Source organism: Miniopterus schreibersii, assembly GCF_964146895.1.
Source record: "Miniopterus schreibersii genome assembly, chromosome: 2".
NCBI lineage: Eukaryota > Metazoa > Chordata > Mammalia > Chiroptera > Miniopteridae > Miniopterus > Miniopterus schreibersii.
Window position 1 is genome coordinate 47775873 of NC_138102.1, and position 144179 is coordinate 47920051.

The following is a 144179-nucleotide window of genomic DNA, read 5'->3' on the forward strand; positions in this document are numbered from 1 at the left end:
TCCTGAGTTCCAGGAGAAACTTTTATGTTTCACTTTTTAAAGAACAAAAGGTTCATATTATTTTATTTTATTACATATTCACCTAATTATTAAAGTATAAGTCTTTCTGTGTGTGGTTATGTATGTACAACTTTATATCTTTGTATATTTGAGAAGTTAGATTCATGGAATCATAAAAACATCAAACCAAAAGAGTCAGGGCTTTTCTATGAGCAGCAACCAAAGATAATCTGGTTAGTGCAGTCAAATATTACAGTAAACTTGGAGATTTACTGATGTCATGCATAAGGGAGGAAATAATAAATAGCAAAGTTTATCTACTCATAGCTAATCCTGTAAATCTTTTGGAGAAAAATAATTGGACTAATACCAAATACTAAAAGGAATGTGTCATATGGAACCTTTTCTTAAGATCATTGTATCTGATAATGGACATTCTCATTATCTATGACTTGAGCTAGTTTTAATTTTTTATTATAGATTTCAGAGAGAGGATGGGAGAGGGAGAGAGAGATAGAAACATCAGTGATGAGAGAGTCATTGATCAGCTGCCTCCAGTAGGACCGCTACTGGGGGTCAAGGCCACAACTCAGGCATGTGCCCACCACCTAAAGGAATCCAACCGTGATCACTGAACCATGCTGGCTAAGTGCTGGAGCTATTTTTAAAACAATGTGTAGCAATTACAGAAAAAAAAAATCTTCCTATGTCAGACCATGATAGGTTTGGATTTGTTTTGTAAAAGTGTTTTGAAACTTTCACTAGTAAAAATGTATGATGCCCTTGAGAATCAAACTTAAAATATGAAAAACAAAGCTTAAAACCTACAACAATGGATGTTTAGCATATTTCATTGACGAGCAAATATAATTTTGAAAATGGAGCTTTTGGCAGACTTGGAAAGTTGGCTCAATATCATGTCTCCTGGAAAATGAGACATATATGGTTTCTAGTCCAAACATAAAGATGGAAAAGCTGTCATTCGTTTTTTTGAATTAAAAAATAATTGATTACGTTTTATGTCAGATAGCCAAACACATAATAAAGTTCCTCTATAGAAGTAGCTTACACTGGGGACAAATTTCATTACAGCAATGTTTTAAATTTGTACAAATGGTTAAGATTAATGCTTTATCCCCAAATTCTGTACCATGAATCATGGGAAATCTTTTTGAATAGAAAAACTATATTATCAATTGTCTCTTATTATCAATGACTTCTCAGTTATACAAGATTATTATTATTATGATTTCTGATTTTCTATATGGCTGTGTGTGCATATACATATGCAAATAAATCATATATCTACTTTGAAAATAGACTGCATAATGAGTTTGGCCAGCACGCTGAATTATTTGTTAATCTCTCTGTAGTTTTAATAGATGTTTTCTTATATGAGAACACCAACCTGAGAAATATGTCAAAATATTTAATTGCTAACAGAATATGAATTTAGTGAGTGGTTTTATTGTTCATATATTAACATAGGTTGTCTAAAGAAACAAAATATTTGTGTATCCCCTTAAGTTTCATACACTGTGTGAATCAGATTTTACCCTAGAAGTTTTTGCATATTCTGTTAATTTCAGAAATGTATCTTTTTAAATTTTATTTTTGTTAAAACTTTCTCTAGACTTATATTGACTGGTCTTACTTGCTATCTCCAGATTCAAGATTTATTTCCTTCCAACTTGATCAAAACTCCACATTCATAAATTACTCTCTTAATTGCAAGAGGCCTCAGATCAGCTTTTGGAGAACCAAATACTAAATAAAACAGTTTTCACTAAACATTTTTTAACAAGTGTGTATTATCTCTTGCCTAAAAAGGTGTGTGTCCCTCTAGCCCTTTGTTCTGATAATGGAAATTGCTAGACCTGCAGTGAGTTTTTTCCCAACCCAGGCATAATATCTGTTAGCTATCTGATTGTGAAACCAGGGTACAGATTTAAATACAAAACAGTAAATAGATAACAAACATTGAATTCTTTATAGTGCAACATGAAAGCTTCCAATATGCAGAGTTTCCCTGGTGTCTGATATTAGGAGATAACAGATGTGTTGAGTATGCAGCCTTCTGGCACATAGGAATGGTTGATGAAGAGCAACTGAATGAAAATAAAAATAAACTGTCCTTAGTGAATTCTTTAAAAAAAAAAATAAGTATCCTGTGTTTCACTTTTTCTTTCAATTATTGCCAGCACAAGTAAGTTTTCATATGGTAACAGTATTTACATTCATTTTATGTACCCCAGTTGGAACAGAGATGGGCCACTTAATCAGTGCTTTCGTAGGCATACAAATGTCATTTTTGGAGATTGCAAATAAAATTGTCTCTAGTGCATAGCTGCTCACTTTATTTCTATCACAAAAACAATGTGCTTTGTGATTTGAACTATCAATTGAGCTTTTCTAAGTCAGTAAGCCACTGAAAGTAATTTTGCCACTTGGAATAATTAAGGACCAGTAAAGATTATTAACAACCACAAAAATGTTAGTTCCTAATTTTGAAACTATTTTATAGTCAAAAGGGACAATGAAAACTCTATCCTACAAATTTGTGTTGTAAAGAGAGAAATAACTCTTGATAGAATTAAGTGTGTGTATATATATGAATATATACACACACTTGATATATATATACATTTAGCATTTCTCACTGAATTCTAAAAATTTGGTGACTCTCATCTAAATATTATACCTAATTATTGTACTTAACATTTTAAGTGGTAATTGAAAAATGAATAATTATATTTTTTGCAAAAAGCCTATTTATATCAGCTGCACACAAAAGTCCCAAATAAAAGTTAGCTTAGAAAACCTATTTTGAGCTTCATCCAAGAATTCATGAATGTTTCATAAACTGCTGAAAGGATTTTCAATGTGATCAAGAGCAAAGTATTTGATAAGGTTTAAAAATCCTTTGCAGTTGACTGGTACATGCACTTCAATATATGAGCTAATTCATTTGCAATGTGCTAATACAGTATTTTAATAAGTGAAATTTAAACATGTGTCAATTGTGAAATGATTGCTGATTGGCAACTTTTGCTCTTGATTAGATGTCTGAAAGTCATTTGAAATGAATGGCTGTAGATTGCTGCTTCCTACCTTACAAAGTCACTGCATGTAAATTAGAGTAATATTGATTATACCTTTACTTTTGTATTATTTTTAAAATTAAAATCTTAAAATGTTTACGCTTTTTAAAATTATTTTTTCAAAATTATTACTAATTGCTGATTATTGCTTGATAGATTCCTAATTCACATCTCATATTGAAGGAAAAAACAAAATATTTTTTTCATGCCAATAATATTAAGGTTATATATGAATGAGGAAAATTGTGTTTCTTATATTTCCAAATACCCTAGTCTTTAAATTTTATTTGATTCAGACATTCTATTAACAATCATTTTTAATGCAATTTTTTACTTTTATTTATCTATTGAAAAACTGCTGGTAATAAATATTTTAATGAATATCTTACAAAATATTTTATTTAAAAGGCATGGCATGGCTCATGCCAGTTAAACCTCTGAATCAGATTATTCTGAGGTTATTCAATACTTTAAGAAATTCTAAGGTAGTAGCTTAATGAACCTCCTTGCTATCTTCAAAGGCTTAAAAACCAATATAGTTTTAAAATATGTAACCAGCACTGAGCAAGACTGCATCTAATTTTTTCTAAAATTGCATTTTTTAATGGATTGAGGTAGCAGAATACATCACTTAATGGCTGGCTTCAGTAGGATATTCCAAAGAGTCTGAAAAATCTGGACATTTATAGCAATTATTTATTTATGAATTGCTGGCTGTATTCTTTGGTTAACATTGCATTAATTGAATCTATACTTTGTAGTGGTTTTAGAACTTAGTACTACTGTATTGTATGTCTCATTGATCTTCCTTATAAATATTAAAGCAAATGAACTCTTTCCAGTTTGTTAATATAAATAATGTATCTCTGAAGCCTGGAATCTTACTGGAAATTTCTTGCATTTTAAATAAGGCATTTTTAAACTTGAATCCTCAGAGATATGATAGAAGGACAATTTTCTGATTAAATACTTTATTATAATATATAACCAATAATTAACTTAATAACTTTGATATATTTTTTTAAAGTGGTGTTTTATTCATATATTGTTATTTTTATTAAACAATCTGTATTTGTACTGTATAAGCATATGTAATTTCAAGATTAGGTATGGAAATGCATTATACCAGAAAGTCATTGAATGCAGATCACTTCCATTATATAGATGGCTGATGAACATTCAGAAATTCTAATTCTATGACTTTGAGGGAACTCAGAAATGTTCTTCAATATGCACAGCAATTCATTAAGTTAACCTAGTAAAGATCATAGGATACTAATGTGCCATTGGCCACAAGAACAAGGATTCTCTGAATTTGAATTATCTAGGCCAACGGTTATATTGTCCAGCAGGTTTTCTTAGATAAATTTTTATGTGAAAAGTAATGTTGTGATGCATGTAATCCCAATCATTCCTTGGACAAAACGTACAGGGGTGAGAAAGTTGGAATCTGAGTTCTATGTGACCATCAGTAAATTATCTAAATATTACAGAGTTCTCTTTAGAAAATGAAACACATATAATGTTTCCTTGAGTCTTCTTAAAACTAAATTTGAAAATCATGTGCTTATACTGAGCATATTATCACACTCAATACTATCTAGCTATGCTTACTCTTTATTTCCACTTCTAAGAACTCCTCGAGTATACAGTGGGTGCATCATCACACATTATCAGGCATTTCCGTTGTTGAACTATGACATTTCCTCCTCCTATCTCGAAAGATAAATGATCAGTAACCACTGATCATATAATTAGAATAAAAATTGGTGTTGTAACATGTAAATAATCTATACATAAATTAGGATTGGTGAATTATATTTTTGTGTGACTATGTGTATGTATATGTATATATAATCTGTATGGTATATTGATATGTAATATATGTAATATATGTACACACACACAGACATATATATATAATAGTCTCAATTATATTTCCTAAATATTGCAAAGGACACATGCCATGGAAACAATTTTGGTGTGATGCAATGTGAAGACTCAGCTCACCACTGTTGGTTTCGAAGGTGGAAGGGGTCAAGTCAAAAATTATGGGCAACCTGTAGGATTTAGAAAATGCAAGGAAATATTCTTTTCTGAGACCTGCAGAAGTAACTTAGACTTTCTGACACTTGATTTTAGCTCAGTGGCCCTTTTTGGACTTCTGGTCTCTAAAATGGTAAGACCATAAATGTGGGTTGTTTTAAACTTCTGTATTTTAAATATCATAAGTTAGTATTGATTGGTGTAGAATGTGAAAATTTTTAGACATTGTAAACTTGTTCATGGTAATCTGTGGTAGTATGGAGTAATTTGTTACTGTAGCAATAGGAAACTAAAAATAATTATCTTGTGTTTATCTGAAATTCAAATATAATTCTCTGAATTTTTATTTATTAAATCTGGCAATCTAAAATAAATAAATATATTAGAAATTGAAAAGATATTTTAGTTGAATCTTCTATTTTAATCATACAAATGTTGGTAATTTATGTATTAATTTTTACAGCATGACTGTGTATGATTATCTGATTAATTCCAGAATCACCCACCAAACTATAAGCTCTGTAACTCTGTTCTACACTATGTCCTGGGAACTACTCAGAGCTTCAATACAGAGAGGGGTTTAGTCAAAAGATTTTAAAAGAATGAAAGAAAGATTGATTGAAAGAACATGCTATAAATAGCAAAAAGTAATTTATTAGATTTTATTTGAAAATGGGAGTCATGTCCTATTAAAGAAAAGACAAGACAGGTACAATGTTAGAGTAATTTTAAATAAACCATGGTTAAGTACCTAGTATATACTGTACTACAAAGTGTAACAACCAAGAGGGCATTGTCTCATTCCGCAGTCAGCTATTCAAACAGGCACATGTAATGTGTTGCAATACTTGTCATGCAATAATTTCTTACCCAAAGAAATTGTGATTTAATTTAATTGTGATTTAATTATGTTGTTTATTTTAATTTAGAAAAATTTTAATTTTCATACATTTGAAACTTAAAGATGAGAACAATTAGATAAGAAGGGAGATAACACTCAAAACTAGGCAAAGGAAGTAACGCAGTTAACACAAGAAGGGAGATGAATGAAATGACAGATTTGAAAAGGTAAAGAAAGATTAGGGAAGAAACACACTTTACCCTTCACAAGGAAGCCGTCCCCGGAAAGGAGTGAAACAGCCTCCTGCGTAAAGGTTCTAACAGGCTGCAGGGACCAGGGGCAGCAGAACCACGAAGCAAGGCCGGGAAGCTCATGGCCCCCGACTCTTCTATCAGAAAAATCACAGAGTGAATGCTTGGAGAGTGATAAGAAGCCAGAGGAAAAAAGTTATGCTGGTTGATATGTGTTTATATGACAAATCCAAACACAGTAATCATCAAGTTTCTAAGAGTTTCGAAAAAACAAAAATCCTGAAAAGCAAAGGCTAAAAATTAAATTTAGCATATACATCCATCAAGACTAATTTACGATGTTTAAAATATAGTTGATGTTTTTAGAATACTTCCTTCATTGTATCACTAAACTGAACTGAAACAGCCACCACCAAATCCATAATTTGTATGAAATTTAGGTTTGAATTTTGAACTCTGTAATATTTCCTTATAAAATCAGACTTTTTAAAGTATCCTGATTATAAATTTATTGATGATCTGTCTATCTTTATCTTTTATCTCAAGATTATATTTAAATATGATTTAAATATGATTAGATTCTCTGGAATTTGGGATAATTCAAGTTAATAATCACATATTAGATAAATTGAAAGATATTGAATAAACATCTTTGTTTTGAATAGAAACATGATAAAACTTTAAATGAGTAGGTGCCAGTTGCTTGGTTGAAACAGGGTGGGTAATATCTCTTCTTCAGTGACTAAAACTACCTTTCATTAGAATGTACATAAGCATTTGGATAATCATCATAAAATCTCTCAGACTGATTAGGCAAAAATTTACTCAAAGAATCAGGGAAATATCACAAGAAAAATGCACATGTCACTCTCTTTTAAAAATTTCTAAGAGTCAGAACTGTAGTTAAATAGTTTTTTCGTTTTCTATGTTTATAGCTTTTAAAAAAAAATCTACACTGGGAAAATAATCCAAAAAATTACAGTCTTTAAGGTAGTATAACTTTATTTATGCCTGTTGTAAAAATGTTTACTTTCTAGGTTAATAATATTAGATCAGAAACAAACCATAATTATCAGACATGAGGCATCATTGAAGAACAAAAGACATGTACAAAATTTTCAGAAAGAATCGTAGAATCTACTTACTTGAATTAGAATTTTATTTCCCAAACCTTTTCCTTATGCCTACTTTTCAAATCTTATGAAAACGTCTGCACCATGTTAATTCAGCTGCCATGCGTTCCTGTTTGCATCCTTTGCTCTTCAAGCAGATTTATATCTATATCTATGTTTACATATCTCCTATGAAAGGTACTTAAGTTGGGAAGAGGTTAAGACCTCGACATTTAAAAGTTGAGCAATCCAATTTTCATTCTGGACGCAATAAAAACTGTTAAAATATTTGATGTTTTTAAAAAGACATCTGCCATAAACAGTTGTAACCAGCCACCCTTCTAATTTTCTAAGCCAGAAAACCATTACAGCCTCCCATTTGCCCTCGTTCTCTTTGTTCATGTTTACCTAATTACCATTTACAAAGCACATCGCATTTCTTCTAAGCCTGATTCGCATTAAGAAGAGATGAATTGGTTATAACTTCACAATAAAAATCAGACCTGATAATTACAGTATTCAGCCTGGATACATGGCTATTCATGCGTGGCTGGTGGATAATTGTGGCCAAATCAAGAGTTTGTAGAATTTAGAAAGACTTACTAATGCAAAGAAAAAAAGTTTGGAAAATAGGAGAAGCCCAAGCTATTTGAATAAAGCTATCTGCATAATCTTTCAAATTCATATTATTTCTGAACAAGCATCGCAACTTTGAGAATGTATGCATGCTTTGGTTTATCTTCCTTCAGGCACAGACAGGACATCAAAGCAAGAAAAGAACTGATAATCATTCACATTCTGTTCAGTCAGGAAAGAGCTTTACCAAATGATACATAGGAAGAAAGATTGAATTTCATATAAAATGAGCAGTGCAATCATTAACAACAACAGTATTTAACCATTCATGAATATTTATGACTCTTCTTCGTGTAGTTTGATTAATAGTCTTGAAGAGCCCTCATTATTTAAATGATTTGTGGATTGTGAGGTTATTTTAAAGTCAATAATTTTTTTCTCAAATGCATATACACTCTCAGGCTGAAAGCTACATACTTTGTTGCAAATATCAAATCATTGCTGGAATGTCAATGAAACATTTTTTTAAGTTCCTGGTATATTCCAATCACTACTTTAGGCCAGGGTGGGGATGGGAGAAACAGGAGGCGTGTGGAATTTTTACAAAACGGGAACATATCCTCGATAGAAGGAAAATGTATAATGTATTGCAGGGGAAAAAGATAAGCCAACAAAAAGTTAATTAAGAAAAAAAACTCTAAAGAAGCATAACAGTGGGTCAAATTTGTGAAGTTTAGATTGTATTCATAAAGTGTTAAAAGCACACATATTTGAGTGCACTATTAGTCTGAAAAGCTTGTGAACTGTTAAAGGAGAGGTAAATTATAGCTTGTAACAAAGTATTAAGTACTTCCATAGAAGAGGTGGACTATGATTTGTTATAATTAAGGTTGCTAATTTCCATTATCATAATTTTCTATAACTTAGCCTTAAATGTCAGAGATTTTGAAATGTCAGATCAAAATATGACTGCCTTATTAAACAAATAGAAAAAAAACAATCATTAAAAAATGCAACATGAAAATTGGCTCTATATTAGTAAAATGAACTGCAAAACTACATATTATGCAAATCTGACTTCTTCCTTGAAAAGATAGCTAAAGAAATCTCCAAATACCTATGATTTCATATTTATGGTATAAAAACACTTTGAAATACAATATATGTAAATATTTATGTATCTTTCTAACAGAATGTAATGTTTTAATTTTATCTGAATCTCAAGTAGCTATAATTTTGCAAATTGTGGGGTTTATTATTGTGTCAATTTATTTAGGCTACAATTACATTGGTCAGAATTTGTTTACTATATGGCCGCAGGTTAGTGTTAGTCACAAGATAAATTTCTGTGAGACTTCAAAGGCAGGGATGAAGTAGCAGCTATACTTTTATACTGTGAGGAATGAAGGAAGGTGCCAGTCACCTTGGAAACTTCCACACATTGTCACTAATGTGTTTGGTCATCTTACTGGCACTTGGTCATCATCTGAATCTGCAGCTTCTCCAGCTCCCACCAGATCTGCTCCTTCATGCTCTGGTCTTGGGCAAAGATAAAGAATGGCATATACTTCTCTACTAGCTCCCAAAGTGCATAGGGCCTAAACACTGTGAAAAATCCCCTGTTCTATTTCACCCAGTGTGGTTATGCTTCTCTCTGAATGAACTCTGATTGCTACAAAAATAAATATGCAGAAAAATTCCACAGAAACAGAATGTTAATGATGGATTCTTGGAATTGGGTTTAGGGTTATCTGGAAGTGGTTCTCTAATCTGATTGTATATAAAGACATTAACGACACTGTTTCCAGTGGTAAAGTGGCTATTGGTAGTCTATGACATAAAGTGTCAATGGAGTTACTTAAATTATTACCTGCAGATACCTGTATGGAGTAGCTGTGGGAGGCACAATTTTGGAGGATCAGTAAGTTGCTATCATAGAGAAGTTTCATGAAAATAAGCTGTATAAAATTTTGTTTTGTTTGATATTTTCTAAGTTCACTCGGTGTCATAGACAACATTCTGAGGGTCTTCAAGATTCCTGCTCCTTGGTGTTTGTGCCTGGTATAATCCTCTCCCCTTCTTGCATGCAGATGTTGTGATGTGACAAGATACCATTCCCATGATTAACTTACTAACTAGTTGGCCTGTATATGATCAAAATGAGATTATACTGGGTGGGCTTAACCTCATTGTCCCTAAAACAAGATGAAGCAAATCACCTGTCTGCTGGTCTGGAAAGAGCAAATTGCAATATTACAGAAAGCATCACAAGGTAGGGAACAGCTGACAGTTTCTAGCAGCTGAGAACAGCCCCTGATGGACAGAACAACCAGCCCCTAGCAGCTGACAAAACAGAGAAATTGAATTTACCAACCATCCAAATAAACTTAGAAGAGGACCCTGCTTTTCAGATGAGACTACAGGTCCAGCTGACACCTTGATTTCAGCTGGTGAGATCCTGAGGAGAGGACCCAGATAATCTGTGCTCAGATTCCTGATCTACAGAAACTTAATAAGTTTGTGTTGTTTTAAGCCACCAAATTTGTGGTAATTTTGGAGGAAATAATATAAAATTAATAGAGATTTTTGTTACCTAGAAGAGAGGTGCTGCTGTAACAAATACTTAAAAATGTGAGAGTGGCTTTGGAATCAGATAGCAGGCAGTCTAGAAGATTTTTGAATAGTATGATATAGAAAGACTTAATTTTCTTGAACAGATTGCTAGTAGAAATATGGACTTGCACAATGCTGCCAGTGAGGGCTCAAAGGAGATGAGGAGGCACATAATTGCAAACTGAAGGATAAATCATCCCTGTTATGTTATATTTAGGAAGGAATGGGACACTGAAAATTGTGATGGGCATATATTTTTAGATTTCAGTAAAGACCTTGAATTCCTAAAATTTTGCTAAACCTCTTTTGCCAGTAGGAACTGTACTTCTTCCTAGTCTGAGGAGGTGGTCTAATTTTGCCTGAGAAAACTTTAGTGGCCTCCCTCGTGGTACTGTTGTAAGGACTTCTCACTCTCCCAAGGCTTAACTCCCCACAACTCATTACTTTTAGATCTATAACAAGACTTAAATTTCAACAAGGCCAGAGAACGAGGTACAGAGTATGATCCATGAGAAGGTCTGATGCACACAAAAGCATTACCAAGATTTTGCAAATTTATATAGATAGAAACCTGGAAACATGTGTTGGAATTAATTCTAAAGGTATTAGATCAGGCTTAAGAAATATAAGATTAGATCAGGCTGGCTTGAGATTCCCCAAATAGATATTCAACATTTAGTTTTCACATCAATATTCAATAGATATTAGCATTCAATAACATAGCTCAAACCTCTGATAGTGACTCTAATATTTTGCTTGGTTTATTTATTTGGACCCAAATGTGCACTACACTAAATGAAGGGGAAATACCAGACCTTTTCAGTATGCTGTAGATTAAGGTATGCAAATGCTGAAGGAGATTGGAATGCTTGAATGGATTTATCATATAAAACTTGTTGACTGTGTCCCATAGAGGTTACAACAGACAGTCCTTTCTGGGTATAGGAAATGCATTCATGAGTGAAACCTTTCCATACTTGAATAGTTCCATCCTAGCTATTTTTTGTAAGTCAGAAATGATAGTAGAAACTGCTACCATTGAAATGAGTTCTCCAAACTTAATGGGGATAATCAGATCTGGGCTAAGTTGTGACTTTTCATTGTCAAAGACTAAGTATACATATGAGTGACAAAGTCAGTACTTTTACCTGCAGAGATTTTGGGCATTGACTAGGTGAACATTGTATCACTAAATTGAAATGTATGGATAGCCTACTAAACTTGTATTAGTAACTAAACTCAAAGTTTGGTTAACAAGAGTGTTTAAATCACCATAATGGAGAATCACAGCCTCAGACTTGAGCCAATTCACAGAGGGTCTTTTTTTTCCTCTAATTATAGTTGACATACAATATTATATTAATGTCAGGTGATGAGACATTAATAGTGATGAAACATTTATATATCTTGTGAAGTGATCACCTCAATAAGCCTAGTACCCATCTGACACCATACATAGTTATTACAATATTACTGACTGTATTCCCTATGCTGTACTTTACATAACTGCCAATTTGTAATTCTTAATCCATTCATCTATTTCACCAGTTCCCTCCACAACCCTTCTTACTTGGTGAGCATTAATTTGTTCTCAGCATCTATGAGTTTGTGTCTGTTTTACTTACTTACTTATTTATTTATTTGTTTATTTAGTATTTGATATTCCACGTATACATTTCAGGGATCATTTCTATAGTTTGTTATAGTATTTTGATTAAAGTGGAGGCTATGTCTCCTTAAGGAAGGATCCTTCCACAAAGCCACGAAATAAATACTTAAAATTTTTTTCTACCTTCTCCCAAAAATCATGTGGTGATTACCAGGTTGAATGTGTTGGCAAAGAGGAAGTAATCAAACTTTTGAGGGATTACTGGACTCTGTCTCCAAAATGATCTTAATCCTTGAGACCTGAAATGCCATTGTGGTTCCCCAGTCAGATTGGAGGCTTATGAAAGTCAAATGAGCAATGGAGTTTGGCTTGTTTCATTTCACAGAGGGCCTAGTGCATCCCTGAACATATCCTGTGGTTATTTCTTGTAATTGGAATAGTCATAGTTAGCAACTGGCAATATTTGCACATTGATTCACTGTGGTCTTTTAATAAGAAAGGTCAAGTGAAAGCCACTAGAACTAGTTCTGTCAACCGAAAGAGTAATTTAAAATCAATCATGAGGATTCTGCAGAGATTAGTGACATTCTAAATACTTAAAAAGTGAAAAGATAGTGATTCATGCTACATTCTCATTCAACTTTCTTATTTGGGTCATACACAATCCAGATGGATCTTGGAGAATAACAAGGGATGATCATCATCTCAACAGCATGTTGACTCTAATTGCAGCTGCTATTATAGATGAAGATTCATACTGGAATAAATTAACATATCCCTCAATCAGCACCTGATATGCAGATATTAATCTGGAAAATGCTTTCTTTCTCTATATGTGTTAGTAAAGACCACCAAAAGCACTTCGCTTCTGCCGAGCTTACTAGTAATAAATCATTACTGCCCACCTTATAGACATCTAGCACACTAATCCTACACCATAGTCAAGTCCGGAATTGCCTTACGGAATTGTGAAGGCTGAGAAGGCCCATGATCTGCTGTCTGTAAGCCAGAGACCCAGTAAAGGTGGACCAGAAAAAAAAACAGAAAAACCAAAGGTGCAGATTCCAGTCAGAGTCTGAATGCCTGTGAACCAGAAACAGTGATGGTATAAGTCCCAGTCCTAACCATGTTCCAACTCATTCAGTCAGAGAGTGAGCCCTCTCTTTCTCTGCGTTTTGGTTCTACTCAGACCTTCAACTGATTGGACAATGTCCACCACATTAGGGGGGAAAAACTCTTCACACAGTCTACCAATTCAAATGTTAATCTCATTCAGAAGCAGCCTCATAGACATATCCAGAAATAGTTTAACAAAATATCTGGGCAACCTGTGACCAGTCAAGTTGACACATAAAATCAACCCTCACAGATGGATATAAAGCTCAGTAGTGTTGACATTCAAAGAGCATTCTCTTTCCAGTTTAATGTGCACCTTCTCTTTTAATCAAGATTATAATTACACTATTATCTAGGTATGTATGTACTTTTTCTATAAGAAAATTTATGACATGTCTTATTAATTATTCTTTCCAAGTTAAACTGAACTCACCTCTGTTGTCTCTTTTTCCTCCACTGAAATATAATTTAAAATACTTGTAAAAACGTCTGCTTTAAACAAAACTGTATGTCAGCAGTTCCTCCTATCCTCATGTATTTCCTACAAAAGAAAAAAGTGTAGTTTTTAATTTTCTGAAGAATTCATAAATTTCTTTTTTAAAGAATCTTGGAGATAAATATCCCCAAACTCAAAAATACATGCTGGGGCTGCCAAAAAGCAGCTGAGGCTGAGCAGAAGTTATCTGAATATAATTGAAGACAGAAGCACAGTGAATGATGAGAGTGCTATCCTTGACGTAGCTCAAAAAAAAGTACAGCCAAAAAAATTGACAGTCGAAATGCTCATTCTGAAGTCAAATGCAATAATGGATAAAGCAGCTGTTTGATTAAAAGAAGCAGAGGACATATAGCTGTACAAAGAATGACAAAGATGGGCCATATTTTCAGGAACCAGCCTTTCTCTGTGGCAACAAATAGTCTCCCAATGTTTATGTGAGCACGCAGCTGCCTAGAATAAAGACAGGTCTTCCTTTAGTCATAGTGCAGGGCCACGAGAATAAGTGCTGACTTCAGATGAAAGCTGAACTTCCTGGCAACTTTAAAAGATGACTCAGGAGTTCCATTAGTCCCCTTTCTCCTCCCCTTCCTCCTGCTTGAGATTCAGATGTAATGCCAGAGCAGTAGATCAGATAGGAAGAGTCTCATAAGATATAAATAAGCTTCTTTCTTGTTTAAGCCAATATTACTTTGCATTTTCTTTTGGATGGCAGCTAAATCTAATAAATTTTTTTTTTCCCAAATATATACGGGTTCAAGTTCTTTTGATGGCATTTTCAAAATTAAAAAAAATGTAACAATTCTGATCATTTATTGTTTAAACAGGAAAAATTTTATATAAAAGAATAATAAAAATGTATGTGTTAGGCTAGGATACCATAATCAGCAGCTAAGATAGGTTCAAAATTGTGTTGGCTTTAAAAAATTGTCTCATGAAGTTCCACTCTCTTTTTTGAAATTGCAACATAACCTCTAGATTTCATAAAAAGAGGAATCCAAAATGTGGTATCTTTACAAAGAAGTTGCACATAGATTGTTATTTTTTATCCAACGACTTAGATAGTTTCTTCATCTGAGTCGTTTTAGTTTCTGCAGAATTGGAATGCTATCCCTGAAAATGATTCTGGGCAACCACTCCATTTATAAATTCAATAATATGATGCTCTTGCTCTTTGAATAATTAGTTAAGAAGAACTAAAATCCACTATTTTGCTGGCATTTTTACATGCCATACGTGCCTAGCTCTTAAAACATATTGTTGAGCAACAAATACTAAAATGCAATGATATTTATAGAAAAATATAACATATAAATTATAAACAGGTACATTCATTAAATGATATATGATTTCAGATACACATATGCATGCACATCTATTGCACACAGGGAAATGAAAGCCTCTGGGGGATGGTGTGCTTGAGGAGCACAGAAGTGGGCCTAGAACTGAAGAGGCTAAGGGAGAGGGGAATCTTGTTTAGATTGTTAGTTCCCAATTGCTATGAGACCGAGAGTATGGTTAAGTTTCAACGTTTGGTCACAGTGTTAGAAAAAGTGTGTGTGTGTGTGTGTGTGTTGTGTTTTGCTATTTTGTAGAAACATCTGCCCAATGTTACTTAAAATGAGAAACAGGTTCATTTCTCTGGTGACAGGGTCAGGTTTATTTATCAGTGCATTTTAAATGGCAGGTGCCCTGTGTGTGAGTTCACTTTGCATGAAAAAGAATGCACTAAAAGCTTTAAACCGGAGCTACAGCATCTAAGCCTTAGTTTCAGAGAGTTGACATCTATCCAAAGTTTGTTACATTGCTGGGATATTTTTCCTTTTCTATGATCTCAATTTTTTTCTTAAAGTCCAGTTTTTGACTTAAGTTATATATATTTTAATCCCTGCTCAAATATGGATCCTGCCCCTCTCCTATGTAGCATAGTTCCCTCTGACTATCACTATTATTATCATTATCATAACCAAACATTTAATTTATGTTTCCACAGGAAAGCTTATTTGATGTTTTACTGTCAAAGAATGTTACATATAATTCTGGGGTATCACATTACTGTCAAGGGCTCTCACTTTCTAGATTTGACACTGATGCTACAAATGAGCTACCACATATCTGCTTAATTTAATGCAATTATATTGTATACCTATTCTTAGGGTGTTTGTATCATGGCTGAGAAATTATCCCTTGTTTCAGAAGACTACTATATCTGGAAAGCGGTCCTCAGTGCCGAAGGAGCTGAGAGACCAAAGAACGATGTAGACAAGTCCAGCTTGTGGGTTTAATAATGAGTTTAATAAGGAACTTACACACAGAAACGCAGTTCTAGGAGGCAGCAAGGTGAAACGGATCCGTACACCTTCCACACGCACGCACCCCCCACAGACCATGCGTTTATGTCTTTTAAGCAGTGAGAATTCATAGATGATCAAAGAGGTCAGGTGCTGCGAGGCTCTAGTGCCAGAGTGAATTAAGGGACAGATACCATGGAGAGAGACTAGCTGAGAGAGAGCTAATGGAAATCCTGGGATCAGCCCAGAGCCTGTGTCCATACCCCAGAGCTCACCAAGGGTAAGGTGAGAGGGGTCAATAGCCCGGCTTCACCCAGATGCGAAGATGGCTGATTAGGTTTAAGAGGGAGTCGCTTATGTTCTACACACTCTTCGCCCCTCCAATCCAGCTCTTAGAATCTTACTTGCCCTTCTCTTCCAGAAACGTTCCCTCAGGGGTTTTAGGGGGGATTGGTTTCGTAGAAACTGCATTGAGCAAAGCCTTGATTATATAGTAGGCACAACCTACAGCAACCGTTACAGATTGGAGCAAAATAACAATAGTCCTAAAATAACAAATAGTGCAGAGAGCAATATTGTTCCTCAGTCCCCCAGCAGAGAGTTTAGCCACATAGTGAAGTACTCTGCAAAGGAAAGCTTTTCTATCTGCGCAGTAGTCTTTTCCATGTGGGATAGTAAGTCAGTTATATTAGCTTCAGGGTCTGTTATATATGTACAACTTTCTTTGCCTATAAGATGCATGTTCTGCCCTGGGCAGCTGTTAGTATATTTTAGCTCATCCTATTGTGTATGACTGTGCCTTTGTGCAGTTCCTTGGTTTAGAAGCAGCGTGCTTTGGTGGGGACAATTTAGGGCGTTAACAGTGAATTTTGCTAATGCAGCTATACCTAGTTTAGCTTTTATTCTTGCATAAGTAGGTAGAAACAAAGAGACCGGTCATTCCCACCAGGATGTGCTACACATCCAACAGGCCTGTATGGTCAGCAAATTATGAGGGACATTTAGCAATTTTGAATATAAATTTTCAGCTGTAGCTACATACCCTAAAGTACATCAGTCAGTACACCTATAGAAAAGATAGGGCTATAAATAGATTCCACATAACCAAGCATATTCTTTTGGAGCCAACAAAATATCATAGGTATAATTAGGATTTCCCTTTTCTGTCCATTCAGTGGATATTGCAGTGTGTATAGTTTGTGAGCGTTGAGAGGCAGCCACCCATGTGTCTGTGTATGGAGTGAGTACAATTGGTTCTTTGTATGCACAGGGGTATCTTGTGGTGGAGCATCCGTGTTCTGCCATAGTCAACCTAACCCATCCCAAACTTTGTAATCATCGCATATATAGGAATGTCTTTTGTCTACCCTGTATTAATTGGAAAATATATGTTTTAGTTTCATTGAAATGACATTTGGATGAATTTGCTACAGTTACATTTGCTAAAGAGGAGGAGTTTGCTGGCCCTGCCCATCCCCTATTCTGTGAAGTTGAAGGGAATGAGCATCTCTGACCCTGGAGAAAAGCAGCAGGCCTCAGACCCAGCAGTTTGGATCAGTTTTGAGTTTGGCATGTCTGTGCCCAGGTGAGAAATACATTGACGTGCATGGTGTTATCTCAGAACAATATGATGACACTTGGGTCAGAAAAGCAAATATTTAGTAGGCACTTGGCAGGGGAGGTCCTCTCCTGCTGTCATGACAATAGTAGTTTCATCCTTATTAGTTCAAGCGTGCAGCTTGTGGATCTTGGCGAGGTGGTGCATACCAGGCATGATGCCTGAAGAGCGAGGGTGCTCGGACTATTTGCATTGTGAGCAGGGTAGCAGAAGACCATGCTAAATGGCCTATTTTAGCACCTTTTGGTATTGGTTTCTGTCCATTGTACTGGTTCACAAAGTGTTTGGGTCCAGACTCAAGAGCAGGATCAACAGTAACCGTTTTAGCTGGCCGGGGCATTCTTCATGCTCTGGCAAGAAGTATCCTATGCAAGTAAGGGAAGCTGACAGTTTAACACCCATTCAAGTGGCCCGTCCCCTGGTTTGACATCTTGAGGAGCTCTGAACAGCAGTTGGTGTTGACCATTTATCAGCTCTGGCACTAAGGCATTGGGCCATAGCTTTCTAACAGACATGGTCAGTGGAGCTTCCTTTGTAGCAGTTTCCAAGCATTGGTAGGAAGCAAACCCCATGATGGTACCAGCCAAAATTATTTTCCTAACTGCTTCAGTGATGCCCTTTGCCCACCTGTGCAAAGTAGAGGTTTGTAAAAGGACTCACAGATGTTCTTTTAAAATACCATTAAAAAATTTAACCCAGCAGTCTGCGGATTATTGAATAAATAATATCTCCATTCTATGCCCCTCTCGTGAGCCCAATCTTGGACATCATTTCCACTGAAATCTGTGTCCCAGCCACTGCCAATGCAATGAGGGTAGCCATTCATAACACTAGGTGTTCTAACACCTTTATTGTGGCTGCTTGGTTTGTTCTTTGCAAAAAAAAAAAGGCATAATATATCCCTGTTGCAGTATCTACGCACTAATCCATATTTCTGTCCTTAGCTCATTGGCAGAAGTCCATTGTAATCTATCTTCCAAGCTTGTGCAGAGATAGATCCTTTGTGTATATGCATTCGTATGTGTGGGATGTGGCAAAGGAACCAGTAAGAGTGCCTCAGGTGATTGGTTACTGCTTTTATTAGTTCAGCATAACAGAGGGGCAATCCATCCCTCTTTGTTATTTGCCATCCTTCCCATCCTGCGGTGCCCAATCTGCTAGTTCAGATATTTGTGAGGGAGACAGTATCCTGATGTTTGCTAGTATATTGGCCTCCATATTTTCGGGAGGTGAATCAGATTGATGAGCAGAGACATGATAGACTATCGGGCTAGTGGTTGTCTCCTGTAACCTTTTACAGATTTCCTGCCACATTGTGGTCCCACACAACAGCTTCTTTAGTACTTGCTAGCTGTCTCGTGCCTATCATGCCACCCAGGATGTGAGACCCTTAAATATAGCCCAACTGTCTATACAAGGGACTAAAGGCCATGCCAGCCATGTGGGCCTTAGCTCTGCCCATTGGCTACTCTACTGTACTCCTTTTTCTAACAATATAGTGTCTATCTGAGGTTGTATGGCCACCACACAAGGGTTACTCTCTAGACCCATTTGTATACCATGCTTCTTCAGGGATGGAAACTGTGCCTTCATTCAATGATGATAACATTTCTTGTAGGGGCTCTACAGTAGAGACTGAAGTGGTCTCATAATACATTGACCCCCAAATGGCATGCAACACATTGCTCAAAAGGCTTGTGGAAAGAGAGTTGCTGTGCTGTAAATACACATGTCATTTCTGTAAGGGGGAGACTTGGGCAACAGTGGAAGTGGGCCTTGCGAATAACTCTTCTATCCACCCTTTGATTGGGAACCTGTCCACACAGTCGCTGGTAGGACAGTAGTGATGGATTCTATTTGTTGCAGCGCTTTATATACTCCAAAGACCTGTTATTCAATAGGAGAACAGAATGTCTCAGTATCCTTCCATAATTGGTACCAGAACCCAAGGGAGATGCTTTTCCCCATTGAACTTGCCATAGGGCCCAATTAATTTCCTCAGTTTCATCCAAAGACATGGGTACCCCAAAAAGATGGGAACACAAGACCTGTGCCCAGGCTACTATGATCTCTTCTTTTTCAAACATATCTTCCTGTTTACCTTCCCAACATCAATGTGTATGTTTCTTTACCAGTTAATATAATGGCTGCAAACAGAGAGGGAATGAAAGCCTACTAGTATAAAAGGCCTAAAAATCTTTGTAACTCTCACTGTTTTAGGTGTGGGAAAATGCTGTATCTTGTCAATGACAGTGCCTGGTAAGAGATATGTCTTACCTGACCAGGTGACCCCTAGGAACTTTACAGCTGGGCTTGGACCTTTTAATTTTTGTGAATTGATAGTCCAGTCTCTCTGTTGTAGTTGGTTTTCAGCAAAGCAGGCAAGGTTTTCTGTAGCAGAGGCCTATCTTCACCGGTTAACATTATGTCACTGATGTAATGAGCCCATTTCACAGAGGTGAGGAAGGAAAACAGTGACAGGTCTCAAGCTACCATCCTGTGGCATATGCTGGGGCTATGTAAATAGCCTTGAGGGAACACTTGGAAAGTATATCCCAAGTGGGAAACACATTTTCTGTTTCCTTGTCAATGCAAAACATTTGTCTGGTGGTAAGGGAAGGCTTCAACACAACCAGAATGTATACATACAGCAACAAGGAGATATTGCTAACCCATACTAAGTGGCAATTGAATGACGTCCAGCTTAAATGCATCATGGTACATGAAGGAATGCAAAAACTGAAAAATGGGGTTTGCCAGGGAGCCATGAAGAACCAGGTGGCTGTCTTGGGTTTCCCATACCAGTAAATATTTATTTAACTTACAACTATTGTTTATCCATCTTAATTTCCCTTGATCAGGATCAGACTGTTGCCATGTTACAAGGACATTGAGATGACATAAGTCTGGAAATGAGGGGCCATTTTTACAGAAACAAATAAACTTCATTTTGTTGCTGCTGCCTTTTCATGAAATTCAGCTAAGACATTTCAAATACAGAAAGTAAATTTTTACTACTGAGAAGATTAACTTTTCTCAAAGAGCTGATTAAGACAATCTAAAACACAGCACAATATTTTATCAGGAGCAGACCCATAGTCCAAGTAAATTTTGTCCTTTTAACAGAAAGAGAATCAAATTATCATTTTACATCAGCTTACTTTTGAAACTTAAATACATTTGCTTAATTAAATCCATTTTCATCTTAGTAGGTTACCTACATAAACTTCATGAGACTAAAAACACGTCTGTTTCGATTAAGCCAACAAACTTAAACTGGCTTCAAAGCAAATGTTACTTTCAGATCACATGACCCTGAATAGCATTTAGATTAGTTTTTATATTTCTGAGAATTTTGGAATACGAATCTTGACAAGTGCTTGATTGTTTTTAAATCAATTAAACATAGCTCCTTTACAAACTTACAATACTATCCAGAGAAAGAAATACCATACATATACAACACATATATAGACACGCATGAACATACAGGTACAAACAGAGACCTAGTGGCCTCCATGAAAGAAGTGAGATCTGTTTAAAGGACATCCCCCTGCCTTAATCAGCCAGTTTTGATCTAAGACATGTAGACATTCTAATATCTTTTTTAGTTTCACTTATTTCTTTAATTTTTTAATCTTGGCTTTGGCATCAATGGTCAGCTGAACAGCTCATAAGAGGGACCAGTTTACAGCTGTGGCCATACATTTCCCTGCCTTGCTGCATGAGACCTCAAACCAAGTGTATGAAACCAGCTGGTGTTTTGGGGGCATTCTTGTACTTACACACTTATGTGGCAGGACATATGTATCTATCACACAGGCCACCCCTCCCCACATGGAAATAGATGGCCTGTGTCATATTCCAGAGATCACCTGGTGGAAGGGAAGGGGGTCAAGAATCTGGGTTCATCCAGATGTCAAGATGGCAGATTAGCTTTAATTTGGAGTTACTTATTTTCTGCAAAATTCAGTATTTCTATCAGTGAAGATTTATATCTAACTAGTGGGTATTTTGTAAGCTCAATAAAATTTGTTTAAGGAAAAATGTAAATAACATAATAAACATATGCTGACTAAAACATTTTGAAAAATATACTATAGATCAACAGTCAAAATATTAACAAAATGTCATTTTAACAAAAGGGAAGCTCCCTAACCATTCTCCTTTGATACAGAGCAGAAAAAGTAAGTCCAGAAAGGTAGTGATTAATCAGAATTATAAAAGGTATCAATTGGAAGAGATCTTTACAGTTATTTTATCCAATCTCTTATCCAATTCATGGATTCTTTTTTTTAACTTTGGGATCCAAATAGATGAAATTTAAGCAAATTCTTCAATAAATCTCCATATCAGCTGAACAGTTATGTTGAGCTATTATAGGAACATTTCCAAGGAATGTGAAGAGAAGACTGATAACAAAAGCATCTAGAATGCAGAAATGCTTGCTGCACATCAGGGACGGTGTTACAACTAGTGTGACAGAACCAAGGCACTAGAGCAGAATGCACAATGAAATCAGAGGTGTCAGGTGGCAGGCAAAGGAGGTACAAGTTTAAAATAAGATCACGTCAGTGTAACCAGGGACCACTTCCCTGACAGTTTTAACAGCCATTGATTTAGAAAATATATAACAAAATCATAGGGAAAGAACTACAAAGAAAAAAATTTCATTAGCAATGGTATTGAGCAGCCAATTTGCATTCTTGTTAAGCATGCTATAAAGCTACATGGTAACCTTATTGATGATGTTTAAACTGTGCTTAAATTAAAATTGCAAATGAACTTGAAAATATGAGTGATTTATTGGATTTTGGTTAAAAGTGTGTTGTAATCTTACAGAAGCAAGAAAATTATTTCAATGGCCTCTAATAAAGTTTTCTGAAGAATACAAAAGAGATAAGTTAACCCTCTTCCTTAAATAGTTAAATAGTGAAGGAAGCAAGCCACAAGTTGCAAGCCAAAAATACATGTTTGATTGGGTCTTTCATCATAATCCAAAAGTGTCATTTCCCTGAGCTCTCTCCTTTTGACTTTTGGCAAGAAGAATATATATGACATTTCATTAAAAATATCAAGCAGATATACTTTGGCAACAATTAAATACTGAGAAGGTATAGGTATGCTTTCATTTTATAGAAGGTATACAAATGCTTTAATTTCAGAAAATGGTTAATAAGCTAATACACATTGATTTCTTTATCCCCAAAGCATTTTAAATAATTTTATAGTGTGGGTACAGGACAGAACATTAATCATTTTATGAGAAAATAATTATGGTTGTATAACTTGTTATAAGTGCATTATTTATAATTTTATTATAGTCTGACATGGCAAAATGACTCAAAATTTCAATCTATATTTGCTTTCCATATTTATTAAGCACTTATCTCTTACCCAACATTTCAAAGAAAGAATCAGGTCTTTTATATATTCTTGCCTAAAAAGTTTTTGTAAGACAGATAAGGGAAGCTACTGGAAACAAGTCTCATTTTTGTGTGATTGTGAAAGTCTGTGCTTATTTATGAGACTTTGCTAGGTGTGCTATAGGGGAGCTGTCTTATGCTTTGGAAATCATTGCAACTGATAAATTCACTCAAAATAATTTATTATGCTTATCAAATTACATGTTATCACAAAACATATTCCTGTTAAATATTTACAATGTTATTAGCAAATTAGACTACATAGGATGATTCAACAACTTTTGAATATTTTTGAAGTTTTAATTCAATTCAGTTTTAATTTTAATGTGTTATTTTTTTAAATTTTAGGCCTTTGATTTGGCCAATTAGCTGTGGCTTTAAGGGTTAGCTGAGTTGAATGTCAGCATGTAAATATTCAGATTTCAGACACTGAACATCTCATTTTTTTAATGTACACAAATTATACATTTGATGAAGTCAGCTACATTTCCAATTTGGAAATGTTTCAAAATTGAGTACATTTTATGATTTATAAATGTATTGACATTCAACCTTTGCAAACACTCATAAATCAAAACTCATAAGAAATATATTTCCAAAAGTCACAAGCCCAAAGTCTACAAAAACCCTGAGTATACTGTACTTTGTTCAGAGTGGAATTGGTCTGGTAAAATTGCTGTAGGCAAATAGAAAAGAAATTACAATTAAAATTAAACTAAACTGTAATCCTGAACTGAAGAAGTCCAGTGTAGGAGAAAGACTCAGAAGTTGCTAAAGCTACAACATTCTATATACATTGTATATTTTACAAATGCTTATAATATAATATTTCATAAAAGAGTACACTTGTTATTTTAATGACCTGGTCACTTGGTAAATCATCCTTCAGCTGGTTAGGTTTTATTACAGCTTTTCACCAGACCTTTGGCCGCCCATCATGTAGCCATTTCCCTCTGAGTAGGTGGTACATCCTAGGAAGGAATATATCTTCTTGCTGCCTACTGAGGTTGGATATTGGACTTATTTCCATTCTCTCAAGAGCACAAAAGCTGCAAAGTCACCATCGGCTTTCAAGGGAACAATCAATATCCCAAGAGAAGAAAGAAATATAAGACTTCTCTGGAATTTTGGCAGATTATAAGAACTCCAGTATCTCAATAAGAATCTAAAAAGTAGGTATGACAAAATAAGGCTGAAATTGATGACTAAAATTAAATTAATCTGTCAAACCAGATAAATAGATTTTTGGAATTAGTTTTATAATTTTTCAAGCACTGCGGATCAGAGTTCATTTGTTCTACTTTGCTTCTTGTAGTTGGAACTCATATTTTACAACTAATTTTTTTCAGATGAGAGAAACATAAAATGACAGGAATTCTAAGTGGGTAGCCTGTCAATACTTCGTTAATTACCCTAGATAAAAGGAGCCCTGCAGTAGAAAGAAATGTTGCATATTATTAATTACAACTATAGTTTGTTTAGTTTGAGTTTAATTTTATAAGGCTATTTCTAACTTTTTGATGATTATTTCCCCATGTATTATGAAGGGAGGTAAAAGTTCTGGTATTTATATGCTAAAAGTTCTTAAATAAGAAGGCAAAAATGATTATCTATTACAGATTATAAAGGCCTCGGCCTTTTAAATATTTTAATTCTTAGGGCTAATAACCTTTAACTGAGGAAAAAGGGTAAGGCAGTTTATTGGATAATAATTAGTGGTAATTAGTAGCTTTATTGAACAAAATATGAGGTTAAATACTTGGAATAGTTATGAACCAGATGACAGGAGAAGAAAACTGTAAAAGGACCATGAGCTAGTCATAAAGTATGACTGCAACCCTTGTTATATATCGGTTCCTTCATATTTCATTCATGTGCATCCGTTTCATTCATATTAATGTTTTGACTTAAACCAAGGTGTAAGTATTCACAGATGTCTGACCATGAGGAATTATTAGTATTCTCTTAATTTTCAAGTGTATCTATCCTAAGATATACTATACAGGCCTTTGGGGTCAGGAGTGTAAAAAACAAACAGGCAATTGTTGCCATTTTTTTTCTTTGTTTACAGTATTCCATTGCCTGTGATTGCCTTTTTAAAGCTATTGGGCCATAATCATGATGAACAATACTTTTATGACCTTAAATTTGATTTACTCAGATACATTTAGAGAAAACATATACCTGCCACATAAAAGATGCCTTCCTAACTTTTCCAATGTCAACTAAAGATTAAGCTCCATGAAAACAGGGCCCACATCTATTTTTCATTGTCTCATGTACTTTCTGACACGTAGGTCAAAAGGAGCTCAATGAATATTTACTAAGATTCATTCAACCAAAAAATGTATACTTATTACCTACTATAAATGAGAATTCCTCACAGGCTGAGTGTTTTGACATGTTTTTGTATTTTTGCCCATCTGGTAAGTGAGCAGTGAAATTTCAGTGTTCTGGAAATCAAGTAATCGGTGTTTCTCATGACATCTTTTGACTTATTAATTTATTTGTTTTAGATTGCAGTGTCTTTACTAGATGGTACCTCTGTTAATGTTGGGGAAACAAATACTATTTTAAGTATTGCACATGCAGTGACTGATGAATGTATTCATAAGACTGATTCTTGAGTCACAAAATGTACAAGCAAAATAACAGGTTAATGATCTGGAAAGTAAATTATAGTCAGTCTGTGATGGGTGTGAGAGGCAAAAGGAAAACCTTTTAACGTCACAAGTTGTAAACTGCTGAGGTGAAGTTCTTGGTTCAAATATTTCTTTTTTTTTGGGGATGAAAAATTCAAATCTCTCAAAGTCATCTGTACCTTTTTTGGGGAAAAACAGATTTTAAATTTTGTATCTGCTTGTTTACTAAACGGAAGTGAGTTCAAACTAGATTTGCTTGTTTACTAAACGGAAGTGAGTTCAAACTAGATTTGAAAGCTGCATCAACACTTAGATGTTACCAGAACCTGGGATATCCTTATTCCAGATATATCTGTGGATAGTATACGGAACACTTGAAAACTTGAAAGACTATAGGTTTGTCAAGTTAATATGCATTTCATTTATCAAATATATTTTGGATCCTGGCAGGCGTGGCTCAGTGGTTACAGGGTCAGCGTGTGCATGGGAGGATCCTGGGTTCAATTCCTGGTCAAGTACCTGGGTTGCAGGTCCAATCTCTGACCTGCATGTGTAGGAGTCAACCAATTAATGTGTCTCTGTCACACTGATGTTTCTCTCTCTAATCTCTCAACTTTCTCTCTCCCCTCTCCCATCCCTTCCACTCTCTCTAAGAATCAATGGAAAATAATAGCTTCACTCCTAGAGTGAAGATTTACATATATATTGAAGTTTGGGATATCTTCATTTAGAAAACTACTTTAATGGCACTTATTCAGTGAAAGGTTTATTTTCTTTTTTAGAAGAAAATAAATATTTAAGCATCTTACCATGTATCTGTTGATTTCTAAGAAAAAATGCCCTTCAGTGTATAGTTTGAATAAATCCTCAGAAAAATAGAGAAGTAACTAAATAAAGAATGCTTTAACAATTCTCAGGAATTGTGATTACATTTTCTACAGTCAGAGAATGTAAAACATTTTTTAAAAGTTAGTAAATTGAAGAAAAATCTAAAGGAAAATTCCAAAGTAAATATCAACAGCAGTCACCAGTTTTTACTTTTATTTTTAATTTTTTAAAATTTATTTTAATTTATTTATTTTTAAATGTATCTTTACTGATTTCAGAGAGAGGAAGGGAAGGGAGAGAGAGAGATAGAAACATCAATGATGAGTCATTGATCAGCTGCCTCCTGCACACCCCTGACTGGGGATTGAGCCTACAACCTGAGCATGTGCCCTGACTGGGAATCAAACCATGACCTCCTGGATCCTAGGTCAATGCTCAAAGGCTGAGCTATGCCCGGCAGGGACAGTCACTAGTTTTTAGAAGAGATTTTTTTTGAACTTCCCACAGAGATCACTTCTTTCATTGACTACTTCTCAGTCAAGTCATATTTCCTATACTTTTTTTTTTATTAATTCCAGCCTACTATGCTAGTATTAGAAAGATGATTTTTTTTCTTAGAGGAAAAAATCATATTTAATTGCAATTATGTATCTTTTTATATGTCACTGATTAATTTCTTAAGAAATAGTAGGTAATTCCATTAGATATCCAGCAATATTTTGCAACAAATAAATTGAAAAATATATCTTTTAGATTCAAATGTATCTGTTCATTCAAGTATTTCAGAAATATGCAAATGGGTGAACAAATTACTAGTACTTTTTTATTTTTGTGGATTTGCAAGGCTTTACACACTATTCTTCATAAAAATAAGCCGCACATGCAAATACTTTGTTAGTCTTAAATTTCTTTCCCATTAAATGCCAGAAATTGGATATATGTATTTATTGCTATACAAGAGAGAAGACTACTGTTTTTAAAATAATTTTGAGTAGCAACAGTCACTATAAAAAGAAAAGATTAGCACAGTGTACAGATTTGAAAGTGGTTCATTTCTTATGTATAATCTATGACAGGTGGCTAACTGAAATAGAAAACATAAGAAATAAGCAATACTTTTTGTTTGGGGGAATTTTGTATATAAAATGTGCCAATACAATGGAACCTTGGTTCTTGAACTTAATTCCTTCTGGAAAGCTGTTTAAAAATCAAATCATTTTTTCTCATTAGAAAAAATGTAAATTGAATTAATCTGTTCCAGGCTTCCAAATGATTCCTTTTTTAAATTTTTCTTATATATAGTACATGTTTAATATATTGTTTAATGTATAAACACCTTGAAACAAAAAGGACATGAAATGTAAATTTAACAGAAGTTAAATGTACAGTAAAAAAATGAAAATTTAATAATAGTAAGCAGCAACAAAAGCAAAAAAATCAGGAAAATATTCACAGCACAATTTCCTGAGATGTTAACAATGTTAGGCTTAGCAGTAAACTGATTCATACTCATGCATTCTCTCCTCTCTTTCCTGAGAGACATGTAACTGATCATACAGGTATTAGCACAAAAGGGCTGTCAGGTTGAGAAGCAAATTGTTCAAGATGGGAGACATTTGAGAACTCAGGTTTGACTCTAATTGGTCCATATTTTAAAAAGAAATAATTTGATCAATTATTATAGCTTGTTTACCGGTCTGGAAGTTATGGAGTAGACTAGATTTTATGTAACTTCCATGAATGCATTTTATAGATATAATTATGCTAGAAAACAATTTAATGGTATAGATATGAATTATAAGTAAATCGATCCAAAACCATAACTTTGGGATTCTTAAGTGTTTTTATTTTGGAAGTGTTTTTGCATTTCAGAATCACTATAAGTTTTTGGCTTAGATTCTGCTAAATCAATAGGCCACAATAGCTAGGAACTTCCGCTTAATTCAGGGGAAAAATAGCAGGTCCTAGTAGCAAACAACCTGGGTTTGATGTCAAATTTGCAAGTTGATTAACCTCTAGGTGCTTTATTTGTCACATGAATTAGGGCATGATAACTCCTGACTCATTGGGTTGTCATGACTTAAGTACAAAACATGGCACTTAGTACATGTGATATTAAGTGAAAGCTACATGTATTTGTGTTATCACATTGATTATGTGAGAAGATGATAGTTCAGAAATAGTATCAAAAATAGACTAAAAAAAAGGCAATTTCATGAGAAAATATGAAAGATAAATTCAAATAAATCAGAATTGTCATGTAGTATATATTTTACAAATGTTAAGACACTATTATAAAAAGAAATTATTTAATATCACTTCATTTTTGGTCTCCTTATTTAAGTACAATATATAACTCTTTTCAGAATTTTTAAATACATTTTTTTCCTGCAACAACAGACATCTTGGTGAACTCCAATTCACTATGAGATCAAAGTAAAACAATGTTATCCTTTAAAATCAGGTGAAAACAGACTGTCTAATGTCCTTGGGTAGAATTGGCAAGTATTGTATACAATCAGTTTTGCTTATTTTTCCATGAAGACTTACACCACCTAGGGCAGTATTTCTCAGACTTATTTTAATTGTAGGTAAAGTAGACAAGAAAAGGAATTCAGCTCTCAGAACAATTGATACATGAAACACCAAAAAGAGAGACATGAAAACAATAAGAAATACCTCTTTCTTTCTCTCCCACTGTCATTTATTTTTCCTCTCCACCTATTGACTTTTTCTTTCAGAATCACTGTTTTCCAACACAACTGGACCTATAGACACAAGCATCTCAATTCTTGCCATCAGTAAGTTAGGGACTTTCCAAGTTCAGTTCTGCCTTGAAAAATTCAACAGATAGCGCCTGTAAAAGACCAATTTAAGCTTTGTTTGAAAGTAAATTGTGGTTAACGCAGTTTCCCAATGGATCTATTGTATAATTTGTACATAACTCTGACTTTTAAAAAAAAATTCCTATATTTATTTGATAAATTAAAGTACAGCAATAAACTACCTCTGTCGCAAGTAATCAACTTTCATTAATACATATAACCCATGCACTAATATTTTTTAAGCATTAAAAATATGCTGATTATAATTGTAGTCCTGAAGCCTATATAATTTATTAACCAATGTCACACCATTAAATTGAATAAATAATTTTTTAAAAGATTTAAGAAATGATGATATATTTAAGTAAAACAATCTAATAATAGAAATAAATTATAGGAATTTATATAAGATATATCATTCTTCTTCTCTTTCTTCACTCAGTTTACTTTTACCAATACTCTGCTGGATGCCAGGGCCCACCTATGCACTGAAAAGGATGTATGAATGTAGGGCATATACAATGCAGATGAAAATGTTTGCTGCTCTGACCTTCAAAAACAAGCAGTTTTTTGAAGGAAACAGAAATACAAATAACTAGTTTCAAAATTATAGTAGGTACAAAAATAGGAGAAAAAAAAATTCAAAGTGCTGTAGGGACAAAGTAAACAGCCCAAAGAAACCTGGGATATACTAAGTGAAGGGAACACTTACCCTCAGTGAGTATGAAAGATATTCGCCACCCAGAAACCTTTAGTGAGGAGCATGGAAACAACACTTGGTAAAGAAAATGACAAAAGAAAGTAAATAAAAATTCATGTATTTAGTGATATTTTAATACCAGGTTTTAAAATATTGTCAATATTTGAAAGTGAAAATAAATAACTTAAATGGCCCCCCTTTTTTCTAGATTCCTTATTTTCAAATTTTTTAAACCCAAGGGATATAATAGGGAATAAAAATGGCTGTAAATAGTCACATGTTTATTTTCAAGTAGTTTGTAAATAATTATTTAGATGCACACATATGTGAGAGTTATCATTTTAATATTGACAAACTCACCTTTCTTCTTTACAATTTTATTGCTAAAAATTCACCAAAAGTTTTTATCAATGAAAAAACCATTTCAGACTTATTCTCATGAGTAAAGGATGTTTTGTTTTCAGTTGAAACAATTAGAATTTGCTTCTATAGATTACACTGAGCCTGGCGATAAAGCCATTGCTACAGCTGCACTCACTTCAGTGAATTACTTTTTAATTACCAGCAATTCTCCTCATTTGGCTTGGGTCACCGGACAAGCATCTGGGAATTAAAACACAAAAAAGTGGTCTCTCCAATATAAAATCTTGTCTTATCTATACAAATCCCTTTTTTGTTATTGTTGTTACTGTTATTTTTAAGTGAAATAGTCAGTGCCATCATTTTTTTTCTTTCAACACTACTAAATATATTTAGGCAGAGGTCCATAGCAACACTCGCTACCACAAAATCTAAACAAATAAGGTCAAAGCCTAGTAGTTCAGTTAGCAGGGCTCAGATCTCTCCTCAATGGAATTTTTAAACTGCAATGCCATTTGGCACTATGTGTTTTAGAAAAGAGTACTTCTGTTCCTGGGTTATTCCTGTTATGGAGGTCTGGCTTATCTTTCAGGGTTGTAATATTTACACTGCCTCCCACTTCTTCTAGAAAGCTGAGAAATTACTTCCCTGAATCATCTCCTAGGCTGGAAACATCTCTCTTTTGTGCCACCATGCTGGCCAACCTGAATACATTAGAGTTCAAAACAGTGCTTTTCCATCTCAGAACTAGCTAAAAGACAGCCAATACCACAAAGAGGTTTTTAACATCCTCAGATGCTGTGATCTTACAGGAGCCTCACACTGTCTTTTTTGGGGGGGGGGGTTAGTTCCCACATCATACTCTGTAATGGGAGTTTTGCACTTCTCTTCAGTTACAAAAGGAGAGCCTTTATGCTAATTGTCTGTCTGTGCTGTTCTCTCTTTCTTTAGGTATCTTCAGATTGTATTTTATAACATCTTTCTAAAAGAAAACATGCCTTTTTCTTCAGTATTTAAAAATTATTATATTTGGTAAATCAGATACTAATTCAACATGAAATATTTTCTTTAACTTAATAATTAAGAAGGCAAAACACCATTGGATGTTTCAAAATCAGGTAAAAATATTTATCATTCAATAATTACTTATTGAATATTGATCTTTGGCCTCAAACTACACTCAACAATGGAAATTCAAAATTGTGTGACTTAGTAAAGGTCTCAGAACCTGTGGATCCTGCATTCTAGAGAAAAGCAATGGAAGCCAATAAAAAGATAAAGGACAGTCTTCAGGGATATGTCTAAGAGAACAAGAGATTTAGGTTATGACTTAAAGCAAGAAAATTCCAGAAAAATCACTAAGAAATAAATTTTGTGTATTAAAGAACTAGAATGCCAATACAGCAGACATGTAGGAAAGCATATAAAGGGCATCTTGAAACCAGTGAAACAGGTGGGGGCAGGTCATAATGGGCATTGTTGCAAAAGGTTAAAATTTTGGGGTTTTTTTAAGGGCAATGGAAAATCATTCAATAGTTGTATGCTTGAGAATAAGATAATATTATTTTATGCCTCTGCAGAGCAAGGATGGAGTCTGGAAGGTCATATAAGTAGCAATATCAGTGGTCCTGCTAAGAAATGGTGTTGGATTGAAATGGATTGGGTTGGGTTGAACTGATTGAATTGGATTGGATTGCATCAGTAGATAGAGTTACGAAGAAAAGTAAATGGAAATTAAACAGGAAAAGTCGGCTTTCATGCTGCTTGTCACTCCCAGAACCAATGAGCAGAGACAAGGATTGAATCTTTATGGGTCCTTTATTCAGATGGCCGACAATCTGAGAATACAGTGGATTATATACCCTAAGATCATCTCACATCTCATCTCAAGCTGATCTTTTTTATAAGGAGAAGAAAAGTGTAGGTAAGGAGTTTGGAATTCAGGGAACAGGTTAATCAGATTAAAGCTGCAGTCTTGTGATTTTCTGAGCATCCCTTCATCTGCTGGCCAGTGATTCTTTGTATCCTGGGCAGCGAACGTTCTCTCCCTGGAGCACAATGGCTCAGATGCCCTGTTGGTCCAGTGCAGTCCTCCTGGGGCACAAAGGTCGGTTGAATTGCTTGTGGGTCTCCTGAAGTCAGGGCAGGTCCAGTCATACAGTTCAGTCCCTGGAACAATAGATTTCTACATGTATCAATTACCAAGCTTATTAACTATATAACTTTAGTTAATTTTAACTTCTTGAGTTCCCCATCAGAAATGTGTTTTTTTGCTTTGAAAGTAGTTATCTAAATTAGCTGATGATTTAAATGGTCAGTTGGAATTCTAGTTTTGCCTTTAATAGTAGTCTGGATAGTCTTACCATTTACTGAGATAGAAAGAATTTAGATGGGAACATACTTTAATTAAGGAGGATGTTCTGTTTTGAACACATTAATGTTAAGTTAGCTATGGCTGAAAGTGAAATACTGACTAGCATTAGGAAATTTTGACTTGAATTCACAAGTGAAGTGAGACCTCAACATTTAAATTTGGATGTCATTAAATGTGGATGATATATAAACTGTAACAGTGATGAGTTCATCAAGATAAATTAGAGAAAATAAGGTATTAATGAGGCTCCAGACTAAGCCCAAAATATCCCCAATATACATAAATCCCTTAGTGCAGGATCCTGTAAAGAGACTGGGAAGTAACAGCCAATGAGGTAGGTGTTAATTCCTGGAAGCAAAAAGTAGAAGCATTTGAAGAAGGAGTGAATGATACAGAGTTAAATGCTGCTGATAAGATTTAGGGAACAAAAATGTTGAAATGGCAAACAATTACACTGGACACAAATCATTAAATTATCGGGTATTTTAACAATTTTTTTTCTTTGTTTCCTTTTTGTAATTTGGTGGGAAAACAGAAATACAAAAGGAAGGAATTAGAGAGTAAAATGGATATCAACACTTTTTATTCACGTTTCTTGTTAATGCTATTTAAAATGAAACATAACCTGATTTTAATTTTAACTTCATGAGTAACTTCAGTAAGTATCAAAATCACAATAGGAATAAGTGTAATAATAACCATTGCACATATCACTTAATGTTCTAAGTAAATGTATGGTCATCAGTGTGGAAATAGTGTTATGTCTTACTCCCTTCCAGAGTTGCTGTGCTAAAACTCAATTCAACACTATTTATTTATCATAGAGTCAGTTCAAAATAGAAAACTATAAAGAATATTCAAGATGTTGGAGCTATGATCTATGTCCTTCACTGTGTTTCTATTTATGGTACTGCATTTTATTAAATTTTTTGATTTTACATTGTAGTTTCTATGTAAAGTTCCAAGTGTAAAATTTCCCTCTCCTAAATATCACAGGTTTTGATCCCAATAAGTATGTTTCCCAACCCCTTATTAGACATTGTCTATTTCCAGAGATCCTAACTAGTGAGAATATTCTCAAAGTAATGACATTTGTTTTCTAATGGCAACACTATGACTTTGTTATCAGTTTAATGAAGTCCAGCTTGCCATTTTTTTTTATGCATCATTTCATTGATCTTGTATCTAAAGTTTTTTAGGTTTTCTCCTATGCTATCTTTTAGGAGTTTTATAGCACTGAATTTTATATTTAGGTTGGTGATCCATTTTAAACTAATCTTTGTGAAAAGTGTAAAGTCTGTGCCTAGATACCTTTTTTTTTTTTTTTTTTTAACATGTGGATATGTAGTTTTGCAGCACCTTTTGTTGAAAACAGTATCTCTACTCCATTATATTGCCTTTCTGATTTTGTCAAAGATCAGTTAACTATGTATGTTTATGTGCTTATATATGAATCTATTTGGGGGTTCAGGGCTCTCTGTTTTGTTCCATTGATCTGTCTGCCTCTTCTTTTGCCAATACCACACTCTCTCTTTATTGTAGACTTGAAGCTGGGTAGCATCAGTCTTCAAACTTTGCCCTTCTTCAATATTATATTTTCTATTCTGGATCTTTTGCCTCTTCATATAATCAATTTGTTGATATCCACAAAATTGGGATTTTTGACTGGGATTTCATTTCATCTATAGATCAAGTTGGGAAGAACTGAAGTTCTGACACTATTGAGTTTCCCTATCCATGAACATGCTATATCTCTCCACTTATTTAGTGCTTTCTCAGTGTCATTCACCAGAGTTTTACAATTTTTCACATATAAGTTTTGTACATATTTTGTTTGATTTAGACCTAAGTATTTCACTTTTAGGTGTTAATGTAAATGATATTATAATTTTAATTTCAAATTCTACATGATTATTGCTGATATATACTGATTTATTTTTATATATTGACCCTGTATTCTATAACCTAGCTATAATCACTTACTGTATCCAGTCTGTTTTTATCAATTCTTTGGGGTTTTCTACATAGGTGATCATGTCATCTGTGAACAAAGACATTTTTACTTCTTCCTCCCAATCTGTATTCCTTTTTCTTTTTCTTCTTCTTTTTTTTATCATCTTTTGCATTAGCTAGAACTTCCAGTACAATGCTGAAAAGGAACAGTGAAAGGGGACTCCTTGCCCTGTGCCTGATCTTAATGAAAAAGTGTTCTCACCCTGTATGATTCCAGCAGTGTTTTTTGTTTTGTTGGTTTATTTTGTTTTGTTTTAGATATTCTTTATCAAGTTAAGCATGTTTTACTGTATTCCTATATTACTGAAAGTTTTTATCATCAATGGGTTTTTGATTTTGTCAAATGCTATTTCTGCATATATTGATATAGCCATGTGATCTTTTTTCGCTGATTGATATGGTGGGTTACATTAAATGATTTCCAAATATTGAACCAGTTCTGCATACCTGGGATAAATTTCACTTGGTCATGGTATATAATTCTTTTTATACATTGTTGGAGTTAATTAGCTAATATTTTGTTGAGCAAAATAAGTTTTTAAAGAGCATATGACTATCACTTTATCTCCCTCTTCCAACATAGCTCCAGTTACAATAGCTCTGCTTCTGGAAATAACATCTCTACCTTCCAACCTTCCATAAGGAGCCCAAGGTCAGGTTCTAGAAAGGATCAAAAAATAAACTATTCTGATCTTATTTTCTACAAAGAGACTACTTACATCTATACTTTCATACTGAAACAAGGGGTCAACAAATAGTTTCTTAAAGTGCTAATTCCACTAAAGCCTTTATCATAAAAATTTATTTGATGTAAACTTAGTACCAAGAACTGTTATGATATTGTAAAGAAAAACATTCATGCTATTAATTTGGGGCTGTGATTATGGTGTGAGCCTACGTATTTACTGATTGAGGAAAATACATATTTTATGCTTGGCCATTAACAATGTGTTCTTTTATTATCTTTTTAAATTTTTAAGTTACAGATTAAAAGTACTATTTGCTGCCAGTTTTAAGAATGCTGCATTCTGTGAAGGGTAATATTCTAGGACATACCTATGTGATATATTGTCAATTTCATGTCAATTATATGAAAAGCAAAACTGTTTACAAGTGAAATGATCCCCTTTATGTTCAAGCTCTCAAACTGTGAATACCATGGGAGGTTTCTTGGCATGCAGACTTCTTCCACCTGTTCTTAGCTGAGACATAAATGTGACACATAGGAAATGCGATTTTCAGTGCTGAACAGAAAGCACTTGCTTTATCACTTTGCATGGGAAAATTACCAGTATGCTCAATTAGGTAATAAATACTTTAAATAGTTTCCTTTACAAGTCTAACATTTTTGTCAAGAAATTATTTCTTTGCCAAATATAAAAATAAAAAAATACTTGTTTAATGTACATATTCAAAGTAGACAAATATAATAGGAAAATGGGACAATAATATAGGAAATGAAAGTTAAATAAAATGCTATTGGGTTGAATCCTGTTTAGCTTTATTAAAGTTTAACTTGATTGATTTGAACCCTCTTCAGTTAAACTACAGAGGCGGATTTAAGGAAATAGCTGAGTAAAACCATGGTAAGTTGAAGGGGCTTATTTACCTTTCTCATGTATATTATTTGTAAGTAAGGATAACATAGGAAGTGGTAAAAGTGAGTTATATGCCACCTTAAAATTATTTTTGTAAGACCTGGAACATTAACACAACATCTTTTCTTGTATAGTTCCTGTTCTCTTGAGAGGTTTAATAAGGGAACTCCTTGTTAGTAAACTCTACTGGACCAAGGGTGGTACTTGACTCAATAAGATTCAGATTATGGAAGTAGATTAATATTGAAAGTAATATATTTTTTTACTGGGAAAAAAGAAACTAAAGATAAAATTTTAGTTTTTGGTATCTCACTTGACATTACATAATGCAAACTTTAACACAGTAAAAAGATAAACAGATTTAAACAGAAAAAAATTATTTTGGAATGGTAGCATACAAATTGTGGTTTGTCAAAGGTTTCTAAAATGGTTTCTAAAATTTTCCCTGGAGTTTGAGATTTAATATATTTTTCAAGCTACTTTTAAGGATTCCCATCACTTGAAACCAAGAATGCCAATATATTTAGTTTTAGTCTAAACAAGACTCTCATTTTCCTTTGTTTTAATAATAAATGGCCTTTAATTTTGAGATGCATGTCTTACTATCAAAATAGCAAATTTGTACTTGAAGCATAAATAAGCAACTCCTTTAAATATAAATTGTAAAAATATTAATATTCTTAATGAATAGAGACAAATCTTTAGGAATCAAATTTACAAAGTAAAAGAACAGTTAACAACAGACCATTATTAGGCTACAGAATTATTGTAAAAATTAATATAGCTTAATTTTATGAAAACATTTCATTTTTTCTTTCAATTTGAATGTTTTAAAGAAGCTATACCCAAATGCTTAGTGTAAAAACCTGTTTTTAACAGCATTTTTACCACTGGAAATCATCCTTAGAATAAATGTTTTACTCATTAATTGCAAGATTTTAGCAACATTTGGAAATAAATATCTGGAATCATTTAGAAATAAAATGAACTGTTCAGTAACGGAAGTGTTTTTTTTATTTTTTATTAATGATGATAAAGTGAAAGAAGTAGACCCAGCTTTGATTACTCCCAAGAGAGTATGACATGAATATGCTCAAAAACTTGTAATTAACTTTTTTTGTGCATTTTTTAGGGTACTTTAGTATATTCTAATTGATACGGTGCTTGGCTCCAAGGACTGGAGTATGGCTCAGTTTTAGCAAATCACCACAAAATAGGTGATTTAGCCCAATAGGAGGCTCTAAGATGCCATCTCTAGGTTTTCCTTGGTCTATGTACATAGAGACACCAACTCTACTTTTCCCATGAGCTTGGAGTACTGGAGGGCATCAGGAAGGACTGTGATGTCACTGAATGCTGACACTGCATGGTGATACCACATCAGACCAACATGATAGCCTTAAAACCAAAGAGAAGGTACGGGGGACACTGTTTCAGTAAACTTTGGATTTTGAGCAGCATAACTTCAAAGTTTAATTTTACTTAAAGAACTTTATATTGTGTGGGGTTTTTTCACTTATTAAAAAAAAAAACAACAACTGTCAGAAGTTTGAGACTCCAAGAAATAATGTAGAATTAAGAGATCAACTTATAAGACTCTGAGCTTAAATATCATTTGGTGTCCTGTCTCCCATTTATTCCTCCTTTTTCTTTCCTTTTGTCAATTCATGCTACTGAAGCATTATTGTATAGATCCTCAAAATTATATGTGTGTAAAATAGCTTACTGCTTTGACATGCTAGTTTTATCACAAAAGAATTTATTACTGAAGCTGATCCAAATGCATTCAGGTTTAGGAATATTGGGAGATCTTGGAATATCTTCTGCTTGCAATATAGCTTAAAAAGCAAATAAGCAGAAGTAAAATGTGTGGAAGTATGTCAGTATAATAAACTTATCTTCCACTCTTTTAATATTTATACACTGTCTCAATATGTTATTGAGTATCATAGTGTCCTTTCCACTATATTAGCTGACTTTAATGCAATTTTCATTACTTTTGAGGTTATGTTGGAAGCAGAAAACATAGGATGTGGAGAGACTGTTATTCCATACATGAAGACACATAGCTTCTAAGTTCATTTTCTGTTTTTCTGCCTTATTTTCTTCCGTTTCTTTCTTATCTTAGACTCCTAATTCCTGCTGTGTTCACTCTTATCTTCCAGCAACATCAGAGGGAGCTAGAATAAAAATAAAAATTTTATACTGTAGTAATTAGAGTAACAGGTAGGGAGATCAGTGAATACATGGCTCAGTGCTAAATTCTTGCAGATGTTTTGACTGAATTCTTGCCAAGTGAATTTGAAAGCAATGTATGACTGTTTCAGGGAGCTGCAGACAATCAGCTCTCCCTTTCTGTACTTTTAAGTCCAAGCTACTTACAAGCAACATAATAAAATAACATATTTCTCCAGTTTGTTGAGCTAGAGACAACATTGTGAATCTGAGTGCCTTTGTCAAATCTCTTTTTTGAAACTTTTCCAAAAGCATGATTGTGTTATTGTTATAAGCAAAAGTATCCTTTAAATCATAATTATCTGAGTTTCTAGCATCTGTTAATAATTTGTACTCTAATTCATACAAAATATTTGTGGTCCAAAATTATCCCAGGCATTTTGAATTGTGAGGTTATCTGGGAATTTAGATAAAAGTGTAGATATCCTTGGACCCATCTCAACTCTACTCCAACCAGAATCTATAGTGGAGTGTCTTGTATTCAAAATTTTAATAAGGCCCCCAAGTAATTCTTATATGCAGGCAAATTTGTGAAACATTTATTTGATCTTGGTATCATTTTAAGGCAGATCTTTACCGCTTCCACTTTGCCTTCAAGAAATGACTAGTAACCAAATTACCTGTGTCCTTGGATTAATGTACTAATCCAGGTAATGTCCTACTTTCTCAATCTACTTCAAGACCTTCATGTTCTGCTTGTGTCTTCCATGCAAATTCTTGTTCCTTGAACTGCACTTCTTCTGTACTTTTTTACCATATTTTTGTTTCCTTGATACTCAGCATACAGCTAAAACTTGGTGAAATTATTATTTTGTTTGTTTGCTTATGCTGCATGAGATAAAATCAGTTTGGGACACTCATATTGGCATTTACTTTAGTTTCTTGGCAACTGGCATGCTTTCCCCTTGTGTTCTGGTTTGAAAACAAGAGAAACGAACTGTAGCTAACTTAAGCAGAAAGAAATTTTTTGTAAGGATATCTAGTTACTCAAAAAATCCTCAAAAAACTTGAGGACAAAGTTTAGGAAATTATCAGGAAAAAGGAAAGCTAGGCAATGTGAAATTTGACAAAAGAATTTATCACAGAAACTGACTGTTTTGGATACTCCCAACTGTCCCACTTCATTGGCTCCCTACGTCACTTCTACTCTAATCTACACACCACCAATCTTCTTGGCCATTTATTTCTGATCTATTTTCTCAATATTCAAAGCTCTGAGAGCATGCATTTTTAAATTTTATTTTTCAATTACAGATTATATTAAATATTGTTTTGTATTAGTTACTAGTTTTAGGTGTACAGTATAGTGGGGTCAGACAATCATGTACTTTGCAAAGTAATCTCCTCAATATTTCAGGTGCCCACTTGGCATCATACATAGTTATTAAAACTGCCAATTTGTATTTTTGATCCCAGCCCACCAACCACCTTCCCTCTGGCAAACACCAATCTGTTCGATGTATCTATGAGTGTGTTTCTATTTTGTTTGTTCATTTTTTTTTTCTTTAGATTCCACATATAAGTGAAATCATACAGTATTTGTCTTTCTTTGTCTGACTTATTTCACTTAGCATAATACCTTCTAAGTCTGTTCACACTGTCACAAATGGTAAGATTTCATTCTCTTTTATGACTAATTTTTCATTGTGTGTGTGTGTGTGTGTGTTTATATATATATATATATATATATATATATATCTCACAATTTTTTCCATCCAATTATTTATTGTTGGGCACTTGGGTTGCTTTCATACCTATTGTAAATAACACTGCTATGGAAATAAAGGTGCATATATTCTTTCAAATTAGTGTTTTTGGTTTCTTTTGATGTGTACCCAGAAGTGGAATGGCTGTGTCAATGGGCCAAGTGACAGACTCAGCTCCCTGTCGTAAAGGGTTAACTAGAGAAACTGATCTTGCTGTAAGTCTCTTAAGGTTGACTGTTTTTCAGATCCCGTAGTAAACAGAATGAGTCAGATTGTCTCTCCTTTTGGTGTTTGTGAGCAAATGGTGCAGCAATTAATTCTATAACGTGGGGAAATCACATAATCTTCCCTGAAATGAAAGTTCTACTTATTGTATGGAACAGATTTTTCACTCTCTGACAAATGTATTACTGTGTCACTTAAATTATTTATTAATTTGAACTCTGAAGTTTTATCAGCATGATATAATAAATATATTGAGTCCATGTGTTAATGTCCTTTGAAATGAGTAGACACTAAAGATCTCTGAAGATCAAGAAATGGTATCAAGAATGAGAAATGGCCTAGCTTTGGGGGAAGATGTTAAGGTATACTGGTAGTATACCTATTAAGTTAAAGCAAACTGTAATATTCGATGTTTTGAAGATAAATGAAAAACATTGTCATATCAACAATGAAATGAAAGATGATAGGGAGTAAATTGATTTGCTTCAAAATGATCTTCAGAACAGAGGCTACAATTACTTGTTAATGAGCTATCATTTTCTAAGAATTCTTAAATTTCAATTCAGACCCAAATAATTGTAGTAACAATTATCATCCTCATATATTATATTAAATGCCTCTAAATTCCAATAATACAAAGAGAGGTGATTGCTTTTGATGAACTATTTTGGTAGTGCAAGGGAGCTCCAGAGACTTGCACTTAGCTTGCTATAAAATCCTTTGCTCTTCAGAACAAGGAGTCACTGGGAAGACAAGGTCATTGTGGTAATTCCTGACATCTTTTATACTTTTATACCTAAAATTTGCTAATATTAAAATTAAATGGATTCAGAATTTCAGTAAGTTGAATGTGTGTTAGTTTTAGGTCAAATTCCACTTACATATCTTTCCTCTGTAAGTCTATATTCCAAACAATTGATGATTATGATATTCTGGATTTCTAGCCAATAATATAGCTCAGAAGCATTAGTAGTGGTGAAAAGAGGAGGAGTAAACTAGAATGTAAACCAAAAATAAGTAAGTAAATACCCAAAATGGAATAGAAATATGTCAAAAATTGTAAAAGGTTCTAGATTATACCATGCTTGCAAGTTAACAAATTAGTCTGTCTCAATTTTATAGATGCTGTCAGAAAACACTAGATTCTTTAGACAGAAACAATGAACTTTATTAGAGAGCATGGCAGGCAGTGTGAGCTTCATGTTCATATCCAATATTCTCCCCACAACCCACAAATTTCATGAGGAGGTGCTAAAATAGATCCTGGTGGATGCTGGGTTTATTTCACACTTGAGGAACCCCTAGCTTAGAAAACCCCTATTCTTGAAAGAAGTTGCAAGCAAACTGCCAAACTTTGGCCCTAGAGAGAGGTGGTATTTTTATTAACCTGGTCAGGAAACAAATCTTTCTTCTTCTCTGTGGGAAGGCACTATATCTATCTTCTAATGCTGTACAGTAAGTAAACCTCCTATAAAAAATAATTCAAGTCAAAATCTATCCCAAGATACATAGAAATACCATAGAGAATTGCCCACAAATAATACATGCTCTTCACTTCTACATTTTCATGTTTTCTAGAAAAATTTCCCATGAATATTTCACCCCGTTGTCCACTCTGATTAACCTGAAAAACATGGACTGCCATTTAATAAGACTCCCACCATCAGGATTATAAACAGCAGGATAAGGTCAGCAAATCATGCCACCCAGCACTACATATAGTAACAATAGCACTATTATAATAACCCTCTGACTAGAAACAGCTCAAATAATCATCAGGGTAGAAAATATAGTAAATTAGAATGCATGCACACATAGAAAATTTCTGAAATTGAGGGTCCAAATTGAAACTATATGCAACAATAGAAATAAATCTCAGAAAATAATTTCAAATGACAAAAGTAGAAAAATGAATGAGTAAATATTAAGATTCAGTTTACAAAAAGTTCAAAAACAGACAAAATTATACATGGAGCTAAAAGCATAGTTTGGTTAGTCACTTAGAGGAAGCATCAGAGGGTATAGGGGTTCAGTGAAGTCCTTTATCCGCATACTGGTTACATAGGGTGATTAAGTGTATAAATATTTCACTGTGTTATAGATCTAGAGTTTGTGCCCTTCAATAAAAGGCCCTAAAATAAATATTAGTAAGTGTATTATGTTACCAAAATAAGGAAAGAGAAGAAACAATCATAACTTAGCAGTACATATATTGTATCTCAAGCAATACAAATAAAGCATTTGAAGACAACATTCATTTGCAATTAAAACACATAGAAATTTTAGTATAGAAGTTCTATATTCAAATAGAAAGTATGTACATAAAATTTACAGTAAACATTATACTTAATCTGAAATGTTGAACTCATTTTTTCTGAGATCAGAAATGAGAAATGATTAATAATATTCACTACTTTCATTCAATATTGTATTGAAGGTGTTAGTCAATGAAGAAGACAAAAATATTTAAGTAGTGTACAAATTTTAAATAAATACAGCTTCAATTATTCACAGATGATATAATTGTGTATGTTCTGCATAAGAGTCTGAAAATAAATTATCAGAATTAGTAAGTAAATTTAGCAATGTACTTGGATGCAAGATCAATATACCAAAATCAATATGCAACTGAAATATGCAAAATCAATTATATTTATATAAAATGAAATCAGTTATAAATATAAATAAAACATAACAGGATAAAATCAAAATATAGCAAATACCCAAGAACTAATCTAAGAAATGTTTGTAAGAAATCTATATTGTTGAGTAAAATTGAAGAGGATGGTAACAGACAAAGGAATATAAATATATTCTTGAACTGGAACATTTAAATGGTTAAAATATACATATTTCTAAATTGATCTGTAAATTCAATGTAAACCTAAACAAAACTACAGATTTTTTTTAGCAAATCAAGTTGAATCAAAGGAATAAGAACAATAAAGAGAATTAAAGATAGAGAGAGATATTAACTCTACTAGATGTACCATGTTGTTATAAAATAGCACTAGCAAAGTACTGTGCTTTATTTCTGAAATGATAGGCAAGGAAACCCATGGATCAGGACAGCTAGTTCAGAAAGAGCCCCACTTCACTTAATACACAGGTGTATTGCAGTGCTGAGGATGCTGCTAGATCAATTATATAGCCATACGTAAAAAAAAAAAAATTTACACCTATCTCAAACCACTCGTAAAATGTTTGTTACTGTTGTATGTCTAAATCTGAAAGATAAATCAATAAATCTTTCAGATCAAAGAATATCTTCATAAACTTAGAGTAGAAAAAGTTCTTAATCGAGACTTAGAAAATTGTAAATATTAAGAAAAAGCTTTATAATTGAACTACATTAAAAAAACCCACTTTTCATTAAAAGACAAAAACGAATGAAAAAGGGAGAAAAACAGGTGAGAAGCTATTTGCCACAGATATAACTGATGAGGCACTTATTTAGAATAGAGTATGAATTCCTATAAATCAATAATAATATGACAGAAAAAACAATTTAAAAATTTAACAAGTGCTTCAGGAAAAGAGTGTATAGAAATATCTAAGGTGATAATTTTTTGAGGAGTGCAAACTAAAAGAGACTCTATCACCAGTATCAGCAGCTTCCAAAAAGTAGAACAATGGCTTTTCTTTCCAAAGAAACACATCCTCTGGGCAGGCGTTGGCAGAACCATATGCTCCTGCAATGGGATTTGTCTACAAAGTTCCTAATATTTCCATTGATAATAACAAAATAATTTACTGAAGCAAGCCTGAGTAGTTTTTTGTTTGTTTTGTTTTGTTTTTCAATCAACGCTGTCATGGAATATCAAGAGAATAACAGAACACTTGGGAAAGTACCAGAAAAGTTCTGGGACATATCCAGAGCAACAAGGAGGGACTTTGATTGGAACTTGATTTCCCAAAGAACACTTGGAGGTGGTACCATGGGTGGAAACCTGGGAATGTCCAATGTGATTGGTATAATGACTTTCTTTTATGATCACCTTGGTATGGCAACAAACATATTTTCACATAAAATAAGATCAGTCAAGTCATATTGACCCAGTTCAGAGGAAATCAATGAGCTATAATTATTTATGAAGACTCTCACTATTGCTTCGTTCCTTAGCTTTGCTTTCATTTAACCAACTTACTCTAATTTGAAATGAGCCCTTGGGAAAATTTTTACCCTTCTGGATAAATCAGACTCACATCATAAGACATATTTTTTGCTTACTATGATTGTTTCCTGCAAAGGCCTTTCTTTGGCTGTTTAATGAACTAAGTTATAAAGACTGAATCCCCCAAAGTTCTTAATCATCTTATTTTGACAATTCTTCAGAAAAGTTAGTTAAGTTTGGAAAAGCAGCTGATTATTTAAAATGAAATAAATTAAGCCTCTGAAGGCATAGCTTTAGGAAAAGTAAATTTTTTGCTTTCCAGTATGAAAGAAGTTACTTCCTAGGAGTATGTTATTTGATGTTAATTTAAAGATGCACTTTAGCCCTGCCCAGTTTGGCTCAGTGGTTAGAGCGTCGGCCAGTGGATGGCATGGTCCTGGGTTAGATTCTGGCCAATGGCACATACCTTGGTTGCAGACTCGGCCCTGGTTGGGGCATGTGTGGGAGGCAACCAATCGATGAGTCTCTCTCACATTGATGTTTCTGTCTCTCTCTCCTTTTCACTCTCTCTGAAAAAGCAATGGGAAAATTATCCTCAAGTGAGGATTAAAAAAAAAAGAAAAAATTTAAAAAGAAAATTAAGATGTACTTTAGTCTGTACTAAACATAAAAAATACCATTTCAAGCATGTAAGAAAAATATTTTTTAAACAATTAAAGGGTAAGAATAGTTTTGAAGTAAAAAAGTTGGCTTAGAAAACTTGAGATATGACATAGTAATTCCAAAACCAGACATTTCAAATCAACTCATACATTTGAAAGGAAGGCATAAAGATACCATTCAGGCTAACATGTCATGAGGTTGAAGAAATGCCTCAGGCTCACTTTGGAAACTGAAGATGGGACTAATTATATATATAACTGTATATCCAAAACACTTAAGTCTGCAACTGTGTGTCCAAGAGATGACTTGTGGCTCTAATTCTTATATTTCATCATAAGGCCTAAAAACATTTCAGCCCAGAGTTCCTTCTATAATTTATATACCCTTGTTTTGAATTTGTTTTTCACAACAGTTGAACTTAATCTTCTCCCTGTATATCCTTGTTAGATGACAGTTTCTCCATCATGGGATTTCTGATTTGTGGCTGATCACCTACCCCAAGGTGTTTGTATACAGTTGCTGAGCCTCAGGACTCCAAAAGCAACACAACTGGTATGAATGTTAAGACAGAAAAGAAACCAAGACAACAATAAGAATTAAAAATATGTTGGAATACAGTGGAGGATGCCTTTGCAAGTATGAAGTTAAACATTTCTTCATTTGTAATAAAGTGCAAATTTAAAACCTCATCATGCTATTAAAAACGTATTTCTGGAAACCAAATTCAGAATTTTCATATATTTAATAAATAATGTTGAAATAAATGTTGAAAGGAAGTTTTTGCCCATCTAAATAAATTAAAGTTAAGGTAATTGAATGAATAATTAATTAATATTAAAATTAATTTTTGATAATTTGAGTAAATCTATAAATAATCATTAAGAATTCCAGTCATCCCGCACTAATCTCATAAACATGTTCAATGGAATGATTTGATTATATTGCTTTTGTGTTATCATTTCTAATATGTTTGATTTTAATAGAAAATAAATTAAATGGTTGGTTGAGACATATTCACCAGGTTAGAATGGGGTTGTATATTACCTCCAAGTGAGCAATGTAGAAATAAATTAGGACCATCAAATGAGAACGTGGAAGGGCCATTCATGCAGAATTTTCCATGGGAGGTAAGGAGCCATGCCATTACTTGTGTTTGGCAGAGGCTCAAAGGCAGGCAGGGTGAGAAAGCTATATAGTGGCAGAAAGGAAGGAAGGGGCTCAGGTGTGCCCTGATTGGAGGTTGTTGGCATGAGGAAACTGGAGGTGGCCTACTAGAAGTAAGGCATCCTATGTGATTGGTTAGAAGAACATATTTAGCTTTCTGTGGTTGGTCCTAAATTGGACGCTGGAATTAGAAGTGATGAACATGTTAGGAAAACTGACAGTTATGATTAAGTTCTGATCATTTTGGACCAATTGCCACAGTGCTACAGAGGTTGTCCTTTGGCTTCTTGGGCTGTAGATTGTGGGTCAGAATTGTATGTGTCAGAGTTCTGTTTTTGTACATGGTATGGCCATTGTCCACTTGTATAATCAGTCTCTCAGGGACAAGTGCTAAAATAACAAATCTCAAGTTTTCTTTTGTTAGATATGCATTTATTAGATATTAAATATGTATTAGCTATTTATTAGATATTTAACCCACCTTATGTGGATAAATTTCTTTATATAAAGAGAGACGTTGAATTGTCAAATAGTTGAAAAGTTCACAAAAAGTTTTAGTCATTTTGTAATTCAAATATAAGGAGAAACATACCTTTTGTTACAAATAACAGAATGAAATGTTTTTTGACAGTGAAGAGATAGAACATTTTGGCAGATCTTTGTATAGAAACTTGGTTTCCCAGAAGTATGTGCCTATAAGAGAGCAGTGTTTTCTCATCACTTACATAACGTAAATAAGCCACCAAGAATCAATTGCCTTCAGTTTCCTTCCTGCCCAGTGGCAATTTGGGTGGCATTTTCCAAATTTAAACATACTCAGGCCTAATTACTCAGAAAACAGAGGGAACCGTTCAACCTTAAAATAAATCTTCTAGGATGGAGACTATTAAGTATGTGCAGCTCCATTTCCAATGTGGCATTGAGAACAGTGGACAGATTCTTCTAGTGGGTGGGAGACCCAGAGAGCACAGAAGGAGACAATGAGGAAGTTTTGTGAACAAGCCTAATAATAGCCTCATACCCATGCAGTGGAGGATGGGGGATACAGAGTTCACATATAGGTGTTTTTTATACTTGCCCTTTACTGGGGAGTCTCTCTCTATTTTTAATTTGCTGAAAATTTTGGCAGTTGACTTTTTTCAAATGCTTTTTCAGCATCTATTAAGCTGATAATATGTTTTTATTCTTTATAAAGTCTGTTAGAAAGTGCTTCTTCCTCCTCTACTTTAAAAATCATGCAGAATTGGTGTTCTGGATGTTGTTTATAAAATTTGTTCATTTAATGTAAGTTGTTGGATTGGTTGCCATAATTAATGTACATTATACCTATATATAAATGTAAAGGGTAAGAAAAAAGATAGGAGAAATCAACATAGATAATTAAAGTATAAGATAAGTTCCCTATCTCCCACTTTCTATGGCTGTGTAGGCATTTAATTTTGATTGGCACCTTGCTCCAAGATGCAAAACTATTTCCTGTCAAAAAGATAATGAGAGGCTTGTTTTTCCTTTGGATAAAGCCAATTATGTAACAGATGATCACACTAATTGCTAGGTGAATCTAGGATGACTGTTCATGACAAGTGATGCTATTAGGCCCTCTTGTTTAAGGACTGGATATTGTTATTTTGAGACTATATATGTAATGGGTTATATATTTTTGGCTATATAAAAAGTTGGGGTTTCTTTACATCTTTGAAATGTCTTCAGCAGACAGCCTGCAATGAGCATTACATTTTGGATTAATGTTTATTCAATATTAAAACTTTTTTTTTTTCCTGCCTTTGTGGAGAGGTTTGCTGGATTTGGAGTAGATGCTGTTTTTAATTATACTTCCCCATACCTGCATTTTTGTTAACATTCAGTTGTTGTTTTTCTTTGATATCTGTGTTTCTTAATTTTCAAATATTTGAGTTTAGTCAGTTTTTCTGATTCTTTGTATATTGCTAATTAAATTAAAATTCTAAGTCCTATTTTAATAAGTTAAAATTTCAAATGTTATAATGGGTAAAAATAGGATTTCAATGAATATTTATTGACTTAGAAATACAGTTCTGTCACTTAAAATGTGTGACTTTGAAGATGTTAGTTAACATCTCTAAGCCTTAGTTTCTTGTCTAAAGTTAATTGGTTTAAGACATAAATGTGTGTGTGAGAGAGAATTTGGGTTAAAGTAAGGTTCAAATTATTAGTGTTTTCACGTTGTCATAGGAGATCATTAAACCCCACTTCCAAAATTATCATTACCATTTAAAATTACAGTTCATCTCTGATGTAATCAATAACTTACATTAGTAATAAAAGAATAAAAGGGTCTGGTAAGCAGTAATAATAATATTAATCCTGAAGGGCAGAAATTAATCTCACTATTTAGGAAACAAGTTTAATTTCTAATGGGTAGTTTCTTTAACTGTAATTAAAAAATTGCAGCCTGGCCAGGCGTGGTTCAGCAGTTGAGCATCGGCCTAGGATTCAGGAGATCCCTGATCCAAGAGATCCCAGACCCAAGAGATCGTGGATCCAGGAGATCTCACTTCCATTCCCGGTCAGGGCACATGCCCCGGTTGCCAGCTCGATCCCCAGTGTGGGGCGTGTAGGAGGCAGCCGGTCAATGACTCTCATCATCTAGCTCTCTCTCTCTCCCTTTCCCTTCCTCTCTCTGAAATCAATAAAAATATATATTAAAAAAAATACAGTTTACACCACTGATCACAGACAGACTTGGATTATTCTCTTCATTTAGTACTTAAATGAGGACCAAATGAGTTTAAAGAATTTGAAAAACAAGTGAAAAGATGTGTTTATCAAATAAATAAATGCATATATACAATTACCAGAACCAATGGCTTAAAAGCAAAAAAAAATATTGGTATAACAACCGGTAAATGCTAATTTCTATTAGAATTATTTTATGCCTTTTCCTATTGATTGATATGTATTAATATAAAGTATTTGCTTCTGTTAAATGTAGAGGCAAAGTTTTAGAATGCCTTAAATTTAATATTTTTAATGCTTTGTACCCATAATAAATATGAATTTGTCTACTTATACTCTGATTACAGCATAAGACTTCAGTCCAGTAGCTTCTTAACTTGTACCATGATGACTTATCTGTATGTGCCAAATGATACTTCCTTCAAATGTACATATATAGTGCTTGCTTTTCAGTTATCATTACCATAATATATACATTTGCTCCTAGAAGTCATTTGCACAGAATTAAAAAAAAAAAAAAAAAAAAAAACTGCTCTAGAGAATGAGTCATTTCTTACGGTAGGAGTTAAAGTGGTCTCACCTACTACTTGGTTATCAAGGAAAGGCTAATAAAATGATCAAATCCATAATTCATTATTGAAGGGCAGATATATGGAATAATTACCTCTAATTTCTAGGCTCATCTTTTACTACTGAATCAAAATCATCAAGGTGCTGTTGTAACGGTGACAGCTGAAAGATGTAGAGATGTTAGAAAATGTTTTACCAATAAAAACATCGAAGATTATAGCAGTAATAACACCAAACTCTAGATTCTTAAAGAAGTTACACATACCACAGTATTTTTTCTTGCTTAAAAATATTTTCACTGTAACCATTTGCAATCTTAAAATTTTTTCAAACAACAAATAATATTATATGTCAAGTAACAATTTAATATGAATTTTTTTCTTTGTTCTTCAAAAATCTCTGTGAGATAGATGTCTTAATTGTTAATTTATCCATTTTACTTATGAATAAAAAATTGACCACCCTAGGTGGTGTGGCTTACTTGGTTGGAGTGTCGTCCTGTACACGAGAAGGTGGCAGGTTCAATTCCCAGTCAGGGCATATACAAAGTTTTGGGTTTGATCCCTGGGTGGGGTGTGTGCAGGAGGCAAGCAATCCATATTTCTCCCCCCACCTCTCTCTCTCAAATAAATAAATAAATAAATAAATAAATAAATAAACTGACCAAGGTTTGTGCATCTACTGTCTAGCAGATATAATTTGGACTCAGTGGGATAAGTTCAATTTTTTTCTATCACTTTCATTCATGATTCTCAAATTTTTGTGTTCACAGGAATCTTCTGGGGTTCTTGTAAAATAAGACCCAGATTCCAGATTTCATAAGTATTCTGATGAGACTCATAGACCTGTCTTTTAAATAAGCTCCAGATATTATTCATAATCAGGTTGCCTACTGACCAAATTGAGAAAAACTGCTTTTCAATCTGTGCTATTGTATATATTAAGTTTGCATGACTAGTACAAGGCATAACTTATCTCTTATTATGTTCCACTTTTGGAAAGAAAGAAATATAATATCTTTGTTTTTGTTGGGTGATTGTTGAGTGTGTAAAATACCCACGAGGTTCTGTGAATGTCAGACATTTGCTACCAAAACTTCCTTAAAGGTTATTATGTGTATTTTTTACATAAATAAATGGGTTATGCAGGTTCTTAAGCACCCTTTAATTAAACCCACACCCTAAACTCCAATTATTTTCTCACATCTTGTTTGGATTTGATTAACATCTATTCTAAACCTACAAAGTAATTTTCAGTCTCTGCTAAATTATTGTACTATAAATAAGAAATAATCATTTAAACTTCAACCTTGTCTTTTCAAAGATTATGACAATCAGGTTTGATGGTATTTCCACAGAAATGTCAGCTCAATTATTTTTAGAATAATTAGCTTCATTATATACAGAAGGTATGCAGATATAAAATTCAGTTTCTTGATTCTTAAGTAGTTTCAGTAGCAATCAAGCCCAAATTGAAAGAGGCTCACATCTGCTACCTTCACCCTTTTTCTCTCTCCTATGGAAAGATTTGCTATCACAGGATCCAAAAGAGTATTAAGTATCAGCATAGAAATCATTTCAGACACCAACACAGATAATCAGAAGTTAGTGAATTGAAATTACCTATTTTCTTACAATTGGAAAACATAGTCCTATATTGGGTTGCACAGCTAGAATATTGGAGGTACAAGAAGCTATAGTATTTGATCAGGGGAAAGCTTTGGACAGGACTAAAGTGTTCTGACATAATCACTCCTGTCACATCAGTTCATTAGTTAATCACATCCATAGACATTTTCTGTATCAACTCAAATTCTCTGAGAAGAATAAAAATATTCCTCCAGATCAGAAACCTCAAACTATGATAAGTCCATACGATTGTCCAGATGTACAAGATTTTGAAGATCCTGGAATGAATAATATACAGTTTGGGAAGGAAAAATAAGGTTAGGTTTAATTGAGAGAAAGAATGAGAATGTGGTTGAGATAATCAAATGCAGTATAAATCAGGGGCAAAGGTTAACAGCTGAGAACTATTCCAGTCTACAATTTATCCCAGAGGACACCTTGGGGCTTGTCATGTTTTAAACATCACTTAGGTAATGCTTCCCATCTGAATAAGCACTATGAAGATATTCAATCATCTTAAAGGAGTAACCCTGTGTGTATCTTCCCCAAAATATGCTCATACAATAATAATTTTTGTGATGAATCAATTTCTAAGACATTTACATTAAAATAAATCTTGGAAGGTATTTTTTTTTCTTTTAATATCTGTTTTAATAATTGTACAATTATCCGAACTTGGTATATAATGTTAAATATTTTTCTTTACCTAAAATATATTACTAGATATAAGATGAAATTTGAATTTTTAAAAATTAATACAATAAGTATTGCTATTATAAATATTGAAAAATACTTTTATTTTTATAAACCATTTAAAAATCATAATTTAATTTTATTTACTCTTCTAAAACTGATGAATACATAGTATGGGCAAAAAATATGTCTCAAAAAATGCATGTACCTTGTTATTCAAAGCATTACTCAAGGTAAGACCATTGTGTGATCCATGAACAGACTGATGGGATATTCAGCTTAAAGGGAGGGCTGTTCTTATCTTGGACCTGGCAAGAAAAAATTGCCATCTTGGTCAGTCATCCCTTTTATTCAAAGGTAGCCAAGCATCCCACTGAACAATTTAGAAAAGTCTATTTTTCCCCCCAGCAGATTTTTGTTGTTGAATGACTGCTTCAATCATCTGATGAATCTTGGTAGTATTAGATATTTTCTGGATGTTGTAAATAATCAGAAATATATTTTTATTTTCATAAAATAAAAAGAGAAACAGCCTGGCAGGCGTAGCTCAGTGGTTGAGCATCGACCCATGATCCTGGAGATCACAGTTCAATTCTTGGTCAGGGCACATGCCTGGGTTGTGAGCTCAAGCCCCAGTCGGGGGCATGCAGGAGACAGACAATCAATGACTCATCATTGATGCTCTAATCTCTCTCTCTCCCTCTCCCTTCCTCTCTCTGAAATCCATAAAAATATGTTAAAAAAAAAAAAAAGAAACAAAGATTTAGTGATTGAGAGGACCATAAATAAAACAAGTTTCTGAGTTCAGAGTACAACCAGTCAAGAAGACTCTTAGAGGTTGGACTCAAAGCATCTTTGAATGGTGCAGTAAACATGGCAGTGGCAATTTGATACATTTCCCAGTCTGAAGTTGGATGTTTTTGGTGACATAGACTTTACAGAGGTTTGAGACAATAATAACCTAGTTTCTTGTGACACAAAAATATTAAGGAAGGTAGACAAAACACTTTATGGGCATAGTAAGCATTATATCAAGTGTTAGCTATATTATTTTATAAATGATTCAGTGTTATTTGTTTATATCATTATATTAGCTAAATAGTAAACAACATATTTATAAAACATATACAAAACAATTCTATATAATGATTTAGAATAACATTTATCACAATTTAAATAGAAACTCCATAACAGGATACAGTATTCTGGCTTCTAAACTTTTTCTGAATGTTGAAATTTCTTACATAGTAGAAACATATTTTTACAATTTATAAAGTCTTGTGTATAAGGAAGTAATTCATAGTCTCCCTTAGATAGAGTACCAGTGTATAAACAGCACAGGGCTGCACACACTGCTCCTGTTCTGCTGCTGCTGTTTCTTCATGGTTCCAGAAGTAAGCATAATCATCACTATATAAAGGAAAGGCTAAAATTGTTAGATTTTTTTATTCAGGCATTATTATTATCATTATCTTGTTAATCCTCACCCAAAAAAATTTTTCAGGGTTTTGTTTTGTTTGTTTTTTTGTTTTGTTTATTTTTTTAGAGAGAGTGGAAGGGAATGAGGGAGGATGAGGGGGGAGAGAGAGAGAGAGAGAGAGAGAGAGAGAGAGAGAGAAACATTAATGTGAGAGACACATTGATTGGTGGCCTCCCGAACGCACCCTGACTGGAGCCAGGGATGGAACTTGCAACCTAGGTATATGCCCTTGACCAGGAATCTAACCCACAACCCTTCAGTGCATGGGCCAATGCTCTATCCACTGAGTCACACTCCCAGGGCTATTGAGTCATTATTAACTTAAATAGTATAGTAATCTCTTAGAACACTGAATAAAAGTAAAAATAGCATTTAGTAAAATTGAAGTGTTGAAAAATTTACTGGAAGCTTGGTAATGAATAATTTTCCTTAAAGTGAATTTCAGAAAAAAATATAAATTGTAGGATTCCATGTAAAGTAATTTAGATACAGATGCAATGATGTCCTTTGGTAAAATGACATTACACAACCGAGTTCTGGGCAGATTTATGTATTAGTATATAGTAATGCTCTGAAATACACCTCCACCTCCCTATTGTTTTCTATGATATTTACAAGACCAATGGATGAGTTCAAATAATGCAGGATACATCAGTGCTTATAGAACCTCACACGTATTTCTCATAAAGGATAGGGGCCGAAAGATTAACAAGGACTAGTTTGCAAGAAGGATACCTGATTCTTTTCAAGTCACATTGAAAACTGCTCAACTTCTAATACTTTTCTATCTCTAAACGAGCAGCAGTTAAGCTCCCAGGACAGCAAGCCTAGTCCAGAACCAGTAGCTACCACACCAAGATTGCCAGTCTCATGCACTCCATGTGAAGGCTTAAGGAACATAAGCAGCTAAAGTTATGACTCTTTATCCAGTGAAATTAAGAATTGTTTTAGAAACTTTCATGGGAAAAGTGCTGACATTGATCAGCACATGAGGGATGCTTATGGAGACATTAACTGATGTATTTTTCTTGCATTTTTCTTTTAGGAGAGAATTTCCCAAATTTATCTAATGACAAGAATTATAAGGGGTGTATATTTATAATAATAATAATAATATCAAATAATAAAACAGATACCCGGCCCTTTCCCTGGTTGGGTATAATTCATTACATCTTAGGTTCACAAAGGATTTTGTCTTTTTTTTTTTTAACCCTCACCGGAGGATATTTCCTCCACTGCTTTTCAGAGAAAGTGAAACATTGAAGTGAGAGAGACACGTTGAGTGGTTGCCTCCCAAATGCCCCCTGGTGGGGGATGGAGCCTGCAAACGAGGTACTTGCCCTTGGCCAGAATTGAACCCAAGCCGGACCCTTCAGCTCAAGGTTCGACACTCTAACCACTGAGCCAAACTGGAGAGGGCAGGTTTTTGTCTTTTTATGAAGGCATTTTGGGGAACATAGCTAAGACCCCAGAAGCCACACAAAATGCCTCAGGATGCATGTATTGCAAAACATATATTAAATATAGTTTAGCAATAGACAACAGAATAGCAGATCATGGAGGAGGAAATAAAATATATTTGAAAATAACATACAACAAAAATCTGGGGGGAAAATGCTAAAAGACATAAATTATGTCATGCAACCCAAGAGAATTTATGGTGTTTTTTGTAGATAATTAACATATGTGGATAATTTTTTGGTATTGTAAAACCTATTCTTCATATTATTGACCTAAAGATCTAGAATTGATTTCTTTACTACGTGTTAGACTTGGGAATACCTATTTTACTCACCCAATTATTGCTCTCTCCACACAGACCTTGAAAACCATTTGAGCATATAGCAAATCACAAATTTTAACTCATATTACAAGATGTAAATATAGAAATTGCAACTGCTGCTTATCTACCTGGAGCTTTCTCAAGAGCAACACGTTCATTCCAACATACGCGCACAGTCTGGTTTATAACTTAGTCTCAATACATAATTCAAACATGAACTTCTGTTCCTTTTGGATAAAATTGATCAGTCTCTCAGCCTTTCATGATTTCTATTTCTTCATTCATGAATGAGCCTGCTGTTTGGCAGAGATGATGTGAAAAGTTTGGGGGCACCATGACCTCTGTTCTCTGAGATTCTCTGTCTTACCGCCTGAAAGCTACTTGTTCTCCTAGCCCCTCTTGTCTGGAACATGAGCATATGATGCCCTTTGCTCGCTTGCTGAGGGGCTGCCCTAGCTCTTGCCAATGTCATGTGCCTCTGTGGGGTCTAAGTGTCGGCCTTTTGGCCCTGATCGGGCAGTCTGCTCTGCAGGCACATTACTAGAACTAGCTTTCCTAAAGCAAAGTCCCTATATAGATCCCCAGTACATAATATCTGGATCCAGCCATCAGGACATGAGAAGCAAAGGCAGAAATAAGACCTCAGGGATTTCTCCCTGACTGAGCACATAGCACCACCAGATATATTCTGGTATGACCCAACATCAAATTAGTATGGACTGGCCTGCACAGCAGCCTCTCTGCGGAGTCTCTAATGTAGTATCAGAACCCTAGTCTGCCTTCAATGGTAGCCTCACTTTCTAAAGCTCTTCCTCATCAATGGGTCAAAGCCCAGAGAGGAAAATGCTTCTCATTGGATTGCTTTGCCTTCTTTCCCAGAATCCTCTATGCCCTCAAATAGGGGAGTTTTTCTTTCAGATCCCCCACTTCACATACATCTTTGCTATAACCCGCATAGAACTGACATAGATATAAAATATTTTTCTCTACATTGCAGGAAAATACTGTGAACTGAGCCTTCTTGATTCAAACCTTGACTTAAGTAAATGAAGGAAAAAATAATATAGTAAAACGATGTCTCTACTATAAATACCTAGTTCTAAATGCTAAAATCTAGCTCTATAATCCCATTTTACATACCAAAAAATATTATATTAGGTCCACTTTTTACTCCCTTTTGTAGCCAGTCCTAATTTCCCTAGTCATTTATATGTTTTTAGCAGATTTGAGTGCACATTCTACATTTACAAAGGGAAAATATAAAAGCATATTAGTCATTTTCAAAATATTCTTCCCAATGAAACACATTTATATTAAAAGTTTATTTGACAAAGATAACAGTGTGATACATGAAATTTGAGAATTATTCTAGCTTCCTCCTGATGCTGCAACATTCTTGTGAAGGCAGTTGCTTCCCATGGAAGCAATTACTTTTTTTTCATTACAGCCTTTTTTTAAAAAGAAATTTTATTGAATTTTTTGAGGTGACATTGGTTATGAAAATTATATGTTTCAGGTGTAAAATTCTATAATACATCATCTGTATATTATATGTGTTCACCACCCCAAGTCAAGTCTCCTTACATCACCATTTATCCCCCTTTTCCCTCTCCTACCTTCTCTGCTCACCCCCCCCCCCCCATTTCTCTCTAGTAATCACAATACTGTTGTCTGTGAGTTACTGTTTTTTTTGGGTTTATCTCTTATACCCAGACCCCTGCCCTCTCCCCTCTGACAGCTGTCAGTCTGTTCTCTGTATCTATGAGTCTGTTTCTATTTGGTTTGTTAGTTGATTTTGTTCATTAGATTCCATATATAGGTGGACTCATATGTACTTGCATTGCTCTGACTGGCTTGTTTCACTCTCCAGGTTCATCCATGCTTTCACAAAAGGTAAGATTTCCTTCTTTTTTTACAGCTGAGTAGTATCCCATAGTATAAATGTACCACACTTTTTTTATCCACTCATCTACTGATGGGCACTTGGGCTGCTTCCAAATCTTGGCTATTATAAATAACACTGTAGGGATGCATATATTTTTTTGAATCAGTGTTTGCTGAATCAGAAGTGGCATTGCTGGGTCATAAGGCAGCTCCATTTTTAATTTTTTGAGTAAAGTCTATACTGCTTTCCACAGTGGTTGCACCAACCTGCATTCCCACCAGCAGTGCACAAGGTATCCCTTTTCTCTACATCCTAGACAAAACTTGTTGTTTGTTGATTTATTGATGATAGCCATTCTGACAGGTGTGAGGTGACATCTCTGTGTGGTTTTAATTTCCATTTAGATGTTGGACTTGAAACATCTTTAGATGGTGCACTAAATATGGCAGTGGCAAACCAATAAATTTCCCAGTCTGAAATTAGATGTTTTTGGTGATGACATAGACATCACAGAGGTTTTGAGACACTGAGAATAGTAACATAATTTCTTGTGACAATAAAATATTAAGGAATATAGATAAAATGCTTTATGGACATAGTAAGCATTAAACTTACTATGTGTTATGAAGTGTTAGTTATTTTATAAATGATTAAATATTATCTCATTTATATCATTATATAAGCTAAGCATATACAAAACAATTCTATATGGTGATTTAGAAGAACGTTTATGCATACCACAATATTTTTTCTTGTATGAAAATATTTTAAATGTAACCATTTGCAATTTTAAAAAATATGCAAACAACAAATAATATTACATGTCAGGTAACAACTTCATATAAATGTTCTCTTTGTTCAAAAATTCCTGTGAGATAGATAATCTAAATTGTTAATTTCCCCATTTTACTTATAAATAAAAAATTGACCAGTTAATTTTGTGGTGACAAATCAATTTATTTTGTATGCTATAATATCTTGGAGAGGATAGGAAATCCCCAAATAGGAAACCTTTTATATAGTACATGAGAAAATAGACTAAATACTATTATCTGAGCCTCAGATTTCTAGAAATTAACAGCATAGTAAAATGCTGTGTTTGAAAAAATGTCTTTTATGGTAAGTATTTCGATCTATTCTTAGAGATAACTAGAGAAACTAAAATAGTTTTATATTTAAAAGCTCATAGTCTGTTTAGGTGAGTTTTAAATGTTGATATAACCTTGATTTTTTTTCTTTATTCTCTGATCAACATAGCTCTGAATATTGGAAAACTCATTATTTAAAATAATGAGGAAACAACTATTTACTTATTATTCATCAGCCGTACAATTAGCTGTTCCCATCATAAATGCCAATGAGATAATTCACATAATTGCAGATGGCTTGGAATGCCATGTTGCAGTAACATCATTTCTAGTACAGAGTGATCAACTGCTGCATTACTAGTTTAATAGGACTGTTCATTTCAAATGAGCAAAATAGGTATGCTCTTTCCACTGTTATTTATGAAAATAATGTCATTACAAAATTTTAGAGTTAGAGCAATAAAACAATTTACATGTGCTCTAACATTTGTCATGTATTTTCTAATATATTTAACTTGAGTTGATTGCTTCTAAGGGGTTACTTTTGTGTTTTTTATAGAGTTTGAATTAACTTATTTTCTGGTTACATAACATATTATTTATGTTATCCTTAACCATTTTCTTTTCCCTTTAAAATCACTCCCCAAGTATTTTCTTTTTCAAATCCTCACCCTAGGGTATTTTTTCCCACTGCTTTTCAGAGAATGTGGAAGGGAAAGAGAGAGAGAGAACGCACGTGAGAAAGAAACATTGATTGCCTCACATGCACCTTGACCGGCCCAAGGATGGAGCCTGCAACTGAGGTATGTACCCTTGACCAGAATTGAACCTGGGAGCCTTCAGTCAGCAGGCCAATGTTCTAACCACTTAGCAAAACTGTCTGGGACCTATACAGGTCTTTTAATTTGTTTAGCCTTCTAAGAGCTTCACAGAGGAGATTTAGGATCTAAAAAGAAGACTACAGCAATTCCCCTTTAGGGTTTTTACATTGACTTAAAGAGAGCAATCAAACTTATCAGCTGGAAACAGTCTTTTGCTTCAGGTGAATAGACTAGTTCATTTACTATATTTAAAGAGTCTTATTGGGGCAGTCCAGCTCCCCTGCAAAGAAACCACTACTCCGGCAAAAGTCTTGAATTCCAACTGTAGTGTTGTTCATCTTAACCTGAGGGCCAAACAATATGGAACTAATGAAATGCTCACTATTTTATATGTGATTTATGATACACCTGTCCACTGAAAGTAATTCTGGAATTTAAAATGCCAGAATTTTTCTGTTGGCAGGAAAAGGGCACCAGAATCTTACTGGTGACTGGATCTCAGTTCAGCAACCTCAGTACTTGAGTTTTGGGTAAGAAAGAATTCAGAGACAAGGCTCAAATACAAGCAAAAGTTTATTTAAAAAGTCGCAGAAGCAGAAGTGAGCTGTGGAAGAAATGAGTCTGCTGGGATGTGTGGGCTCAGGAAACAAGTTACAGAGGCAAAGAAGGGCCCATGAAGCTTAAGAAGAAGACAGACAAGGATATATGTACCTGGGGTAAGGATAGGAGTAAAGGCTTGGACATTCCTCAGAGAAAGTGGGCACTGAGGAAAGAAGAGGGTGGGGAAAGGGGCTGGCATGCTTGAGAGAGAGAAAGAGTGAGATTGACAGAATGACATTAAGGGAGAGAGCTGTGCTGGGTCTTCCTTCCTAAGGGCTTTTAAGGGTGGGGACTTTAGGGGAGGCCCCAGGGAAGGATCTCAATAGAGTATTCATCAGCTTTCCAGGTATGTTATTTCAAGGTCATGGTCTCCACTGATTGGTCAGTGCCAGGGCAAGGGGTCATTAGTCATCAAAGCTGATCCTAATGTCAGAGTGGCTTCACTCGGTCTGGCCTTGCTGCTTCTCTGGGCCTAGAGCTGAAACACAACTGAGGCCTATATGTTATCTCTAGGGCTTAATGATTAAAGGAGTGGGCATGCAAGGGATTGTATGGAAGTTGTATGAAGCTATTCTCCAGCCCCCTTATTCTTTCTCTAAGGGGGTTTACCATGTGAATAGTGACATACCAGGGGAAGAAAGGTCAGAGGAGATTCTGATCCATATAACCAGCAATATGAAAGGCCAAGGGTTCTAAGCCACATGACCAGTGATATGCTAGAGGGTCTGATATGCTAAGGGAGGAAAGGTCATCCTGGGGACAATTGTCTGTTGCTAGAGAACCAGGGCTTTCTGCTCTGGTGACTTTCAGGACCTGGCTCACCATCTTTGCTCTGTTCATGCCTAACTGCCTATTATATTTCTACTTGACATACATTTTTATCACAGTATACAGAAGAAGCTTCTTTGTAATTACATTCATACTTAAATTCAATACATATCCTATAACATGACATTGGGGTAGTTTGGGGACAGAGAATTAAGTTCATTTTACTGTGAATTTAGCCAACTTTATTTAAAATTAATTTCAGTACTTCCCTGACTGGTGTGGCTCAGTTGCTTGGGTATCATCCTGTGCACCAGGAGGTTGCCAGTTTGATTCTGGGTCAAGGGCACATGCTCAGGTTGCAGGTTTGATCCCTGGTGGGGGGGCATGCATGAGGCAACCAATCAATGTGCTCTCACATTGATGCTTCTCTCTCTCCCTCCTTCTCCCTCTGTTTCTCTCCAAAAATCAATAAATTATTCTCTAAAAATTATATATTCTCAGTATAGTAGTTAGAAAGAAAAATAATTAGAAAAAAGTGTTTAAAGAAAAAGTATGACTTGCCTGCCAGCCCATAAAGAGGGGAATAAATATATGAGAGCAACTAGGGCCAAAAGGGGAGAGAGGAAGGCATACTGTGATGAGCAATTAGATAGACATAAGCAGAGCAAGGATAGTAGGCCAGATAGAGAAGGTCACTAGGATAAAAAGCCCCAGGTGCATAGCAATGAACAAAACTGGGAAAACAACGACCTCACTACCACTGTAAACTTTCTTCTTCTAGCATATCCCTGGTCATACCTGGTTTATACCTCCTGACCTTTCATATCACTGGTCACGAGGTTTGGACCCCCTGATATTTTCTCCCCTGAGATGTAGCTAGTCCTGCAGGTTAGACCCCCTTTGAGGGGTAACAGACAGAGGGGCCAGAGAATAGCCCTTAAGCATTAAGCCCTTAAGCATCAAGACAATGAGGTTCTCACCCACATCAAATACATCTAGGCCTCAGTTGTGTTTCAGCTCTAAGCCCAGAAAAGCAGCAAAACCCAGACAAGCAATGACACAGCTGACCTCAGGACCAGCTGCATAAAGCTGATGAATATTCTATTGAGATCCTCCCCTGGGACCTCCCCTAAAATCTCCACCCTTAAAAACCAGGCCCCGACACACTCTCAGGAGTGCACCTGCACTTTTCCAGCCCACCTCTTCTACTTCCCAAGGTAACTTTCTTTCTTTTTTTAATATATCTTTATTAATTTCAAAGAGAGGAAGGGAGAGGGAGAGAGAAATAGAAACATCAATGATGGGAGAAGTCATCATTAATTGACTGCCTCCTGCATGCCCCCAACTGGAGATCAAGCCCACAACCCGGGCATGTGACCTGACTGGGAATAGAACCGCAATCTCCTTGATCCTAAGCCCATGCCCAATGGCTGAGCCACACCCAGCCGGGCCCAAGGTAACTTTCTAAATAAAGTTTCTCTTATAGTTTGAGTCTTGGCTCTAAATTCTATTTTAAAAAAACATGACTTTAGAAAGATGAAGGGAAAGAGAGAGATGGAGAAAGAGAGAGAAAGAAACATCCATCAGTTGCCTCACACATATGCCGTGTCCAGGGATTGAACCTGCGACCTGGGTATGTGTCTTGACCAAGAATAGAACCTGCTACCTTCTGGTGTAGGGGATGACACTCCAAACAACTGAGCCACACTGGCCAGGGCTCTGAATTCTTTCCTAACCAGAACTCAAGTACAGAGGTTGCTGAACCAAGGTCTGGTCTCATCCCACCTGTCTAACACCTGGTGCAGTTTTCACAGCTCCCAACATTATTTCTCCACAACTGTGCATAAGTGTACATATGCAAAATGAGAGCCTTGATAATCCAAATATATGATACAAATCTTAGGAAAATAAAAAAGGGAAAATATATATTTATTTTCCTGTATGTAATGGAGATTTCCTCAATAAGAACCTAGAAGTCAGCCTTGAGCAATCATTTTTTGGACAAAAAAGGAGCCACATGCTACATCAGACAAGCTCACGGAAGGCCTGCATGGAGGCACTACAAACTCAGAGGCCTAAAGTAACCACATAGGATGGTCTTCCTAACTAATAGGGAGTTGTGGTGGGTAGTCATGTCCTAGGCCAGTATCTTCCCTGACAAAGGTCTATCTTTACCTTAACTTGAGCCTGTCTATTGTCTTTTTGCATCTACCGATAACATACTCCATGTACCACAAAGTTGAGGGTTCGATTTAGTTTCGGGAAACATACCCAGGTTGTGGGCTCAATCCCTTGTTGAAGGGCGTGCTGGATGCAGCCAACCAATGTTCCACTCTCACAAAGATGTTTGTCTTTCTCCCTCCCTCTCCCTCCCTCTTGAAGTAGGAATCACTGCGATTTTAGGAAGATTCCCCATTTCAGGTATCAGATTACCCACCTGAATGTATATGTAACCTTATCTAACCTCTGTAACCCTGCCCACTATTTTCACCCCAAAAAGCAGGCCCGACCTACAACCCTATAAAGCTGACCCAAGCCCTTTGTTCAGGACCCAGAATTTGGAGACTGCCTCCTCTGGGACCACATGCGTTAAATAAAGGTATCCTTTTGCCTCCTCTGGTGTACCGCCTGAGTCTTTTCCGCTACACTCTTTCTCTAAAAATCAATAAAAATATTTTTAAAAACCCCACACAAATACCCTTCATTGTTATTATTATTCTGTTAATTGTTAACTGTTAACTATCCTGTACTTACCTATGTAAAAGAAGTATGTGTCTATTCTTTTCTCTTTTTATCCAGTCCCAGAGGTTTCACAGATTTGCTTTCTCCCATGTCAGGAACCAGCCTGAAAGATGAACAAACCTGAGTTGGAGCGGTGGGAATTAAAGGGACAGACAAAGTTATGGGATCAGAAGGGCTGCCCTCCAATGAGGTGCAGCACCAAATGGCTTCAAAGCCTTTATTATATAGTGAGTAACAAACAATTAATAATGAGGTGGGGGTGATACAGAGTAGTTCCTTCAAGGCCACATGAACGCTCTTTCAGAGTAAACACCCTGCCTCCTGCATGAGCTCAGACCTTGGTAATTATCTTTATCTCGGGTTCTAATGGGAACTTTTGGGGAGGATTGAGTCCTTGGCTCCAGGGCCTCAGGCTACATGGACCATGTCCAGACATGTCACTGGCTCCCAACACTCCCACCTCCTTAATCTATCACCAATGGATTTCATGTAATCCCCATTCTCTGGACCATTTTCTCAATCCTTCAAGATTTTGCTTCCCAGCGATTGTCATCAGTTTGACTCAAACTCATAAAAATTCTTACAGATTTGGGCATTTCTTACATAGATAATATTATAGCTCATATGGGCTTTGGATAATAGACTTATGCTGGTCATAGAGCATATCATTATGTCTAACATTGCTTCCAGAAAAGAAGTATGTGTTCATATTTTCAACAAGTATCTCACAAAGTAATATTTGGGACAAAACATAAATCATAAAAGGAAATTACCAATGATATATCTGAGGCAAAGTTGTGACTTTGCTAGCTTTCTAATACAAATTTAGGCAAGTCAGTTTATTTTTCTAATTTTCAGTTTCCTCTTAGGTAAAACTGAGACAGCTGAACTGGGATGAAAGATTTGCATGGTTTGCAAATCCATAAATAATTATTGTTTTTTCAATAAGTAATAGTAGGTAGTTCATCTGTACTTCAATGGCAGCACATAGCATTCTTTTACAGAATAACAGGTTGGAATATACAGAGTAGCTGCTTAGAAGTTGTATATTTTCTAAATATTAAATAATTTAAAAAATAAATGATAATAGAACTCTAAATAGTTTCACATTTGAAGGTGTAGTCTTAAATAACACCCATATATTTTCATTCTTCCATAATTTAATTTAATTAGTCATTCAATTCATCCAAAAATAATTAAAGGTTTCTAGGCCACATTTTGCCTTGTAAAAACAAAAACAAATCAGCACCCCCTTAATATTTGCTCATTGCAACAGACGCTTTGCTTTTATTGCCATGATTTTGAACTTTGAAATTATGTTAAAATTTCAGTCATCTGTGATCAGAAAATATTATTTTCTGATGCAAGTTAGAAATTATCCATAGAGATTTCTCTATGAAGCAGCACTGTAATTTCACTCTTTTTCCTATGGGAATTTGTTTTTGAAGTGTCTTTGTTTCTTTTTTATCATTTTCAGCCTCTTGCTTTGTTTCCATCCTCTGGGTTTCAAAGTTTCTTTTCGATATTTCCAATTAAGATTGAAGTTTGCTGTATTTTTTCTTTAATGCTCATATAGAAGTTTTGTGTTTTTTTTTGGAACAATGCCATTTTCCTAACCCACAAAGTTGCTGCAGTGAGTAGGCTTGATCTTAGATAAGTCTTTCTGGAGCACTGTTCATGATTAATTAGCATTTCTAAAGAAGTAAATGAGTTTCTTGCTTTTTACTTATTTTGTAAAATGTTTGACATATTGTGAATGTTTGATTTCTCTGTATTGTTCTTAATATATGCTAATACATGCTTACAATGTGATAGAATAGCATAGTGATTAAGCAGGCATAAGAATCTCAGTGAAGTGATTAAATGCTTCTTTCATAGTATGGTGACATAGTAGCTTGTCTATTATTGATAATGATATCCTAACAATAATCTAAAAATGGAAACAAAACTGATTCCACCTCCCCCCCTTGGGAAGTTAGAACTCTGATATTTCTCTGCATTCTTAATTCCCGGGAGAGTATCTAGATATACTAAAGTACATTTTTAAAATAAATTAAATGTATTAGATTTAAGATTAATAAACATAGAAATTTTCTATTTGTTCACTGCTACAACCTCAATTCAAAAAAAGAAAATACTTTTCACCTTCAGTATAAGGACTATATTTTTTCTATATATTTACACATTTACATAAAATAGATAAATAGTAATTTGTGTGGGGGGGAAACAATCTACAAAAATATAGTGAACTTATATTTGACAAAATATTACCAGAGAAAAATGTGCCTCATCTCCCCTGGTTGCTGTCAGAATGGGATTTTTGCTATATCCCAAGAAAAGGGATTTTCTGAGACTCACATGAGACGATGTGATATAGTAGAAAGCTTCATTTCTGTGGAATTACATCCCTGGGTTTCCAAAATCCCATTTCTCTTAGTCCAGTCATAGAAGAAATGTAGCTGGGGTTTCACTGGAGCTAAAATCAGAGCCAGTGTCCAGAGTTCCCATTCCATGTTGGAGCAGGGCCCAGTACAGCATCAGGGTAGTTGCAGCCCATCAGTCCATTGTGTGGGGGTCTGCATGGTCATGGGCCACATAGGAAAATGGCGGGAAGCTTATCTTGACCCATGAGCCAAGTGTGTCAAGAGGAACCAAATGAGTGAACTTCTTTGTTTATGGTATTATTTATTCCCAAATGTTTGCACCCTTGCAGTGACCCTGCCCATTTTGGCCAATGACCTCTGTTCCCAGGTGTGATGACAAGTGGCACCTTCCCTATGTCACCTCAACTTACTGAGCATGCATCTATCTTCCCTTTGTTGGCTTCCTCCCCCAGTGTTTTGCAGGGAACATGCTTATAATGTCTGGCTTTTCCCTTGCTCTTTTTTTGTTATTAATAACTAGTTAAGTAAAAGGAGCAAAAGCAATACAATGGAGCAAAGACAGTCTTTTCAACACATGGAAGAACTGACATCCATGGGCAAAATAAATGTATCTGAACACAGGCCTTACACCGTTCACAAAAAGTAACTAAAAATGGATCACAGACCTAATTGTAAAACACAAAACTATAAACTAGAGGATAATATAGGGGCAAACCTAAATGACCTTGGGAATGGAGATGACTTTTTAGATACAACATCAAAGGCATGATCTATAACAGAAATACATATTTGATAAGCTGGATTTCAATCAAAAAACACACATACACAAAACACAAAAACCTTCTGCTCTGTGAAATTCACTGTCAAGAGAATGAGAAGATAAGCCACAGATGGGGAAAACAAATTTGCAAAGACATATGTAATAAAAAACTATTATCCAAAATATACAAAGAGCTCTTAAAGCTCTACAATAAGAAAATGCACAACCCAATAAAAAATGGGCAATAGGTCAGTACAGACACCTCACTAAAGAAGATATACTTATGGCAAAAAAACATATGAAAGTGAGCTCAATATCACATTATTAGAGAACTGCAAATTAAAATAACCATAAAATACCACTACACAACTATTTGAATGGCCAAAATCCAAAACACTGACTACACCAAATTCATTGCAGTTAGGAATGTTAAGTGTAATCGCCATTTCGTAACACCATCTTATAAAACTAAGCATGCTATTATCACATGATTCAACAATCTTACTCCCTGGTATTTCAAATGAGTTGAAAACTCATGTCCACACAAAAACTTGCATGTAGATATTTATAGCAGCTTTATTCAAAATTGTCAAAACTTGGTAGCCTCCAAGATGTCCTTCAGCCCATCTGTGGTACACCCAGACAAAGGAATATTATTCAGAGCTAAGAAGACATGAGCTATCAAGCCAAAAAAAAAAAAAAAGGGAGGAATTTTAATGCATATTATTAAGTAAAAGAAAAAGAAGCCAATCTTAAAAGGCTATGTACTGCATAATTCCAACTATCTGACATTCTGGAAAAAGCAAAGTGATGGAGACAGTAAACAAAAAAATCAGTGGCTGCCAGGGGATAAAGGGGAGGGAGGGATGAGTAGGTGGAGCACAGAGGATTTTAGGGCAGTGAAACTATTCTGTGAGATACTAAAATGGTGGCTACATATCCTAGTACATTTATCTAAACTCATAAATTGTACAACACCAACCTAAGGTAAACTATGGATTTTGGATAATGATGAGTCAATGTAGCTTCATTGCTTTTCACAAATGTACCACCCTAGCACTGGGTATGAATAGTGGGAGAGGCTATGTGTGTGTGTGTGTGTGATGGCAGCAGGTAAGTGGGAAATCTCTATTCGTTTCGCTCAATCTTGCCATGAATCTAAAACTGCCCTAAAAATGAAGTCTATTTTTAAAACATAAGCAGAATATATAAGCTTATTTTTTTTGTATGTCAGTCCTCATGTTTTAAGGGAAAGGAAGCCAACTATAAGAAGCTAGGTGATTTGCCCAAGGGCAGAAAGTTAATTACAGACAAATTTGATTCCCTGTTTACTGCCCTCTCTGTTCCTGTCTCCCACTAAATCTTAGGGCGCAGATTTTGTTAAATATATTTTCTATAATGTCTGAATTCTCTTGCCATTTACGCCAGTTTATGTCTCCATGCTTTTAGTATACCTTCTAAGACATGCGATCCAACATGATTTCTGTTGTTCCCGATCACCATAGCATTTAACTATCATACAGTTCAGGCAATAAATTTAAAATTATTTCAAGTTTTATGTTATGCAAACTTTTCATTCTGTGATGTTGTGAGTGCTGTATAAACTCTTTCCAAAATAAGAAAGCTATTTTAAAGGTGGGTTCATGGCCTAGTTTCTCCATATCCCATTCACCTAGCTTACCCTAATGCTAACATCTTACATAACCTTGGCACAAATATCAAATCAGGTAATTAACATTATTATCTAAGCTTTCGCCCTTTTACAGATTTCTCCAGGGTCCCAACTCATGCACTTTTTTTTTTTTTAACTAGGATCCAATCAAGAATCCTACGTTAAATTTATTTGTCATGTTTACTTAGTTTCTGCTAATCTGTTAGACTCATTATTTGTTAAAGACTGTTCCTCAGTCTTTCTTGTCTTTTATAGCATTCATATTTTTCATTGACCCTTTCCAGTTATATTGGAGATTTTCCCATAATCTGGGTTTGCCTAGTGGTTTCTGATGATTATATTGATGTTATGCATTTAGTGCAAGGATAATACAGACATGGTATTACCTTCTTCACAGTGCATCGTGGCAGGAGATACATGATGCCAATTTGTCTTATTATTGGTACTGTTAACACATCGCTTAGTTAGTTTAAATTGTGTCTGCCACATTTCTAGATTCAAAGGTTATTAATTTTCTAATTAATAATTCTTTTGGGGAGATATTTTGAGACTATGATAACTTCCTCATACCTCATTACACTTTGTCTTACTAATTTTAACATCCATCAATAGTTCTTGCTTATAATGATTAATATGTTGTTTGTCAAGTGGTAATTTTCTACCTCCATCATTCCTTCTAGGTTTTAATTAGAATTCTATTTTAATAAATTAAGTATTTTTCATTTACTTATTTATATCAGTGTGTACTTGTGATTATTTTATTATAGGGGTAAAAAATCTATTATTTTTATTATTTTTTTGTACAAATTGTCTAAGTTTTAGACAGTGGGAACTTTTTCAAGTTGCTTCTTTTATCTATGTGACATATCCCTCTTTTTTTTTTTTGAACTTCCTTACTTTCTAGCAGTGGAGAGAGATAAAAAATATATTTTTATTTTTATATCTATCCATCAATTTATGCATTAGCTGTTTATATATGTAAAACAATTTATATACTGAATAACTACATATGCAGGCAGCTTTTACCCAGCACATCCATTTCAAGAAAACTATCTTGAAGATACACCTCAACAATATGAAAATATGTATGCACAAAGTTATTTAATGTAGTATTGTATGAAACTACAAAATATTGAAAGCAATCTAAGTGTCTACGTATAAGAGATAAGGTTGAATAAGTTATACCAAAATAGTATGAGAAAGATTTATTTGAAATTATATGGAATAATTTCCAGAATAACTTAAGTGAGGAAAGAAAGCAAAGTAAAAAATAATATGTATAGTATATACATGAAGCATATAGTCTACTATATATATATATATATTTACTATACTATAGTATAGCTACTCTTCATGTAATAAAGAACATAAGAAAATATAGATGTATCAGGTCATTGATGCAAAAGTACAATGACCTGAAAAAAATGTAAGCTACTGATAATTTAATTGTTGAACTAATTGAAACACTATATAATCTAATAAAAATCGGTAAATGAATTATTTATAAGAAGGTCCAAAGTCTACATCAATCATATGGTTACATACCGATATGAAGAATGAACAGTATTTTTAATGTAAATGTACTGATGCAAATACATTTGTCTATGTCAGTTTCAATCATAAACTAGATACATACCAATATTTCAAATATAGTAATCCAAATAATTCTAAAAGTTGGTAGTTAATGACAAAGGTAATATAGATGTCAGGTAGCATTTACTGTCTTTGAAGCTCAGATGTAACCTATAGGCCTTTAAACACTTCATTTTGTGAGGCCTGGAAAATATATGCATTTGAGATAAAATCTAGTATTTTATAGATAGATATAGAGAATGTAGATAGATGACAGATAGGTAGATAGATGGGTAGAGAAATAAGATAGAGCAAATTTCTTTATATTCCAAAAGGAATATATAGAAAGATTAGTTTCTCTTCTAACTTATCATTCAGTTTTTTCTAATCAGTATGTAAATAATACCAAAGCTACTATAGGCAGGCACACATATAAACACACATACATAGTTTATACGCTGTACACACACACAAACATATACAAGTACGGACATGCAAAAATATTAATATACTTTCATATATACTTACATGTACATATAGTCTCTTGTTCTCTTGTGTTTATGTGTGTATGTTCATACGCAATGTATGTGTTTAATTGCATGCACAAATCATAGCCTCTATAAATGGATTGCATCTTTCTTTCTTAACAATCTTTCTTGGAGGTCCTCCCTCTTGAGTAAAGTTTTTCATATATTTAGTATGGTATTCAGAAATGATATTAATTATTAAGAGCCAGTGACTAAAAAGTTATTTCTTTTCTAAAATAGAGATCAATGTTGGAAAATATATCTTCCTCTTTGTGATTTTAAAACACAACTTGTCTTTTACCTACTCATTATTAAATCTCTAGGTATCCCCGCATAGCTATATATTAAATATGCTCTCTTGTCCCTCAATAAGCGAAATTTCAAATTTTTTTGCTGATGATTTGTTATTGAAACTTATTAATATATTTTTCTTTGGAACAATGGATCCTAATTTCACATCACTTATTTTTACAACTTTTTTTGCAAGTTCTTAATCGCCTGCTTTTCCTTATTTTTTATTCCATGTTCATATTTTATTTATACCTGTGAGAAAACAGGGGAGTGTTTCTGCATTTATGAAATCATGTCCTAGTTGAGCCAGAACATACTGGTGTGACAAGTCTCTAAGAGTTATTATTTGTTATGTAAGACCAACCTGCCCCCTCTATAGCTGAAGTTAAGTTAAACAGTCAACCATAGCTGGTTTAATCATATTTGCACTCCTATACCTCTGAATTGGGAAGAGACACAGAGACGTGTTATTGTATTTGGGTCACATTAATTGCAGTACTTCTCAGTCTTTGTGCATACGGATAACCTGGAAATTTGTTAAAATGCAGATTCTGGTCTAGGAGATTGTGCACAGTTCTGTGTCTTTCACAAGCTCTCAGGTGGTGCAGATGTTGCTGCTACACAGAAGGTCAGTGGAATTCTTTGCTGGTGCTCTCGAAGTTTCTAGGTTTCTTTCCTGCCTTTGAGGCATTTTTTCTTCTAATTTCTTGAGATAGTCTGTTTTTACAACTGAATAGCTTCCTTAGCTCCTCTTTGTCCTTATAGAACACAAAGCTCATATTTCTTTTTTCTTTTAAACTAACTCATCCCTTTTATTTCAAGCTGTTGATTCTTTCACCAATACGATTCTCTTAAAAAACATAGTTGGTTTCAGTAAATAACGTTAAGATTGACTCAGTGTCCCCAAAGACTCATCCATAATTCCATCTGCGACAGGCACCCCCCTAATTAGGCAGGGAAGGCTGATACAGGACAATGCCCCTTAAGGTTCTAAGAATCCGTTTTGCCTGGCTGCAATAAATCTTTCCAAGATTGTAATGAGAGATGTGTGCTTCAACTTGTAGTTTTATCTTTACTCCGAAGCACATTTGTACAGGGAATAATATGGATTGATATTTATCTTAATGCTATTTTTCACTTTGAGAAAATGTTTCTGTCAGGAGCAGTAGGGGATGAGAAAAAGTTACATTTCCTAACTTGGCAAACTTAGGTTTGAAATATTTCCTCAAAATTCTGCTTGAAAAATGCAACAACCTCTTCTTTGAACATTATGCCTTAAAATATGTTCAGTCAGTTCTCAAATTCATTAGGTAGATTTTCTATCATACATGTAATGCAGTCAACAGCCTTGCCAATTTTTTTCACCCAAACATAACATGCCTTTTTCCCCCTTCAGTTTCTATCTTCAGTTTTCTCACTGAAATTTCTGCTCTTAATGATCTTCTTGCTGTCTTTCCGGACTTTACTTACTACTTGGTTCCAGAGCCAATACCATGTGGATTAGGTTTTTATTAGAACACCATCTACTTTCTATTATTATTAAAACTTTTTATGTTGATACTATTGCAGATATCCCCCATTTTCCCCCTTTGCCTACTTCCACGCACCCCTTGGCCTTCACCATACTACTGTTCACACTACTGTCCATTTCCATGGGTTATGCAGAGATGTTTTTTAGTTAATCCCTTCACCTTCTTTATCCAGTCTCCCTCACTCCCCTCCTCTCTGGCATCAACTATTTTCAAGGAGAGAGGAAGTAGATTCACCTGCTGGTCGAATTGTTGTGTATATATAGATAGGAAAAATAAATGAATAAAGCCTGTCTTTGTAGACTATTTATTGCATGATCTATATTTGCATGTGATCTTGAATTTGGTCTTATGTTGAAGTGTGAGCCTTGTGACTGAGAGCTGGAAACTGCAGATTTGGTAAGTCATGAGTGCTTGAAATGCAAGAATAACCAATAATTTTTTTTCATATGTGATGTATATTTTAATACACTTAATTTTATATATGCATATAATATAGCATGGATACAAGTACTATTAATTTATCATTTTCTCAGTATTCATTCCTATTTTTGACTTATAAAGGAAGTGGTTCTTGGGTAGAGGAAAGTAGTTGTTTAGGGTGTGGAAAGAAATATCTTCCTTTTAAATTTTGTCAATTGCATTGTGATATCTATATCAATCTCATTTACGCTAATTATCATAAATCCATCTCTTAAAGTCCAGATAAATGCTGATTGGAAAGCAATATACTCAGTAGTGAAGATAGATGTGATTCTGATTCCCATGTTCTCAATCTCCTATTGATGTTGCATTAATTAGCTTGCTCAGTGCTATAGTAACACTTTATTCATAAGTGTTGTTTTTTTTTTTTAATGAAGCATACTGCTTTACTCTTAGCTTAATAATTTAGATATTGAATAAAATCAAGTGTTTATACAGGAAAAGGGGAAGCCACCACCCAACTATAACCTTTTGAAACATTTCTGAAAAGCAAGCCGATGTTCCTTGATAAAAGTCTGTTAACTCCCTATAATGTTAACAGTTCATAAAAATGCATGAAAGTATTCTATATGGAAAGTGATTTAAATAGTGAAAAGGGAAATATATATATAGACAACATTTCTCTAATGAAATTTTCAAATATAGGTCATGTTTTTGATGGGTACTTAAAATTATGAATTTATTTAAAAGTAATATATTAAAAGCCAAAAAAAAGCATTCTTTTATGAATATATGTGACAACATGTTAAACTGGAATTTGTCAAACTTTGAGTGTATATTTTTACCAGTGCAGTATTGAAACATTAAATCTACTATTTTCATTTCTGTGCTCTAACAACCTATTAAAAAGGTCAAAACAGAATCTATCTGTTGGAGTTTCGCTGCTTTGCAAATTTCCCAAGATTTTTCAGTGTATCTATCCTTAATATAAAGTGACAGCATGGCAAAGGAAGTCATTTGAACACATTTTCTTCATATCAGTTGCACACACTGTTACTTGTGATACTTCCAGTGATTTAAAAATATTTTATGCCAATGATTTCTTCAATACCTGACTGAATTTATCTCTTGACATTTTATGAGCTTATTTTTTGATATAATCTTTGTACTTTTTTTTTTTTAGCTCATAGTGTGTGTGTGTTTTTAAATCCTCACCTGAGGATATTTTTCCCATTGATTTTTAGAGAGAGCAGAAGGGAGGGAGGAGGGAGAGAAAGAGAGAGAAACACAGACCTGAGAGAGACAGATCAATCAGTTGCCTCCTGCACACACCCTGACCAGGGTCTAGGATGGAACCTTCAACTGAGTTAAGTGCCCTTGATCAGGAATCAAACCAGAGACCCTTGGGTTTGCAGGCTGACACTTTAACCACTGAGCCAAACTTGCCAGGGCTCTTTTTAGCTCATAGTATCTTGACGATTTTATGCTCTGTGAAAGATCTGAGGAAATTGCCAAAAGTCATTCCTTTCCCTTTGATAAGTTTTTCAATATCTGCTGATTTATTAACCAGTCCAACTGCAATATAATTTGGGGACTGTAATATATCCATAGTAATGTTGTCAATGTATGAGCCCCAATGGGTCTGAAAAAGCTTATATATGGTATGATTCCAACTTTAAGACATTATGGAAAAGGCAAAACTATGGAGACAGTAAAAGGATTAGCGGTTGACTGCTATTTGTTAGGAGGGAGAGATGAAAAGGGGGAGCACAGGCAAATTTGAGGGCAATGAAACCATGCTGTAGGATACCATAATAGTAGATACATGACATTATACTTTTATCAACATCCTCAGACTGCACAGTGCCAAGATTGAATCCTGTGTAAACTATGTACTTAGAGTGATAATGATGTGTCAGTGTTTGTTCATCAATATAACAAATGCACCACTCTGGTGCTGTGGGCTGGGGCACTATGCATGTGTGAGGGGAGGGCTATATGAGAATTCTGTACTTTCCATTCCATTTGCTGTGAACCAAACACTGCTCCAAAAAAATAAATAAAGTCTCTTTTAAAAATAAAATGCAAAAGCAGAGACCTCTTGCAATTAATATGAAGACTTGCCACTCTAGCTAAAAAACTAAAGCCTGGACTTAGGTGTTTACAAATGAGCCTACAAGTGTTATATTTTTGGTAGCTTTCAATGTCAATTTAAAGAGCAATGGTAGCAGAGATATTCTTGAATGATGATGTTCATCTTGACTCCTAATAAGTTTCTTATTGGTGGGCCATGCACAGACTGAAGAACAACTCGTATTCTGACTTCTGATATGTAAAACCCATGAAGAGGCCATGGAATCCTGAAAATCCATATAAGAAATCTATTCTTTAGAGAAAGTAAACATTAATCTCCTAAAATTGAAACACATTCTTCATTTGTGTATTTTTTAAATGCAATCATTTTTGTGGGAGGTCAGCCCCAAGAGTTCTATAGTCTTTTTGTATCATTTCAAAAAACCTCCAATTATAATAATTAAAACTCACATGTTAATGTTTCACAAAGAAACAAAACAGGGAAGTTGTGCTATTTGTATTATTGTTTGTAAAATCCCTACTTCTTCTGATCTTGCCTTTACATATTGAAAGTCACCATTATCATTTTAAAATATTAAACCATTTTATTATAATACGTAAGATGAAGTGAGCTCACCCAGTCTAGGGTTCCAGGAGCACCAAGGGACAGCTGAAGGGCTCCACCTTCTGGCACAACACCAGAACCTCAGGTGAAATTTCACAGAGGTGTGTTACAATTAGGTTAGGAATAAAGATCTTAAATGTTTTTGTCCTAAAACATTGACATTTCCTTTCTCTTCCTTTCTCCCACATATGCAAGTACGCAAAACATATTTCTTAGAGATTAATTATTGAAACCTAGGTAGTAATTACAATCAAAGCAACATGTTTTCACATGTAAATTATTTTATGTCGCTAAGCTCTTTTGACTCCAAACCCCAATGATTTAGTCAGTAATGAGGATTGTTTTCTCTTTGAGGACTGTAAGCTTAAGAAAGTCTTTATGTAGCTGATTTTTTTCCTTCTATCTTAAAGCTCATTAATTTGAAGCTGACTTTCCCCAGTTGCAGCTCTTTAATGTGCTACTTTACAAGAGCTTTCACTGATTAGCATTAAAATGTCACTGGATCCAAACAACTTTTACTTTCTCTTAACAAAAGCATTTTTATAGCAAGTCCAATAACACAATTAACAAAGAACTAAAAGAATAAATAAACTTTGTGTTTCTGAATACCATACCCAGTGTTCACTTTTTTTTCTTATTTCTTTTTTAAAAAAATGAAGAAAATATTGCAATTAAGGATTTTTCTAATTAGCACAACCCTAGAATCAAGATGCTATACTCTAAATAAGGTAAACCCTTAACTTCTTAATTACCAGCACTTACAGAATTTTGGCATGCAATTTTCATCACTGTTAGTTTTCAGCAGGCCAACTGCTCCTACCAAGTGCTTCCCATCTCTATAAATCATCTCCTATCTTTTATAGTTTATCTTAAGCATACTTATTTTTTGGGCCTGAGGTGCAAGTAGTCAGTCATATGCTTATGTGCATAGCCAGATGCACTGACATCACATTTCTTGTCATCCTTTTTTCACTTTCATTTCCCACTCCCAGTCCTCGACTCCTATTACAAGCAACCATATAAAATGTGTTTGATGTTTAGCCCTTCACTCTTATATATCTTTGTAAATATGTACTTCAGCTTTATGTGCACATACTTTAAATGTTCCTAAGCACAGTGTGTGGGTTTTTTTACAATACGTCCATGCTGCTATGTGTATATTTATTTCATCATTTTATTTCCTGCATAAAACATCATTCATATTCGACTTACGTATTTCTCAATTTGGGACATATGTATTGTCAACAACTTCCTTTAACCACAAGCCCACAAAGCTCTGTAACATATATTCATTAACATGTGTCCTATGGATGCTATGGAAATTATTTTGTGGTCAATATGCAAGAACGGCTTCTTTAATTCCTGGGGTTTGAGCATTATTGATTTGAATAAGCTTTGCTCTCCAGGATGGCTGGAGCAATCTATACTCACATGAATAGTGCTTTGGACCCATATCTATTGATAATGAAGAGCATAAAATAGAATAAGCATTACTAAGACAGTCAGAGTCAGGAAGCCACTGAGGAAGTGTGGCCTATGAATGTCTCCTATCTCAGTTCTCAGAATTGCTATTTGGTTGTTAACCGGTTGCTTCACTCAGCTCAAGGCTGAGCCATGACATTCTGGAACATCAGCTGCATGGACAGATGTGGACTTCACCTCCTCCTGGTAGTTTTTGCCTTCTCCATTTGCATACTGAAAGTCACCAATTCCCATGAACCTACCCAGAATCCTTCATGTGCATAAATGACTAAAATGAGAACCACAGTTGTGATTTTTTTCCTCTATAAAACACTGCCACCTTGGCTCAGTTGGTTGGTGGTTCGCCCAAACACCAAAAAGTTGTAGGTTTGATCCCAGTTCTGGGTGCATAAGGGAGGCAACTGAATCAATGTTTCTCTCTTTTTCTCTCTCTCTCTTCTTTTCTCTCTCTCAAATCAATATGCATATCCTAAGGTGAGGATTATAATAAAAATAATAATAATGATAATAAATAAATAAATAAGTAAGTAAATAAATAAATAAATCCCTACCTGCCATTTGACCCAGTGATCCCACTTCTAGGAATATATCCTAAGGAATCCAAAATACCAATCACAAAGAACTTTCGCACCCCTGTGTTCACAGCAGCACAATTTACAATAGCTAAGATCTGGAAGCAGCCCAAGTGCCCATCAGTAGATGAGTAGATAAAAAAGCTGTGGCACATTTACACCATGGAATACTATGCAGCTATAAAGAGGAAGAACCTTTTATCCTTTGGGACAGCATGGAGGGAACTAGAAAGTATTATGCTAAGTGAAATAAGTCAGTCAGAGAAAGACAAGTACCACATGATCTCACTTATAAGTAGAATATAATAAACAAAATAAACTAATGAACAAAGTGGATCCAGAGACATAGAAGCATGGAACAGACTGAGGGATCTCAGAGAGAAGGTGGGGAGGGGTTAGTGGGTGGGGAGAGATTAATCAAAGAACTTACATGTTTATAAGCATAACCCATGGACACAGACATTGGTATGGGGAAAGCCTGGGGTGGGATGGATGTGGGGTGTCAGGGATCAGTAAGGATAAAAAGTGGACATCTGTAATATTCTCAACAGTAAAGATAAAAAAACTTAAAAAAAAGAAATAGATGGAGCTTTTAAGAGTTGACTATCTACAAGGCCCAGGTCCTTCTGAGCTTTTATAAAACACACTGACTAGGATGCTATCTTCTGGTTCTGTTTATTTACATGGCAGGGTAAAGACTTACATGACTTAACCACAGTATCATCTATACACTACAAAGGTACATTAAAACGATTACTTTGAAAAAATAAAAAATAAAAATAAATAAATAAATAAATAAAACCCTGCCTTTTTCCTTTTTTTTTTTTTCAGAGCATAATTTAGGTTGCTAACTGAATCTGTGCCTCCTGGATTGAAACCTTTTTTGCTCGAATAAATGTTTTTTGTTCTTTATTACCACCTGAACCTCTCCTTTGATTAATAGTACAGCACTTGTTATCCAGGCTTTTATTCTTTGCTAAATTCACTGATCCTAAAATAAGCATTTCTAATTACTGAGCACCTCTTTGTATTGATGCAGTGATTTGGGGCTGTCCTATGTCACTTGCTTGTGTCTTTGGTTTACTTACTAATGAGCTGTTAGTTTGAAGGAATTCCTTGTGTGTTTTCTTAGTGTCAGTCCTTGAACATTATCAGATATTTTGAATTTTTTCTCCCAGTTTGTCATCTTTGTTATCTTTGCTTCAGATATTGTTCTTTAATAAAATGTCTTTCTTTTAATTAAACATCAATTTTTCATGATACAGTAAAGTTTTTTTTGTTCTTTTGTTTTACAGTGAAGTTTTCTTTGTGACAGTTGCTTCTATGCCATAATCCTATTGTCTCTACAGTTTCAGTTTTCTAATTAAGGTCCTGAATTCACCTGGAGTCCACCTTAAAACACTGCTCTGTCTGAACTCAGATTCTGGATGGACAATATTGCACACAAATTTCTTTGAGCACAGGTTGGAAGTAGAACTCTATTGTATTAGTGGGTCTTGGACTAGGTCCGATGGTCAGTATTGACTACTTATTTTTATATATTCTAAAATATATCATTACTTTATTAAAAATCCCTAGCTGGACTACAGTAACATTAGCTTTTAAATAGAAAAATTAAATGCACTTCTGGTTACTCACATTGTGCAATTTCTTAAGTTATAAAGCCTTTACTATAAATGTTGAAATTTAGACAATATCCATGCAAAACATTACAGTATCCACAGAATTACTTCTAATCATGTCTACAATGCAGTAAGAGTAGTTGAGTATATACATGCATAAGATGAATATTCTCATCTTTACCTAATTAATATGGATTTGGGATAGAAGCATTTGATAAATATAAAGTGGGAGAGTATAACTGTATTTGAAAAATCCAAAAGGAGATTATAAATGATGTGGGAGAATGTAATATTATTGATGTTTAAAAACATAAGCATATTTGTTAGAATGATTTAGACATTGCCACTCTAAGCCTTTTGTAGTACTCAAGGCTATTGGGAAAGTAATGGAATTGGATCCCAGTATATGAGAGTTAGGATGTCAGCCTGTAGGAAAACATTTACATGGAAAAACTGTAACCAGTGTGGCAAGATACATGTATTTAGTCATTCATATATTTATTCATTCATTCAATATTTTTAAAGCTATAAAGTATGAGATGCCAGGGATTTATCTAGGTATTGGGAGTATAGAATTTTATAATATATAATTCTTTTTACAAACAATGTATCTTCTATTATGGGGAAAAATGAAAAAAATCATGAATAATCATATACTATGTGATGACAAATACTATGAAGAAACATAGGGAGATGAGGAATATTGGGCTGAGGTATAGAATTGCTTCAACTGGAAGTTGACTTAAAAGCAAATAACTAAAGACTGTGAGGATATGGAAAAGAACATTCCAGTTTGTAGGAAGAGAACATGGAAATACTCTGAAGTGGAGTAAGCTCAGGACATTAGAAGCAGGATATTATTATGCTAAGTGAAATAAGCCAGTCAGAGAAAGACAAATATCATATGATCTCACTTATATGTGGAATTTAATGAACAAAATAAACTCATGAACAAAATAGAACTGGAAGCATGGATACATGAAACAGACTGACAGATCTCAGAGGGGAAGGGGAAGCAGAAGGGAAGGACTGGACAAAAGAAAGTAAAGAGATTAGCCAAATAATATCTATGCATAGCCCATGGGAACAGGCCAGGGAAAGGGGGTGGCAGGACCTGGGTGGGCAAAGGGAGGTGGGATGGGGGACATCTTTAATGGTGTCAACAATAAAATAAAATAAAATAAAATAAGCCAATGTGGCTGAAATAGAGAGAGCAAAAGAGAGGGAACAAGGAGAGGGCAGAGATCTAAAGAGAAGCAAATCTTATCTTGTCTGCACATTACTGCAGGATTTTAGCTTTCGTATGAACGCTGAAGCCTACCTATATTTGACCAGTTCTACTTCATTTATCCCAACCTGAAGCAGACCAGGGCAGCCACACAGCCACTCAACAGCAGCAGCAGCCACCACCAAAAGACGCCTCTGTATCAATCTGTGGCTCCTTTTCACTACACACCCTGTTCCGTCTTAGAGACAAGCCATGGAGAAGAAAAGAGCTAAAAGAAAAAAATGAGTTCTAGCCTGGGATATCCAAGCAGAGCCTCAGGGCTTAAACACTTGGTTTAAATTATTGGCTCTTACAGATTTAATAAAATTAGGTCTTTCTCACTACCCGACAGGATGAAAAAGTGAGAGACAACAGATCACTTTTCCTTTCTGTCTTTCCTTTCCTTCCCCTCCCCTTCCCGCCACCTTTGTCATTTCCTCCTTCACCGAAGACCCAGAACTATTAAAAGGCCTATTTCTCAATTATTGACAGTTAGTGCCTGTGGGAATCAATCATATCTTTGCCTTAAATTCAGTTCAAAACTTGATAAGAATAAAATAAAGAGTCAGAATAAGACTGCCCAATTAACTCAAAATTGTCAAGTGAGGTTTGGATCTTTCCTGATACTACAGGTTATTTCTTATTAATCCAGCAGCTGTGTTTCCAATGTAAGAGTACCAATTGGTTCAATTGTTTAATCCAAAAATGCTTGTCTCCCATGCAGACATTTTTTCAGTCTTTAGAGTAGTGGACAGTAAATTGAGAATCAATATTTAACCTTAATCTCTTTACCTTCCCCTGACTGAAGGGTAGATCTTATCACTCACTGAAACATGAAGAACCGAGCCAAAACACAACCACCAAGGTCAAAGGAAACAAGTTTTGACCAAAAGAACATCTTTAACTTTGATACCTACTGCTGAATTAGATAGTGGTCAGAAAAGTAGCTCTGGAATGAGTAGGTCTGGGCATGGTGGCCAAAAGAGAATGCAGAAAAAAATATATGTCTGCAATACACTGAGATGACAAGATTTCTTTTATTCCATCCATAAAGAAGTAAAAAGATGAAGGCAGGAAGGAGAGAATGTACCCTCATTGGCTGAGTAATTTCATAAAGTGGGTGCTATTTGGAAGAAATTAACACACAGTGCGGCCCCCAACAGTGTACCCCTGGTGAGCATTCTGGGGCCACATCGACTAGTGAACCTGGCCAGCATGTGTTAGGGCCTGAAAACATTCTTTCCTTATAGATTTTTTGCAGAAAATAACCGGATATTTTGCAACCTGTTTTGTTTTTTTTTTAAAAAAAGACAAATTATATTTCTACAGTGTGAATTTAAATATGAATTTAAATGAAACTAATGGATTATCAAATCCAAAGTATTTACATTTTCATTTTCAGCCCTATTTATTCAATGAAATGTTTTCCCCCAAGTTAAAAGAATTTAAAGCATTATTAAGTGTAAGTTTACTAAGTTATAAAGAGGGAGTCTGATAAAACAAGATGGTTTCCATTTTAGGACCACAGCAAATTGTGTCACTGATCATACCCCCTCTTTTCATTTTCTGCTAAACAGTACAGAGCTAAATTTGTGGTCTACCTAAAGCAAAAAGGAAGGGAAGCAAAGCTAAACTATGGCATCATTTCCCGTCCTCGCCTCAATCCAAATTAGCCTTGTATTTCCTCTTTTTCTGATTTTATCGCACCTTTGTCTCAATTTGCAAAGTAACGTATAATAAATACCTATTTTTTTAGAGTGCAAGGGAAACTACTAGATGAAAAAATAAAGTTTCTTGTTTGTCTGTTTAACTCATATAGAATGAGCAACAATTAATATTTGAGGTAAGCCTCAAGATGGGTCTTTAAAATTATTTTAGAAGATTTTCCACCTAAAGTGAAGGCTGCCAAGACAAAGCTGTGTTGAATATGTCCACAAGTTCTCAGCCAGAGTAACTAATTTCATTGAAGTCTCATTTTAAATTGATCAATGATTCAAATGTAATCTCCTTTACCTGATTAATTAGCACAGTTTTTAGTTTTTACACTAATTAAAAAGTTTATATTTAGAGCAAAAATAAAAAGATTAATGAAGATGAAATCTTTTTTCCTCAGACTACGAAGAGACTTTAATATTAACAAGAATATGTAAAATTTAGTATTTCTTCAATATTGTATTTGGAGCAAAGCAAACATTTCCATTGTTTACTCTGTAATGTTACCAATAGCCTTGTAAGATAAGCTGATTTATCATATTTCTGTCTCCAAATCCTTCCAACCTAATTTTGGAAATGTCAATAATTGAGTTCACTTTAAAAAGGGTGCATGAAGCCAATTTCAGCTCTTGCTCTAAGACAAAACTTTTTCAAAGAAGTGAGACATTTTAATCACCCCCAGCTCAAAAATTGCATTTTTTCCAGCCTTCTTAAAACCTTGAAAATATGAATATTTCCTATATCTCAACTTTTGTCATTGTCATAGAACAAAATATGGATCTCAGCAACATAAAACATTGGATAGATTGTAGTTCATAAATTAATGAACAAATAATTTAGACTCAATTACAAAATAACTGCTATTTGACTCTTACATATTTTAAAGTAAGTGCCAGAGTTACTGAATGTTTTCTTTGGATGTTTGATACGTAAAAATGCTTGTAAACTAAGAGGTTTGGACAGTTCATATAAAGGGGCTGAGTCTTTCTTATGGTCAAAGAAAACCTATTAATCTTCTTAAGACTATGTATTTCTTTTTAATGATGCTACCACTATACATTACAGTACATGAAGATCTACCATTTCTCTCCCACTTAAATTTTTTTTTCTTTTTTATTCTATTCTCACATACCTGAGATCTTGTTCTTAATGTATTTCTCGTTTAGGTTGGATTACTAAATAAAAGCTAAGGTTTACTAGGCACGGTCTTTGCAACAATTTTATGAGGGTGGACTACAATTATCCAGATTTTTCAGGTGAGGAAACAGAAGCATAGAGAGTCGAATAACAAAGACAGCAGAAATCTGGTCCAGGTCAGGTTAAATACCCTATTTTATTGTTCTTCTTTGATTTCTGTTCTCAGATACAATGCCATTTTTAATCATTCACTTGGATTCTCTATAATCTCTAGGCAAAGGACAAGGGACACAAAGCCTACCCTTGAGACCTACTTCCATGAGCCTAAGGACTCCCCTCCCCAACTCCAGGCCAGCTCTTCAATACTATTTATCTTAAAGAAGAGATAAAAATTTTAATAAAATATAAGCATAACCCATAGACACAAACAACAGTGTAGTGTAGTGATGGCCAGAGGGAAAGGGGCCTGAGAGCTAGGGGAAGGTGGGCAAAGCATGGGGGAGATGGGGACATCTGTAATAGTGCCAACAATAAAAATAAGGTTAAAAAAATTATATAAAAACCAAACATGTTATAACAGTATATAGATATATATCCTAAAACATAAATAGATGGCTATGAAATTATTGCATATGCAGTGAAATCATCTGTTTTAAATTGATCAAAGTATTTACAAAGGCAATACACACTAGACATAGAAAATGAACAAGATTGCCTAAAGAAATAAAAGGGTAAATTGTTCAAAAATTTCAAAACTGTTGTTGTGAGTGTAGAGAAATTGAAACCCTGTATTTGCTCATGAGACTTTAAAATGGCACATCTGCTGTGGAAAACAATTTGGTATTCTTCAAAGTTATACAAAACTTCTATATGATTCAGCAATTTCACTGTGAGGTACATATATACCCAAAGATCTGAAACAGGTACTCAAGGTATTCAAAGAAAAAAAAAAAGTTTTAACACCATTAACGACACCTACCTGCCAGGGCTGAGGTCTGGTCAGGGTGGGTGGAGTAAGGGGCGTCCCAGGAAGGCAAATGCCACTGTTGGAGCCCACAGGGGGCGCTGTGTGATTTTGGATGTGTAGGGAGAGTAAGTGCTAGGCCCGACAGAGGGAGGGCCGGGGCGCTGATGGGCTTGATTGCAGGGAGCTTCTGGGACTGCTCAGGGAATGGAAGAATCATGCCCGAGGCACTGCAGCCACAACCATGCCCCTGCCTCCCATGACCCCTCCCAGAGGAAGCCAGCTCGGGATCTTCAGCAGCTCTATGGCAGGAGTGCTGGGATGAGGAACACCTGGATTCCTCAGGTGCCACTCTTATGTAAGGAATTTGGCTCACACCACCTATCGGGCAAACCCCAATGCTCTTGTATACCTTGTTTCTCTTCTCCCCCCAGAGTCACTGTGGGACCACGCCCCAGAGGCACTGGCCCAAAAGCTGTGCAGGGGAGGGATCACAAGAGGCCAGAAAGGTGGCAAGAACTGTTTGAGCAAAGACAGCAAATCCCTAACCTTCCAGAAGGACAAAATACCCAGTATAATGCTCTTCTGGCACAGGAGTTCTCCATCCTGAATCAGATGGTTGCCAAGATCCAAGGCTATAGCAACCCAGAAAAGCCATTCCATTATCCTGGGACCAGTTGTTTCTCCTGGCAGCTGTGAGATGCTTAAAATTTGTCCCAGGAGAACATCATTGCCTGTCCCTCCAGCCTTTCATCTGCAGAGCAGCCTCAAGGGCGTTATTCTTTCTGACTCTTCCTATCATAGTGGAACTATTCACAATAGCCAAAAGGTGAAGATAACCCAATGGCCATCAGCGTATGAAAGGGTAAAGCAGTTGTGGAATATGCAAACAATGGAATATTGTTGATGTTCTATCTGGATCCAAACATCTCGCTATCTTCTCTCATAAACTGTTCTCCCCGGCCTCAGGGCATGGATATCTTCAACATTTAAATATCTTGCCATGTTCCCAAGCTCTTGGTCCAAGAAGAAGGAATAAAAATGCTCTCTATGGAAGCAAATCAATCTACTTCTCAACATTTTCCTGTTAAGTTTTCCCTTCCTTCAAGCTACAGTTTCTAGTATTAATTTGGTGGGTGGAAAGCTTTTGCTAATTCACCTTTCTCCCAAAGATTTTAAGAGGAGTCATTTCTCTCCCCTTGATGACCAAAGTTTTTTTAAAATTCAAAAGTCAAGATGAGACTGTTTTATTTGTTTTACATTACATTATTTCCCTGAATTATTCAACATCTGCTAAGGCCTAGATGTTGCTTGTTTAGGGAGAGTGAGAAGGGAGATTGTACTACTTATTAGCGTGTAACAAATTACTACAAAATTGAATGGCTTACAATAACCTACATTTTTTTTTTTTTATCACAGATTAACTGTGGATCAAGAATCCAAGCCCAATATAGGTGAGTCTTTTGCTTCAATGTCTCTCATAAAATTATAATCAAGGGATTAGCCAGGATTAGGGCCTCAGATGAACATTTGGCTGGGGAGGGATCCACTTCCAAGGTTACTTATGTGGCTGTTGACAGCATTTAGTCCTTGAAGAACTGTTTGACCAAAAGACTCAGTTCTTTGCTGCCTATTGCCACATGGGCCTCTCCAACATGGCCACTTTTTTCATCACGGCCAGCAAGAGGGAGAATTTGCTAGCAAGATAAAAGTCATAAGTTAATCATGAAATGACATTCTATTTCTTCTGACATATTTTGTTTGTTAGAATAAACTCACTAGGCAAGTACACTCAAAGGGAGGGGATTTTAAATGAGTATGAATACCAGGATGTAGATATCATTGAGGGCCTTCCTGGAGTTTGCTTGCCACAATGAAGAGGCTTCATTAAAAAATGAATTAATATTTGAAAAACATTTTTCCCAAAATGCATATTTTAAAGGTGGGAGGATGTGGTAGGTAGAATAATGGCTCCCCAAAGATTTTTGCATCTTAATCTCTGGAACCTATGAATGCATCACATAGTAAAAAGGAATTAAAATTGCAGCTAAATTAAGATAGGAAGATTATTTTAGATTATCCAGATGGGTCAAATACATTCACAAGTTTCTTTAAAATACATGGATGGGCAAAGTAGGTTTATAGTTGTGAGTACATGAAACACAGAGTTTGTTCTTGTATTATTATTTATTGTATTATTTTCCATATGAACAACTGTAAACCTCCTTGTGCCCCACTCCTGTTTTGAAGGTGAAGTCAGACGAGTCAGTGTAAGAGTGGCACAGTGTGAGACTCAAGCATTTTAGGACTGACTGTGGAATGGGGCTAGAAGCCAAGAATGTGGGCAGCCTTTCAAAACTGGAAAAGAAAGGAATTTTTTCTCTCCCAAAACCTTCAGAAAGAATACAGTCCTTCTAATACTTTGATTTTAGCCCAGTGAGATCCATTCTGACTTCCACAACTGCAAGATAATAAATTTTGTTGTTTTAAGGCACCAAATGTGTGCCTGCCAGTTTGTTAAGACAGAAATAAGAAATTAATACAGAAGTATTTTGCCATTTTACTAAGGAGGAAAAAGCAAATAAACATTAAGTGAAGCTATGTAAACATAGATACAGAGACATATAGGCTTGCTATTAGGTAAGAACGTATTTATATATGTAAGTATGTGTATATATATATATACGTGTGTGTGTGTGTCAGTGATATAAGTGATTAAGGTTAGATTGAACAAGAAATGCTATAGGCAAAATAAAGTTTGGTTAGCTGTAACAATTTTGAAAAAAAGTTCTTAAAGCACATTATATACCAAGTATAAGCCACAGAGCCCAATATTAAGTCATTAAGATTGATTATTAACATATATATTTTTTCCCCCTTGATTTTCAGAGAGAATGGAAGGAAGAAAGATAGAGAAAGAGAAACAATGATGTGAGAGAGACACATCCATTGGTTGCCTCCCACACGTGCCTTGGTTGGGGACGGAGCCTGCAACTGAGGCATGAGCCCTTGGCTCGAAACAAACCCAGGACCCTTCGGTCTGAGGGCTGATGCTTCAATCACTGAGCTAAACTGGCTAGGGCTAATGATTAATATCTGATTTTATTTTCTCTGAGAAAGCATTTTGAAATGGTACAAATTACATTTGTTAGATAATTTAAAATAATTTCTTTGATAACATAATAAAAAATTGGACCTCACAACCTCACATAGGTTTTTAATCACTGCCTCAGCCACTCAGAGACACTTTTCACCTAAATATGGCTCTGCTTTAATGACTTTGGTTTAGTACCAACTCATAAAGAAGCCTACTTTCCACTACATTTCTAATTTTTTGTATTTTTCTGGATTTTAAAATCTCTATTTAGCATTTGTTATCACAATTCCCATTCAGGTTCAGAGATTTGTAAATGTTATGTTCAAATGTGATATAATGCCTTAGCCTTGTTTTAAGAGGAATGCCATGTGTTAATAGCAAGAAGTATCTGATGGCATATATTATGCATTGGGGATTACATTTGATTTACAAAGCCCAGGGACTCTAAAGAAAATGTGTGGATTTACAGCATTTGGGTACCGGGCTATGTTTCAAAATTTATATGATACACCAAGGAGACGTTTTTTCTAATATATAACATCCATCAATTTTTAAAGAAAAGTTCTAGTACCCTCAGATTGAGCAACACTCCCTTGGGGTATTGTAAAAGTTAATTATAAGTACCATAGTGAAGAGTACAATGAAACAATTTTATTGAGATTAAACTTATTGGAGAACATTTATCTCTAATACTGTACAGAATGACAAAAGTTCTAACTGTCTTTTTACATGATAATGCCCTTTTTATTTTGTTATGGGTTCCAAAATATCTAACTCATCATGAATAAATGGTTTGCTAAAGCCATAATTTTGTTAGCCAGTACGTGTGCTTTCCTTCTGCTTGGAGATCCATAGGATTCTTAGAGATCGAGAGAATCATACAGTGTCTTTGACAAGACTTTGACAAAATCTTAATAATCATTCAGACCAATGTTCTCATTTTCCAATTATGAAACCAAACCTTACAGAGATTATGAAAGGTACATGAATTTCCATGTAGTGAGCTACTACTCCCAAACTAAGGCCCTTTCCATTCTCTATTCCATATTATCAAACCACTGGCCTATCTCAAACCATTAAAGAGGATCCAGGTTCACTAATATAGAATATGATCTATTGGAAAACATTTTTCTAAAACAACTTTATTTTTAATGAAATCCCAGTACAGGAAAAAAAAAATGTTTCATATTCGATACTTTTTAAAGAAAACCACAAAAAGTCAGGCGTATCGGGATTTCCTTGGGAAAATCCTAATTTGTTTTTGTGATCTCAGACTAAATATTAGGAGCTCTCACTTTCTCAGTCAAGTAGGATGCAGAGCATCAGCTGAATTTGGGGGTAGATTTGTGATGAAGATAAAGGAAAACAGACCAAGTAGTGTTTGTGTAGAGTAAGAGGGTGAGCTTTCTAAGGGCACAAAGATCAGCAGGCATTGCTGAATAGTCCTTTGAGTTATGTTATCATTTATTTAAAACTAAACCATTGCGTCTGATTGCATAATGTTTTTGAGAGGTTAGTTGACTTCACCTTTGTTGGGGGTTCACCAGTGAAGCATGACGGTAAGAGAAGGCTCGCTGTCTGAGGAGGTTTGCAATAGTTTGATTATAATAAACAAACCATGGAATCAAATCTGGATGGAAAGAAAATGTAGAAGTCGATGCAATGGATATTTAAGTGATAATGAAAATGGCAGATGATTTTTTAGGTAAGTGGGAAGGAATGGAGGTAGGGGTTCAGGGCATCCACATATAGTGAAGTTATCAGTGATAATAAAAGTGTGACTAAAGGAATTAGTGTATGTGAACCATGTGTTTCAGTGAGGAGCTCAAGATGTGGCTGTAAAAGAAGTGGCTGAGAGGCGTATGCATTCCCTACAGCCGAGCAGAGAGGAGGGTTGGAAGCATTAGTGAGTAACAGAGAAAACATGTGGTCCACAGCACCAAGCCTCCTCCTTCGGACCCTGAGAGTATATATAACAGTAAAAACAGCTTCCCCTTGATAATGCTACAGCCAGGTGGTATCCTCGGGAGCAGTTGTTAACAAAGGCCAGAAAGGAGAAAGACCATTCGGAAGAGAAGCTAACGATAGAGCAGAGTCTGCTGCTAACAGATGTGGGGTTCAAAAATGTCAGAGAGCAATGTAGGAGTTGGTTAAAGCAACAGAATTCTAAGTCATCATCACGAGAGAGAGTAATTCTGCAGCTATCCGAAGCTCAGCAAAATAAGACACTCCCTGCATAGAACACTGTATTGAAGCAGGCAAAAGCTATATTGCAATGTCAAACACTAAACGTCATGGCATTTATTCCTAGGATAGACCCTGGCTTTCAAAAGTATCCAATTTGTTTTGAGTTTGTTTTCTTGCTAAAACAAAGATTAGAATCAGTAAGTTGACAGGAATGAAGCAGGAATATAAACAAGCTAAAACAGCATGAAAATGAAATAGCTAGCAACCTGGCTGAGGGAGAGCAGAAAAAAATAAAGAACAGAACGAGGTGAGGAGGGTATGAGAGAGGGAAGGAAAGAGAAAGGGAGGGATAAAGGAAGCAAGGGAACAAAGTACTAGTAATATTATACCTGTAATCGCAAATTAGTATGCTAGTACGAGCTCTCTTGACACCTGTAAACAGTCTCTAGGGGTACTGTTGTATTCTTGTAGCTTTATATTACAACACTTTGGCTCTTCATAACACTCTTATGACCTTCAAGTTGCCATATTTACATAAAATTTTTGGCAGATGTCCAGATCACCAGGAAGCATCTTACACAGGAGCAGGATGAAACTCCCTTGGGTGACAGAAATGTTCTATGTCTTAATTCGGTTCCTGGTTATACACATCAAACTGCTTGCTATAAATATATGCACATTCTGTTATGGAATTTGTGAATCAATTAAATTGATGAAAAATATTAATGCCTGGATGTGAACTGTAGAGTTTCTGATTTAACTGCTTCTGGGTGCCACTTGGGTATCAGGTGGTTTAAAGCTTTTCAGGTGATTCAAATTGAAAACGACTACATTCAATGATTTTTTTTTTCCTCTGGAATGGAAGTCTCAGGCTGTCAATATTTGAATGCAGTAATCAAATTTACCATGAGGAACACTCAATAAATACACACAGCTAGGTAGTCTACAAAATTATTGCTTTGTACTAAAAATTTTATAGTCATGAAAGCCAAGAAAAGCTGAGGAACTAGGAAGACATACTAAGTGAGTGCAAATTGTGATCCTGGAGTGGGTATTTTTGCTGTAAACAAAACATAACATTATTGGGACAATTGGAAAGTCTTTGGATGATAAGTGTATGAAAACCCGATTATATTTCTTGCACTGTTTATTGAGCATGTCGTTTGTGGATATGAATGCATTTGAGCAATCTAATGAATATGTAAATATAAAAAAGTTCAATTAGCTTGAAAAATAGTTTTGGATTGCTTTATTTTGTATATTCTAAGTTTGAAACTTTGACCATTTAGTTCATGTAGAAAACAATTTTTAAGAAACATAAAATATGTTCCTGCATTTGAAAAAGTACTCGATTAACATTTCAAACATGTACGAAAGTACAGCGAATTTAAAATTAAATTCCACATTTTCCTTCTCCTGTTTCTTTTCATTGCAAACAGAAAATTAAACATGGCAAATTTGTTTCTTTTTTTCAGAGCCACTAGTTATTTTAAATTTTGAAACATTTCAAAGTTACAGAAAATTGAAGATTGAAATAAAGAAAAGGAGAACACATAGTTTATACTCAGAAAATAAACAGCAGACTCTTTTGAGAACTAAATTCCTCTGTGGTGGTGTGCTAGAGGTAGCCATTAGCCCCTTATATTAATAGGTTGCTGTGCATGTGATATTGTGCTAAATGGAATTTTACCTACCTGAGATAATCTCTGCATCTCTCTGGATAACTTCATACTGAGAATAACTTGGGCACATCACACTGTAATTTACATGAGCTCCTTCAACTGTAAAATCTGCTACCTAGCCTTTTATGAATAACTCCTAGATTCGGCCTATTATAGGTTCATTCAATGTGCCCCTGGAAATGGAATAGTAATTCTATATTACCTTTTATGATGCTGTTCAATCTCACCTATTACCTCAAAATGTCAGACTTGAACTATTTAGAAAATTAAGAGTTGAAAGCAGTTCCTCTTTTATTATAGCAATAATTATCACATCATAGAACACATTAAGGATCTGGTGAGTACTGAATAATTTGATGTTGACACTGGTGTTCTTTTTTCTTGCATTTGGTAAAGTGCTTTGAGTACTGCACTCTTTTGTTTTAAATAAACCTCCTTTGTACATATACAGAAAATTAGGTAAACTTTTAGAAGCAAATATTTTTCCTGAATAATGATATAATATAGTTAGTGCATGTAACAAATCCAAATTACAGTCTAATGCCTTTTATCACGTCATGTTTTTTTATTAAATACAAACCTATAATTTGCTTTTACTCTACTATTTTTATAATGAGTTTAATTTAGTTATTAGTTAGTGCAAGCCAGAAACCAACAATCCTTAGAAGACTACTCTTCTTCCTTTGCCAATAGGTTATTAAAGTCTGCCAATACTGTTGCTTCAATATCTCTGTAATATGACTAGATTTTTACATGCCATGGAACATTTGATGGCTCTTCATAATCTAGTGACTAAAAACTAAATATTAAAAATGATGGTACATTCCCAGCTGGCATGACTCAGTGGCTGAGCATTGACCTATGATCTAGGAGATCACAATTTGATTCCTTGTCAGGGCACATACCCTGTTTGGGGGCCCGATCCCCAGTAGAGGGTGTGCAGAGGGCAGCTGATCAATGACTCTCTCATCAATGATGTTTTTATCTCTCTTTCTCCCTCTCCCTTCCTCTCTCTGAAATTAATAAAGACATATTTAAACAACTAAATATATAAATAAATAAATATGTTGGTACGAAGCCCTTCATGATCTGCACCTACCACTTTCTCCCAGTTGTGCCCCTGTAACCAACACTTGCTGAATGTTAGATGCAGTGGGTTTTGCATAATCTGCTCCATATCACTGGAAGTCAGCACTTCTCTCAACTCTCTTCCCTTCATGTCTGCCCTTCATCCTGTGAAGTGCCTCCTCATCAATCAAGATACAGCTTAGGCATCTTCTCCTTCGCTTGTCTTACTTGACCCAACCCTATTTCCCTTGTAAACACCTCTCTTTTAACAACTGTCTCAAAGTGGTGGAATTACGTGTTTAGATACTGTCCATATAGATATTTGGAATATAAATACATTCCCTGAGGACAAAAATTCTTCCAATGTATCTTCAGAAAAAAACAAAATGCTTTACTCAGCCTCTGCACTCAGAAAATAAGTATTAATTTAGGCAATGATTATTAGAAAAATGAAGGGAACCCGGCTGGCGTGGCTCATCAGTTGAGCATTGACCCATGATCCAGGAGATCACAGTTCAATTCTGGTCAGGGCACATGCCGGGTTGTGGGCTCGATTTCCAGCACGGGGTGTGCAGGTGGCAGCCGATCAATGACTCTCATCGTTGATGTTTCTATTTCTCTCTCTCCCTCTCTCTTCCTCTCTCTGAAATCAATAAAGATATTTTTTAAAATGACTCATCATTGATGTTTCTATCTCTCTATCTCCCTTCTAAAAAAATTAAAAATAAAAATAAAGGGGGGAAAGGAAAAGAATATATGAAGCCTCTATAAAATAGAACCTGAAAAAAACGAGGGGAGGTAGAGAAAACTCTGTTGTTTCTATAGATACCTCTTTAGGGTAATTTTAATTTGAATGCTCAGATCTTCAGTTTTAGTTTTTCAAGAAAATTTAAAAATTAAATTAACACCAATGATAACTCAATATTGAAAAGTTTTTATCATATTTATAAGATGCTGCAACTGACCATCAGTTCATTGGGAATTTTATTCTGTAAAAACCATATTTTCTTGAAGACCATTACATTATGATATAAAAGGAGAATGTTGTGCAATTAAATATCTGCCCAAACTCACCTACTTTTGAAACATCACTGACCATAATTCTTTTCCTGTTCAGAAAATACCAGTATCGATAGCTAATATATATTGAGTAATTACTCTTTGCTAAGGATTTTGCTTTGTTTCAGCTTATTTAATCCTCAAAATAGGCATATGGAATAGGTACTATAATTACCCTCATTTAGCATATGAGTGAAGTAGGGATGTGAAACACACTTCTCAAGGTCACACAGCTGGTATAGTGCTGTGCCGTTTTAACTAGGCAATCTAGGTCCAGAGCTTGTCTTCAAGCACCAGAACTGTAACATTTTGCCTGTGTCTTAAGAAAACTGTATACAGTATAAATGAACTTTTAACTTTATAACTTATTAACAAATATTTGCTCATTTATGACAATTTTATTTTTTTCATGTTTAAACTAGATTGACTTCAAGGTTTTCCACATAGTACTCACTTTATTTCCCTTAGGATTATTGGGCTAAAAATGCACAAATCTTTCTTTTAAGTGTGTGTGTGTGTGTGTGTGTGATTTTTACATGACAAATAAGGTAACATATAGCTCTAAACAACTATATATATATGTATATATACATATATACATATATACATATATACATATAAATGTGAAATCTTTTCTTCATTTATTTATATGTCAAACATAATTTTGGTATTTAAATCTCAACCTGCATGTAGCATATTTTATCTCTTCTTATTTACTTTCTCCTAACATTTTATAGTTTATTTTATGCTTATAAATTTTTCTATAATAAAACCTCATCAATCTGAGTGTATGAGGAATGTATTAACCAGAGTTTCTTATTTAACCCTTACTAATGGATAGGTTTTCAAAATAGTTTATTCGATTGAAGACCAGTGCACTGGAAACAAGACATATAATTCACCTGGCTAGTTAATATGGAATGTCTAAAATGTGTTATGTTCTCTTATGACTTTTCACAATATATCAAGTTTTTCTTACATAATATGTAAGCAAATTATAGTAAAATGATGATATATGATGTCCGTTACAAAATGTTTTAGTCAGCTCAGGCTTTTTTTGTGGGTATCATTGAGATTGTTTATAACATATAGCTGTTAAGTCAGATATCATCACTTCAAGAATAAGAGACTGCAGAAGTTCTACACAATTTCCTCTCTCTGCAAGTTTTATTATTCGATGAATTTAATGTCATTGCCTTTATATCTTATACACAGATTCCAGGTTCAAAACAAATAGGTAAAGCAATGAAAACTATATTTTCTCTTACCTGGGAAATAAAAAGTAAACTTAGAGTACTATATCAGTCAATATAGGCTGCAATAACTCCAAAATATCAGTATCTTAGAAACACCAAGGTTTATTTCTTTCCTACACTCTGTAGATGTCTATCATTGGAACTGCTTCTTAAATGTGTCTGCCTGCAAGTACCACGTATCACTGCCATGTTATTTAAACAGACTTTATCAAGGTAACTGTAATAATCGAGTATGCATAGAAATAGAGAGCCAGACAATGGCTAACAGGGCTACTATCCACCACAAGTACCAAGATGGTAGGAAAAGGCAGTTGTGCTATATTCTCAGGTTTCTCCTGTCAGGTCTATGCTACAATTTTTGCTATTTCCATGGTTTGGTTTTCTTACAAATATATTTTAGCTTTTCCTTTCTAAAATCTGTAATGCTGTTAGTAATAAGTTATTGCATTGTACTGTTGCAGAGCCATTTCTTCTCTCCTATTTTTTACACTGCTCAGTACTTTTTGAAGACCTAGGAGAAGCCCTGTCATGTTACATATATTTATAAGCAGATAGGCGATTTTATTCCACTTAATATTTTTAAAGAATTGTTTGCTGCTCAATACGAATGAAACTAATTAAAATAATGTTTTAATAGCAATTATCTGCTGTTAATTATTGTTTATATGTTAGAGACAGGAAAATCAGCTGAAATGTCCAGTTATGCAAGAAGAATATCATTAAGACCATACAGGGGTTCTGACAGCAGTAAGAAGCAAATAGAATATCAAAAGATCATGAGAGAAGAAAATAAATTTATTGCTAGAGTCAAATCTCGAGGTCAAGAAAGAAGAAACTCCAGGAAGTGTCAAGCAGTATCCAAAACATCTGAGTAAATAGGAGGAGGCACATTTAACTATCATCATCTTCCTCTCACTGCATTCTCCCTGGAACTTGAGACCCTGAGACTTCTTTGTTTTGGACTACTTTCACATAAGCACTCATCTACAGCAATATCATATACAGTTTTCACATTAAGATGCTTCACTGCTGCATCAGATACAGGACTGAAAAAATACCTCTAGTGTTATAAAGGAAGTTGCACATTACTTCAGTTACATCAGACCACTGCTTTGCTGTTTATAATGAGGCCTGTGACAACGTACTTTACAAAAAATGGATAGTCCACTTACCTTTGTATGAAATATTGAAGTCACTTGCCCAACTAGAACAGAGTCTTCACAAAGTACTCAACTGCTATAAACTAGAGGCAATGAAAAAATAAAATAAACTTTCAGTTCTAAGAAGATAGATATAAATGTCCCTGTGAGGCTCTTAAACACACTTATCATTTCAAATATTTTTTTTGCATTTTTCCCTGTACAATATGAATATTATATTAATAGCTATAGGGTCAAGAATAAAATATAAAAGAATAAAAAATGCAGGAATTAAAGAAAGCAATATATTTAAATCATTTTTCTGTTAGAATATCGCTTTGCTTAATTTCATTAAAACTCAAGTCATGCTCCTAGCTATAGGCCGAAGATGGTATTATTTTATTTAAGTATGAAAGTGTGTCATCTAAATAAAACTGTATTGAAGAATTAATGCATACTTTGACCTGTTTACAAGAATAAATTTCACTTTGAACTATAGTTGTATTGCTAGTAGGTACAAAAGAAAGTGCCTTGGAAATTAAAATGTATTATAATTTTATAACCTGTTATTAATAAGGAAGGTTATTGCATGTGTGTCTATAGTTAAGCCTTAATATAAAATTTTATTTTAGAGTTCAAGTCATGAATTTCAAGTGTTAGTAAGATTACCTATAACAATAACATTGGCTATTTCAGGACTTTTATCTCCCTATGCAGATCCACACACACCTTTTCTACTGAAGTCTCTGAGTATTAAAATAAGAATAAGGTGTATTTAGATAATAAGTTATTGACATTTAAAAACAGTTACCAAATATTAAGTACATAGAACAATTATATATGTATATATGTATTTCAATACATCTATTTTCTGTGTGGGTATCTATCTGTAGGTGAGTCTGTTTTCTTCAGTGTATGAATCGCATACTGACAGTTTCTTGAAAGAACAATTCTTAAAGTCTTCAGATCATTGTAAGTGAAGTTCATGAGCCTTTATAAACTGTCAGAAGCTACGATATTACATGCACTGCCTTTGTCAAATTTATTTTTTTCTTCCTTTAAGAACATGGATCAAGACTCTCTTTTTGATACCTATCTAAATTACATTTAGAACATATAGTTCCTCTAACAGGTTGCACAAACTATTTACTTATGTAAATTCTATTAATAAGGAAAGGTATGCATTTTTAAGTTAATAGTTATATTAATTTTTATTGAAAAAGTGAAACAAAAACATTCCTAAAAACCCCTCCTACCAAAAATCTACTTAATTATGCATATTGGAAAAATTAATTTTCTTTTTTATAGTCTACTTCAATCCAAAGACATTATTCAAAAGAAAATGCAATGGGTATGAAACACAATGATAAGTAATGTAAAGAGTTCATGTGAAAGAACACTGAGTTCTGAGAGAAACACTATAGGCATCACCTAATACCTGTCATAGCTCTATTTTCAAGCTAGACAGCTTCAAGTGAAAACCTTAAAATCACCTAAAGAAGATATAAAAAGCACTTGCCATACCTAGGGAAAGGACCAAGTCTACTGGATAACTTCTTCTTTAAGTAGGACATCTTCTGCTACAATTTTTCACAGGGAAGTTTAACTACTTGATGGGAAATATCTTTTTGTCCTATTTGGTTGTAATCTTGTCCTCAATAGTAACTAATGGCTCTAGTGACACTATTCTACTGAATGCTTTAGTCTTCATTGTTGAACCTCAAGGCCTGGATTCTCAGCAGTCTTAGCCTTTGCTTCCTTATCTTAAAAGATGGCATTTTCAAGCCAACACAGAGAAGAGAAACACCCTGAAGGAACTGTAAACAAAGGTCCTAATATAATGTATATGTTTTAGATTTAATTATGTAGATTGTGTTGTATTTGAATAAATTATCTTATTTGTGCTCTAGTTTCTACAAACCAAAATAAAAAATGATTTTATCTTATTATGGAAATTTAGATATATAATACTCACTAATTGAATCAGTCTAGAAAATATCTTTTCACAGTTTAGAAAGAATGAAAATTAGACCAGCATTTTCAAAATTGGCATTGATTTGATATATGATAATAGTTGATAGATATCTATTTGATATAGTGTGGTCATTTTAAAAAATACCCTGGTGATATAAGTTTGTGAAACACTGTTTTTTTATATACCTCCCTCCTAAAAATTTAAAGTGTACATCAATATAATAATGATTCTAAGATTTCCTCCAGTAAAAACAGCCATTGACTTTTAACACAGATTTTAATACTGTGAATAATTATTTTATGAAATAGGTATAGGCAAATTTTGGCTAAAAATGATGATGCATGTACTTGACAATGGCTAGTACCAATAGACAACATAAAATCAAAACTGTATAAGTTTTACATATAACCCAGGGAAAGATGAAAGTTCCCATTATAATTTTTTTAGAGTTTAGACATGTAACAAAAGGAGTCTCTCCATAAATTGATGAAGACATGTAAAGAACTATGTATTTCTTGTAGAAGAAAAGAACATAAAGACATATAAAAGTAAATGCACATTTAATACAGATGTTTGCCCCTATTGGGTGTTTAAACATACACACATTTCATCTGAATAATCTTTTCTAGAGATAAGTAGAAGATCTTCAAAAAAGTAGTAAATTAACTACCTTAGCATTTATAGGGGAATAAGAAGAAAATATATAATTTTATCAGATATTCATACAATTTTTTTGGAGCACAATTTTTTAGATATTGAAAAGCATGAACAAAAATTAAAGGCCAAGAAGAGCAGAAGTTATTTGGCCTTTGCCAAAGGATTGTGACAAAATGGAATCAGTAGTAGATAGCCGGAGAGCAAGTGAAGCTCTCAGAACAAATAAGGTCTTGTTTACCGTCAAAGGTATCAGTTTCTCATCCTCAAGGCCATGAGAAGAAACTCAGGATTAATAGAAGGACATGAACATAATCAAAATGAAAAGGGAGCCTACTGTCTGGGGGAACATATTTGCCAAAGACACCCCTGATAAAGGGTTAATTTCCAAAATATATAAAGAACTCAGTTTAACAAAAGGAAGATAATTCAATTAAAAAAATGGGCACAGGACCTGAATAGGCACTTCTCCAAAGAGGACATACAGATGCCATACAGACATATGAAAAATGCTCAAAGTCACTAATCATCAGAGAGATGCAAATTGAAACTACAATGAGATATCACTTCACACCTGCCAGAAGGGCTACCATCAACAGGTCAACGAACTACAAATGATGGCGAGGGTGTGGAGAAAAGGGCACCCTAGTGCACTGCTGGTGGGAATGCAGACTGGTGCAGCCACTGTGGAAAACAGTATGGGATTTACTCAAAAAGTTAAAAATGGAACTACCATTTGACCCAGTGGTCCCACTTATAGAAATATATCCTAACAAATTTGAAATACCAATTAGAAAGAATATATGCACCCCTTTGTTCATAGCAACACAATCTATAATAGCTAAGCTCTAGAAACAACCCAAGTGCCTGTCAGTAGATGAGTGGATAAAAAAGCTGTGGGACATTTACACCATGGAACACCATGCAGCTGTAAAAAAAGGCTTTCTTACTCTTTGTGACAGCATGGATGGATGGACCTGGAGAGTATTATGCTGAGTGAAATAAGCCAGTCAGAGAAAGAAAAATATCACATGATCTCACTTATAAATGGAATCTAATGAACATAATAAACTGATGAACAATGTAGGTTCGGAGACAGGGAGGCATGGAGCAGAGGGGAGGGTGAGAGCTATACAGTGAAAATATGATGTTAAGATTCACTAGTACATAGGCACTATGTCACTGCATAGATGAAAATCTAGTGGAGAATGGCAATATTGAGAAGGAACCATCACAGAGAGAGAAACATAGCAGAAAGCTATGAAGAATAGAGAAGTGTTATAAAAGATGTGTTGTGAAGCCAAGACAACAATGAGATCAAGTATGGAATATTCCCAAAGGATCATTTGAATTTGGCAATTGGTAACTCACTGTAACTTTGCATAGAGTTCTGGTTTTGAAGTAAAAGAGCTATAACTCAAAATTAGAAATACTAATTTAGATGAAACCATAAAAACTTCTTGTTCAAGCCTTTGTTTTATAGATTTGGAAACTGATGGATGGTGATGTGGAGGAACTGGAAAATAAAATGATCTTAAACTTTCTTTATTAGATAACCCTTCCTAACTAATAATTTAAGATATTTCAAACAACTATAATCTAACATTACTATGGGTAAGAAATATATGTGTTTTAAATTTTGTTCACTGACACAGAGATTTTCCTAAACTCTGTAATAAAAATTGATTTTAATCATGAGAGTTTCTTGACATTTTCCAAAATGTCATCAAATAAGTAATTGAACTTAATTTGTTTCATGCTTTAATGTCATGATGACATAGCCTCAGCTGCATAATTATTAATAAAAATTAGAGGTTATAATTGTTTTTCTGAATTTTTGTTTCAAATAAATTATACAAAAACAAATAAAAAAATGGAAAATCACTATTACTGATGTAGTAAATCTGGGCTTTATTTTTTATATTATTTTCTACACAATAATTTATTTTTTTATTATTTATTTATTTATTTATTTATTTATTTATTTATTTATGGAAAGAAGAAATAGTAGTTAGCTCTTCCCCAGAGTGGCCCTCAAAAAAGCAATTTACTGCTGACCATTGTAAATTGCTTTAGTACAATAAAGTATGTTGATTCTTTGGTGCTGCTCCAAGACTGAGGACTTACAGCAGTAAAATGCCAGGAAGAGTAGGGTGAGATGATTGATGTGAGGGGAAGAAGTTCAGTAGTAAAATGGAAAGAAGAAAAGCACTAATATATTCTGTGGTGTAAAACTGAAGGCCTGATGGATATCTCAAAAGGAGCACGAGAATAAAATGAAGTAAAATAAAACACTGTAGTATAGGAAGCAGGACTCAAAGCCAGAAACAAAGGGAGAAAAGGGATCCGAAATCAGCAGCCCCCAAATAGAAAAGAATGTTATAGGAACTGAGAATGGGGAAGGAAGCTGGACGTCAGCTGAAGAACAATGAGAGGTGAAAGGCTGAGGTGCAGCGAAGAGGGAAGGCGGCGGGCCAGCAGGGCAGAAGGGAGCACGCTCATTGCAAAGTAATCCAGGAGCAAGAGCGGTGTGATGACAGGAAAGACACAGCAAGGCAACCAAACTGGTAGGTGGAGGAGGGGAGACCTGTGTAAACAAACCAATCGATAGCAGCAAAGGGAAAAACAGTATCACTTATTTCTTCAGGGTTTACTATATTTATACAATAGTCTTTGGAATCGAGTTTCAATAAAATGCACATTTAGGAAATATACTTATGAGCATGTCTGGCATTTTTGTGTATGCCTATGGATTGTTTTGATGTGTTTATTTTGCTAAGCTTTGCTAAGGAAACCAGGAGTTTCAAGGTAATGCAACAGGAAACACAATTTGGAAGCATGTAAAAATGATTAGGCACAGTAGAGAATGCACACTAAATCAGTTCAATTTCCCAAAGTAAAAGAGTTTTCACAGAGCTACCATATTAAATCTGAACCCAAGAGGTCAATTCAATTAGTCAGCTTCTGGTTCAGAATGGGGGTGAAAGGAGGTTATGGATGGCACTTTCATACCCTAGATGATCCCAGTCCATTTGACTGAGGCGACTACTTTATCCTTGTGAAAATTCCCATTTCACGGCTTATGTGACACTCTTGTTTGTTTTTTGTTATTTTGTTTTTGTTTTATTTTTCTCTTTCCCACTCCTCTAAATTTTCCTTCCCTCCCTCCCCAACCCCCAATCCCAGCTTTCTCTGAATTTTCAAAGCAGCAAACTACTCTCTTTATATTCTCTGCCCTTCAAGCTCATCTACTTTCAAGAATACAACACCTCATCTAGAAAAATAACTCCAAAATCTACATCACTATCCATGTACTTTCTTTAGATTTTCCTTCTGACTAGTGGACAATTTTACTTTTATACTTTGCTGTCTTTCTGACCTAAAATAGCTAATTCTGAACTTAGTTACTTCAGTTTTTTAAATTCTGTCTTTCTCTATTTTTACTCTCCCTCTCTTTCATTTTCTCTTCTGTTAATGAAATCAGTGTCATTTCAACTAACCAGACTTGAAACCTTGGGAAACTCCTCTCTTCACCCTACCTTTCACAAGTCTTGGTTTTAAATCTATTACTCCTCAGTAATGTTCCATGTGATTTATTCATGCATTCATTCAACAAAATCCAATCTACTATTTCCAAGTACTATTGCAACAGCTGGGGTATGGCAGCAAATGTACCACTCATATCCCTTACCTTATGGATTTTCTAGTGATGGAAAATGAAGAATAAAATATAACAGTTTGAGTAGTTTGTGTTTCTCAGATAAAATCAGAAAATAAATATATTTCTTTCTTCGGGATCAATAAAAGCCACATTGCAAAACTGTTTATAGAAAATCCTAGTTAAAAACAAGTTTTACCTTGAGTTGCAATTCATTAAGGTTCTTGAATGTATTAAATGATTCTATTTAAAAATATTCTATCCTTGATACCATTTAAAATATTCTATCAATAAGTAAATATGACTGAGCACTTGAAGTGTGGACTTTATGGCAAGCCCTGTATGGCTAGGCTGAGGGGTGATACAAGTTTGGAAGTCTATCATACTCTCCAAAAATCCCTAAAATGAGATTTTACAGCATCCTTTTATAATGTTTTGTATGACATAATGCTTATAGTCCAGTGTGCTTTCTAAAAATCACTTTCTCTTCAGTAAAAGAAAACATAATGAAAAGAAAAGAAAGCAGCACTTGCTACATCAATACTCAGGGGAGCATTTTGAGTTTCGAATGAGTCACGTTTGAGATTAAACAATCTGTAATTCATCTAGCCTTTCTTCCAAACAGCACTTTTGAACCTATACATTGTCTTCCTAACTCACAACGTTCCTCTTGCAAATCTTTCCACTCACATGATTTGTGGATATTAAAATGGGGCTCAGTAGTCTAACATAGTTCTGCTCTCCCCATCTTTGTGCTTTTCCTAAAACCTCTCATCTGAACTGCCATTTTAGCCTCTTAATGTTTCCTTCTGCTTTGTTTTTCCAGTCCAGCTTTGTATTAGATCTGAATTTATTATATTACAAAAGTAAAATTTGGTCAATAGTTATTTAGAATTCACAGTAAATGAATAAATGAGCAACACAGTGACTACCCAGATATCATTAAATTTTTTAAAATTAATTTCAGAAGCATTTTGTAGATGCATTTTAAAAATTAAATATAATTTAAGTATTTATTAGAAAATGAAGTCTGTTTTCATTAAATAATATATTGATAACTGTCTTTCTCTCTTCTCTGTCTCTGTCAGTCTCTGTCTCTCTCCCATCACACACACACACACACACACACACACACACACACACACACACACAACTCTGTCTCAGAGAGAAAGTACCTTCTGTTTGTCTGACTAGATTTGTTACCTGTCATAACAAACATGTTGAATTTTTTAAATTAGATTCATGGGAATCATAAAACTTACCACAGACAAAACTTATTAATAATTTTTAGTGCAGGCAACCACTAGGCACATTCTTTACTGGAGAAATCTGAGAACTACAGATGCAGCTTCTCATTAAGAAAAAATAAAGTATCTCTTTTTACCTCTCTCTTTAGGACAAGTTTTGGTTCTGGGTTAACGTGCAGGATGCTTGGCCAATGCAGGGGAAACATTAGTCATGCAGAGAAAGCCATTTCAGTTATTGATTATCTCCATCTCAGACCTCATTAATTACACAGATTAGCTCGCATTTTCCAGCTAGCCATGGCCCCATTAATACATAAATTTCATATTTATTTACAACAGTGGTGTAAGAGCATAAAATCCTTTTGGTAATATTTTACATAATAAGAGAAAATACCCAGAATGTCACACAGATCTGAAACTTTGGGCAGCACAGCATGATGCAAAAGGTCTGACCTGGAAAGCGCTGCGGAGGGTCATGCCTGCGCCTCCTTCCCGCAGCCCATCGCCCTGCACTGTCTTAAGCATGGCTGCTTCCCACTTACAAGTTCATTCCGCGGATTCTGAAGTCACATCCATTTGCCAGCCTTTTAAAATAAAACAAGCCTCTTTTCCAAAGCTCTCCCTTCCACTTGCGCTCAGAATATTAATCTACCTCCTTTTGTATTGCAAAGAGCCTGCTTTGTTTTCATCATCCCTCTTAACCTAACAGCTTACTCAGGCCTCACTTACTTTCAAATGGCCATCCCTTAAAACAGAGTAAAATTAACAGCTACGATCAGGGTGACAGGCAGTAAAGTCAACCAGTGAATGTTCATGATTAGGATCTAAGTCTTTAAGAAATGTTTAATGGACATCCAATATATAATTAAGAAAGCACAAACTATTTCAATTTTAAATAGTAAAATAAATTAATTTGTAGCAATTTCAAATACAATTAAAGAAAAATATATGTGTATATAAAACTTTACACCTTATATAAACATAACATTTTAGTGCTTGGAAAGAACATTAGTCAGTGTTTTCTTTCAGTAGCAAAGAAAGTGAGGCCCATAAGAGAAAATCAAATTGCTTAATTCTACGATAGAGGGGGGTGGTAGAGTTTGTATTATAAACCATGTCTTCGCAATGATAAGTTTTTATTAAATACTTATTATATTCAAGTAATAGGCAGCATAGTCAAATGCTCACAACAAGCCATCCTAATGACCCCTTTTCTCCACCAAAACAGCCAGCCTGCCATAAATACTAAAACAAACTTGGTTCAGTACTCACTTTCTCTTTCCTCCTAGTCCCAGTCTTATTTTTCAAATTGGAACTGCTTTATTCTTGCCCTTCCACTCTAATATTTGAATGGTTCCCAGATTAAATATGGATAAACTTAGATTAATGCGGTAATACCATAATACCTTTGCCTCATAAAAGTCAGAATTTTTTTTAAGTATGTTCTTATTTCTTAAAAAAAGATTCATTCTAGCACACTATGGCTTATTATTTTGTGAAACTGCATTTTGGTTTGAATGCTCAATAAGTGTTTCATATTGAATATAGTTCATTTAAACCTTTTACTGTGACTCTCCATAGGTTTATATGTTTTTTTAATTTATAGAAAAAGTATTCTTTTCTCCAGAGTTTTTTCTCACTTGGTACATATTTAATGTTAAATACAGATCCAAGAGTTCAGCCCATTCTTTTATTTAAGATTATTAAGAGACAACCACCAATAAACTTTCATTAATGCTCTATTACTCAATAAATCTATATATTTCCGATAAAATGGACTGGTGATACGGTGGAGGTATTCTCGAAAGAAAGATAAAGAAGAAAGTAATTTATCACAAAATCATTCATCTATAGGACAAAACCTTGGAGTTCTTCCCTGCAGCATTAGTCTTTTCTGGTTAATTTAGTTGGCTTGTAGTAAGTGACTTGAAGGCTGACCTAATCTCTAAATATTGCTCTGTGAAATGTTCTGTATTTTATGTCTTCTATTTACTTTTGTGGAGTCGATATTTCTCTACTCAACTGCAAACCTAGTTTTGTATTCCCTTGTCACTTTCCTTAGCAGAGCAAACACTATATTATTATTTTTTTAAACTGTAATAGTTGACTGCTGCCCTGCAGCCCTTAACCACCCCAATTCCCCTTGGTTTTCAAACGAAAAGATTGGAAATGCACATGCTGCAACTTTCACAAATTCATTGAACCTGAAAAGCTAAGAAGAGCTTGTTAAATGCTGGTGCAGCACACAAGAAAATGTCTAAAGCAGTTCGGGGATATAACAGAGTTAATGATCTTACTACATAAAGAAAAGGAATGGAAGTGGAAGAACACAGAGGATACCTAAAATGGAGTAGAAATTAGGTAATAATTTTATCTTATAAGTTGAAATGTAGTTTTAACATCTAGCTTTAAAATATGTACATACGGACATATTATAAGTGAGGATGTTTACTTTTCTTTTTTAAATTATTTTAAATAATGGGTTGTGTTAGACTAGGTTCTACATTTCCTTAACTTTTATTATGACTTTGGGTCTGAAAATTTTATTGCCAGATAATTCATTTATTTTATTTTTTGAAAATCGCTTGAATAACAGGGATTTCAGAAAACAAATGAAAAAAGAAGACAGCTTAGTAATTTTGTTCAGGAAAATATTTCAAACTTAAAACACTGGACGAATTTTGGAGTGACTCCTGAATGAAGCACAAACATTTTAAATTGGTTGAAGGCCAATAAAATGCTTTATTTAGAACTCCCATTACAATACATGCAGTTCTTTTGTTACATGGCTCACATTTCATATTGTATACTATTATTTTGTGTCTTAATTTCAAAACCTAAAGTCTTTGAGAATAAAATAAATGCTGGACTTCTCTTTCTTGTTCTGTAGCATTTAGCACGGACTTGATTAATATTACTATGACGAATAGAATGGGAAGAGAAAGACAGGGAAAATGGGGAGAAGAAAGAAAATCATGTCGTTTAGATAACTATATAATAGAATAGTTGAAAGAGAGGTTGAAAATGATGCCTAAATCAGGACAGGAACAATAGAAATGGTTTAGAAGGTCAGGAGGAAAACTCAAGCAAATATCCTATTTCTTTGATGACATATATTCCATGTCTCTTTAAGAGACACAAGAAATATAGATCCTGTTATTTCAGAAACATAATTATCAAATAAAAACTCAGTTGATTATACGCTGGACAGACCCTTTAGAAAACCACCAAACTGTAAGCCAGAAGCAAATCTAAGTGGGCAATATGCATGTTATCTCTCCATATCATGGTTGAGGGATTCAAATTGTGAGAAATAATTCTATTAAAATTGTAAGGTTTTCCTTCATTTCCATTATTGAATTCAATTAATGACCAAAGATAAGTTATCCTGTACTTTTGTAATGTGGACTTAATATTGAAATAACAAGCATTACTCTATGTCTTTTAATGACAAATAATCCAGTAAATTTTAAAAATTGTAATCACTATTAGCTACTTGAAGAGAAGCAGCTTAAAGTTTTTTCTTCTCACTTTGAAAATTAAGTGGCGCCCAGCCGGCCATGGCTCAGCGGTTGAGCGTCGACCTAGGAACCAGGAGATGGAGGTTTGATTCCCCATCAGGGCACATGCCTGGGTTGTGGGCTCCATCCCCAGTCGGGGGCGTGCAGGAGGCAGCCGATCAGTGACTCTCTCATCACTGTTTCTATCTCTCTCTCTCTGAAATCAATAAAGATATATATATATATATTTAAAAATTAAGTAGATATACACACTCTTATAATAGCAAAGGAAGGATACTATACAATGTGAGGACAGGTATGTTTTAAGATATGTTGTCATTTCCAACATTGTATAAAATAACAGTCAGATATCTGTTATGGGAGTAAGAAAATAAATTCTAAAATTGAGCGATCATAGATTAAGGCAACAACGTAACTACACTTGATTCATAAAAATCAGGACTTTAAAAGGAGTTATGTTATAAGTAATATTCATTATTTTAATGATTTAAATGTTCAAAGAGTTTGTGTTGAGCAGAGTTATAGCTCATCTGAGCCTTTTGCTGTACATCTCCATTATTTTCATTTTTTTAAAAATTATAGAAAGTACTTTTTTGTCTAGGATGTTTTCACATTTTATCATTTAAAATATTATAGGTAGAATGGAGGTTCCTTTTTATTGTTTTATTAATAATTACTAAGGCTGTAAAATAAGTAATCTTTCACTCATGTTACCCCTTTCAGTAAATCTATATACGTCACTATTATGATATAATATCAAGGTGCTATTCTCAAAGGATATGGAAGAGAAGTGGTTTACCACTAAGTCATAACATTTCCAGTTCTTCACCGCAAAGAGATGGTCATTGAAATCAAAGAATTATCTCATGCCAAAGGTTAATGGTGAAAGGTTACATTATAGGGCATTAAAAGCATTTTTTTATTAATGAACTTTACTTTTGTAGAAATGTAAAGTTTAGAGAAAAATTGTGCAGAAAGCACAAAGAGTTCCCATATTGCCCTAACCCCACTGCACAGTCACTCCTATTTTACAGTTGAATTAGTGAGGTACATTTGTTAAAACTGATAAGTGGATATGAATACATAATTATTAAATAAAGTCCATAGTTTACATTAGGGTTCACTCTGTCTTGCACAGTTCTATGAGTTTTGGCAAATATATAATGTCATGTATCTACCATTGTGGGGTGATACGAAATAGTTTCATGATCTAAATATCCTCTGCTCTCCACTCATGCATCTGTCTCTTCCCTACAATTTCCCTCCCGCAACCTCTGACAATCACTGACCTTTTTACTATCTCTATGATTTTACCTTTTACAGAATGTCATAGAGTTGGAATCATAGAGTAAATTGCCCTTTAAGATGGGCTTTTTTTTCCAGTTAGCAACATGCACTTAAGGTTCCACCATATTGTTTTGAGACTTGACAACTAATTTCTTATCATTGCTGAATAATTTGCGGTTGTCTAGATGTATTCCTATTTTTTTATTCATTTACTGAAGGGCATCTTGGTTGCTTTTAAGTTTTAGCAATCATGAATAAAGCTGATAAACATTCATGTGCAGGTTTTTGTGTGAACACAAGCTTTTAATTTATTTGTGTAAAATGCTAGAAGCAAAATTGCTAGAATATATGGAAAACCTGTGTTTAGCTCTTTAAGAAACTGCCAGATTATCTTCTAAAGTGGCTGTTTCAAGTTTCACATTTTCACCAACGTTGCAGGAGAGTCCCTGTTGCTTCATGTCCTCTCCAGCATTTGGTGTTGATGGTGTTCCGTTTTTGGTCATTCTGATAGGTGTGTAGCGGTGTCTCGTTGTTTTAATTCACAATACCCTAATGGCATATTATGTTGAGTGCCTTTTCATATATTAATTTTCCATTTGAATATATTATTTGGTGTGATGTCTATTTATATTTTTGCCTACTTTTTAATTGGATTGTTTGTTTCTTATTTTTTAATTTTAAGTGTTGTTTGTATATTTTAGATACCAGTCTTTTATCAGATAAATGTTCTGCAAACATTTTCTTCCAGTAACTGGCTCTTTTTTTTTTTCACTTTCTTAACAGTGTCTTTCACACTTTTAATTAAGACCAATTTAAATTTTTTTCTCTCATGGATCATGCTTTTGGTATTGTATCTAAAAAGTTATAGCCAAACCCCAAGGTTAGCTAGATTGCCTCTTATATTATTTTCTAGAAGGTTTGCAGTTTTGTGTTTTGCATTTAGGCTTATATCTATTTTGAGTTAAACAAGTTTTGTGAAAGGTGTCATATCTGAGTTTAGAATCATCTTTTTTGCATGTGGATACCTGTACCAGTGACATTTGCTGAAGCTTATCTTTCTTTTCCTTTTTTTTTTTAATATATCTTTATTGATTTCAGAGAGAGGAAAGGAGAGGGAGAGAGAGAGAGAAACATCAATGATGAGAGAGTCATTGATCGAGCCCACAACCCAGACATGTGCCCTGACCGGGAATCGAACCCTGATGGCCTGGATCCTAGGTCGACGCTCAACAGCTGAGCCAGGCCCGGCTGGGATGAAGCTTATCTTTTATCCTTTAAATTACCCTTGTTTCTTTTTCAAAGATCAGTTGTTGTCTACATTTGTGTGGGTCTATTATTGAGTTTTCTATTCTGTTCCATTGACCTGTTTTTTCACCATACTGTTTTCATTACAGGAACTTTACAGTAAGTCTTGAAACTAAGTAGTTTAAGAAACATTTAAATTAGTAAAAATTTTAAACCAGGAACATTGTATGTGTCTTTTTTACTAAAAGGAAAAAATTACAAAAGAAAAAGTTTATATCTTAGAATGTATGGTACATATTAGTTACATTCAGTGGCTGAAGCATTATCATTGCATCTTTATAAGCTGTGACTTACTTTCTTTTGGGCAGTTCACTTGCCTATTAATTCTCCCAGTATCTTAGTGCTCTGGTTGTTTTAGTAGCTTTTATTTGGTCTAATTTTTAAAGTCTTACTTGTATAGCCTTATCTTATGGGAAGAAAAATCAATAGTCATCTATAACGACATATATTTATATGTAATTTTGAATTTACTCTTAATAGAGACTGATGAGTTTTTGAGTTAGTATGTCATGGTGGAGTGGATTATGCAAATACACACACACACATTTCCCCAGATCAAACAAAGTAGAGCTAGGGAATAGGAAAAACTGAGAGAATGGAGAAACCAATGGTTGCTGTTTCAAAGTAATCTGAACTATTCGGTAGAAATATGAAAGCAAGTGATTCAGAGATCATACATGTCTGTTCTCTTGAGCAAAATCACAGACCACACAGTGAGACAAAGTGGAGTTTTAATGGATCATTTGGGTACCTGTAATTATAGTGACTGGTTGTATTTTAAATACAGGGCTGGGTTACAGTAGATTATAAATGAAAAGAAAACATAATTTAAGGGAGGTAAATCTAAGAAACAAAACAAATGAAAAAACCTCCATGGATGTGTTGTCAGCAATGAAAAATCAGTTACAGGCTTTGGCCTGATGGCTACATCACCAAACAGACTCTCTCTGCTCACTTTCTACTCTCCACATTGCATGGTACGGTAATAAAATTATTTATAAATCTCACAACAGATTTGCCAGTATTATTAGAACATACATGATTAAATTAGAACATATGATATGTCAAAAAAGTAGTTTTCCGAAAAGACTTATGACTGGTTTTTCTACTATGTATAATAATCTGTTAATGTCAGGTCCAATATCAGGTATGATACACACACTCTTTCACTCCAGCCTTTACATTGTTTACAAGTTATGTGTTGAAAGTACCCACATTTGGAAGAAGGTAGTAGGCAACTACTATTAAAAGTAATTTGTTAGCAGTCCACAGGCCTTCATTTTCATTACAGCAATTCCCACACGACCTTGCCTTCAAGGAAAACTGTCTAATAATTTTACATATGTTATATATTTTCTAAGAACAAAATATTTATATGCACATATAAATATTGCTGAAGAAAACAAATTTATTCATGAGGAAACTTTTGAATTATGTTCAAGCATTTTAATTTAAAAGGCATGAAAAAATGTCATTTTTTAAAATAAACTCAGTAAGCATAATTTTTTGGGACTACCTGTACTATTTCAGTTTGAGGATGAAGAATTTAAATAAACCAAATAACATAAAAGTGTCTGTCTGTGATGTGAACACAAAATGAAGAGTTTTACAAAAATTCATCACTCCTTCAATGCATAACAAGATAAGGTTATGAATAAAGGTACCACGTACATTAAGTCCTAGAATATAGGGTAGGGTGGTACAATATTGGGTTAGGAGAAGTCTGTCTACTCCTCTAGAAAGTAGTATGTAACCTTGAGCATTATTTAACTCTCAGATCCTTAATTCCTTTCTTTGTGAAAAAAATTTTTGGCATAAACAATATCAAAGTCCATGAGCGTCTTAAAAATTGGCTCACCATAAGAGGCCCATACTTATGACAAGAACATTTATGAATTTGTTTCATCCTGAAACAAAATAAGCCGGCACTTTAAAGAATTATTTCTTTTCTAGGGACCCTACTGTGGAGTGATCATTTTATAGATGAAATCAGTTAATGTTAATTTTATACCCTGAAAAAAACTTCAGTATTAATGGAACATTACTAAAGAGTGACCTGAGATGCCCTATGTTAATACTTGTAGAAAGTTTCTTGACGTTCCTTTATGGGCAGTGATTTTTACTGAGAGAAATAGTATAACAATTTATAACAGTTATGAAAAAAAGCCGCCTTTTTTCCTTTTCTTTTACGATATAGGATTTTGTGGAACTTAACTTCACAAAAGATAATTAGATCCCCCAGGGACTTAGAAGCATTCACTTGCCTATTAATTATCCTAATATTTTTGTGCTCTGATTGTTTTGGTAGCTTTTATTTGGTCTTGTTTTTAAATGTTCTATTTACATAGGCTTATTATATGAGGGGGAAAAAACAATAGCCAGTTATTTAAAAAAAAACTATCTGCAATTATTTTGATCTGTGATAGTTAAAAGCTGACAAATAACCTGAGAAAATTCAAATATTTTTTTATAAATAAATCTACCATGAGCATTATAAATTCATAATTTATATTAAATTTCTTTTCTACTTTTTACAATTAATTTTAAAAGATTTTTAAATGTAACAAAGATGATACAATTCATTAATCCACCTTGTTCTTGCTCCAGAAAATATATAAATACATGATTTAACTACTTATTAATGTTAAATGAATTATCTCTTAAATTTATATTTTATTATATTTTAGCAGTTTGTTATACAATTTAAGCAAATACTATTTCTTTTATGTAAGTTTTAATACTTGCTCATCCAAAATCCATGGGATTTTACGGATTATGTGAATATTACTTTTGTTCCATATAAATAGATTGGAACCTAACAGATAAACAACAGTGTTATACATGAATCTTGCAAGTTCACACTAAATGGCACTTTTTTGAGTGACTAAAATGCCTCAAGTTGTAAATAAGGCCACTTCAGAGGTTATATTTATGCTTTGAGGAATTATGAACAGTAATCCATGTTTATAGATTCCAAAAGAGATTAAATGATACCTGTGACTACTCAGGCTACTCAGAAACTTTTATTTATCATTTACAAAGGATACTTATAATTTTCTTGATATATTGAAACTCTGTACACATATTTTAAGGAGCTTAGCTTAAATTGTATACAGCATAAATGTTTTTAATTCTGATGGAATGATAATACAGAATCTAAAGTCATACTTGTATATGACATATATTTTGGAAATGATATTTCACTTTAGCATTTATGTTATCTAAAATAAATGAGAGCCACTTTCTTATCATTATATGTTACACAAACTTGAAACAAAGGAAGTCATCAAAGTATAACAGAATCTAATAATCAGCGGGTCATAGAAAAGCCTGTAGTAAATAACGCTGTTTCTTCTATTTAAATTATTATAGTTTACTTTCTAGAATAAGCCAGAAATCAAACACTAAGTGATATATATTGACAAACAAAAGCAGAGAAAGCTTTCTTCAGTTCCTATTCTGTTTCTAGTTGCAGCTTACATATTTTTCACGGAAAATTGTGGGTGATTTGTGAGCCCAACTCAGAATATCTGCACTTGTTGGTCTTCCTGCAAGTATCATCCTTCAGGGTTGGGTCAAATGACACCAGACACATACCTTGATACTCTTTGTAAAATAATATTCTCTGTCACATTGAAATCTATTGTATCATCCTGCTTTACTTTTTTGTATAAAATTCTTATTTGGAATTAATTTTAGACTTACAGAAAAGTTGCAAAGGTAATATAATGAGTTCCTCTGTCCCTTAAGTCAGTTTGTTTCATCTAATGTTATTACTTTGTATTAAAGTAGTAAATTTTCCAAAACAAAGAAACTAATGTTGGTGTGTTACTGTTATCAAAAATCTAAAACTATTCAAATTTCCTCAGTTTTTTTTCACATATCCTTTTTGTGCCCCAGGAACATGACCAGTGTACCACATTGCATCTAGTTTTCATGTTTTCATTGTCTCCTCTGGTCTGAAAGGATCTTAGTCTTTATTTTATTTTTCATGATCTTGATTGTTTTGAAGATCCTTGATCAAGTATTTTTGTCCCTCAGTTTAGGTTTCTTTGAAACCCAATTATTATTATTATTTTGAAAAGATACTTTTTAAATTTCTGAAAAGGCTATCATAATGTTTACTTATTTTCTATCTGTATAACAGAGTTATTCCTTCTAGGAATAAATTTCCCTCGATATTTATTTTCTCTTTCTCAATCTGCCTCTCTCTCTCCCCCTTTCTTTTTGTCTCTCTCTCTCTTTCTTTCATCTGTTTCTCTTTCCATTTATTTCTTATATATTCTGTTATTATGTATATCATCTGTTTTATCCATTTATGTAGTTGATACAACACATATCTTTTGAGGATCCTGTTTGTAAGGCCATCTGCATCCTGCTAGGGATACAACAGTGAACAAAGTAATATATTTGATGGCATGAGTGTTAAATTCATGAAAAATGACATAAATATTAACTAATCAGGCAAATAGAACATGTCAGATGGTGGTGAGAAGTAAAGAAAAAAAATTAAAACAAGATAAGAGGGAATAATGGGGTGGGTGGAATGCTAATTGAAATAAGGTAGTGAGTGAAGAATTTATAAAATGACTTTTTGGAGAGGGAACAGCCAGGGTTGAGGAAATTATGGAAATACATGAGGAAGTTCAGGTCAGTACTTTTGGTTGGTTTTGAATGGAGAAATGCTTTTTGTGATCAAAGGTCGTCAAGGAGGATAGTGTGGCTAAACCAGAGGGACAGGATCAGTCTTTAAAGTTGAGATCAGAAAGATAACTCAAGTGTAAATCTTCTAAGTTCTTATAGGCTAGTTTATAGGCTTTTACTATGAGTGATATGGCATGCTATCAGAAGGTTTAAAATTATTATATGACTTAGATATTTTGTTTTAATTTACTACTTGGAAAATAGACTTGTGTAAGTGGAAAGTAAAGGAGCAATCAGAGAGAGAAGTTATGAGGTAATACAGTAATCCAGTTGGGGGATAGTAGTGGATTGTATAAGTGAAACTGTAATAGAAATAATGAGAAGTGGTCAGATTCTGAATAAACTGAAGTTGATCCAATAAAGTTTATTGGTGGAATAATGGTAGAGAGAAATCAAAGATGCTCTCAAAGCTTTAGGTATGAACTAATACAACAATCACCTTACCCTTTATTGAGAAGGGGATAATTCCAGGAAAAAAAGAGACTTTAGGAGAGTGAAAATATGCATGAAGTTTTTTATTTGGTACACTTTCAATTTGTGATAGTTACTGGATATTAACTGAAGATGATTATGAATCATTTAGGATGTTGATTATGAGTCTAGTGTTTAGTTAAGAGTTTTTTCCTGGAAGTAAATTTGAGATTCATTGGAATATAAATAAAATTTAAAGCTTGCGTTCTCAATAGGAGTGCTATTTCTCTAGAGAAAGTGAAAATTGGTTGTTGGAGGGTGGAAAAATCTTTGATATTGCAGTTGTCTGTGGCTTTCCACAGCTCAAACCTATATGAAAAATTCTTATTCCTTAATATTTAATTCCTGCCATTAGGAACAATGTAAATTCAATTTAATTTTCTCCTTAGGGAGATATTAATAAAAAAGGTTTTAGTAATAGTGATTTAAATTTATAAGAGTAGATTTGATTATCTAAAATATGAATTCAGATAAAGAACTGAAAACTTTGAAGAATGATCCCTGGGGCACCATAAATTATAGAAGTTGGAGAAATAATAATGAACCAGTAAGTGAAATGGAGAAGGGTTGGCAAGGGAGGTAGAGAGAGAACAGAGTGCTGTCCTTTATATAAGGTGAAAATGTTTTTCAAAAACGAAGGAATAATATTCTATGTCAAGTGTTGAAGAAAATAAGTTGAGGAAAACATTATCAACAGTTCTTTTGAGTTTTTTTTACTATATAAAAAGAGAAAAAGACACATTCAATGGAGAGATTTGTTTCCATTTTTATTTTTGTAAACAGCGAGACACTCTGTATCTGTCTGCGAATGGGAGTGATGCAGTAGAGAGGGTAAGCCGATATGAACAGAAGAAGGGCCAATGTCTGGATCAATATATTGGAGTAAGTAAGCAACCATGGTTTCTGGTGAATGTGAAGAGTTGACATTAGCTATAAGCACAATTACAATATCCTTAACTTCAGGTGATACAACAACAACACAGCCACAGAGGAAGGAATGTTGTATGTGGCAGTAAGAGATCTTGGAACACCTTCTCATTGCTTTCATATTCTCTACAAAATGAAATCAGAATCATTAAGTGAGAAAGGAAAGGAAAAGGAGTGTGTTGGAATTTTGAAGAGAGACAAGAAGGGGTGAAATCATCTTCAAGCAGAACAGGAAAATCAGAAATGTATGGTATGATCCCAGGTAGTTTTGGTAGACTATGTGAGATAAAATATCATTAAAGTGAGCTGAGTTAGTATGGCTTTTTGTTTTCTTCCAGCCACATTAATCTACTTAATCAGAGGCTGAAATACGTGCAGCCTTGTGCTTTTTGTTTGCAGAGAAGGAAGAGAGTGACCTGAGGGTGCATGCAAGAAAGTGGTTGCAATGACAGACGGTGGGATCCGAGGTGACTGGACAGGGAATGAAGACAAAGAAACAGTGCTGACCAAAGGATGGCATGTCTAGAACTGAGAAATTACTGGAAATCAAGTGTGGTGTTCCCATGAAAACTATAGATGCTGATAGAGATTAGGACATTTGAAATTTAGATTATAAAAAGATATTTGCTACTGGTAATGTGACAGTGTAGGATATTATAATTATCATTATATCTGGGGATGAGGTAAGGAGGAAGACCTATTCATAGTAGGAAGAAAGTTCAAGGTGCTAAAATCATTAGCCATTGAAAGATTATGTGCTTGGCTATTAAAACACCAGGAACTATGAAAAAGCATTTATGTTAATAGTAAAATCTTAAAAGAATGAAGGAAATTTAAGTAAAATTCTTTAGACGGTTACAAAAAAGAGTTGATATCATTATATGATACCATGAATCTTAAATAAACACTGGAGACTTTTAGGGGGAAAAAGTGTATAATGCCCTGCAAACAGTAATGTGGTCCATTGTCTGTGCTGCTAAATGTTTTGTATCTAGCATAGTTCCTAGAATTTAGTAATATCTCTTCAAACATTTGTTAAATGAATGAAACTATGAATCCATGAATGAGTCTGTAAAATGAAGAGTAATAGTACTTCTTAAAAGTAATTTTCAGTTATAAAATTTAAGCATTTACAAATATGAATATTATTCAATATGTGCTATAGTTACAGATGATATTCTAAAAATAATGCTTAATAGTTTGTACCACATCTAGCTTTACCCAACCCCAGTCCAATTATTACTTTAATTAAGTCCTATGTTATTATCCTACATGAATAAATACTGGGCTCAGCATTAAGTCATTTTTTTCTCTCGGCTTTTGGATTGGTTTAAAGTTATAATGAGTGTATTTTTGTCTTTGAACACCAGTTTTGGAAGTAAGATTCCTAGCATCTCTCACTGGTCTTAGATGCCTTATTATTCTTATTTTCACCAAATTCAAATCCTACTGATAGCCTACTCCATCTCTCCAATGGACCCTCAGAATCTGAGTTTGCTTCAAAAGTGTCTAAATGTGTCCCTATATTCTGCCCACATGTAATTATTGATCTACATGTGTTGAAGTTTTTTTTTTAATTTTTGTAATCATATCTCTGCTTGTTGATCTTGATTTAAAAGCTTAACTTCTATTCCTAACTCTATATAAACCCTGACTGTATCTATATTCCAATCTGTGTCCTATGACTGGTAAAACCCTGGTCAAGACAAATGTAAAGATCTCTTTAGGGAATATTTTTGTGGGACACAGGAAGAAAATGTGTGCAGTGTATCAGCAAATGCTGAAATAAACTCATAGCCCTTTAACATGCTACATACCAACAGTATGTGATGGCATGTATAAATGGCATGAAGAAATCAATCCAGGTTTCACAATGGACAAAAATATTCCACGAGGAGAAACATGCATTCTAACTCTAATTAGCACCATATAGACAGCAGAGGAAGATCTCTATGACCCAGAAATTTAAAGTTATAAAAGAAGTGAGTATCTAGTCATCCGTCTGATTTACTCGTCAAGGAAGTTGAAGCTTCAGATAGCATGTATTAGAAGAAAAGACTCATTCCCCACTCCTGATGACTCCTTCAGTGTGGGAGGGATGTATGTTAGCTCTGTTCTCATGCTTTCACTCTAATTTCCCTCCTAAATGAGTTAAGTAAAATCAACTGGCCGTGATCATTGCAGCCCTTTCTTCTATCCTTCCTCTTGGAATCTGACTTTTCACTCCAAGAAGATTTTCTGTTCTGTTTGTCTATGTGAAGGTTTTTACAATGTCTTTAATTTTTAAGCCCAAAAGTCCATTCTAGTATATTTTTAAATAGCTTTCCAGCATACTATATCTTTTCCCTAGCCGCTCTCTTAAATTTGGTTTCTCTTTTTCTTCTGTTCTCTTTAGCATCATCTACTTAAATTGAGTCTTATGTTCTCCTTGTTTCCCCTTAAATCTCCATGTTCCCTACAAAGTCATTATTTTGTAGCGGTTGGGAATACAGTCTCTGTGTTTGTGAGCTGTGAGAAATTGGGCCATTTACTTAATTATTTTTGTTTAGCTTCCACATCTGTAAAATGAGCCTAATAAACGCAGAAGTATTATAGTGCAATTTACTGGCCATCACTCTGCTCCCTCCGTAACCTCTAGAACACTGGCAAATAGAAAATCTCAGGATCTTTCTAATATTTTCTCTATCCTACCCTAAGGATGTAGAAATATTATTTACACTATCCTAGGGAATTGAACCAAATGTATAACCTTATTTTTACAATGAAGCATTTATACAACAAATTGTTCTAATTGTACGACCAAAGTAGAAAATGAACCTGCTTTTCCACACTTCATGGAAAATGTAATGGCATATTAAGAAAATGTATCATGCAGGAATATCTTTAGAGTTAATGATGTAGTAAAAGTTGTAATTTTCAAAAATCGCTTTGTTCATTTATAAAAGGAGTATTCATATGCATGTCACATTCACAATGTTTTCCCCCCCAATTTCTTCATTTTGTCACATACATTGCATCTGAGGAAGCATTAGTCTAAGACAATATTCTAAATAGTATATATATGTATACATGTATATGTATATGTGTGTGTGTGTAGATATATATATGATAGTATATTTACTAGCATACTAAACTCTGGGAAATGATGCAACTCCATGGGACATATTTTGCTTTTAAAAATGAGAGAACAACCTATTCTCTGTATCCATGAGTCTGTCTCTACTTCGCTTGTTAGTTAATTTTGTTCATAAGATTCCACATATATCCCCACGGGGTGTGGCTGAGCGGTTGAGCGTCAACCTAGGAACCGGGAGATCGCGGTTCGATTCCCGGTCAGGGCACATGCCCCGGTTGCGGGCTTGATCCCCAAGAGGGGGGTGGTACAGGAGGCAGCCGATCCATGACTCTCTCATTGATGTTTCTCTCTCTCTCTCCCTTTTCCTTCTTCTCTCTGAAATCAATAAAGATATATATTTCTTAAAAATTTTTAAAAAAATGATTCCACGTGTAAGTGAAATATAAGGTGCTTGTCTTTCTCTGACTGACTTATTTAAGGGGAGGAGTTTGGAGGCTGGGTGAGAAAGGTGAAGGAATTAAGGGGGGAGTGGAGAAAGACTCATGGACACAGAGGACAATATGTTGATTGCCAGAGGGAAGGGGAATGGGGGAGGTAGAAGGTATAGGGGTGATAAATGGAGATGGAAGGAGAAAGAGACTTGTCTTGGGGTGGTAAACACAATACGGTATACAGATGATGTATTATAGAATTGTATATCTGAAATCTACATAATTTTACTAACCAATGTCACCCCAATAAATTCAATTTTAAAAAGGAAAAAAAGAAATAAATAAAATGAGAAAAGAAGAGCTTTTACATGATCATAGTGTGTCTTTCTAGAGCACCTATTTATTCACTATTTCATATGAAAATGGTAATATTTAAGTATCAATTTTTTCTCAAGAGTTTATCTCTGTGGGACTAAGAGGAAATGAAAAAATTAGCTTATTTTTGTTCAGAATAATGTTGATATGTGAGAGCACCATGAATGTGTGGAAAATAATCATTTTACATAAAAATGATGAAATTATTTGTGTGTTTTTTTAACTCTACTCTTTATGGGTTCTTTTTGTTCATGAACTAGAATTATGAATTTCTTATTTTATACACAGTCAAATCAGTTTCACTGTTTTCTTCATTAATAAAATAAAATTACAAATTTTAAAAGAATATTCTTTTTATTCTTTAGGGATACACTTCAGGAATTTTTTTTTTAGGAATGTTTTTATATCAAATATGAATTTTTAGCTATTTCTTTACATGTTTCTAATCACATTAATGTGGAAATCATCTTAGGGGTTTAAAATACAATTTAGAGATAAAATCCTTCCTAGCACTTGCTTTCTGAGAATAAAATTCTCAATATCTACCCAAAATAATTAGAGCCATGTAATAATGAGGTCAAGCTATGCACCATAATCGATCAGCAGCCTAGCAGTAATGGTGTGTGTGAGAAATACATCAAACTAATGAGCAGCTAAGAGACATGAGAATAAGTCTTGCTGCTTCAGATCGGGACTTTCAATGGCTGTCTGAAATACTTCAAAGACTACGAGGATTGACTTTTTATAAGTCCTTGAAATAAATGTCCAGATTATTTTTTCTTTGCAGCTGAAAATCAAATCAAAATAATTTTAATTGAAATAGTTATTTTAAAAACAAATCATTGTGAATACATGAATGTGGGCACCACTGTACGCCCTTCTCTCAGTGACTGACTAGAATGTACTATGGATGAAACAGAGGCTGGAAGACTTCCATAACTCCTCTCTTTGGCACAATCTGTAAATAAATGAATAAGATAAATAGTTTATAACACTTAGAGCTTATAATTTTCAAACACATTATAATGTTTCAAATTTCTGTGCACAACACTTGCCTAATATGCACAGTGTTCCATAAATCTAATGGTAAAATTAGATAGTTTGTATCATTGGCTAAAATTAAAATTATTGTCATTATTCTTATTGAACATTTACATTAACTATGGAAGAAGAGTAAAAATAAGTGTAGCTGATACCTTTCTAGAAATGGCCATGTTCTGGTAAGTAATTTACATGCATTAAATTAAATCAACCTTATGACAGAGCTTCTATTAGTATTTCCATATTTCAGTGGGAAAACAGATCTAATATGATAAAGTAACTTGGCAAAACACATTCAGTCAGCAAATAGTGAAAGTCTAGTTTGTTCCTAAACAGTCTATCTTCATGCAGATATTTTACATAATTATGCTGTGCTACCTCATATTAGGAATGCTTTAGGAAAAATTACTTTAGAGTTAACATTGGAGAAACCTAAAAGACAATATTACGTTATGTTCCTAAAACTCACTTCTGTTATTTCCACTTTAACAATTGTGTGACATAGAACTGCACTGTCTTATAGAACTTTCTGCAATAATGCAAATGTTCTGTGATCTGTTCTATCCAATAAAGTGGTTACCAGCCACACATGGTTATTGATCAGTGATAATGTAACTAGTGCATCAAGAAACAAAATACAAAATTTTATTCAAGTGTAATTAACATAAACTTAGATTTTAATAGCCACAAATTGGCCATGGCTATTGACTTGGAGACTTGTGGTAAAGACTTTTGTGGTCTAGACAGATTTATCTAAAGGGCTATTCATGAACATTAACAGTATCTGAGCTAATGTGCTTAGAAATTCATGCTCCTGATCTTACTGACAAATTTAGAAATCCTATTTAGAAATCCTTGTTCCAGAAATCCTATCTTAATTCTCTTATGGACAATCCTGAGAATGATGCCATTAATATATTGAAAAAGATGAAGATCTAGGACAGTAATTAAGGACTAAAGATAGGGGTGGGTCAAATAAAGGGAGAGTTTAGATGAGGCCTTTGAAAATGTGAGGATTAGGTAATATAAGTACCAGGATCTTCTACCAATGTAACTACACAGATGGTTTTTCTTTCATCTCCTCATTGATGCTTTCACCACTTTCCCACTTTCCTTTTTAGGGCTTTGTACATACTGCTTCAAACCAGGTTATCTATAGAATAGACTTGGTCTCATTAACTTGAACCTATTTTTCTTTGACTGAGTTAACACATCTTTTTGAAATGTCTATGCAGTTGCTCTTAAGGGAAAGGAAGCTAATTGTAGAAAAAAATTCTTCGTTTTATACCATCTTTTTCTATTTTTTTTTTCACATAGGAAGAGCAAACTTTGCTTACATATACTAATTATTACATTTTGGATGCATACAATCTGAAGAAATTTTTACATTTCATGGGAAAACCAGCCTCAAGGTATAGCAGAAGTTAAGGCAGAAAGACACTTGAGGATGACTGAGAAATACATATAACAGTTGAAAATGATGCCAGTGATAATAGCAGTGGGTGAGAAGGAAGATGCGGTAAAATAAGCATTTTTTAGGAACTTAGCACTCCTCCCCCTCATTGTTTAAGGTCAGAAATAGGCATCACTTGTCCTGGAAATTACCAAATTTTAAGATATGAATTAGAGGTGTCCCAGCAGTTATCTGCCATCTTGAGGCAGCTCTAACTCAGAGATTTCTATACATAGTACCTCTTTAGATCAGTAAATTAGTTTAGTAATATCTGAAATCTCTGGCTCCTAAACAAAGGTCAGCAGAGTAATGATTTCCAAATGCATATTGTTTTCAGTCTGCCCAACATAGAATATTTACTATAAGGAAATATTATAACACGTATAAAGTGGTAGAACATTAAGCTTTGACCAAACAATAGACAAGATCATCAAGCCTGACCAGGGCTCAGAATTATAAATATAGAAATACACCAAATTGAAAAGCTAAGAGGACAAGGCTTGGACTTTAAATCTGGGTTTGTGATGGTTTTCCTTGCTACCTGCTTTCATCTGTTTAAGTTTGGAAATGTATTCGGATGTCATTTTTGTCCGAGATGCAACACTCCTGAGGCAGAAAATGCACCCTAGGCTCTGATGCATAAGATTCTCCCTACCAATAAGGCTTGTGCCATGGGGTGAAATTTCAAAGCATTGGGTCTGAGCTTGTACATTCTTTCTGAATACAAGGACATTTTCAGCTGATAAATTGAACTGCATTTGTGTAAACAATGATTCTGAAGGCAGAAAGGGTTTGGCTTACTGTTACAGTACTATCTAAACAAAGACAATTTATTATGTTCTCAGTTATGTTGCTTTCTTAAACTTAGTTTCAAAATTTTCCAAAAGTTAAGAAAGAAACACAAAGTTAAAGAAATGAGAATTAAAATCAGGAGTTAAATATACAATAAGATAAAAAATAAACATTACCAAGTAAGGGGAGAAAGATAAATATTCCTCTTTCTTGCATTTTTAATACTGTCCTTTTGTTTTGATTTCTTTAAATATGGTTGGGATTTGCTCTGGGGTACTGGTAAATTATTTGAACTCAGATTTTTTTGAGGTTTAATTTTAAACTTTTTAGGATATTTCAGAGCAACCTTTAATCTAGAGCTAATTTGTTTGCACCATGGGGGCAAAACCATTCTAAGGAATCTAATGATAAGCAAAGCTTTGTATTTGTCTGGTCAGAGCACAGATTCTGGGCCCTGTGACTAGAGATTTTTCCTTTCAACTTCTTGTTTCGAACAACATCTTCTAGATGTTTTTTCTTGGTCTTGGGTAGTTCTCCCACAATTACTTACAAGTTAGCCTCAATAAAATACTCAAGGAACCTCTTTGGCGATATCTATGGCCCTTGAGTGCTCTCTCTGTCTCTCTGTCTTTCTGTCTCTCTCTCTGCCTCTCTCCCTCTCACACTAACTCTCTCCTCTAAAATGTTGTGCTGTTCAAACTCTAGCTGTCTTCCTTACCTCAAATTCCGATGTCTGTCTCCTCAACTGAGTGAGACTCTACACCAAGCCTGGGTAATCTTTGTAGGCAGAAAACTGGTACTGATCATAAAATTCACTTTATTTTTATTCAGCAGTCGCTGACCCAGGGTGCCATGTTTCCTTCTTCCTCAGATTCATTTCTGGGTGTTTTTGTGTGTGTGTTTGCTTGTGTGCTTGGCAAAAGGTTAAATACAATACCAATTCCTACATCATATATAGATATTAATAATTTACAAGCTTAATCCAAATAGTAGTTCAATATAGGCAATCTGACTCCAGCTGATACCAATTACACATTTATCATGGGGGGAAACGAAGCAATGCAAGAGTTCATTTTTTAAAGTGTAGGGTAACAAATTATGGTATAATACATCTTATAAGGTATCAGATATGCTCTTATATATTTGTACATTTCATGCACATCTCCAAAAATGGAATTTTACTGTATTTAAATCTATTTAATATTTGTCTCTTACAACAAATATTCATTATTATTTATGATTATATTCCCATCTTTTAATATGGAACTTTACAATACTATGTAGCTATTGAATAAATAAGGGGCAATTAAAAGATGGTTACAGTGATACTACATTATAAGTAATAAATTAATGACAAAAAACCTCCATAAGCAAAGTCAAAAGACAATTGACAAAAGGGGAAAATATATCTTCAGCTTACAGCACAAACAAAGGTTAATATATTAATTTATTTAAAAATTTTTAAAAGTTAAAGCTATGAAGACACAAAGCATATAATAAACAGATAAAATATGAAACACTAGTTACAGAAAAATAAATACAAATGGCCCCATAAAATATAAAAAGAAACAATTTTGCACAGAATAAGGGAAAGTCAAAATAAAAGTATGACTTCTCATGTGTCAGAGTGGCAGAACATCTCCTTTGGCAATATGTCTAATACATCACTGATGAAAATGCAAAATACCACAGCTCCTGTAAAGAGGAATGTGGTGACATCTAGGCAAATTACATATGCATCTATGTCTTAGCACAGCAGCCACACTTCTAAAAAGGTATTCTAAAAATACACCTGCAAAATAGTTTAGGAACAAAGTGTTTGCTCTGGTATTATTTGTAATGGCAGTGTGAGAAACAATAAAAATGTCCATACATAAAGGACTGGGTAAAAAATATATATATACAGTCACAAAACAGAGTGCTAAACTATTGGAAAACCATATGAGCAAGAGCTTTACACACTGATAGGGAGTGATTTCCAAAATATAGTGTTAAGAGAAAAAAAAGACAAGACACAAAACAGAATATATATTATGCTGCTTTTTGAATGAGAAAGTGGAAAAAGTGAACACACACAAACCTCAGGGTTTTATTTGCAAAATCAAAAGAACATCAAGAGAAACTACTAAAAATAATTACTTATAAAGAGAGGGGGGAACAGAATGGAAGAAACAGGAATGGAAAGAATTCCTGTGAATGTACCTATAATGTAATTTTGATATTTGAATCATGTAAATGCTAGATGTAGTCAAAAACCAAAATGAAAAAAAAAAAATCTCTTAACCAAAATAATTTAAAACAAATAAAGCTAATTGTATGTAATTTTGGTGATATAATCTTATAAAGGAAACATCAGTCCAATCGTTCATACATCCTCAAAGCAACATATCTAAGGACAAAAATAAGTGCAAAAGGAGAATTCTCAAATGTTATCCTGTTGTGTTATTGTTATTGCATGCATACTTATGAAAATTTTGGATATTGTGGGATAAAGAAAATAAGTAATTATGTTAGTATAGTATAGGAAATAATTTTTCAGAAGAAAAGATAAAATAATACAAATCTTATATTTGAATTAAATAAAGCAATGAAAACTGTTTTTATATTTTTATTATGAATGAATTTTCTAATACTGTCCATTGAAAAGATATAAGGGCACTAGCAACCCAGTAGCAATAAACACCTCTAATGGATTTTGTTTATTAAATGTTCTTCAGTAGTAGAACTAATGGGGATCCTGAGAGAAAAAAAGTGCTTTTAGATGCTGTGCAGGAAATTCAGGAGATAATTTTGGAAAATATTTTTGGAAAATAAAGAATGAAAGCTACAAAATAGAGTCCATTCAAAAGGCACAGGAGCCAGCTTGGAGGTACTCTTACTGCATTAAGTCAGAATCATTTGTGATTTGAAAAGATGATTATTAAAATATATTAAAACCATTAAGTATCTAAAAACCTCAGAGTTAACTGGTAGATAGATAAATGGATAGATAGTATAACAACAGAGAAATAAAACAATGCCTATTAGAGAACACTGCAGTTTGCCTGGACACTAACACATTATAGTGAAAATTAATACTTAATGAGAAAAATTTAAAAATTTTCTGTATGTTTTGTATGGACTACATTATAGAATTATTAAAACCCTATTAGATTGAGGGAGGAGTTTTAAAATACATACAGAATTTTTGAAAGAATTAGAAAGTCTCAATTTTGCAATGCCTAATATGTTAACTGATTTAGGCAATGGTGTGATTTATATTACTTATTGCTCCAAATAATGAAGCACCAAGGTCAGGAAACTAATTCAAGTTTACAAACTATTGGCAAACAGTGATTTAAAATGAGGCGGTCTCATTGTACAGCGGTACCGTAAGATAGTGAAGATAGAAAGGAAGAAATAATTCATTGCATTCCATCCCAGAGGGTTTTAATATTTTTGAATCTAAAATTAAATTCCTTTGCTTGTGAAAAGTTCTATGCTCAGCTAGGAGGCTGCTATGAAACATTAAACACTGTCAATTCTTACTGCAATACTGCTTTATTACTGCATAACATCAATATTTTATATTAAGTATGTTAATTATCCCTGAGATTCCGGAATGCCTAACAGGGCTAAAGTACTAGTGCACTAATTTTATTTTTAATTTATTTTCTTTTTTCTATTGGCTGGTCTTCCTGGATCTGATTCTTCTCCCTGCAGTGAGAAATGAGTTAAATCAGCTCTCACTGTCAACTGGAACAGCCTTGGAGCTGAGTTAATTCATCACCTACTGACAAAAGGTTAAAAATATTGAATATCAATATCCAGAATGTTTTCCAACTCACAGCAATTGTTTGGCAGTGCTGATGTCTGAGCTCTGGGAATAAAGTGCAGGGCTTTGGAATTCTCTGTGTTCATTAAGTTACTTTTAAAATATGCTTTATATATGAATATAATATGTTTCACCTTCACTGTGCTCCTAATACAGTTGACAGTAGAGATATAGAAATTGTGAAACTAAAGTTAATACAACAATGGAATGTATAAATCTATTTTCACAATAAAAGCAAACTTTCACAACCGACTTGAGTGGCTCTGAAAATATTTACAGTTGTATTAGTTTTCTATGGCTGATGTAACAAATTATGACAAACTTAGGGGATAAAAATAACTTATTATCTTACAATTCCAAAGATTAGTAGCCCAAAAACAGGTCACACGGGACCAAAATTAAGGCTGCATTTCTGTCTGCATGTCTAGAAGAGAGTTGGTTTCCTTCACTTTTTTTTTTATATGAGATGCACTCAGATTTTTCTCTTACATTCCACTAAGTTACGCTAGTCAAGATCAATTAAATTGGGACACAATATTAATGGGTCACAACCATTGAAAAATGGCTTAAAGTAAATATTCTCTTTCCTAAAGACAATGAGACTCAATGAGAATCTTATATTATGACGTTTGTTTTTTTAAAGACACAGTTTGTTCTTGAAGAAAGAAGACATATGGACATCTTGTTATCCAGAAACTATCTGTTCTAAGAGCTTGGTGAACTCTTTTAGCTGGTTTGTTACCAGTGATGCAAAATGAAAGGAATGTTTTCTTCAATTTTAAATGCCACCTCTGGCCCTGCAGGGCGTGGCTCAGTGGTTGGTTGTCGGCCTTGGATCCTGGAGATCGTAGTCAGGGCACATGCCAGGGTTGCAGGCTCCATCCCCAGGCAGGGGCATGCAGGAGGCAGCCGATCAATGACTCTCTCATCACTGATGTTTCTGTCTCTCTCTCTGAAATCAACAAATATATATATTTTAAAAAAATAAATAAATAAAGGCCACCTCTGTTCCTTTAATTGTGGTCTCTTTATCATTAAAGTCAGCAATGCTGCATCCCTCTGACCATTCACTTTTTCCTTTGATCTCAGCAAGGAAATGTTCCCCTCTTTTACGGACACATGGTTAAATTCAATCCTCTCAAATAGCCTAGGATAATTTTCCCATCTCAAGGTCCTTGATTTAATCACATCAACAAAGTCCTTTTGCCTTGTAAGGTAATATTTTCACAGGTTCCAGAAATTAGTGTGTGGATAGCTTTGGGAGCCATTATACTGCCTACCACAACAATTTAAAAATATAATAATAATAATAATAATAATAATAATAATAATAAGAGTAGCTACATTGAATGACAGAATTGAAGTAAAACAATCTCTATTTCTTGATCTTTAAAATCAGTGTGCAACCATTATTTATTTCAAAGCTACTGTTTAGATGCTATATGTGAGGATACGGATATAGCTTAGCTTAACAATAACAATCATTTCACTATGTACGTATATCTCATGTTGTATATCTTACATATATTTATTATTAAAATTAAATAAGAATAAAATAAATAAAATAATATGTATAAATAGAAAGTAGGCTCAAAAACTGTACACTTAAAGTGAACTCAAATGATGTTGACAAGGTATAAGCATTCTCAGAAGAATTGCATGTAGCTGAATCTCCTTCTTTTGAAGGCGACTCCCATAAGCAGAATTTCTCAAAACTAATGCGCAGAATACAATATCCAAAGATAAGTAATAAAAAGTGTTAATTTGAATTTTACATATAATTTATAAAACCAGTGCTTGTTCATAATTGAAACCCAATATATTATTTTTATTAAGCATTTTATCACTGACATTGCTTAGAATTTCTGAAGGACATGATAATCAACAACATACTAACTTTTGGTTAGTGATAATATTGCTTTTATTTCTCTATAGACAATCTTATTTAATGCCTGCATCCATATTGGAAGACTCTCATCTCCTGCACACTTTAGTGCTCCATTGCCTTTCAGATACAGTTTGAATAAAAAAGAAAATGCACGAATGGAGAAGACAGAAGCTTTATGAGCAATCCCAAACATATCTTAGCCAAAGTAGAGAACAGACTTCAACAGTTCTTTGGCAAGACTCAAACGAGATTTTATTCCATTGATATGACATACACTGACTGTGTAGTTCCCCACAGGTCACTCCATACAGAAGTGAGTGGCAGTGTTGAAAGGAAGGCCAAAGACTCCTGTAAGCTTTACGGGAACAACATCTTAGTCCAGCCAGAGGAACTAAAGATAAATATGATACTTCATACTGTCTTTTGAAGTGCAAAGTTTTTAATGTTGATTTTTTCCCCTGTGAAGGTTACTGTTGCTGGCATTTTTGTTTGCTGTTTTCTTGTTTAGTAGCTTGCCCAGTCTAGATCTCTGAAATCAATTTTCCTGAGATGTTCTGCAACTTGTTTCTTCTTAGGTTTTTGTTTATGTGTTTTGTTTTTTTAAGTCTGTTCTTCCAGGGTTTGCACTTGTGTTTGTATAACTTAGTGGTCAGCCAGTGATTGGGCAGAGGTGTTCTAAGCCTCTTGATTCAGTAAGGTCCCCTCTATCTGATGGGTCTTTCATGGCTGCGTTGGCTTGTACTTTTTGTGGGCCTTTTTTGATTCTCCTCAGTGAGTACAAGCACAGCTTCAGGGTTGGCATGAGTGTTAGGTTAGCTGAGCCCTCTCTGTTCTCCCCTGTGCAGGCATACTGCCTCAGTCAGGTATGTTTGCCCCAACCAAGACGGGAATCTCTAAAGCTGATGACCTTCCCCACTGATGCACCTCAAAGATCATGACCTCAACAGATAATATTGTTGCATTGTCTATTGCTCAAAAATGAGTGAGCTTCCTTAGTCCATGGCAGAAAGAAGCCAGCACTCAACACCGACCCCCTCCTTTATAGAACCTTTATGCCTACTAATAGTAGGTAGGAGGGTGAGGGGTTGATGGGGGGAACATGGCTAGGGGAAAAAAGCTACAGATTTTATGTTTTTACAAAAGTTAAGCCTTTTGGTCAAGAATAACTACTTTTTATATTATTGTATGACTTTAAGCCATTTCCAGAGCACTGAAATGTTCCTTTCTCTTGATTCTATCCAGCTTTATACTTGCTTTTTGCAGAGATTATTCTGATTGCCTCATTAGACTATAGCCGCAGCAGTTCTTGTTCTTTCTGAAATACATCAGGCATCCTCTTGCCTAAGTCTTATCAGGCACTATTCCCTCTGCCTGGATGCTCATCACACACATAGGTACTTGGATAGCTCCTTCAACTTATTCAGGCTCCACTTTAGTAGCAGCCTATTGGGGAAGCCACCCCACACTATCCAAATAGTTCCTGCTCTGTATCACCATCCCCTTGTTTTATTTTCTTCATCCCACTTACCACCTCCTGCTAGACACTTATATATATATCCCTCTCTTGACATGATAGTCAACTTTATCTCATTTATTGCTGTATTTCCAAAACATACAAATTCTATCTGGCACAGAAGAGGTGCTCAATAGGTATTGAATGAATGAATGAGTTAGTGATTGAGTGAACAAAGTAAAAAGGGAAATAATAAAGCACACTTTGCCGGAGAGATTTTTCTTCTTTTGAGTTAGTACAGAAGAAAATGAAAAGAAATGGCAGTCCCGAAGACTGAGTCACCATTGTGTTTTCTATTCCATTTCCTAAAAGTGCTTTACCACTTTTTAATGAGCCTCTGAAGAATTCTCTCTTTCTTTGCATGACTTATAATGGGTTGAGGGAATTTCTACAAGGAATTTCTATTTCTTGGATGTAGCTAAGTGTCCTAATGTCAGAGTCACCTAACTGAACTAGCATTAAAAAAATCATTATCTTTCTCACTTAAAGAATTTAAGAATTGCTCTACTAGTTTAAAATGCAGAAAATATTTTCTTGTAGCATAATCAAAAAACAAAGTTGATATTTGCATTAACTGCTGAAAACCAAGTATTGGTGTTGCATAGTAATAAATGCCTGACACTGTTATTCAATAGAGAAATATCAGGGAAACAAGAGTAATTGATGGGCAGACAAGAAACAGAAGAAGGCCAAACAATTGAAAAGTTAAATGAAACAAATAGTAGAGGTGCTGTATCCCATATATTAGATGTCAGATGGGAAACAAAGAGGAGCCAAAACTAGTAGCGATGTTGGCAAGCTTCAAAAAGTGATGCAGATGAAATGTGCCTTCTCTTTTCTGTGTATTTAACATAGCTTGAAGTAAATTTTTATTAGTATACTAAATTGAACATTTAGTAACAAAATGATCAACAGTCAGTCAATGAACAATTCAAGGGAAAAAAAAAGAGTAAGGATGAGATTGGTAATTGAAATTTTTTCAATATAAATATGTTAATCCTTGTAAGAATATACAACAGTGTACAACACACAGTTTTTAAATCTGAATTAGAAAAATAGATTTTGTGAATTCTGAAGCAAGATATTTTTGTAACTCTTAAATAACTGAGCCATTGACTCATTTTACTTAAGTGGCCCTGTTGGGATTTGCAGTGTTATTTTGGGAGCTTCCCCCTCCTCCCCAAATTTACTGAATGAGCTTGAAGTCATAAGAATTGTTTTCTAGATGACAGAAAAAAATATTTCAGACACATGAGACATATTGTAAATAAGCTCCACTGTATCAAATTTTGCAATGTGTTGCTATACTTTGAAGTAGTCATTTAGAAAAATGCTTAACAAATTTATTCAATTACTTCAGATGTGATGTGTGCCATTTTAGAAAAAGAAAATGCCCAACAATGTGGTCTAAAAATCTATCCAAATGCAAAGAGAAACATGTAGTTGATTATTTGGTGTTACATTCTAATAATGTGGTAAATCCATTTATTTAGAAATATTAGTTTCATTTTGTAATGGTAGATAAAAAGTCTACAAATAAGAAATTTTCAATGTTTTGTATGGGGTAAACTATGCTCAGAGACTGAGATTATCATTGCTAATAATATATTTAACACACAATTTTACTGTGGGAACTGTAATTTATAATAATATTATACAAGCCAATAGCATATAGAATAATGTTTCTTAATAAGCCAATAAAGAAATAACACTCCAAAACAATGAAATATTAATTATACTATCAACCCAAACAAAGGGGAGATGACAATAATAAACTCCAAATGTAGTTGAGGTTAGCTTTCCATGAGTTGGTTCTAGGTAGAGTCAGTCTGTCTATCTAAAAGCTGGGTGATCAGCTTCTGGCTCATGCCCCTTGCTGCTGATACACATAGTTAGTGGGTGACAGTACCAGTGGTGGCAGGCAAAGTAGGCTACTTCAAAGGTAATTATTCCACAGCAAAACCAATACATATAAAATGGCTTACACTATGAGGTGTGGCCTTGCCAAGGCAGGATCATATGTCCCTACTCTTCCTAAGTCTACATGGTCTAAAACAACAGTTGACAAAGAGTTGCCTGACCACTGCAGGAACAAGTGCCTCAAGATTTTCAGAGAGTTATTTAGATCATCAGCGAGTAGCCTTGCCCAGACCAAACACTCTTGTTTCCTTACATCATAGCCACTCTTCCATATATTACCCATAGATCCCCATAGGTGCCTGTCAACAGCTGAACTACTGATTGCTTATTGACAACAACAGATGTAGATGACAAAATTCTGATACAGTTTCCTCAATGTGAACAAATTCACCCTTAGATCAACACAACTTCACTTAAGTCATAAACAAGTAGATTTCAAATCATGGCCAACCAATACACAACACAATCCATAAGGGAATATTTCACAACTTGAATGTAAATTCTGTGTCAGAGTGGGCACTTGTTCACCATCAAACATACACTTAAAAATTATTTAGAGGTCCTGCTTTCAACCTGAGTAGAATGTAAAGCAAGGATAAGAAATATTCCTTGTCCAAGAAATGTATGGACCTTTGGAAAGGTAAAGTATTTACAGAGCAATATACCAAGCTGTGCAACCTTACATATTTCACAGGCTAGTCACTCAAACTACAATCCAGGTGAAAGATACAGTTTTGTGACTCCCTATGCACTATTTCTGTGCATTCCATCTTAGTAATTTTATCACTTTAAATCTGCTAACCACAAAGCAAAACATTTGCTTGTATATTTTCTCTTTTGCTATCATACAAAATAACACTATTTCAAGTTTATTGGGATCTAGGGATTAGGAACATTATGCTAAAGTCTCATTTAACCAATATAACATTTCAGAATTCTGTCCTCAATTCCCCTAAACATTTATCATAAAATAATACATTCAGATCTGATTTTTATATGAGAGAGCATTCAGCCTATAAATGAATTTTTGTTTCACTGAAACATTTTAATTAGTTTAACAAGGTGTGTGTGTGTGTGTGTGTGTGTTATGAGGTTACTTAGATCGGGATTTTAAATTGATTTTAAATTCAATATTTTTGTTGTTGTCAAACTAAAATGTAAAACATAATGTTGGTAGAGACTTTATGTTTCTTCCAACCAGGTTTCTTTTGATAATGTTTACATTTATTAAATAAGCCTAAAACTAAGCAAGAATTAATTTCTAACATCAGTAGGTTGTCAGGTTTATGCAGATCAACATTTAGAATCCTGCAATGCCACGTAAACAGTGTGGGGTTTTTTAATCCATCTTTTTTTTGGTAAACAGGGAGATTTGGAGTCTGAAAAATCCTCCCTTAACATTTGTTTTCTTCCCTTCTGTGTAAAATCAGTCAAAAGGGACAGTATCAATGAAATCATGGTTACCTGTGTTTTGTGCCTCCAATATTTCCGAGAAGAGCCTATGATCCCATGAAAACACGTGGGGGGCATTCCTATTTATGTAACCTGCTGCTGTGAAGCTGACAAACTAAACAAACAAACCAACAAACCATCTTCAGCTGTTTCCCGCAGTTTCACTTCTTCACATCCCTAGCTATATTGAACTCCATAATCTATTTGGGTGCTATTCACCTTGAAACTGATCTCTACTTCAAACAACAACACTGTTTTGTCCAACATATTGAACAATGGCAGGTTATATGTGACTGTTAAAAGAAAAAAAAAAAAGAGGTTCTACAATTGCATTTTAACATTCTATTGAAAACCAAGATCCACCTCTCTTACCAGCCCCACCTAAGAATTTTGGCTTGTCAAATAATTTATCACAATGTTGTAGCATCCTGAGACAGTAGCTCAACTACTATTTCAAAATGATTGTAGAAAACCTAGAGTCAGTAAGTATGCATGATGATCACATGTATTTTATGCTCTAGCATTGTGGATGCCAATAACAAAATGACCTATGCATCACTAAAAGCCAAAGACAATGATATCAGTGGGACTATCTTGAAGGCCAGTGATTCTCATCAAGTTATGTATAATGAGTAAAATAATTCTACTCCATACTTCTTTTTTGATAGTTCTAGACTGGACAATATAGAAATTGTAAGGTATACAATTCTACTCTTTATCATTTCAAAATATCTTCAAGCATTAATTTGTGGGCATTATTTATCTGAAAGTTAGAAAAAGAGTTTGAGGGTATAATAACCATATAAAATAAATTTAGATATGAAAAAGTAGCTTCTTAGCTTATAAAAGGCTGGGCTTTCAACAAGGGACGTAAACAGTTTGTCAAGAAAAGAGAAAAACAAAACCCATGATAAAATATGAAACAGAGTAAGAAATAGATACCACTATTCAGTCATTATTGAATGGGTTGTTTTAAAAATAATTATTTTAATTTCATTAGACTTCGAGTACATCCAATTTCTTCATCAGGGCTAAACATTTTTTTGGGGCATTTATTCAGGGTAATGCACAATATGGGAAATTTTGCATGTGACATTTAATTAATCACCTAACAACTCAAATTTGATACCAATGTTATCATCATTTTACAGTTAAGAATCTGAGGCATAGAAACATTATATAAATTGTGCAAAGTTACATAGATAATAAATAGTTACTTTGGTTTTCAAGTACAGATATATTTGATACCAGAATCTAGATCTTCATATCACTCATGTAAAGTCCCTGAAAATCATGCATACATCACAATTAATAGTTATACTTACTGTTTTAGACTATTGTTATTAATGCTTCAACAATTTTAAAACATAACTTGTAATAGTTGATAACTGCATACATATTTGTTTGAAAAAGATACACAATTATTCATTTGAAAAACTCTCAGTAAACTAGTAATAAAGGAAAATTCATCAGCTTGTTAAAGAATATCTACAAAAAAAAAATACAGCTAACACCATACTTTTTTTTTTTTTTTTCAAATATATCTTTATTGATTTCAGAGAGAGGAAAGGCAAGGGTGAGAGAGAGATAGAAACATCGATGATGAGAGAGTCATTGATCGAGCCCGCACCCCGGGCATGTGCCCTGACCCGGAATCAAACCCCGATTGCCTGTATCCTAGGTCGATGCTCAACAGCTGAGCCATGCCAGGCCGGGCAACATCATACTTCTTAATGGTGAGAAATTCCAACTTTTCCCATTAGGATTAGGTATAAGGCAAGGATGTTCTCTTTCACCACTCAATTTCAACACCTTGTGGGAAGTTCTAGCTAATGCAATAACACAAGAAAAGGAAATAAAAGAGATAGAGATTGGGAAGGAAAAAACAAAACTCTTTATTCTGAGATGACATGACCATCTATGTAGAAATTCTGAAGAACCAAAATAAATAAATAAATAAATCCTGGCACTAATAAATGACTATACAAGGCTGCAAAACATAAGGTTAATATAGAAAGTTAATAGCTTCGTATGCCAGCAATGAGTGGCATTTGAAATTATAATTAAATACCTTTGATATTAGCACCCCCAAAAATGATATTGGTAAGTATAAATCTAACAAAATATTTATTTACAAGACCTAGTTGAGGACAACCACAAAACTCTGATGAATAAAATCAAAGTAGAACGAAATAAAAGGAGAGATAATTTACGTTTATGTATAGAAACACTCAGTATTGTCAAAATGTCAGTTCTTTCCAACTCGATCTATAGACTTAATAAAATCCCAATTAAAATCCAAGCAAGTTATTTTGTGGGTATTGAAAAGTGCATTTAAAACTTATGTAGAGAGGCAAATGGCTCAGAATAGCCAACGGGATATGAAGAAAGACGAAGTTGGAGGGCAGACCCCACCCTACTTGAAGACTTACTATAATCAGAACTATGATTGGTGAAAGAAATAGACAAGTACAACAGTGGAACAAAATAGAGAATTCAAAACAGACCCACACAGGTATAGTAAGCTAATATTTGACAAAGGAGCAAAGACAATATGATGGAGCAAGAAAGTCAATTCAACAAACGGTCTGGAACAACTGGATATCCACATGCAAAAAAATAATATTCTAGACACAGACCTCACACTATGCACAAAAATTAGCTGAAAGTTGAGCAAAGATATAAATGTAAAACAGCTGTACATCTCATAGAAGATAATATAGAAGAACACCTACATCACCTTTTGTATTGCATTGACTTTTTAGGTCCCTAAAAAAACATTAAAATCTGCCTTGTGAAAGACAATTTCACCAGATGAGAAAACAAGCAGACTGAGAGAATATTTGCAAAGGACACATCTAATAAAGGATTGTCATTCAAAGAAATGAAAAACTCTTAAAACTCAACAATAAAATAGCAAACAAATTGATTAAAGAATGGGCCAAAGCCCTTGACATGCATCTCACTAAAGAAGTTATATGGATGGCAAATAAGGATATGAAAAGATGCTCCACATTATATGTCATTAGAGAATTGCAATTCAAACAACAGTGAGCATCTATAGCATATATATAACAGAATATATTCCATATATTTGATGTGGAATGAGCCACATCAAATGCTGACAAGGATGTGGAACAACAGAAACTCTCATTCATTGCTGATGAGAATGCAAAATGGTGCAGCCATTATGGAAGAGAGTTTGCATTTTCTTATGAAGCTAAACATATGCTTACCATACTTTCAGTGATCGTCTTCCTTGGTATTTACCCAAAGGAGTATAGAACTATGTCCATACAAACATATATATATAGATGTTTATAGCAGCTTTATTTATAATTGCCAAAACTTATAAGCAGACAAGGTATCTTTTAGTAGGTGAATGGATAAACTGTCATATATTCAGGCAATGAAATATTATTCAGCTCTAAAAAGAAGCAAGATATCAAGTCATGGAAAGACTTGGAAAAAACTTAAATGCATATTAATAAGAGAAAGAAACCAATCTGAAAAGGCTACATGTTGTTTAATTCCAACTTTATGACATTCTGGAAAAGGCTAACTGGGGAGACAGTAAAATTATCAATGGCCATCAAGGGTTAAGGGGAGAAGAGATGAATAGGAAAAGCACAGAGGATGGATACATGTCATAACACATTTGTTCAAACCCATAGAATATACAAGACCAATAGTGAACCCTAATGTAAACTATGAACTTTGGATGATTATAATATGTCAACGTAGGTTCATCAATTATAACACTTTGCTAAGGAATGTTGACAGTGGGAAGGGCTCTGCATATATAGGAGCAGGGCTACATGGCAAATCTCATAATCTCATACCTTTCTCTTAATTTTTCTGTGAACCTAAAACCACTCAAAAAATAAAATAAATTAAGTCATATTAAATTATCAGTGCCATATAGTTTTATTTATAGTGCAAAATACATGGAGCAGAATAAGAAAAAATTAGACAAAGAAATCTGAAACTTTTTGTTTAACATCTGGTTGTAATGTTGTAATAAAAACACAGTACAGAATTTCTTTAAAATGCAGTATACCAGTTGCTAGTTATACAATTTAAAATGTCTGTTTGTGAAATATATTCTTTTGATTTATTTTATATTCTTACTTCTAATCTTAATAAAAACAGTTTAACATATCATAAGACATGATGGGAGGTTAGAAGGTCACCTAATCTTCAGTGAAAATAAGCAAGGGCCTTAAATCCAGGGATCTATAAACACTAATAAAACCGATTCAGTGAGAACCTGACAGCAGGCCTGGTCTTTCCATTTTGTCATATAGCCGAGTGCAAGAGAAGACATTTTGAAGTAATTTAATTTGCTTCTTTGGTCTATTTCTTTTTTAGGATTGAAAAAATAGAATTAAGTTAAAACTGTGGGCTCTTGCTCAGACATTATTAGAAATTACTCCTTGCTGTTTATAAACAACACTCGGGACGAGTTGCCTAGTATTAGTAAACCATAGTGCTGTGATTTCTCATATGCTCATATACCCTCCCCCTTATTATGTTGTGAAAGTCATATTACGCTATGGAAAAAAATAATTTAAGACAGTATCTTACTCATAGTAAGCACCCTAAAAATGTTAGCTATTTATTATTTTTTTAATCACTTCGGTATTAAGGGAAATGCTATATTTATTATATATATAAATTCATGTCAGTAGTATGTGCTGTGTACTCACTATGCCAGCAGTGGCAGTAAACTTTGTGTACCAGATATCCCTAATACTGCTGACAGATGTGATTGTATTTTATTTCTCTGAAACCTTGAGATGACTGAAATATTTGAGCAAAGGATAAGAGGAGGAAATATAGTGTTTTGCTCTAACAGCAAAGTAAATACTGATAGAGAGCTTGCTTTCTTGCTGAATATCCTCGTAGTAGCAAGTCAGTTGGTGGTTTAACAATTTTGTTGCAATAGATTGTCACATTCTGGTTTGAGACCAGAAAGAATCCAGATCTAAGATATCCTAAAATTATATTTTATTAGACTGGTCTAGTTTATAATAGACTTCTATTTTCAGCAGAAATGCCATGTGATTTTTAGATGTAATGCATGGTTAAAATGTTTGTTTTCATTAGGATTTTTGTTCATTTTATTTTATATTATTTTAAAATATATCTTTATTGATTTCAGGGAGAGGAAGGAAGAGGGAGAGATAGATAGAAACATCAATAATGAGATAGTCATTGATCGTCTCCTTCTTGCATTCCTCCAACTGGGGATTGAACCTGCAACCCAGGCATGTGCCCTGACAGGGAATTGAACTGTGATCTCCTAAATCCTAGGTGGATGCTCAACCACTGAGCCACTCCCTGCCAGGCAGGATTTTTGTTCATTTTAGAAGTAAAACTATAAAATAAAATTATCTTCACTTGTCATGGGAGTTACTTTATCTTCTTCAAGGGCTTCCTGATTTCTTTGAAAGGAAACTAAACTCATGTTTTGTTTTTCTTCCATTGAGGTAAGTAAAAACCTAAAGCTGTATTAGTATTTCAACATATTCACCTACAGTAGTACATCCCACAGCTCAACATGTGATTTAGTGTAATATAAATTATTCATTAAGATGAAACATTCTGACCTAGCAACCTTCATTCTTGTTAAGAGAGCTGCAGTTGAAAACTTGCTTTGAATACAAATTATAACAACTACAAATCAGTGTATTCTCCTGAGGCTGAGAGTAAGTCTCCATAGTTCCCTGCATCCAAAAGCACAAATTTGGGAGGCCATCTAGTACAGCAATTCGAGTGAGTGTCTGACCACCACATATTCATTCTGAATGCATGGGTATGGGGGTCCTCACAGCGAACTTAACTTCTTCTCACAGTTCATGATCTCCTTGAGGCCTTCTCCAAGATTTTCTGTCATTTTATTTATTTACTTTACCTTCCAGTCCCTTGCCATTTTCATCTGCCTTCCTTCATGAGTCATGTCCACCCTCATCCAAAACAAACAAAAAACAAAATGAAAACGAAACCTCTTCAGGAAATCTTTCAAATTAACATCTTTTCATGATAAAACAGTAACACTTCAGCATTGATTCAGCTGTAATATATCAGGCACATTTGTGTGAAAGACTGATGTGTTCTCGTGTAGAGGGGGTGTGCTAGCCGTTATTTGAAGATTGGTTTCTTCATGGGAGAATATTTTCAAACTATTTCATTTTCAAGTTATCATCACAGCAAAGGCTTTATTTATACAAGAATTTTCCAAATTGAGTTTTATCGGACATCAAGGAGTTTCTTAACATTTTATTTCCACTGTCTACTGTATTAATAAAAATATATTCACATAAGAGTTTAAGGGGAAATGTAAAAAAAAAAATAATTTTCACTATGTCCATGAAGACTTAAAGTGGGACTGGGAATAAAATATATAGACACTGGACATTGTAGTTGAATGTATGCCTCTCTTGCTAACTAGAGTTTTTGTCCTAAATATTTTATGTGGTTTCCCCTAGTTTGTTTATATATGTATACACACACACACACACACACATACATATATGTGTGTGTGTGTATATATAATGGTAACTGGTGTGAAGGAAACAAAAGTAATGTAACAGCCAGGAAAAGTAAAGGATAGGAGCAGGAATGAGGGGGGTGAGGTTATTTGAGATTGAGTTTCTGTGCAACTGTAGAGGTAACTTTTTTAAAAAATATATATCTTTATTGATTTCAGAGAGAGGAAAGGACAGGGAGAGAGAGATGGAAACATCAATGATGAGAGAGTCATTGATCGGCTGCCTGCTGCACGCCCCCGACTGGGGATCGAGCCCGCAACCCCAGCATGTGTCCTGACCCAGAATTGAACCCTGATAGCCTGGATCCTAGGTCAATGCTCAACAGCTGAGCCACGCCCAGCTGGGCTAGAGGTAACTTTTAACTGAAGCTCCAAAACAGGGATGGTATCATCGCCAGAGTTAGCACTTTGAGGCAGGGTGGAGTTGCAAAGGCAGAGTTCTAGGGCAAGTGCTTGATGAAGTAATGGAAGTGATACAGGGCAGTGTAGTTAAATAATAAATAAGTGAGAGAATGTATGATGTGAGGTCAAAGAGGTTGTATATTAAGGTCAGGAGTTTAGATTTTTATCTTTAGTGTAATGGATAGTCATTTAAGAGTTTTAAACAGAGAAATGACCTTCTCTGAGTTTAGAAAACATTATTCTTACTGGTATACATGGAGAATAATTCTTATATTAGTAAAAGTAGAGGCATGGGGGGACAGAGAGAAGGTCATTGCAGTTATTGAATTAAAGAATGAATGTGGCCTGACTTAGATGGATGGTTGGGAAGATACAGAGATATGGTTGGGTGCTAGATATATTTTGGAGGCAGAAACAAATAAGTTTGGTGATGCATTTACTATGAGAGATGAGAAGAAGGCAGGAGTTAAAAATGACTCTTGAGTTTTTGTTTTAAGGTAGATGATGGGTTCATTTTGTAATATGGGAAAGTGTGTGGGAAGAACAAGTTTGAGGGGAACAATCAATAATCAATGGTTCTGTTTATATTGATTAGGTTTGAGGTAAGGTTTATTACAATAAGAGATCTCTGATTTGTTTGGAATTCATCACATCATGCTCATGCAAATGTCGCTGACTTTGTGCATGTTTCCATCCACCCCCACAGACCCTTTCACTCCATCCCTCCCTTGGTGTACTCCAAAGGATCCTGCAACTCTTAGCTCAATTGTTCTCATCTTCCTAAAACCTTCCTGATCTCAGCCTAGATGTCTTGTTAGTGTTCTTTATTCATCCATCTGTTTATTTGCCTTTCTTTTAATTTTTTCAAAACATTTTTATTGATCTTAAATAGTGGGAAGGAGGGAGGGAGGGATGGAGAGAGAGAGACAGAGACAGAGACAGAGAGAGAAAGAGAAACATGGATCCCATTCGCATTTGACTGGCAATCTGGGTATGTGCCCTGACCAGGAATTGAACCACCACTTTTGGGGGACAATGTTCCAACTGACTAAGCCACAGTGGCCAGGGCTATCTTTCTTTTCCCAGTACAGCAAATTTAACAAGGGGAAAACATTGTCATTTTTATCTCTTTTTTTCCAGACATAAACCCAGGTATCCAGTAAAGTTTGTTTTATCCAAAGTCCTTCCCATTTTGTGTTGTCAGAATAAAATCAATTGAGGATTATAGAGGGAGCAGCGCTCCAGTGAGTGATGGAGCCCATCCACTGAGTAAAACAGGTCAATCCACCTATAAACAATATACAAGGACTGTGATCTTGTACATAGACAAAACCATAGATTGTGGTAGTGCGCGCAGCTGCGGTGATGTCTGTGTGCTTTCATATCTCTAGAGGCAGGAAGAATTTTAGTATTCTAACTTACCTTATTTCAGGGCTAAGTAATCTTGCTATAAAGAACTGATAGAGAAATATGTGTCTGGAAACCATGGCACACGATACATTTTTGGGAAAACTTTAAGATAATCCAGGCTTATGTAAATATTATGACCTAACACACCAAGAGTAAGTAATGCAATTATAAGTTGCAGGATATGAGTACAAATCACTGACTCACTCGCAAGCTTCCATCTGGGCCACATATCTCCACACCTGCGTGGACTGGATAGAAATGTTTCAGAGTGGGTCATATCCTTTTGAAGGAAATTTTCACTCTGTACTTTGCAAAAGCCGTACTGATGGACTACTAAGAATAGAGGAATAATGTAAATGGGGAAAAAGGCAACTGGTTTACCACCAGAATCCTAATGACTAGGAAAAAACATTCCATACTTAATCTATAAAGTCAGATTTTTGTTTTGTTTTAAATGCATCTTTCCATTCAAAATGCAAGTAATTTATTATTAAAAGAAAGTAAAATCAAAAGTGTTGGTATATAGTTTGCTTGTGCTGTCACATTAATTGGGTCATGTAAGGCTGACTTTTTAACTGATTTAAATTAATTCATGTGAGAATGCAACAGTTCCAGGAGTTGAATACATCTGCCAGTGCAAAAAGATAAGCTGTGATGGATTAATCTTTGGAGTGTTTCCTTGATTAGAACGTGCAACTTAAAAAGAAACTTACTCTTAAATGTAAGATTTTCTCACCAGTTTGTTACATTTTTTTTTCTTTTTCTTTATAAAACCTTTTAAAGTAGAATGATGGTTTTCTGGGGCTCCTAGGTTTTGTCTTTATCATTTTCTCTTCTACCCCTGGATTTCTTATAACGTTGGCTTGATTTCTAATATCTACAAAAATTTTAGAAATCCGAAGGAAGAAATTTTAATCTTTATCTTTCCTCTTAAAAATTAATATATTTTAATATTTCTTCTTCCTCCAGAAAAATATGACACTTTAAGTTTACTATATTTACAGATAATATTTCACCTGAAGTTTACCATTCTTGAGTCCTAATAGCTTGACCTAAGACTTCAATAAAGTATGAGAAAGATAGTAAGAATATCATGTGTGTTAATCTTGGGAAAACACATGGTACAGTAATTTAAAATATATATATATATCCTAATATATCTTTGAGATGTAAATGAAGCCATTAAGTATTTATCAAATAAAAATGTCATGCATAATTAATGATTGTCATTTATTGAAAATTATTTTAATCCATTTGCATTTATTTCTAATCATGGAAATTCTGCAGAGATGAATTTATTATAATTTATCTTTGTCTTTCTTGGCAGCAGTGTTTTGCTCCTGGCAGTCTTTAATTTTAAGATCAATATATATTTTCTTCATGAAAAGGTTTAATTATAATGGATCTTCTCTGGTGTGTGTATGTGTGTGTCTGTGTGCGGGTATTTGTTCAATTATGCCTTAGAATTAAATACAGTGAACTCAATTATTAAAACATTGAAAATGTTTTCGGCTGGATGAAAAATTTTTTTATAAAAGCTTACTTATATAATAATTATATATTTAAATAATAAGATTAAACATAAGTTCACATTGCAATATATTAGATATAATTTATCACCTTTAATTATTTCAGTTGTGTGGTTATATTTTTGTAAATAAAAAACATATCCTTATATCACCATTATTATAACTTGTCTCCCCCAGTAAAAAAATAAAGTTCTCTTTATCTTATTTTTTTCTCCTTTTTATTTTTTTATGCCAAACTTCTCAGCCTACTTATCTTAATTTGTTGTTTGTATTTTTATTTTTTAAATTCCTATATACACGTTATTCTAATTCTATACAAATACAATTAATTACTTTTCTTTCTTGACTCTTCTATGTCATTCAATGCAGCTCCTTTTTCTATTAGCTTTATGTTATCTCTCCTCTTGAATTCTATAATCACACTCACCTTTTTCTGTTTTTCATGGTTCTTTCTAAACACCCTGAAATATTGGTTTTTTATACTACATTCTGCTGCATTCTGCTTTTGTAACTGAGTCACAGATTTGTACAACTCCACAAATGCCTGTCTCCCAAGTTCCAAATCCACTCTCTTTTTTTTTTTTGGTATTACTATGAATCTTCACTTAGAATACCACAGGTACTCGAAAATCATTATGTTAAAAATCACACTACTCCAAACTCTAATATTTTTGTCCTGTTGTCTATCCTCTGTGCATTTTGAATAAAGTCAAGCTGTTCATCCAGGCTCCAGAGTCAGAAATACATAAGCATCCCCTTTTCTCACTTCCCCTGACAAGAACTCTAGCTCATCTCCCCTGTTTTCCTTGCTCTTTGTCACTGATAATTCAGTTTTCATAATTAATCTACACTATTATAACTGTCCAGAGCTCTTATCTCTGCCTCTAGGTTTGAAGACTTCCAATCCATTATTCCTTTTCCTGTCACAGGGATCTTTCTAAATTGAAAAAGTATTCATGCATGTCACTTCATCACTGAAACTTTTACTGACTCTGTGTTGCTTTCAGGAGAAAAAAATCGAGTCATGGTTTACAAAACTCTGATTTTGCCTCTGTATTTAATATAGTCTCAACTACATTTATCTACTCTTCAATTTAAAAATGTGTACTGTAGGACCCCTTACAGTGGGGTATATTCTAAGACCCCTCCCTAGTCAAGGCCTGAAACCATGAATAGTATCCAACCCTACAGAGACATACCTCGGAGACACTGAGAATTCAGTACCAGACCACTGCATTAAAGTAAAGGTTTCATTAAAGGGAGTCACACAGCTTTGGGGATTTCCCAGTGTATATAAAAGTTATGTTTGCATTATACTATAGTTTATTAAGTATTCACTAATTCACTAGTATTATGTTTAAAA

At 34.3% G+C, this 144179-nt stretch overlaps 1 long non-coding RNA gene across 1 annotated transcript; it reads right to left on the reverse strand.

The window, feature by feature from the left end:
* Positions 1 to 36671: 36671 nt before the first annotated feature.
* LOC308553397 lies at positions 36672 to 103487 on the reverse strand. The gene is made up of 4 exons (XR_013998241.1): positions 103406 to 103487; positions 95452 to 95522; positions 63330 to 63420; positions 36672 to 38616 (listed from the first exon to the last, which is right to left on the reverse strand). It is a non-coding gene; the product is annotated as an uncharacterized lncRNA (long non-coding RNA).
* Positions 103488 to 144179: the final 40692 nt, after the last annotated feature.